The sequence below is a fragment of the Somniosus microcephalus genome, chromosome 5 (genome assembly GCF_052327205.1).
Source record: "Somniosus microcephalus isolate GS21.2 chromosome 5, FLI_Smic_1.0, whole genome shotgun sequence".
NCBI lineage: Eukaryota > Metazoa > Chordata > Chondrichthyes > Squaliformes > Somniosidae > Somniosus > Somniosus microcephalus.
This window is the reverse complement of record NC_140991.1, coordinates 277,630,592-277,774,770: the sequence shown is the minus strand read 5'-3', so window position 1 is coordinate 277,774,770 and position 144,179 is coordinate 277,630,592.

Sequence of the window (144,179 nt, the reverse complement as noted above, 5' to 3'; positions counted from 1 at the left end):
CGAAAGACAGATCCAGACTGTCAAGAGAACTCTCATCAAAAGTAGTGAGATGGGGGAAGACCAAGACCTTGCCCTCCTATCACTCAAATCAACACCACTGAAAGCAGACATGAAATCACCTGCGGAATTGCTGAATGGGAGTGTGATGAAATATTCCATTCACCACTGCCTGTGACTGAGATCGGTTTCAGTGTCATTTCCCTTCCCCCAGACCTCATTGTATTGTGTACTGGAATGTGCTGTATTGTATACTGGAATGTGCTGGAATGTGCTGTGTGTAGGGCTCCGCCCATACCTGGCCCCGTTTGTAAGCTAGCTTCAGTCTGGCCTCAGTCTCCAGAAGGAAGACATCTCTCTCTCTTACGTGTTACTTTCTAAGTTAATAAAAGCCTTGTTTTTGTTCTGCTAACTTCGAGTCTCGGAATTATTGAGGCACATCAATTTTATTAACTTATTTTTCAACACTATGGATCAACTCCTGAAACCCGACCGTTTGGATTTGGATCAACATGCTCCGGACGCATCAGCATGCTTCGGACACTGGTTTGAGTGTATGGAATTCTTCCTGGACAATTCCGCAGCCGTCAAAGACGCTACGGACGCTGCGAGGATGAGACTCGGAATTCTGCGGAATTGGGTAAGCCACCGGGTTTACCCCCTCATCCAAGACGCCGAGACGTACCTGGCCGCCTGCGACATCTTAAAGGCGCATTACCAGCAGCCTACGAATGAGGTGTATGCTAGGCACCTGCTCGCTACCCGCGCACAGCGACCTGGGGAATCGGTGGAGGAGTTCCTAAGCACCCTGAAAATGCTTGGCAAAGACTGCAAGTGCCGAGATGTAAAAGCCGCAGTGTACACTGACGAGCTTGTTCATGATGCCTTCATCACAGGCCTCAGCTCCACTTACATCCGGCAAAGACTGCTGGAAAAAACGGGGTTGGACCTGAAACAGGCTGCGGACACCGCGCGATCCCTGGATGTGGCCCAGAGAAACTCGGACGCCTACCCTTCAGCCCGCGCCGTCCACGCCGCCACGTGTGCACCGAGGGTGCCGCCATCTTGGAAGGCATCTTCCCCGCCCGACAGCCCGACACCGGCTGGGCCCCGCTCTCCCCCCAGAAGCCCTACGACAGCCGCGACGCGTCAGGGACCCAACTGCTACTTCTGCGGGCAGCCAAAGCACACCAGAAACCTGTGCCCGGCGAAAGGCACCACCTGCTTTAAGTGCGGTAAGAAGGGGCACTTCGGGAAGGTGTGCAGAGGGAACCCTGCCAGAAAACCAACCGCCGGAAAACCCGCCACCGCCGCGTGTGCGCCGTGGGAGCGGCCATCTTGGACGCCATCTTGCCCGACCTCGTGGGGTCCGCCATCTTGTGAGCAGACAGCGTGGACGCCATCTTGTATCGATCAGGGCCCTACAGTGGCATCGGTCACAGTGGACCAGACCAGGCCGCACCCGCTATCCAGATCAATGGTGGACATCGAGGTAAACGGGTGCCGGGTTAAATGCTTAATTGACAGTGGAAGCACGGAGAGCTTTATCCACCCAGAACTGGCACAACAACTCTCCCTAAAGGTGGTCCCTACTCAGGGTACCATCTCTATGGCTGATAAAACCCAGACATCGACCATTCTGGGTTACTGCACGGTACAATTGTGCGTTAACGGAACTGTATATGATAATTTTAAAGTATTAATCATGAAGAACCTATGTGCGAGCGTGATCTTGGGCCTGGATTTCCAGTGCAACCACCAAAGCATCACGCTCAAGTACGGTGGGTCCCAGCCGCCCCTCACAGTGTGCGGTCTGGCTACACTGAAGGTAAAGCCGCCTTCGCTATTTGCGAACCTTACCCCTAACTGCCGGCCAATAGCGACCAAAAGCAGGAGGTACAGCTGGGAGGACAGGCGGTTTATCGCGACCGAGGTAGACAGGCTCCTGAAAGAGCGCATTATTGAACGCAGCAACAGCCCGTGGCGCGCCCAAGTGGTAGTGGTAAGGGGTAGCGAGAAGAAACGGATGGTGATCGACTATAGTCAAACGATCAACAGGTACACCCTACTAGACGCCTACCCGCTACCCCGCATATCAGAAATGGTGAACCAAATCGCCCAATACCGGGTGTTCTCCACCATCGACCTCAAGTCAGCGTACCACCAGCTCCCTATCAGACCAGAGGACCGCCCGTACACCGCCTTCGAGGCGAACGGATGCCTCTACCAATTCCTCAGAGTCCCCTTTGGGGTGACGAATGGGGTCTCGGTCTTCCAGAGGGAGATGGACCGCATGGTCGATGACCACCACTTGCAGGCAACCTTCCCCTACCTCGACAACGTCACCATCTGCAGTCACAACCAGCAGGATCACGACTCGAACCTCGAGAGGTTCCTGAAAACCGCACAAAAACTCAACCTCACCTACAACGAGGACAAGTGCGTTTACAACACCACGCGCCTCTGCATACTAGGCAGCGTGGTGGAGAATGGGGAAATCGGGCCAGACCCTGACCGATTGCGCCCCCTACGGGAGCTGCCCCTGCCCAACACTCCCAAAGCCCTGAAAAGGTGCCTGGGGTTATTTTCTTATTATTCCCAATGGGTCCCCAACTACTCCGACAAAGCCCGCCCCCTCTTGAAAGCATCCTCTTTCCCGCTCTCTGCTGAGGCCCACGCCGCCTTCAAAAGCATTAAGCAGGATATTGAGCGGGCCACGCTACAGGCAGTGGACGAGAACACTCCATTTCAAGTGGAAAGTGATGCGTCTGACTTCGCCTTGGCGGCCACCCTCAACCAGGCGGGGCGGCCCGTAGCTTTCTTCTCGAGGACCCTCCAAGGGCCCGAGATCAGACACTCCTCCGTGGAAAAGGAGGCCCAAGCCATCGTGGAGGCAGTGCGCCACTGGCGCCACTACCTAGCCGGCAAACGCTTCACCCTACTTACCGACCAGCGGTCGGTAGCGTTTATGTTCAATAATAAACAGAGGGGGAAGATTAAAAATGACAAGATTCTTAGGTGGCGGATCGAGCTCTCCACCTTCGAGTACGACATCATTTACCGGCCAGGGGCCCTTAACGAATTCCCTGACGCTCTCTCACGAGGGATGTGTGCCAGCGCCACCGGGGATCGGCTACAGACCCTCCACAACGACCTCTGCCACCCAGGGGTCACGCGGCTGTTCCACTTCATAAAGTCCCGTAACTTGCCCTACTCGATTGAGGAAGTTCGGTCCCTGACCAGGAACTGCCGCACTTGCGCTGAGTGCAAGCCTCGGTTCTACCGCCCAGATAGAGCCCACTTAATCAAAGCTACACGGCCCTTTGAGCGGCTCAGCTTAGATTTCAAGGGCCCCCTCCCGTCCGTCGACCGCAATGTTTACTTCCTGAACATTGTGGACGAATACTCCCGGTTCCCATTCGCCTTCCCCTGCCCAGACATGACCAGCGCCACGGTCATTAAATGCCTCAACAGCCTGTTCTGCCTGTTCGGTATGCCGAGCTACATCCATACGGATAGGGGGGCGTCCTTCATGAGTGAAGAGCTACGCCAGTACATGCTGTCCAAGGGGATCGCCACGAGCCGTACCACCAGCTACAACCCCCGGGGTAACGGCCAAGTGGAGCGAGAGAACGGGACAGTATGGAAAGCAGTCACTCTAGCTCTAAGGACCAAGGGCCTCCCTATCTCCCGCTGGCAGGAAGTCCTCTCGGATGTGCTCCATTTGATACGGTCGCTATTGTGTACGGCCACTAATACCACGCCTCATGAACGAATGTTTGTCTTTCCCCGGAAATCCACCTCAGGCGTATCCATGCCATCATGGCTCTCCACCCCAGGTCCGGTACTCATGCGAAGGCATGTGAGGGGCCACAAGACGGACCCTCTCGTGGAGCCAGTACACCTACTCCACGCCAACCCCCAATACGCATATGTCCGGCACGCCGACGGAAGGGAGGACACCGTGTCCATAAAAGACGTCGCCCCAGCCGGCATCGACAACAACCACGGCAATAGCGGCAACGATGATCACAGCAACTCTTACCCACCCACTACTCTTTCATCACCCCCGGAAGAACACCGACCAACGGCACCCCCACCAACTACCCCTCCAACAACCCTGGCGGCACCCCCGGCAGAGACCCAGGAGGCTACCGGGGACACCCAGCCGACACCCGCGGCACCGCAACAGCCACGTCGGTCGCAGAGGACTATCAAACCCCCGAACAGACTAAATCTATAGAAGGGGTGAATGTGATGAAATATTCCATTCACCACTGCCTGTGACTGAGATCGGTTTCAGTGTCATTTCCCTTCCCCCAGACCTCATTGTATTGTGTACTGGAATGTGCTGTATTGTATACTGGAATGTGCTGGAATGTGCTGTGTGTAGGGCTCCGCCCATACCTGGCCCCGTTTGTAAGCTAGCTTCAGTCTGGCCTCAGTCTCCAGAAGGAAGACATCTCTCTCTCTTACGTGTTACTTTCTAAGTTAATAAAAGCCTTGTTTTTGTTCTGCTAACTTCGAGTCTCGGAATTATTGAGGCACATCAGGGAGGAAGTTTAAGACTACACTACCAGCAATAATACATCCCCCCCAGGACGAGGAGGACTTCAGACAAAAGCTGACAGAAGCACAAATCGTAGGAAGCAAACATTACGATAAACATGCAAAGACGTTACCAGAATTGCTGAATGGACAATCAGTGTATGTGCAAGACCCGGTGTTGAAAACCTGGAATCCAGCCAAGGTCATTGGAAAAGCTGATACTCCAAGATTCTACTTCGTAGAGACTGAACCTGGTAACCAATACAGACGGAACAGACTCCACATCAGACCTTCACCTGAACTGGATAAGCAGCAGACAACATCAGCAACATTGACAACACCAGCTACCACAAGCAGTACAACACCAGAAACAAGCGCTACAAATCAAACAACCACGAGCATGCACACTCCTACTCCAAAGGCGACAGCAACAACAACAATGAGAGCGGAACACACCAAAACACCGCAGAGCGGAATGGTCACCACCAAATCCACAAGATGGAGGGACAACATCCAACCACCTGAGCGATATCGCGAATAAAAAAAAACTCACGATTCTTTGTAGTTGATAATAATAGCTTAGATATAATATTTGTTAATTTAAATTGTTAAATTTCATGTTTTAGTTTTTTGAGAAAGAGGGATGTTACATTGTTATAGTATCACATCATTAAATGGAACTACTTTGGTATGGAACTACTTTGGTATGGTGTAGTTATATTGCTGTGTGGCACACTGTGCACGGGCAGTACACAGTGCAGTGTCGGACATCTTGTATCACTCCGCACCATGCGGCAGCACAGAAACAAAGCAAGAATACAGCTAGTAAAAGCAGTAACTAAAATGAGCTAAAAGTGTCTGTATTATTTATAGTATAAGAACACAAGGTGACACAACACATAATTTGAACTTGCCTGGAGGTACGAAATCGGACACCAGCAGGTTTAGCATTCAAGTGTTGGTTAGATGCAATTTTTGTGGAGCACTATATGTATGCTCCACGTACCACCTTCCACTGAATGCTGACACACAGTGGCAGGTTTCAGGATGGCTCAGGGACCACAGGGACATGTTCTCGGATGCAGCACTGGAGGTCCTGGTGGAGGAGGTCCAGAGGAGGAGGGATGTCCTGTACCTGCTGGGGGGGAAGGAGTCCACCTCGCCCTCCTCTCCCTCTTTCCTGCAGCAGTTGGTGCTGCTCTGCTTGGCCTCGTGTCCTCCTCCCATTCCTCCTGCAGTCCAGGTTGACCCTTAGCAAGATAACATTGACCAAGCACTCCCTTTCTCCTGGTGACTCCTATAAGTTGTGCAATAAGGTAGAGTAGCACAGCACTCACTCTTTTTAGGTGATGTCCTTAGAGAATTTCCAGAATAAATGTTGATAGTGTTGGTGAAATCATAAGAACATAAGAAATAGGAGCAGGAGTAGGCCATTCGGCTCTTCGAGCCTGGTCCGCCATTCAATAAGATCATGGCTGATCTACTACCTCGACTCCACCTTCCCGCACTATCACCATATCCTTTGGTTCCCTTAGTATCCAAAAATCTATCGATCTCTGTCTTGAATATACTCAACGACTGAGCATCTACAGCTCTTTGGGGTAGAGAATTCCAAAGATTCACAACCCTTTGAGTGAAGAAATTTCTCCTCATCTCAGTCCTAAATGGCCGACCCCTTATTCTGAGGCTCAGACCCCTAGTTCTGGACTCCCCTGCCAGAGTAAGCGTCCTCCCAGCATCTACCCTGTCAAGCCCCTTAAGAATTTTATGGCCTAGAAATTCACTTGGGTGCGGGCAGCTCGCTCGCGCCCAAAAGTTAGCGCTGGGCGGGGAGGCATTAGCGCACGCCGTATATTCGTCTTCTGTGCCCCAATTCGGAAGCGGGCGCTATACCAGGGTGTGCCCACCTCCGTTTGGGGCGCTGCAACTGAATATCGGCGCGCTAGTTGCCGCAGCGCCACCCGATGCGGTGCGGCAGGCTGCGGTACTGCAGGCATCCTCCTTCTCTTAAGGGGGAGGTGCCTGCAACGGCCGGAGCCCCGATCGCGAGTGCCGGCAAAAGAGCCCGGCACAACGGAGAAGTGCCGGGCTCCACGGAAATCAGCCGGCAATGCCGCGGGGGGGGGTGGAGGAGGCCGGGGAAGGAGGTGCGGGCAGGCGGCCGCCGAAAAAGTGGCCGGCCGCACCTTCCGCTTTAAAGCGCCCCACTATGGCAGCAGGACGGCCCCGTTTTCTGGTCGCTGTTTGCGCCCGCTTCGGAGGAGGCGGCCGCAAATAAATATGGGGATCGGCGCGGTTTCAGGGCGTTACGGGCCACCGCGCACACCGATGACGTCATCGGTCCCGGCGCAGCGCTAACGGTTACCGCCGCCAATACCGCTGCACTCAATTTCCGTGCTACCACCCCGCCGGCGCAAAAGACCTCTTTAGGCGCTAAGTGGGCGCAAGGCCCACTGAATTTCTAGGCCTATATGTTTAAATGAGATCACCTCTCATTCTTCTGAATTCTAGGGAATATAGCCCTAGTCTACTCAATCTCTCCTCATAGGACTAAACTGGCGTTTCAGCTTAAGACCCCATCTTGACTAAAGTACCCAGGGAAAATCTCCCCCGAAACATCTCACTCACTATCGGTACACGCAAATTATATTGGCAGTGCTGAACTATAGGAAAAATTTCACATTGATTGCTTTCCATTACATACTGTATGTACACATTGTTCTTCTTTTCATGCATGCTTTGCATGTGAATAGTTTGATGACACAGTTAAGGAATCATTTCCAATTGAAAAATAGCACAAGCGTAACATCAGAGATACCATATCACATGAGATGCTAGTTAGCATGGGTGGAAAATTACAGGATAATAATCTCCATGATTTTCATTAAAAGCTGCAGATTACAAGGATATCATTCTCAGGAAATACAAGTCGATTAAAAGTAACTTGTACTTAGACTAGGATATAATGCGTTATTCCAGTCTCTCCACCTGCATGAATCTGTAATGGGTTTTGAATATCAGACAAGGCTTATTTGTTTCAGCCAGGCTCGTAATTATATGCCAGCGTTTTGGAACTAAGATGAAAATTTCATGGAAGGCTTGAAGTATAATTCACTACAAATCTTTTGGCATATCGTAAACAACAGGCAAAATATGCTTCCTACAGAAAAGAATGCTGTTGTTTTTTATTGATCTTTCAGGGTAAACTGCTTCAGTGGTTGAACGACAGATCAATAGGTCAGAATTTAGTGATGAAATGAAGCAACCTTACACCATTTGCAACAATATATCAGATCTGCCAATACTGATGGTAAAATCACCTGCTACCAAGTTTACATATCGCCAATCACCGCACTCCAAAAGCACTTTATCATGTGAAGCATTTTGAATTGCTTCAAGAATACGCTACAACTAATATTTATTTTTCTTTCTACCATAGAATCTGTATACAGTATAGTTAATAATGAAGCATTGATATTTTTTCATACTGCCACGGTAATGATCACTATTCAAGGTCAATGTATCTACCGTAATCTTCTATTTTACAATTAGATTTTATGTCTGCCATGTGCATTAAGTCTGTTGTGTATTTCATGACCATTGAGCCAGGCAATTTTCTTCTTCCTCATTGGTTAAGTGTTTAAATCTCCGTTTTTTTTCTCCTTCCTACTTAAAAGGAAAGAAAAGAAAGACTTGCATTTATATAGCACATTTCACAACCTCAGGACATCCCAAAGCACTTTGCAGCCAATGAAGTACTTTTGAAGTGTAGTTGCTGTTGTAATGTAGGAAACGTGACAGCCAAATTGCGCACAGCAAGATCCCACAAACAGCAATGCGATAATGACCGGATAATCTATTTTACGTGATGTTGGTTGAGGGATATATATTGGCCAGGACCCCTGCTCTTCTTCGAAATAGTGCCATGGTATCTTTTACATTCACTTGAGAAGGCAGACGGGGCCAGGGTTTAAAGTCTCATCAAAAAAGACAACGGGCTGGATTTTGATACTGGAGGCGTGTAGGAGGCGGGACTACAACTTTTGGGGTTGTAGTCCCACCTCCATCGAGTTGTGGCCAACCCACTCGATTTTCACTTGATTGACCATGTTGAGCCCGCCCAGCAGGCTCAGCAGGCCAATTAAGGGCCACCCGGCGACAGGTGACATCACAGATTGACATTTTATCTGTCAAGAGCTTTTGACAGGTGAAATAGCAACGTTTGACAGCTCTTTGAAGCTGTCAAACACTGACAATCTGTACCCCAAGTTAATTCCTTCCTCTCAGGCTGATTTAGAGATCTCTCCAGAACAGAAAGCAGAATGCTGCAGATTTTGACAGCTCGCGGCCATTCTGCTTTCTGTGCCGGTGAGATGAGGGACTCCTGAGACCTGAAGGAAAGAAGGCTGTAAAGGTAAGTAAAACTTATTTAAACACTTTACACACATCAAACACACTTACCTCTGCACTCATGCACCCATCACTCACCTGAACACTGGACATCTCGAACCCTCCAAGCCCTTCAGCCCGACGGTCCGCCTCACTAACTTGGCGTGGTTTGGAGCCGTGGGGAACCCCACACTTCAGGGATAAAAATAGGGATTAGGCTAAAAACTGCCTGTTAACTACCTGTTAACAGGCAGTTAATTGGCACTAATCCCCTTCCCGCCTCGGGGAGGCGGCTCCCAGCACAGGTCGGGTATCCGCCTCCTTTGGAACTGGCATGGGGGCAGGATGGGTTCGTGCCCCCCGATTTCACAATTTTAAACGCCCACACGCCTCCAATCCTGCCTCCATGGCCCAATGAAAATCCTGCCCAACATCTTTGACAGTGCAGCACTCCCTCAGTACTGCACTGAAGCGTCAACCTAGATTTGTGTTCAGGCCTCTGGAGTGGGACTTGAGCCCACAGCCTCAGAGATGAGAGTGCTACCACAGCTGACAACTAATTGCCTATTTTCTAATTTAGTTATTTGCCTATTATATTATACAAAACCTTCCTCTCCAGTCACATTGCACCAAAAATATTCTCCACCATTGATTGTGTGCACCCAGGCTCAGACTGAGAGAAAGGCGTTAGTTAATTGTTTTAAATGTTTTGAATTTGGAGATGGTTGGATTAATTATTTGTTGGACTATTAGAAAGTGCGTGCAGTCAAAAAGAAGGTAAAGCGAGAAAAAGAAAGGTAAGTTAACATTTCGGGTGGGTCTCCTTGTCAGAACAGTTCTAACAAAGGGTCACGCTAATCCAGCTTTCTCTTTCAGTTGCTGGTGTACCTGCTGTGTATTTCTGGCATTTTTTTGCCTTAACTGCGGCTTTTCTACAGTAAAACAAGATGAACAAAAGCACCTCTTGTCTTGCTCTCAGGGGCATCATGAGGTAACATCAAATTGCACCACATATAGCAAGCCCATGTACAGCGAAAGCCAACATGTTGTACGAGAGAAAAAAACACAAAAATTCTAGGGGCTATTTGTGAATGTACTTGGAGACAAATTGATTTTTTATGTGTGAAGCTTGGTGGAGCAGTAACAATCAATAAGAGGTCAGTATGCCTCGGTATAAGTGGTATGTGATTATCAATGGTTTTAAATAACACTTGAATAAATTAAATCTGCAACAGACTACTTTCAATTTTAATGTCACATCCCATGACAATTTTATTTATGAGTCATTTATCTTTCCTTTTTAAAGAAAAGGAAAATTAAACCTATATTACTTAGTTCATATTAATATAATTTTTAAAAATTTGTTTATGGGATCAGGGCGTCACTGGCAAGGCCAGCATTTATTGCCCATCCCTAGTTGCCCTTGAGAAGGTGGTGGTGAGCCACCTTCTTGAACCGCTGCAGTCCGTGTGGTGATGGTACTCCCACAGTGCTGTTAGGTAGGGAGTTCCAGGATTTTCACCCAGCGACGATGAAGGATCGACAATATACTTTTAAGTCAGGATAGCATGTGACTTGGAGGGGAACTTGGAGGTGTTGGTGTTCCCATGTGCCTGCTACCCTTGTCCTTCTAGGTGGAAGAGGTCGCGGGTTTGGGAGGTGCTGCCAAAGAAGCCTTGGCGAGTTGATGCAATGCATCTTGTAGATGGTACATACTGCAGCCACGGTACCGTTGGTGGAGGGAGTGAATGTTTAAGGTGGTGGATGGGGTGCCAATCAAGCGGGCTGCTTTGTCCTGGATGGTGTCGAGCTTCTTGAATGTTGTTGGAGCTGCACTCATCCAGGCAAGTGGAGAGTATTCCATCACACTCCTTACTTGTGCCTTGTAGATAGTGGAAAGGCTTTGGGGAGTCAGGAGATGAGACACTTGCCACAGAATACCTAGCCTCTGACCTGCTCTTGTTGCCACAGTATTTATGTGGCTGGTCCAGTTAAGTTTCTGGTCAATGGTAACCCCCCAGGATGTTGATAGTGGGGGATTCGGCGATGGTAATGCCATTGAATGTCAAGGGGAGGTGGTTAGACTCTCGCTTGTTGGAGATAGTCATTGCCTGGCACTTCTGAGGCGTGAATGTTACCTGCCACTTATCAGCCCAAGCCTGAACATCGTCCAGGTCTTGTTGCATGTGGGCATGGACTGCTTCATTATCTGTGGAGTTGCGAATGGCGCTGAACGCTGTGCAGTCATCAGCAAACATCCCCATTTCTGACCTTATGTTGGAGGGAAGATCATTGATGAAGCAGCTGAAGATGGTTGGGCCTAGGACACTGCCCTGAGGAACTCCTGCAGCGATATCCTGGGGTTGTGATGATTGACCTTCAACCACCACAACCATCTTCCTTTGTGCTAGGTATGACTCCAGCCAGTGGAGCATTTTCCCCCTGATTCCCATTGACTTCAGTTTTACTAGGGCTCCTTGATGCCACACTTGGTCAAATGCTGCTTTGATATCAAGGGCAGTCACTCTCACCTCAACTCTGGAATTCAGCTCATTTGTCCATGTTTGGGCCAAGGCTGTAATGAGGTCGGGAGCCGAGTGGTCTTGGCAGAACCCAAACTGGGCATCAGTGAGCAGGTTATTGGTGAGTACAGGAAACTTTGTTATATCCGGCACCAACGGGACCGAGCTGTTGCCGATCTATCAAAACTGCCGGACATACAAAGTTAATGTTGAAGCATATGGAGGTTTTCATCTCCGTATCTGACAACAAACAGTGTTGCTTAGCAACAGCTTGTAAACAATCGGCCCGTACCTTGGAAGCGTCTCTGTAGCTTAGCAACAGCTTCAGAGAGACTTTCCAGAGCCCGACTGTTGAAAACAAAGCCACAAGAAGAAAAAAAACCTAACAAATTGGCTCCTGATTTCTGCCGGTAGATCGAGGCTTCCGGACATACAACCTCCGGATAAACCAAAGTTTCCTGTAAGTGCCGCTTGATAGCACTGTCGATGACACCTTCCATCACTTTGCTGATGATTGAGAGTAAACTGATGGGTCGGTAATTGGCCAGGTTGGATTTGTCCTGCTTTTTGTGGACAGGACATACCTGGGCAGTTTTCCACATTGTTGGATAAATGCCAGTGTTGTAGCTGTACTGGAACAGCTTGGCTACAAGCGTGGCTAGTTCTGGAGCACAAGTCTTCAGCACGATAGCCGGGATGTTGTCGGGGCCCATAGCCTTTGCTGTATGCAGTGCGCTCAGCTGTTTCTTGATATCATGTGGAGTGAACCGAATTGGCTGAAGACTGGCTTCTGTGATGGTGGGGACCACAGGAGGAGGCCGATATGGATCATCCACTCGGCACCTCTGGCTGAAGTTGGTTGCAAATGCTTCAGCCTTGTCTTTTGCACTCACGTGCTGGGCTCCACTATCATTGAGGATGGGGATATTCTTGGAGCCTCCTCCTCCCGTTAGTTGTTTAATGGTCCACCACCATTCACGACTGGATGTGTCAGGACTGCAGAGCATTAATCTGATCCGTTGATTGTGGGATCGCTTAACTCTGTAGCATGCTGCTTCCTCTTTTTAGCATGCATATAGTCCTGTGTTGCATCTTCCCCAGGTTGGCACCTCATTTTTAGGTAAGCCTGGTTCTGTTCCTGGCATGCTCTGCTACACTCATTGTTGAACCAGGGTTGGTCCCCTGGCTTGCTGGTAATGGTAGAATGAGGGATATGCCGGGCAACGAGGTTACAGCTTGTAGTGGAATACAATTCTGCTGCTGCTGATGGCCCACAGCGCCTCATGGATGCCCAGTTTTGAGCTGCTAGACCTGTTCTGAATCTATCCCATTTCGCACGGTGGTAGTGCCACACAACACGATGGAGGGTGTTCTCAGTGTGAAGACGGGACTTTGTCTCCACAATGACTGTGTTCACTGCTGCCGTGGACAGATGCATCTGCGACAGGTAGATTGGTGAGGATGAGGTAAAGTAGGTTTTTCCCTCGTGTTGGTTCACTTACCACCTGTCGCAGGCCCAGACTAGCAATTATGTCCTTCAGGACTCGACCAGCTCGGTCAGTAGTGGTGCTACCGAGCCACTCTTGGTGATGGACATTGAAGTCCCCCTCCCAGAGTACATTCTGTGCCCTTGCTACTCTCAGTGCTTCTTCCAAGTGGTGTTCAACATGAAGGAGTGCTGATTCATCAGCTGAGGGAGGGCGGTAGGTGGTAATCAGCAGAAGGTTTCCTTGCCTATGCTTGACCTGAAGCCATGAGACTTCATGGGGACCCGAGTCAATGTTGAGGACTCCCAGGGCCACTCCTTCCCGACTGTATACCACTGTGCCACCACCCCCGGTGGGTCTGTCCTGCCAGTGGGACAGGACATACCCAGGGATGGTGATGGAGGAGTTTGGGATGTTGGCTGAAAGGTATGATTCTGTGAGTATGACTATGTCAGGCTGTTGCTTGACTAGTCTGTGGGACAGCTCTCCCAATTTTGGCACATGTCCCCAGCTGTTGGTGAGGAGGACTTTGCAGGGTTGTCTGGGCTGGGTGTGCCATTGCCGTGTCCGTAGCCAGTGCCGAGGTCGATGCCGGGTGGTTCGTCCGGTTTCATTTTTATTATTTTGTTTCGTAGCGGTTTGTTACAACTGAGTGACTTGCTAAGCCATTTCAGAGGGCAGTTAAGAGTCAACTACATTGCTGTGGGTCTGGAGTCACATATAGGCCAGACCAGGTAAGGACGGCAGATTTCCTTCCCTAAAGGACATTAGTGAACCAGATGGGTTTTTACGACAATCCAATAGTTTCATGGTTACCATTACTGATACAGGAAACTCTTTGGTATCCTGCACCGACGGGACCGGCGTGTTGCCGGTTGATTAAAAATTCCGGATGACGGAGAGGGTTATCTACTGAGGCTATTTTTAACAAACAAAAATTAAAAAATCAAGAATTATGCAGTATACAGGAATTGGGTATTCACCTCCAGAACATTGTGTTAAATGGATGGTGAAAGATGCTTGATTAAGTACAGTACTGCCAGTTGAGGGTAATCCATAATTCTTTAATGTCTTCTGACAGCACCAAGAAGCTGAGTAGTGGCAGTTTGGAGAACTACCCCTGTTGAATCCGTGATTCTTAAAGTATGATGTTTTCCAATAACTACACGGAGGCTGTAACTTAACAATCAACAGGTGTTTACTGGAGGAGGGTAGTCTAAAGACTGACAGTACAGAGGCATGCTCAAGGCTTATATACAGGTGTGGTCACTGCCAGTACTACAGTATACAGGAGCTGTAAAAGTAGTTCTCTCTTAAAGGTACATACACTACAATTCCTCCCCTTTTAGATTAGCAGTACCCATAATGTTCAAATAACAATTAACACTTTAACATGCACATTAAACTGAAATAGTCCATTTATAGATTCAGTCTTTGGGGCGGCTTCCTGATCCTTTCTGGATCGCGCTTTTCCTGAGGTTCCTGTTCTTGATGCGGAGGCGATTCTGGCCCCTTTTCGTCGGTTATTTCATCAGTTTCCACTGCTACTGTTTCTGAGGTAGATGCTACCGGTATGTCGGGTTCATCCACAGGTACGCGAGACATGGGGTTGACTCGTTCCTGTGACGCTAAGATCTGGTCGACGTGGCGTCTCACAATGTTCTCCCCGACATCCACTGTGTACATTAATGGCCCCTGCCGTGTGCATATCGTTCCGGGTTGCCATTTCTCTGTTCGGAAGTCACGGGCCAAGACTGGTTGTCCTACATTGAAGCTCCTTGTCGGCTTCTCATTGGTGTGCTGGAATTGTTTATCCTCAACATTTCTTCGCACATTTGGTCTGAGCAAATCCAGACGAGATCTCAACCTTCGGTTAAAGAACATCATGGCTGGGGTCTGGTTGGTAACTGCATGTGTCGCATTTCTGTAGTCTAACAGGAAATTGTCCACCTTATGCTGTAGTGTAATTTCATCATCGCACATGGCCTTTATCGCCTTTTTAAAGGTTTGTACGAACCTCTCAGCCAATCCATTTGTGGCTGGATGATACGGGGCGGATGTGTAATGCCTTACCCCATTCCTTCTCATAAATTTCCGAAACTCTTCGGACACAAACTGTGGTCCATTATCAGAGCAAATCTGCTCTGGCAAGCCGTTCCTGGCAAATATGGTCCGTAGGACTGCAATCGTTTTCTCTGTAGTGGTTGAGGACATTTTTATCACCTCAGGCCATTTTGAGTGAGCATCCACTGCTATTAAGAACATTGAGTCCATGAATGGACCAGCAAAATCAATATGCACCCATTGCCATGGAGAGGAGGGCCACTCCCATGGGTGTAGAGGGGCATGTGGTGGTGCATTTTGGACATTCTGGCATCCGGAGCAGCTCTTGGTTAGGTCCTCGATTTGTTGATCGATCCCCGGCCACCACACATAAGCCCTAGCAAGGCTTTTCATTTTCACCCCTCCCAGATGACCTTCGTGAAGCTCATTGAGCACTCTCTCCCTTAACTTGGGTGGAATTACCACTCGGGATCCACACATCACTGTCCCCTGGCATACTGACAGCTGTTCTCTTCTGGATGAGAATGCTGGCAACAGTGAGTCGCCATGTGTTGGCCATCCCCTCACCGTCAAATCATATACCCGAGACAGTGTCGGATCATTGCGGGTCTCCTTCTCTATATCCGCGTTAGTTACTGGCAATCGTTCAATTATTGACGAATAAAATATCTCGATAGGGTCCACTGCTGGTGCTTCCTCCACAGTAGGCAGTGGCAGGCGTGATAGCCCATCAGCGTTTCCATGCTGTTTCGTGCCTTTATATTCTATTTCATATTGGTTCGCCCCTAGAAAAAGGGACCATCTTTGTAACCGTTGTGCAGTCATCACCGGAACGCCCTTCTTTGGATTGAAGATGGAGACTAGTGGTTGGTGGTCAGTCAGCAAGGTGAACTTCTGCCCCTGCAGATAGTGGTTGAATTTTTTTACTCCCCACACTAGGCTGAGGGCCTCCCTGTCAATCTGGGCATAGTTGCGCTCGGCTGAGGTTAGTGACCGAGACGCAAAGGCTACTGGCCTCTCCAACCCGTCTGGGAATTTGTGCGACAGCACCACTCCAATACCATAGGGTGATGCATCACATGCCAACCGAATTGGTAGTGCTGGGTTGAAATGGGCCAACACCTCTTTTGATGTGATCAATTCTTTACACTTCTGGTAAGCTCATTTACATTCGTCATTCCACTTCCATGGTACCCCCGTTTGCAGTAGGGTGTTCAGTGGGTGTAATACTGTAGACAAATTTGGTAAGAACTTATGGTAGTAGTTTACCAGCCCGAGGAACGACCTCAGTTGTGACACATTTTCCGGTGCTGGAGCCTTGACTGCTGCCTCAATCTTTTCAGGGGACTTATGTAACCCCTCTTCATTAATAACATGGCCACGATACGAGATCTGCTTCTGGAAAAACTCGCACTTGTGGCGATTAGCTCGTAGCCCATATTCCTTTAATCTAGTGAGCACCTTCTCCAGGTTGGTGAGGTGATCACTGTCATTTTCGCCCGTGACCAGGATGTCGTCCAAATAACACTGGGTCCCTGGAATCCCTTGCAGGACTTGATCCATTGCCCTTTGCCAAATAGCCGGAGCCGATGCTACCCCGAACACCAGCCGGTTGTACTGGTAGAGACCTTTATGAGTGTTGATCATGAGGTATTGTTTCGAGGCTTCTTCTACCTCCATTTGCAAGTACGCCTGGGCCAGATCAATTTTGGTGAAGCGTTTACCTCCAGATAGCGAGGCGAAAATATCCTCAATCCGTGGAAGCGGATATTGTACCGTGTGAAGGACTGGGTTCACTGTCACCTTAAAATCCCCACAGATGCGGACCTTCTTTGGTTCCCCAGTCTGGGCTTAAAAAACTTTGGGCTTACATTTTCCTCTCTTTTATTCGTTGCTGTTATGCCTTTTAGTGTTCCGAGTCCCTCCTGGAACACTTCTTGTGCGTCAGTTAGCATTTTTGACAGTCGTCCAGGTGTGACGTCGTCATCCTTTTTGGCCTCAATCTTCAGTGCCTGTATGGAATGCCAATCTAATTGTATCTTCCGGATCCATTCACGTCCTAGTAGTGGTGGTCCTCCATCTGGCAATACATATAGGTCCATTTTAGGTATTTCCTGGCCTTTGTATATCACTTTCACCCTTATTTTTCCTTTGGAGTAGACTTTGTGCCCCGTGTACGTCTTCAAGACAATCTCTGTAGCTTTCAAGGGTATATGTGAAAATAGTCGCTTGTAGTCCCTTCGGTTTATGACTGTTAGGGCTGATCCTGTGTCCAATTCCATTTTCACTTGGACTCCGTCTATCTTGAGTGTGACCCAGATAGTCTGGTGATCCTCCATTTTAGTTACCTTATGTAGTTTCAGACAACCCAGCTCCTTGCTTCTGGAGTCTGTGTCACTTTTCTGTTCGTCTGAACTACTGTCCATCACCTTATGCACCTTTTTGTACTTCTCCTGTGGGGATTTCTTGCTGTTGGTTTTCTTCCCTGACCTGCAGACTCTTGCTATGTGTCCTGCTTTTCCACACTGTCTGCACACTTGGTCCTTGAATCAACAATCCTTCTGGTCGTGTGTTGTTCTGCCGCAGCGATAACACTTCCCTGCTCCATATGACATTTCATTGGTGCCATATTCTTGCGGTCTCCGTTGTATCTCTGCAGCGCCCCGTGCGGCTGCTTCATGTGATACTGCCATGCTGAAAGCCTTGTCCAGCGTAAGATCCTTTTCTGATAGAAGCCGTTTCTGGGTTCCTTCACTTTGAAGCCCACACACAAACTTGTCCCTTAACGTATCTGCTAGTCCCACTCCAAACTGGCAATGTTTCGATAGCTTGCGCAGTTCTGTTAATTACTCAGCATTACTTTTGTCTTTATGCTGGTTCCTTTTGTGGAACTTAAATCTTTCTGCTATCAGCAGCGGTGTGGGGTTTAAGTGGTCCTGTAGGATTTCTACTATGCCTTTGAAATTCTTATCCACGGGCTTCTCTGGGGTTATTAGGTTTCGCAGTAAGCCATAAGGTTTTGCACCCATGGAATTTAACAAAACCAGTGCTTTCCTAGCATCTGGCACTTCATTCACCCTGCAGTACACCTCAATGCGTTCCACATATGTTGCCCAATCTTCGAGTTCATTGTCGAACGCAGTGATACTGCCACTCTTCGGCATACCTGGGTGTGATTTAACTGTCTAAAATGGCGTCTCCCGCGCTCTCCCTTCTTCTCCGCTGGCACAAAATGGCGTCTCCCGCGCTTTCCTTTCTTCTGGCGTTTGCCCTTCTTCTCCGCTGCGGCTTCTAAAAATGGCGTCTCCCGCACTCTCCCTTCTTCTCCGCGGCTCAATGGCGTCTCCCATGCTCTCCCTTCTTCTCCCCGCGGACGCTGTTCAGCCCTTGAGCCCTGGCTGTGCTCTGCGCGTTCTCCTGTGCGCCTTTCCCGTTGCCGCTGCTCGGTCCTGAACCCAGCTGCTGCTTTACCCTCTCTCTCTGTTTTGTTTTTCCACGACGCCACTCGGTTTTCAACCCCCGGCTGCGCCCTGTGCGCTTCACCCTCTCTGTTACCCCGTCGACGCTGCTTGGCTTTTTCTCTGCCGTCGGTCGGCTCCAGCCGCCGCTGTCCGGGAAGGGTCTGCGCTGCACCTATTGCCAGTCTGTTGCTTAATCGTCGTGGCTGGGGAACCAAGCCCGGCTCTCAACAGCCTCCCCTGCGATGTTCACTCTCTGCCGGATGACTGGGCGGTTGCTCGTGGTCGACGTCCGTGCTTCTAGCCTCGACTTTCTTCCACCGCCCTCCCGGAGCGAATCCTTGCAGGTAGATTCGAATCGACCTCATTGCCACTGTTGAATCCGTGATTCTTAAAGTATGATGTTTTCCAATAACTACACGGAGGCTGTAACTTAACAATCAACTACTGGAGGAGGGTAGTCTAAAGACTGACAGTACAGAGGGCATGCTCAAAGCTTATATACAGGTGTGGTCACTGCCGGTACTACAGTATACAGGAGCTGTAAAAGTAGTTCTCTCTTAAAGGTACATAAACTACAACCCCCACTGACTAACTCAGCCTCGGCAACATTTCCGGTTATTGAGGTGTTGTTTTCAGAGTATGAATTTTGCCGGTTAATAGAGAATTCCGGATATTTAGGTGCCGTTTAAATGAGAGTTTCCTATACTAGCTTTTTATTCCAGATTATTCAATTAACTGAACTTAAATTCCCCAGCTGTCGTCGTGGGATTCAAACTCATGTCTCATGGATCATTAATCTAAGCCTCTGGATTATTAGTCCAGTGACATTACCACTACGCTACCATTCCCTCAGTTCAACTTTTTAACCTAATTTGAGTAATTGGATAAGCAACAGGTGGAGGGGGCATTTTATTGAACCCCGTCAGGCAGGAATGAAGTGGGTGGGGGAGTTATAAAATGTAGGTTTAACACTCCGTTCCCTCTGGAATCCCACTGGCCACCATTTTAACCATTTGGTGGCTGAGGAGCCCTCCAGAAGCAAGTAGGAGCCCGCGAGTGCATTTTGTACTTGCCCTGCTGCCGCCAGTCAGAAACTAGGAGTTAAAACTGACTCCGTAGTATCATTAATTTTAGATGGATATATTGCTATGTCAGCTTTTAATTTATTCTTGAGATGTGGGTGATTCTGGCACAGTTGTATTTATTGGCCATCCCTACCTGCCCTGAGAAGGTAGCTGTGGGCCTTCTCCTTGAAGCCCTGCAATCTTTTAGGTGATGGTGCGCTCATGATGGTATTAGGTAGGAAATTCCAGGATGTTGACCCAACAATGATGAAGGAACAGCGGTATAGGTCCAAGTCAGGATGATGTATGACTTGAAGGGGAACTTCCCATGACCATGCTGCTCGTGTACTTCTCCGTAATAGAGGTTGCCGGGTTGGGACTCCTTGTCATAAACCTCATCTGAGGGTAGGATGGCGTTATTGGCCTTTAGTTCCACCTCAATAATATTGCCCGTTTCCGCCCCTGCCTCAGTTCATCTGCTGCTGAAACCCTCATCCATGCCTTTGTTCCCTCCAGACTCGACTATTCCAATGCTCTCTTGGCCGGCCTCCCATCTCATGCTAAACTCTGCTGCCCTTTTCCTAACTCACACCAAGGGCTGGATTTTACCTGCCAAGATGAGTTGGGGGTGGGACTGCTGCCTTCCGGGTTCTAGTCCCGCCCCCACCGACGTCTGATGCACAGACGCTATTTTCCCCTGATTGGTCTTGTTAAGCCCACCCTGCGGACTTGCCGGCCAATTAAGGGAAAGCCGGTGTCAGATGACGTCAGTTGATGATGCTTCATCTACTGGTTTTCTTAAAGGGACATGAACCATTCATTTTTGACAGATGATTTGACAGTGTTTGACAGCATTGAGGTGCTGTCAAACACTGACAATCACTGTCCAAAGGTGAACCCTTGCACCCAGGCACTCCAGTGACTCTCTCCTTAGGATAAAACAGATGGCAGCTGCAGGTGAGGGTACAGAAGCGATCTGTCACTTCTCCCAATGAGGTGAGGCCACACAAACACTTCAAAGCTTGTCACCTACAGAAAAATGAAACACATTAAAAATGACTTTCCCAACATTTCCTTACCTCTGATACTCATCAGTGCCCCATTGCATCCTTCACACCACTTCTGTAGCTGTCATTGCTGCTGTTGTACAGGGCCTTGGTGAGACCACATCTGGAGTATTGTGTGCAGTTTTGGTCGCCATATCTGAGGAAGGATGTTCTTGCCATGGAGGGAGTGCAGCGAAGATTCACCAGACTGATACCTGGGATGGCAGGAATGACGTATGAGGAAAGGTTGGGTCGATTGGGCTTGTACTCGCTGGAGTTTAGAAGAATGAGAGGGGATCTCATCGAAACTTATAAAATTCTAACAAGACTAGACAGACTAGATGCTGGAAGGATGTTCCCGATGGTCGGGAAGTCCAGACCAGGGGTCACAGTCTAAGGATAAGGGGTAAGCCATTTAGGACAGAGATGAGGAGGAATTTCTTCACCCAGAGAGTGGTGAACCTGTGGAATTCTCTACCACAGAAGGCAGTAGAGGCCAATTCATTAAATATATTCAAGAAGGAGTTGGATATATTTCTTAAGGCTAGGGGGATCAAGGGATATGGAGAGAAGGCAGGGACAGGGTACTGAATTTGAACGATCAGCCATGATCTCATTGAATGGCGGAGCAGGCTCGAGGGGCCGAATGGCCTACTCCTGCTCCTATCTTCTATGTTTCTATGTTTCTATCTATACAAAAACATTACAACAGATCCACAGCACACCTCACTTATCCTGGCGGGGTTCCCCGATGTCGGGGAGCCCGCAGCAGAAGTCTCAAAATGGGAAAAAGCCTCTTAACTGCCTGTTAACTACCTGCGAACAGGCAGTTAAGTTGCTGTAATCCTCTTCCCACCGCTAGGAGTCGGGTCCCTGCGCAAATCAGGTCACTTGTCCTAATAGCTCTTTATGTGGCTGCGTGTCAAATTTTGTCTGATAACAGTCCTGTGATCCAGCTTGGGATGTATTTACTACGTTAAAAGGTGCTCAATAAATGCAAGCTGTTGTGGTTTAGAGCATGAATGCAGACACAAAGCTACTACTGACTGGGGCCAATCAGCGGAGGGACATTCCATGAGTGTGTAGGGAAACTGCACGAAGAGTTGTCACTGGCTGTTGTCATGGTCCTCCTTGCAGTGGTGTCTGTGTAGTCCTGGGAGTAAGATTGCCTGTTCCTCCTCATCATCATGTGCAAGCAAGAATCTTAAAATAAATACGGTAGATCCAACATTAAACAACTATGCTGTGGAATAGTCCTAATAACATGAATATATCAAAATAAATAATTTAGCACATCAGGGACAATTGGTTATTTTTTTTAAGTGTGTTGAATTAGAATAAAGCATTATTAGTAATGCACCTGTTAACATATTCATATGAAATCCCTCCTGTCCACTATTTTAATGAAGGAATTAATCCAAATAAACATATCAACATGTTTGTTACTAATATTGCACAGTGTGATTTCAAAGGTAAAAATCATTAGTGAATCCCCTTTCCGCATCTTGTTAGATTATATTGGGCCAAATCTTGCTGGAGCGGGGCATTTCGAAGCCTTTTTCCTGCACACTTTAGCTCAAAAATTGCTCTGTAAGTTGCTGGGAGTGTGAGCTGATAACCGCGTGGTGATGGCAACGTGGCATCTGGGACCTTAGTGAACATGGCACCAACAGTCTATCTCCTTAACCCATGAGATTTAAGGATTGAGAAAGAAACTGAGGAACGACGGAGAAGGAAGGTGAATTAAAGTCAAATCAATTACACAAAGAGAAATACGAGCCTGAATTTTAACAGGGAGATAGGTTGGGGGCAGGGGGGGTTCCGAAGTGGTCGGGAAACCTGGGAGAACGGGTTTCTCACAGGCCCTGCCGAAAAGAGAATGCATACAGGTGATGAGTTGATTTCTTGATCTCACATTGGATGGATAGACGTATATAGGTGGATTGGAAAGTATGCTTTGTGGTGGCTTTTATTTCAGCATCGTGGCCAAGAGGACGCTGTGATGGTCAGCAACAGATGGAAGGTAAGGTGTGGGACTAATGTTGAAAGGAGAATTGGGGTTGTGGAAAATGGGACCACAGGCGGATGATTCTATCCCGGATATCCTGGCCACAAAGGGGCTGTCGGGAATAAATCCTTCCATCTGCTTCCTCCTTTGCTTTCTTCTCTTTGGCTTCCTCCTCTCCTGCTTCCTCCTCTTCTGTGTCTTCCTCTTCTCTCTGCAAGCAGATGCTGTAAATGTGAAATGACCGCATAAAATGCTGGAAATACTCAGCTGGTCCGGCAGCATCTCGACCTGAGACATGAACCCTGTTTTTTTCTCCACGGATGTTGCGTGACCTGCTGAATATTTGCAGCATGTTCTGTCTTCTCAAAAGCCTTCATTTACATAAGAACATAAGAAATAGGAGCTGGAGTAGGCCATTTGGCCCCTTCGAGCCTGCTCCGCCATTCAACAAGATCATGGCTGATCTTCTACCTCAACTCCACCTTCCCGCACTATTCCCATATCCCTTGATTCCCTTGATTCCCAAAAATTTATCGACCTCCATCTTGGATATACTCAATGACTGAGCATCCACAGCTCTCTGGGGTAGAGAATTCCAAAGATTCACAACCCTTTGAGTGAAGAAATTTCTCCTCATCTCAGTCCTAAATGGCCGACCCCTTATGCGGAGACTGTGACCCCCGTGTTCTAGATTCCCCAGCCAGGGGAAACATTTTATCAGCATTAACCCTGTCAAGCCCCTTAAGAATTTTATATGTTTCAATTAGATCACCTCTCATTCTTCTAAACTGTAGGGAATGTAGGCCTAGTCTACTCAATCTCTCCGCATTAGGCAATCCCCTCATCCCAGGAACCAGGCTAGTGAACCTTCGTTGCACTCCCTCTAAGGCAAGTATGTCTTTCTTTAGGTAAGGAGACCAGAACTGTACACAATACGCCAGGTGTGGCCTCACCAATGCCCTGTATAATTGTAGTAAGACTTCTTTACTCTTATACTCTAATCCCTTTGTAACAAAAGCTAATAAACCATTTGCTTTCCTAATTGCTTGCTGTACCTACATGTTAACTTTCTGTGATTCATGTACAAGGACACCCAGGTCCCTCTGAGTGCAAACATTTCTGTCTCTCACCATTCAAAAAATATTCTGCTTTTTTGTTTTTCCTACCAAAGTAGATAACTTCACACTGCCCCACATTATATTCCATTTGCTATGTTCTTGCCCACTCAGTCAACCTGTCTATATCTCTCTGCAGCCATTTACCATCCAAGCCCTTGTAAGCGTCCAGCAGCACTCTCTACACACTTAAAAAACTTTTCACTTTTTCTATTGCAGCAAGCCACCACTTCAATAAAATCAACAAAAAAAAGTCCAAAACCTTAAATCCAAACTTACCAAAATGATGTGTGTGTTCCTTTAAGAGGTGCAGACATTGCCACTGTCAGCCTGCTTGCGTGCCAGGTTTACCTGGCATGCTTAGGACCCAGCACTAAATTCAGCACTGGGGTCGATGTTCGCGCTTGTGATGTTAAGTCGGAGCTGCACGCCGATTTATGTCACAACACCACCACTTTTTCTGCATGGCTGCGCAATGGTAAGGATGAAAATGGCGGCTGCCGCGGGACCCGCCAGCAGCTGGCAAAAGAGCAGCGGCCACAATTTTAGCTCCATTTAATGGCATTACGGAGTGGTGCTAAGGCCACGAATTTCTAGCCCTTTAACTTCCCACACGACCCACCCATTTTTGGGGGTTAAAATTCCCCCCAAAGAGAGGGAAAGAAAGATTTGATTAAGAGAAAGAAAAAAGAGACAGAAAGGAAAAGTAAGTAAAGAATTTTAAAATTTAAATTGTTAAAAACTCGAACAACAATTTACTACATGCAGGAATGATACTCAACTGTTTAAATTGTTCCCTTTCTGTGCCAAAGTGATTTATAGTCATTGCATTAATGATTATTGCGCCGTTAAAAGGGTACCCGCCCCCCCCGGACAGCTGGTCAGTCAGGCTGCCTGTGGGTGGGAAGCCGACAGAAAATTTGAAGCAACCTTGCTGTTAAAAACTGCAGGGCATTCGGGATACACATTCTTCCAGGTTTCCCGACCTTAGTATAGCCCCCCTGCATGGCGCGCGCCTCCAGGCTAAATTCCAGGCCATTGACTTCTACCACCTGTTCCGCGCTACCTCCCAAGACAAGTTTATTGGTGTATGATACAGTTAAACAAAAGTATATCAAAATTGACCATGAGGCAACTTGGAACTAAAAGCAGCCTTGCAAGCAGGCTTATCTTACACTTCCACACACTATAGGGTATAAATCAGGAATTATTTTCGGACTTTGCCCATTATTTTGTATCTGTTAAAAAAGTTAGTAACTACCCAGAAAAAGGAATAAAATCAGTCTTTCCTATCTAGTTAGCTATGGTGTGGAGATGCCGGAGTTGGGCTGGGGTGGACAAATGTAAGAAGTCACACAACACCAGGTTATAGTCCAACAGCTTTATTTGAAATCACAAGCTTTCGGAGCGCAAATCCCAAGATGTCTGAGGGGAGTGGGGGAGAATAGAGGGAGACGGAGTGGGGCTGGGTTGGAAGAGAGTGAACAGTGACTAGGGTCACGACCTTGAATGAAGCGGGGGTGGGAGTGGGTGAGGAGAAGTTGTGGTCGGGAAACCCAAGAGCCTGGGTTTCCACGCACGCAGCGGAGTTCGTCTTTTTTTGCAGCAGGTTCCCCGCCCAGAAGCCAGCCTTTTTGATAGGCTTGGTTTCCTGTCGGGCGGGGAATGCTTCAGAGGAGACCAGGAGCTTGCTGCTGGGGTAGTGATAGCGTGGGGGCGGGGGGTGGGGTCTGAATCTTTGGGTGGTCCAATCCTGGGGCAGGTCCGATCCTGGTTGGGTCCAATCCTTGGGGGGTGTCCTATCCTGGGACAGGTCCGATCGTGGGGGGGGGGTGGTCCAATGCAGGCGGGGGGTTGGCGATGCTGGTGGGGTGTGGGGGAAGCAGGTTAGCTTGGGCAGTTGGGAGGAAGCACTCCTGCTCCTCCTGGCCCACAAGCAGTGCTAGAAAGGCACTGACCTCTTCCATGCAGTAGTCCATGCCTCTGTTTAGCTGACGGGTTTCTGGAAGCCTGGGAAACCTAGCCACCCAGGGTTAAACCTGGAAGGCAGATAAAATCTGAGGCACGCAGCCTTATTAAAATATTTAACTGAATAACCTGCCTCCTGGGAGCAGATTGGCTGCCCGCCCACTGTTCCGCCTCCGTTAAAACCGGAAGTGGGTGAGTTCGAGGCAGATTAGTTCAGGTTTGAGATTTTTAAAATTTACACAATGCACCCAACCCAAACACACACATTTTTAGGGTTTAAAATTACCCGCATATGTGTCAGTGGATTTGGAGCTCAGGGGATGAAGAGTGGGTGACCAGGGAATGGGGTCCGGGGGTAGGTTGAGGGATTGGAACTTGGGACAGGGAAGAGAGTGACAGCGAACAGGGCATCGGGGGAGCGGGAGGCAGCAGACTGAGTGTTGGGGGGATGGGGGCTGGGGGGAGAGTGGTAGACATAGGGCTGGATTTCCCATCCGGAGGCGGGTTCGCGTCAGGTTAGGTGTTTGGCGTGTTCCGGTCCTGCTTTCAGTTCCATCTGCTCTGCGCTAACGATTTTGAGTAGATTGGGCTTATTAAGCCCGCTGTGCGCATTACCCGGCCCAATCAGTGTGTGCGGGTCTGCTGATCTCCTGTGATGATGCCGTTGTATTTAAGGGGGCCGTGTCCCCTTTGGCTTTCATTTACATTTTGATGCTCCTGAGTGCTGGTGTTTGCCGAGATGACAGCTCCTAGAGCAAAGGCTGCTCCCCGTTTCGACAATGACTCCCTCCATGTTCTTGTGGAGGGAGTAAGAGGGCGCAAGGAGGTACTGTTCCCTTCGGATGGAAGGAGGAAGCCTCCTCAGCACTCCAAGGCAGCCTGGCTGCAAATAGCTGAGGAGATGATTGCAAGGTCTATCTGTACACACACCTGGGTCCAGTGTAGGAAGAGGTTCAATGATCACCTGCGTTCAGCAAAAGTGAGTATAACAGCACACTTACCTTCATTCTGCTGTGCCTGTCTTCACATCCCCATCACTCTGCATTGCCAGCCCTACTCCTGCACATCCTAACTCACCCAACATCCCTTGCACCATCACCCACCCCTCTCTCCCTATGTACAGAATCACATCCCCATCTTTCTATGCACCCCTCACACTCACTCTCAATGTTATGCCATGACAACAACTCACAAGGAGGGAAATTGGTATTGGCACCTCACTCCATCATAGTCTCCCTCTAAACATCTATCTTATCCATTCTTTACACTCATTCCATCACTCTCACTAAAACTGCACTTCTGTCCCTTATTGCAGGAAAAGAGATCCCACCAGAAGAGGGAGCGGGAGACAACAGAAGGAGGACCATCATCCATGATGCAGCTCACCCACGCTGAGGAGTCAGCTCTGGACATTGTTGGAGGTGCTGAGGAGCTTGAAGTGGGGGGCGGAGAGATGGGCTCATTCGAACAACCTGGTGACAGAATTATTTTCCAAACATCTGATTTGGCATTCAGGAGTGACTGATATGGGATCTGATGTTCCTAGAAATTGAGTGCTCATCATGTGTCTGCAACCTGTATATCACATGTCTAAATCATGTCTTTACTCTCCCACAGGACCATCAAGAGCCCCTCTCCCTATTGTCCACAAGGGAAAGCAAGAGGACTCCCCAGAGGAACCTCTAGCCTCTGAGGGAGCAGCGTTAGCAGAAATGAGCGCATCCTGCACCAATGCAGAGACGCACACCTCAGTGGGTTCAATGCAAGATAGAGTAGTGTTGTCACCTGGTGTCTCACAACTCACAAGTGAGCAAGAGCAGATGGTGGAGACAGTGACAGCAGTGGAGAGTCCTCGTCAGAGGCCGCAGGACTCTCCTAGCTTTGTTGAGCTGCACGCAGACGCTGAGCCTCGGGGGCCATCCAGAAAGAGAGTGGTGCTGGTGCTTCAGGAACAAGCGCAGGAGGCTCTGACTGGCTTAGCAACCACGGTGACTGCGAGTATGCAGAGAATGGAGTCCATCTCAAATATGAGCAGCACCATGGTGGCAAATGTAGGCCCAGCCATGGAAAGGATGGCAACCTCCATGGAGGACATAAACCGCCAGACACTTCTAAATAGATGGTCAGCTATGGAGGATAGAAACCAGAGGTTCATGGATATTCTTGTTATGAGGAATGTCAGCACAGACACGGGTCCTCATGGCCCCACTGATGTGCAGCAAGGTGCTCTCCAGCTACTTGCTGGCAGAGAAGTGTGGGTGGCCCATGAGAGGGATGATGGTGGAAGGGGAAATGGAAGTGGGGGCTCCTCTCCAAGTGCTCACACAACCATCCCATTGCCAACCCCTCGGTCAGAGCCCCAGATGCCTCCCCCAACAGAGATGGCTGAGTCTGTCCCTGCACAGCCACAGGAAGAGCCGACTTTGGCGGGGCCCTCACAGGCTCCAAGACCCAGAGAACGACCGCCAAAGGCGTCTAAGCAGGCACAGCAGGAAAGTGAGCAGGCTGCCTCTGCATCTGCTGAAGCCACAGGGGAAGCACCACGCAGAAGCATGCGTAAGAGAAAGCTAACACAGAAATAGTCACAAGGGTAGTCACTTGGCTGTTTTCATATAAATGAGTGCAACGTTTGTGTTATTTTGTTGCATTAAAGAGATGTCATGTGAACGTTTCAAAGCATTGCCCTATGTGTGCTCACAATTGGAAGAGGCACAGCGAGGGGTGAGGGCGCCTTTCATCTGAAGCAATGGTGGTGAAAGAGCTAGGAATGCACAGTTCATTGTAGAGATGCTCTATGGTGTGGAAGTGGGGTCAGATGAACCTTCATGTGCATGTGGCAGCCACGTGTCTGTGATGTCTAAAGTTAGTTGAATCTGGCATAGATTAGGCCATCCCTTGCCTGACGGGCAGCAATGTGCTTGCGTGCTGGTCGCATTGGGTCTGCCACCTCCTCCAGGCGTTCCTCATCTGCAACCTCATTTGGCACTTCCTCCTCCTCCTCCTCCTCCTCTGAAGAGGCTGTGCGCTCTGCGACCTGTTCCTCGGGCAGCTCTAATCCCTGTAGTGCAATGTTGTTCAGGGCACAGCAGACATCGATGATTCTTGAGACCCTGGCTGGTGCGTACTGTAGGGCTCCACCAGGTCTGTCCAGGCAACTGAAGCGCATGTTGAGCAACCCTATTGTTTGCTCAGTGACACTTCTGGTGGAATTGTGGCTCTGGTTGTAGCGCTCCTCAGACTCGTTTGATGGCCTCCTCATCGGCGTCATTAGCCACGTCTTAAGGGGATAGCCCTTGTCTCCAAGGAGCCATCTGGAAAGTTCATTTGGCGGAGCGAAGAGCTGAGGCACAATGGACTGGCGCAGGATGTAAGAATCATGGCAGCTGCCAGGGAACTTGGTGCACTCGTGCATGATGCTCTTCCTGTAGTTACACACCAGCTGCACATTAAGGGAGTGGAAGCCCTTGCGGTTCACAAATACTGCTGGGTTGTGATGGGGTGCCCTGATGGCCACATGGGTGGAGTCAATGCTGCCCTGCACCCGAGGAAAGCCAGCCAGATTGACAAAACCTAGCGCCCGCGCGGTAACACTGGCTTCATCAGTTGAAAAGTGGATGGAATTGGCGGACTTTGCAAAGAGGGCAGCGGTAACCTGCGTGATGCATCTGTGGCCGGCCGACTGGGAGATGCCGTTAATGTCTGCTGCTGATCCCTGGAAGGACCCTGAAGCAAAGAAGTTGAGGGCGGTGGTGACTTTGACAGCCACTGGTAAGGCGTGTCCACCCGCTCCCCTGGGCTGCAAGTCTTGGTCCAGCATTGTGCAGATGTCTGCAACTACCTCTTGTGAAAGCCTCAGCCTCCTTTGGCACTGCTGCTCAGTCATGTTGAGGAAGCTCATCCTCTGCCTGTAAACCCTGTGTTGGGGGTCTCTCCTGAGGCACAGGCCAGCCAAACCCTGACGGCCTCTGCCCTGTGCAGCATCAGGCAGCTCAGGAGAAGGTTGGCGCTCTTGTTGTTGGTGCTGCTGCTGTGCCTGATTCTGCTGCTGTCATGGCTGATCCTCTTCCAGATCTAAGGACCAAGATGAGAGAGTATAAATGGTTCACATTCTGCTGTTATATCTGGCAGTTGAGGATGAGATGCTATCAGCAGTAAGTCAATGGGGAGAGAGCTTATTCCAAGGAGGTGACAGTGCATATAGAGTTCACAGCACACACCTACAACCTCAATACAGCTCAAAGGTCTCCTCCAAATCATGAAATCAGCAACTTCGGCCATTTGAAAATGAACTGATCTGATAGTTTAGGTTTTATGCAGTACTTGCAGCTGTGAATGATTCAGCTTGTTGTAAGGCCCGATACACTCAGCTGGCGTGTTTGCCGAACGACATGAAACACGTTGAAAATGTGTGAAAATGGAATAAGCCTGGCGAAATAGCAGTTAACACTACCTTAAGTGTCTCTCCCGCCGCTTGGTGTCGGGTCTGGTCTGAAGGCGCAGACCCAACACTTTGGAAACTGGCGTGGAGGCAGGTTCGTGGCGGGTCCCCAACCCGCCGTCAATCATTTTGGATTTAACACCTGACCCGCCTCTGAACCTGCCCTCTGAGCGCTGGCAAAATCACGGCCATAGGGCTGGCTTTTCTTGGGGAAGGTGGGTTGGGGGCGGCCGAGGGCTCCAATGCAGGCGGAAAACTCGGGGGAATGGGTTTCCCACAGGCCCTGCCGACTTTAGCAGCAGGGCCTGATTTGCATCTGAAGCCTCTGTTTCCCACCGGATCATGGCCGACATCAGGATCGGCATCGGGGGAGGTCCTGGAAGGTGATCGGAGACCTCGTGAGGGCTTCTCCGATCGCGGGGGGTGGGTTAGGCAGACACTCCACCTGACAACTCAGCTGAGATCTGTTGACTTAGCGCTGACCTTGAAATGAAATTTGACACCTTCAGGTTCACATTGCTCAACTACACACTGTCTTTATCATCAGGAGTCTCATTAACCTTGAAGATACAGAAGTAACGTACCATAAAACTTATGGTTACTATTAGTGTTGTAAGTAACTGAACATTAAAAAGAATTCATGTTCAGAGTAATATACTCATTTGAAGTATATTACATAAAAAATGGACACCTTCACGCCATTTCACAGGGATAGAAGGGATATCAGACTTATTAGTGGGAATTTTAACTCCATCTGCCCGACAGAATGGGAGTTAAAATTCAAGTGGTGCACTTACCTCCTGTTTCCTGCCCTCGGCTATTTTAATGCTATTATTTTCTTGGGTGGCTGAGGCACTGCCTGACTCAGACAGGAGCCTCCAAAATATTTGCAACTATTGCATAGAAAGGACCCTGATACTATATTAACTACCTAATGAACATGGCCCACGAAGGAAAACCTGGCAGACACTTAGTAAAGGCCCCATAATCTAGTGTAAAACTTAACTTGGTAGGGTGCGGAGGAGCAGAGTGCAAAAGGTTTGTGCTGAAAGAGCGAGATGTTTGGACTACTGCTGCCCCGACCTCACCCCTTCCCACCCACGAAACCCTCCCAAATCCTCCTGCCATGACTTACCTGACTGGCGGCCTCTGGGGCACCTGCTCTTTGTAGGACCAAATATGGTGATCTACCTTTTAGATACCTGTTTCGCGGTAGGCTGGCCAGCGGGATATTAATGAGGCCTGACTATTAAAATGGACAGGCCTCCCACTGCAGCCTTCTTGCCCGGCAGTTAAAATTCTCTTCAAAAGTACTTCATTGGCTGTAAAGCGCTTTGAGACGTCAGGTGGTCGTGAAAGGCGCTATATAAATGCAAGTCTTTCTTTCTTTTCTCCAATTGAGTTTGTTTATGGAAAAAGTGAAATGTTGGTCCTGAAATACTGCTTTCTTACCAGAAGATGGTGATGTTGTATTTTACCACGCCCATGGCCTCCAGCTGTACATACTTAACCTTAGTGTCCTCTTGGTTCAACACTTTCACCTCCTCGTAGGATGGCTCCTGGCCCTGGCCAAGGTGGCCATAAACAAGTCCAGGCAGTGGGCGGTCGAGAGGGTCATTCGGTCTGACTTGCCTGCCTCTCTTCCACGGCTACATTCGCGCCCTGGAGATGGAGCACGCGGTGTCCGCCGGCACGCTCGAGGCCTTCCGCGACCGGTGGGCACCGGAGGGACTGGAGTGCATCATCTCCACTGGAAATGGAATTTTAATTTGATTTGTTGAGGTTCCTTTTTATTTGTTTTCAGTTGCAGTCTTTATTGTTTGTGCCCCTTTAAAAAGGGGGCACATGGTTGACTTTTAATTGGCAATTGTTGCATGAAGAAGACTCATCACTTTGCATTGTGACTTCAATCTCCATTATTGTAGTTCAGGTGGTGACATGGAAATATACTGGAGCGAAAGGGGTTTGGAAATTGGTGAAAGAGTCTGTTAAACACTTTCACCTATGTGGTAAACCACTGTTTGTATTCCACTGTGTACATGCCTGGACATGCCTCGGCTGACTCCTCCCACAAGTCCTAGTATAAAGGTGACTGCTCCCCAGCCCTTTGTATTTCTGGACCGGTCGACCACTCGAGGCAGACCTTCATTCTTTTGTTAATAAAAGCCTTTAGTTACTCTCTTAACTCTCAGCCTTTTATGAGTAATTGATAGCGCATCAATTTAATTAACAAAATTTTTATAATGGAGAAGATCCTCACACCAGCATGCCTGGATTTAGATCATCGGGAGGCGGACTCATCCACCAAGTTTACTCACTGGCTTAAGTGTTTCGAAAAATTCCTGACCGCCTCCGCAGCAATCAAATCGGACGAGGACAAACTGGATGTCCTGACCTCCAAAGTGAACCACCGAGTGTACTCGGTCATCCAAGACGCGACCTCGTACGCGGACGCTATCAAGCTCCTCAAGGACCAGTACACGCGCCCAGTGAACGAAGTGTACGCCAGGCACCTTCTGGGGAGTCGTAAACAACAACCTGGGGAATCGACCGTGGAATACCTTCAGGCACTGTCTGTGCTTGGCCGGGCCTATGGTTGTAAGGATGTAAAGGCCGCCGTGTACACAGAGGAACTTATCCGGGACGCTTTTGTAACGGGCCACAGATCCAATTACACCCGACAGCGACTGTTGGAGCAGAGTGACCTCGACCTCAACAAGGCCTCTGAACTCGCACTATCATTGGATGCAGCCTACCGGGGCATGGATGCCTACTCCTCTGCACCGTGGACGCCGCGGGGAATGACAGCCTGGGACACGGTAGGACCGCCTCATAGCGCCGTGCCACCCCAGCCACACCCCAGCAACGGCCCAACTACCGCAGCAGTGTCCCAAGGCCAGACAGCAGTGCCCCAAGGCCAGAAATGCTACTTCTGTGGCCAGGCAAAACACCCCAGAGCGCGCTGCCCGGCGAAAAACGCGATCTGCTCGGGCTGCGGGAAGAAGGGACACTACGCTAACGTCTGCAGGGCCAAAGCCACCCCGAACCCCAGCAGCGCCGCGTGTGGGCCATGCGGGCCGCCATCTTGGGCCTCCCCGGCCATGTGCGAACCACCGGTACAGCAGCCATTTTGGACGCCTCCAGCCACATGGGGATCATGGACGCCGCCATCTTGGACGACAGCCGGAACACAGCAGGCCCCCAACACCGCCTCATCTGATACCCGCAGCGACACACCGACCCCTACGCTGGCATCCGTTACACTGGACCAAGCGAGACCGCACCAGCTGGCCAGTTCCACAATGGACATTAAGGTAAATGGCCACGATACAATCTGCCTTTTTGACTCTGGGAGCACGGAGAGCTTCATGCACCCCGACACGGTGCGGCGTTGCTCTCTCCCAGTCCTGCCTGCGCACCAGCGGATTTCTATGGCCTCCGAGTCCCAGTCGGCGGACATCGGCGGCTACTGCGTAGTGACACTCGTAGTAGACGGGACCGTGTAAGATCATTTTGAACTTCTGGTCCTGCCCGACCTCTGCGCTGCCATCCTGCTGGGGTTAGATTTTCAGTGCCACCTTAAAAGTGTTACGATGGCGTACGGTGGACCCCTCCCCCCACTCACAGTCCGCAGCCAGCAGCTCCCAAATTGCCCGCCGCGCACCAGGTGCAACCTCTCCACACTCAGAGTCACCCCCCCCCCCCACTGTTTGCTAACCTCACCCCCGACTGTAAGCCCATCGCCACAAAGAGCAGGCGATACAGTGCCGGGGACAGGGTTTTCATTAAAACCGAAGTGGAGCGGCTCCTGAAGGAAGGGATTATTGAGGGCAGCACCAGCCCCTGGCGAGCCCAGGTTGTGGTCGTTAAGACCGGCGAGAAGCAGCGCCTGGTCATCGACTACAGCCAGACAATAAATCGCTACACCCTGCTGGACGCCTACCCACTCCCCCGCATAGCTGATATGGTCAACCAGATCGCGCAGTACCGCGTCTTCTCGACCATTGACCTGAAATCAGCATACCACCAGCTCCCTATCCGCCCTGAGGACCGCCAGTATACTGCCTTTGAGGCAAACGGCCGCCTCTACCACTTCCTTCGGGTTCCCTTTGGCGTCACCAACGGGGTCTCCGTCTTCCAAAGGGAGATGGACTGGATGGTAGATCAAAATGCATTGCAGGCCACTTTCCCATATCTGGACAATGTGACCATCTGTGGCCGTGACTTGCAGGACCATGACGCAAACCTCGAAAACTACCTCCGCACCGCCCAACTCCTGAACCTGACATATAACAAGGAGAAGTGCATATTCCGCACAAACCGCCTCGCCATCCTTGGCTGTGTTGTGGAACACGGAGTCATCGGCCCCGACCCCGACCGGATGCGTCCCCTTATGGAACTCCCACTGCCCCACTGCCTCAAGGCCCTGAAGAGGTGCCTGGGGTTTTTCTCCTATTATGCCCAGTGGGTCCCCTACTATGCGGACAAGGCCCATCCGCTGATCAAGTCCACCTCTTTTCCCTTGACGGCAGAGGCCCGCTTAGTCTTCCACCGTATCAAGGAAGACATTGCCAAAGCCACCGTGCACGCAGTGGACGAATCCATCCCCTTCCAGGTGGAAAGCGACGCGTCCGACTTTGCCCTGGCCGCTACCCTCAATCAGGCGGGGAGACCCGTGGCCTTCTTTTCACGAACCCTCCAAGGCCCGGAGACCAGACACTCCGCTGTTGAGAAGGAGGCCCAGGCGATTGTGGAGGCTGTGCGTCATTGGAGGCACTACCTGGCTGGAAAACGATTTACCCTGCTCACTGACCAACGTTCAGTTGCTTTCATGTTTAACAACAAGCAGAGGGGCAAAATCAAAAATGACAAGATGTTGAGGTGGAGAATCGAACTTTCCACCTACAATTACGAGATCTTGTACCGGCCCGGGAAGCTCAATGAACCCCCGGATGTGCTATCGCGTGGCACCTGCGCCAGCGCGCAGATCGATAGACTGCGGGCCCTCCACAATGACCTCTGCCACCCGGGGGTCACCAGGTTCTTCCACTTCATCAAGGCCCGCAACCTGCCTTACTCTATTGAGGAGGCCAGGACCATGACCAGGAACTGCCAAGTCTGCGCTGAGTGCAAACCACACTTTTATAGACCAGACAGGGCCCACCTGATAAAAGCCACTCGCCCCTTCGAGCGCCTGAGCGTTGATTTTAAAGGGCCTCTCCCCTCCTCCGACCACAATGTGTACTTCCTCAATATTATTGATGAGTACTCCCGTTTCCCGTTCGCCATCCCCTGCCCGGACATGACCAGTGCCACGGTCATTAAATGTCTGAACGATCTCTTCACCCTGTTCGGTTTCCCCAGCTATATCCATAGCGACCGGGGCTCATCATTTATGAGCGACGAACTCCGTCAGTACCTGCTAACTAGGGGTATTGCCACAAGCAGGACCACCAGTTACAACCCCCGGGGGAACGGACAGGTGGAAAGAGAAAATGCGACAGTTTGGAAGGCCGCCCTGCTAGCCTTAAAGTCTAGGGGCCTTCCAACCTCCCGCTGGCAGGATGTGCTCCCCGATGTGCTCCACTCTATTCGGTCACTGCTCTGCACTGCCACTAACGCCACCCCTCATGAGAAAATGTTTGTCTTCCCAAGGAAGTCCACATCGGGGACATCGCTACCGCCATGGCTGACGTCCCCAGGGCTGGTCCTACTGAGAAGGCACGTGAGGACCCATAAAACGGACCCCCTGGTCGAGAGGGTCAACCTCCTCCACGCCAACCCCCAGTATGCTTACATTGCATACCCGGACGGGCGGGAGGACACAGTCTCCATAAGAGACCTTGCACCCTCGGGGGCCGCAGTAACCCACTACTCACTACCACCCCCCCCCACGATCCGATATCCAGCCCCAGCAGGCGGCAGGCCTGGGCCCCGCGACCCGCTCGACATCTACGAGGACGACACGCCTGTGCCACAGCCCACGCAGGACTCGACGCCGGAAGCTCCACTACCCCTGCCGTCGCCACGCCGATCACAGCGCCAGACAAGACCTCCGGAGAGACTCCAATACACTAACTTTTAATACACTTCACCCCGCCGGACTCAATTTTAAACAAGGGGTGAATGTGGTAAACCACTGTTTGTATTCCACTGTGTACATGCCTGGGCATGCCTCGGCTGACTCCTCCCACAAGTCCTAGTATAAAGGTGACTGCTCCCCAGCCCTTTGTATTTCTGGACCGGTCGACCACTCGAGGCAGACCTTCATTCTTTTGTTAATAAAAGCCTTTAGTTACTCTCTTAACTCTCAGCCTTTTATGAGTAATTGATAGCGCATCAACCTACAGTTGTTAAGAGTATAATGGTGATCATGAATACCAAAGGCCTGCTTCTTTATTGATGGTCAGTTGAAAAATTAAGTGTAACTATATGTGCTAACCAGTAGGCTGATCTTAAATTATGCCATTTGATTTTTGGATTCTGGTTGTGTTGCTTGCAAATGAACTAATTAGTGTTAGCCTTGGCTCAGTTAGAACTTATCTTGCCACTAAGTTAGAAGGTTGTGGGTTGAAGTTACACTACCAGGCTTGAGAATGTAACCTGGGCTGAAGTTCCAGCACAGTACTGCATTGTTGGAGGAGCTGTCTTTCAGATGAGATGTTAAACCAAGGCATTGTCTACCTGTTAAGGCAAAAGTTAAATATCACATGGCAGCATTTGAAGAGCAAGGAATTTTCCTGGTGTGCTAGCCAACATTCTTCCCTCGACAGCACTACCAAAAACATTTGCTGTTTGTGATACCTTGCTGTATGCAAATTGATTACTTCATTTTCCTGCATAACAATGGTGACTGCACTTTGAAAAGTAATTCAGTGGATGTGAAGTGCTTTGAGATATTTTGAGGGTATAGTAAAGTGCTGTATGATGGCAAGTTCTTTCTTAGTGCTATTGGCAATGAAATATTTTCAAATACACCAGAGTTGAGAAATAAAGCAACAAGAGAGAGAAATGCCAGTCCTGTGTGCTTATTATCCTATAGTTGTTTGGCCAATTCAGGTCAATGACAAGTTAATCCTGGTCACCCATGCATACATTCAGCATCAGCCAGGTCTGTTACCTGTTGCATTACAAATTTCAAGCAAGACTCAATAGTGCAGTGAAGATTTTCACTTTGAAAGAAAAAAGAAGTGCATTTTTATCTTTTTCTTTGTAATTCTATTGGAATTCACTGTACTTTAAAAAAAAACCCTCTTCATGACACGTCCACTCCACAAACTACCCATGTTGTTGAGAAAATCCAAAAGAATTACAAAACAAAGTGATATCATAGGAGCAAAAGCAACCCTTCAAACCTGTTCCGCCATTCAATTAAATCACACTTTATCTGTGCTACAACTCCATTTACCCGTCTTTGCTCCATATCCCTTGATACCCTTGCCCAACAAAAATGTAGCAACCTCAGTCTTTAAAATGTCAATTGACCCAGCATTCGCAGCCTTTTGGACGAGCAAATTCCAGATTTCCACTAACCTTTGTGTGAAAAAGTGCTTCCTGATTTCACTCCTCAATGGGCTAGCTCTAATTTTAAGATCATGCCCCTTGTTCTGGATTTCCCCACCGGAGTACATAGTTTATCTATATTTACCCTATCAAGTCCCCTTATCATTTTTAACACTGAGTAGCTCACCCCTCAAACCTCTAAATGCAAAGGAATACAAGCCATGCAACCTGGGCTCATAATTTAACCCTTTATTCCTTCTAGTGAATCTTCACTGTACTCCTTCCAAGGCCAATATATTTTCCCTAATGTTTGGTGCCCAAAACTGAATGCAGTACTCCAGTGGGGTCTGACTAAGGTTCTGTAAAACTGAAACATCACTTTTGAGTTCCAACCCCTTTGAGATAAAGACTAACATTCTGTTAACCTTTTTGATTATGTTTTGTACTTGTGCATAGCTTTTAGTGTTTTGTGTACATGGACACCTTTGCTCCTCCACAGCTCCTAGTCTCTCACCATTAAGAAAATATTCTGATTTGCCTTTCTCGGATCCAAAGTAGATGACCTCACACTTCCGCAAAATGAACTCCATCTGCCATAGTTTTGCTCACTCATTTAGTCTGTCTATGTCCTTTTGTAACTTTCTGCTCCCATTCATACAACTTACTGTGCTTCCTAACTTAATATCATCTGCAAATTTGGATATATAGCTCTCTATTCCTTCATCCAAGTCATTGATATATATGGTGAAAAGCTGAGACGCCAGTACAGATCCCTGGGGAACACTATTTGCCACATCCCAGCAATCAGAGAACAAACCCTTTACCCCTACTGTCTTTCTCCTCCCTTCCAATCAATTACCGACACACGTCACAAGGTAGGTTCTCCTGAACACACTTCAGAAGTTCTTTGGATCCAGGGTCAGAAGAAACCCAGCAGGTAAGCTTGAAATATTTATTTATCAGGTTTTCTTGTGGGCCAGGAGGGGTATGAGTGCTCTTCTGGGCCTCCCTTGAACCGGGCTACCCTCCCCCCCGCCGATCAAGGCAAGATCCCCCCCCCCCCAGTAACGGCAAGACCTCCCCACCTGGCCCCAAACTCTCAGCCTCCCCCAACCACCCCTAATTGTGGCCCCAAGCTTCCCCCCCCCAACACCACTAACTAACCGGCGGTGACCTTTTAGGCTTATTGCCAACCCCGCCCACCAGCCAGGCTGGCAATCTGGCAGGTTGTCGGACAGGAGACTGCAGCATTTTATTTAAATGAGGCTACTGCCATTGAGATCAGCATGGCCTCCATGTCCCCGGCCTTTCCAGGTTTTTGACGTGCTACCGTTCTCCCCTGCACCCTCCTCATCTTCCCATTAATGTCAGGGCCTCTGACTCTGATGATACTTTCCAGTAAGTTCCACACAACTGCATTAAACTGACAGGTCTGTAGTTACCTGGCTTCTCCTTCTTCCATTCTTAAATAATCAAGTGCAATTTTCCAATCCAAAGGCACAATTCCTGATTCTAGAGATCTTTGGAAATTTATGACTAATGCATCTGCAATTTCCTCACCTATTTCTTTTAATATCCTGAGGTGGAAACCATCGGGTCATGGAGACTTGTCTATCTTAAGTCACATTATTTTCTTCATTACCATTTTCTTTAACTTATATTAAATCCACTATATTCCTCTCCTTCACTTATTTTTAGCTTCCCTTGTACCCCGCTGGTATTTTGTCCTCTTCCTCCACTGTGAAAATGGACAAAAGTACCCAGTTCACAAGTCTGACATTCCCTTATTATCCATTATACAACAACAACATATATTTATATAGCACCTTTAACATAGTAAAACATCCCAAGGTGTTTCACAGGAGTATTATAAGACAAAAGATTTGACACCGATCTCTACATAAGGAGAAATTAGGGCAGGTGATCAAAAGCTTGGTCAAAGAGGTAGGTTTTAAGGAGCATCTTAAAGGAGGAAAGAGAGGCGGAGAGGTTTAGGCAGGGAATTCCAGAGCGTATGGCTTGGCAACAGAAGGCACGGCCACCAAAGGTTGAGCGATTAAAATCAGGGATACTCAAGAGGGCAGAATTAGAGGAGCGCAGATATCTCGGGGGTTGTGGGGCTGGAGGAGATTACAGAGATAGGGAGGGGCGAAGTCATGGAGGGATTTGAAAACAAGGATGAGAATTTTGAAATCGAGGCATTGCTTAACCAGGAGCCAATGTAGGTTAGCGAGCACAGGGGTGATGGGTGAACGGGACTTGGTGCGAATTAGGACACGGGCAGCAGAGTTTTAGATGACCTCAAGTTTGCGTAGGGTAGAATGTGGGAGACCAGCCAGGAATGCGTTGGAATAGTCAAGTCTAGAGGTAACAAAGGCATGGATGAGGGTTTCAGCAGCTGATGAGCTGAGGCAAGGGCGGAGACGGGCGATGTTACAGAGGTGGAAATAGGTGGTCTTAGTTATGCCACGGATATGTAGTTGGAAGCTCATTTCAGGGTCAAATATGTCACCAAGGTTGCGAACAGTGTGGCTCAGCCTCAGACAGATGTTAGGGAGAGGGATGGAATCAGTGGCTAGGAAACGGAATTTGTGACATGGACCGAAAACAAAGGCTTTGGTCTTCCCAATATTTAATTAGAGAAAATTTCTGCTCATCCAGAACTGGATGCCGGACAAGCATTCTGACAATTTAGAGACCATGGAGGGGATGAGAGAAGTGGTGATGAGGAAGAGCTGGGTGTCGTTAGTATACATGTGGAAACTAATGCTGTGTTTTCAGATGATGTCGCCAAGGGCAGCATGTAGATGAGAAATAGGAGGGGGCCAAGGATAGATCCTTGGGGGACACCAGAGGTAACGATGCAGGAACGGGAAGAGAAGCCGTTGCAGGTGATTCTTTAGCTACGATTAGATAGATAAGAATGGAACCAGGCGAGTACAGTCCCACCCAGCTGGACAATGGTGGAGAGGCATTGGAGGAGGATGAAGTAGTCAACCATGTCAAAGGCTGCAGACAAATTAAGAAGGACGAGGAGGGATAGTTTACCATTGTCACAGTCACAAAGGATGACATTTGTGACTTTGATGAGAGCCATTTCGGTACTGTGACAGGGGCGGAAACCTGATTGGAGGGATTCAAACATTATACAGGAAACTCTTTGGTATCCGGCACCGACGGGACCGGGATGGTGCCGGTTGATTAAAAATTCCGGATGACGGACAGGATTATCTACCGAGGCTATTTTTAACAAACAAAAATAAAAAATTCAAGAAATGTGCACTATACAGTAATTGGGTACTCCCGGCAGCGCGGGAGAGTCAGACTCCTATTATTGAGGTGTTTGGACTTCCGACAGCGCTAAGAAACTGAGTCGTGGCAGTTTGGAGAACTACCCCCACTGACTAACTCGGCCACTGCGGGAGACTCGGACTCGGACTCGGCAACATTTCCGGTTATTGAGGTGTTGTTTTCGGAGTATGAATTTTGCCGGTTAATAGAGAATTCTGGATATTTAGGTGCCGTTTAAACGAGAGTTTCCTGTAGTCTCACTTGCATCTGTCTAGAATGGACCCACATTCCCCTTTACCACGCTCTTTCTCTTAATATATTCATAAAAATGTTTGCTGTTAGCTTTGATATCTCTTGCAAGTATTTTTTCATATTCCTTTTTTGCAACTCTTACTATTTTCTTGTATCTCTAAGGCTCAGTGATAAGTTGAGCTGGATATAACAGTTCAGATAATGCATAATTTGTTTGCAACATGACAGTGTTCTGCTCTTTAATGTGGAGCCTCTTTGACTATTACACCAATGTTACTGTATAAACCACTAACTGCAGCAACAGACAGGTGCTAACAGTGCACTTCGCTCTCATTAGAATGGTTTACAGAAATACTGCAACTCTAACAGTGTTCGTTTGTGACAGTTAATGATTTGAAGAAAGTATCTGACAATATTATGTTCATTTAAAATGTTTTGCCTACATTCTCCATCCATAAATCCACGTAATTATTTTTTCAGACGGTGCATTTGTAGATGTCTATGTGCCATGCCTGAAAGGTGACCGAAATTTCAAGTGGAATGCACTATAAAAAATCTTCAATAAAATTGGCTCCATTACTTGCCTCTCTCCATTTTATTGGAAGCCAGTGAATGGCCCATTCTCAACAAGGGAAATAAAGGATTTATAACTAACTATATGAAATTTAAAGGATGAAGAACAGAATGTGCTTACAATAGAAGAGATTTTCTGTGTCTGTAACCAGATGCATTGGATTACTTGGGGGCTGCGAATATTGGAAAATTGATACGTTGGAATGTATGCTTGTAAAGGATCCCGGACAATTTTCCTTCCATTTAAATTCAACATCACTTCCTTGCTGTTATATTCAATGCACCCTCGTATAATACCTAAAATCTCATTTGCCTTTTTATTGTCTTTTCTACCTGCACTGTCACCTTTTAAGGGTTTAATGCATCTACGCCTCTAGATACCTCTGTTCCTCCACTATGTTAAGGGACTTCCACTTAGTTGATACCTCCTTTCACTGTTCCTTTTTGTAAGGGGTGGTGTGTGGGTTGTTTGTCAGCTTCACCTCTGACTCCTTTGAGCGGTTCAAATTGCTCCCACTCCCTTGTGTTCTAGACTTTGGACTTATTTGGGGGTTGCAATGAACTTGCAACAGACACCTGGGTTAGTCAAAAGAATTCAGATCTTTATTTTGAGACAGGAAAATATACAATACAATAAAACTTATACTCTAAAAGGGTGGGGAACACTTGGAATATGCGAGGGAGAATTACAATAGACAAAATCCCTTACCCTCCCAACCCCACTATTCTCACTAGGTTGAAATCCAGAGGACCAGGAAATACTCACCAAACGACTTTCTTGACAGATTGTAGAGATTCGCGATTTCGGGGTTCTCCTTAGTTGTGGCGGTTGGGGCCTGCCGTACCCCAGACGTGATAGAAGACTGCATCTGCGTTGGGTCTTCAGTTTGGGTTGGTCCGCTGATGCGGTTAGTTGCGCTGTTGGATGTATCGAGTAAGTACCCAATTTTCTTTGGTTACGGCAAGTTTTAGGGTCTTTTGTGTCAAAATCTTACCCAGGGGTAAGCCAGACTAGCCTGTAGAGTGGAAACAAGTCTTTGGTTTGTGAATTTTCGGCGGTTGGTTTCTTGTTGGTCGTGGTGGCCCAATATTACCTGGTTGGTGGTAATATTGGCGGTTGTTGGTTTCTGTAGGCCTTTGGTTGCCGCAATCGCCATTTCTTCTTCCTTCCTTCAAGTCTCCGATCTGGTCTTGGTGATCCGTTGAACTGTACTGTGCTATTTCTCGAACTCCCGCTGACTGAACTGAACCGTTTCTTGAACTGAACTGTTTCACTGAAAAAGCAGGCCTCAATTATACTAGTTTGAGGCCTGGCTTATCTGATCGCCAAATCTTGGGTTTCTTTGTAAATTTGGCGGGCTCGTTATTTTTTAATGTGTTTTAAAACTTTAATGAGCTTTGGGGATGGCCCATCTAAACTTAACGAGTTTTGGGGATGGTCCATCTAACCCTTAATTGACTTTTAACTGGTTTCGGGATTGCCTTGAAACTAGTTTAAAAATGTAAATCGTTTGGAAATCTCTTTGATTGGTTTTGGACTGCGGTTTGATTGTTGTATCCTATAGGGCTATGTTCTTTTCTTTTGTGTTGCTGCGACCATGTATTGTTTTATTCATGTACCTTGGCTCTGTGTTTTTCGGCGGGAGACAGGTTTTATTGTCCTTATGTAAAAGCTGAGGTGGCCCAAGACATTCCCAGACTGTCCAATATCCAAACTCGGGGGCCCACCCCACCTTTCCTGTGTCACAGCCTTTTGCAAGTCTGAACATGCCTTTTAAACCAGCCAAATCTTCCTGGGATTTTTATTTTTAAATCCCTTTGGCCCAATAATTCCTTAAAACAGTCCAAAATCTCTCCCTTCCCTACATTTAGGGAAAATGTGTAATTTAACTCTTGGAATTCTTCTGTTAGGCCCAACCATACATTTTATCCTTTTTCAGATTTCTTCTGTAATGGTCCAAAATCATTTTAAATAAGGTTATTCTTCTGTTTTGGGGTTTTGCAGAATTTTGCGAACCTTACATTTTCACAAATGATTAGTGGATGGTGTACCATCCAAGCCCTTGGAAAGTAGCCCCATTTCCCCCCCAAAAAACTCCATGTAAGCAAAAAGATTTTTGTCACTTTCCTTTCTTATATTAATTTATTGTAAGATTCTGCGCAATACGGTTGGTGAATAATGAAAGAGCAACTAAAATTGAAAGCAACCAATTTGAAAGACAAGTATAAGAGACACCTAATCACTTAACCACTGAAGAAGAAAATTGACACCTCAGTGGTCACAAGATATATGACAATAAATATGCGCTACAGATACAAGAACTGTTATAAAGATTAAGGTGACGGCACTATGTTTACCACATTGCACGTTGCTGTATTTTACTTGTGTTTCTTGCACCTATACAGTTTTATAGAATGGCAATATAAAACAATGAACAGTGTGTTAAAAGCCAGCACTGAATCCTTTAAGTAGTGATTTATTAGTACATTTTAAAATCAACTTGTAAAAATTAAGAGAACCTATCATCCGTTTTTTTCTAGGGACTTAGGCATTGCTGGCAAGGCCAGCATTTATTGACCATCCCTAGTTGCCCTTACTGGTGGGCCTTCTTTTTGAACCGCTGTAGTCCATGTGGTGAAGGTACTCCCACAATGCTGTTAGACAGAGAGTTCCAGGATTTTGATCCAGTGACCATGAAGGAATGGCGACATATATCCAAGTTAGGATGGTGTGTGACTTGGCAGAGAGCTTGGAGGTGATGGTGTTCCCGTTCACCTGCTGCCCTTGTCCTCCTAGGTGGTGGAGGCCGTACGGCATTTGGGAAGTGGTCCTGAAGAAGCTTTGGAGAATTGCTGCAGTGCATTCTGTAGATAGTACACACTGCAGCCATGCTGTGCCGGTGGTGGAGGGAGTGGATATTTAAACTAGTGGATGAGGTGGCGATGAAGCGGGCTGCTTTGTCCTGGATAGCGTTGAGCTTCTTGAGTTACGTTGCAGCAGCACCCATCCAGGTGAGTGAATATTATTCTATCACAATCCTGACTTGTGCCCTGTAGGGGGTGGAGAGGCTTTGTGGAACCAGGAGGTGAGCGAGTGGCTGCAGAATACCCAGCCTGTGACCTGCTGTAGTAGCCATGGAATTTATGTGGCTGGTCTGGTTGAGTTTCCCTCAGGATGTTGAGGGTGGGGGGACTCGATGATGGTAATGAAGGTTGCATGCTACATATCAGACCAAGCCTGTATGTTGTCCAGGTCTTGCTGCATACGGCATGGACTGCTTCATTATCTGAGGGATTGAAAATGGAGTTGAATATTGTATATTCATCAGCAATCAGCCCCAATTTGAACCTTATTATGGAGGGAAGCTCATTGATGTGTAGGGGGTTTTGCACAGGCGTGTTCGGGTCAGTCAGCTTTGCCCCTGACTACCTTCCTTGAGCAGTTCGAATCGCTCGCCCCCTGGGTTCTGGACACCGGACTTAGATACAGAGAAGACTCGAGTAGACAGGTGGTTGGATGCAAACAAAACCAAGATTTTTATTGAAGAGGAAAACTTGATACAATCCTATGGAAAATTATTAGTGTACACTTCTACAGGCAAAAATTACAAGAGTTATAATAATGCTATAGTTATACAGGGAATGGGGAACACACGGCACATCGAGGGAAAACAATTATCTTAACAATCCCCTTAACCTTATCCCACCCCCTAGAGCTAACTAGGCTAAGCTATGTGGGGTCAGAATTCATGCTCAGCAATCAAAAGGGTTTGTTAGACTCAAAACAGCGGTTGGGTTCGGGGTTCGCTCTTGGTGCTCTCTGGAGCCTGCCGTCGTCACGTGGGCTCCGGTGCTGCAAGGGTGTTGTCCAGGTTCGAGTACCCCAAAGTTAAAGTCTCTGCTTGGGCACTTTACCTTGCAGGGATGGCCCTTCGTCGACAGCTTGAGTTTGCATGAAGGTAGTCGCAGGTCAGCTGGGGCTGAAGGCCCGCTGATTCGAAGCCTATCCTCAGTTGGCCTTCCCTCCGGTGGTCTTCCCTCCTCCTCCCCTCGTCGCGTCCCGCTTCGCCTGGCCTGAATTGCCCATGTTCGCCCGACCCGGTGCCGGGGCGAGTCCAGATAGAGTGGGAGAGGGCATGAGCAAAGGCCAGGGGGTAAGCGCGGGATGGGGGAAAAGCGGCAGCCACGAGGGTGAGGGGCCGAAGAGCCGGGGAGCGGCAGCACCAGCACCAGCACCAGCACAGCAGCAGAGCAGCAGGAGAGCAGAGCAGGAGTTCACTGATTGCTACCTGGGGGCCTTCAATTATACCTTCGTCAAAAAACCCTTATCTGCGCACCAAATCAGGTTAGTTCTTTGTTTTAATTTTGGCGGGCTAGTTAAAATAATGGTAGCAATCTATACTGACGGTTTTTAGATGGCCGGTAATTGCACCTACCGGCCCAATAATTGACTCATTTGTCCTGAAAGTGCTTGATGGGCTTGTCCAGCCTCGATGGATGTGCTTAATCTGTTTCCGATTATGTATGCAAACTGTTTGATGGCTTTAACTGTAGGCCTCATTGAATTTAGATCTGTCTCCAATTCGGTCTAATACATAATTCACACTTCTGTTTGGGTCCCAAAACACAAAGTTATTTTCACAGAAAGCCTGTAGCCTTAGTTTCGATTTCCCCCAAGCTGTTTGCGCTGCAGAATCCATTTTGGAGACCCGAAAGCTTTCTGCCACGAGGCACGGACGCCATCTTGGGTACCCTTTTTAGTTCAAAAATGTCCACGCATGGTCCCTTTTATCGATAATAACCTTCGGGGAGATGCACAAATTTTGCAAATCTTATACTCCTCCCTGTGATACTAAAACTTGCTTGAAGTATCATACCTTTTAAGCGGAGCAAAATTTTTCTGACCCTCCATAGTCAGCCTTCCCCTGCAATTATCTATCTAACATACCCACGACACATGCACTTCCCATTCCGCGAAAATGTAGTGTACATCAGCATACAAGGAGTAAAATTACAGGCTTTACACACACATCCAAGCATGGAGGGGGCCCTACACCCCTGCACCACTTGGTACACATATCTTTATTAAACTGCGATGCAAAAGAAAACAACAAAAGAAAAAACCTTTAATTGAAAATAACAAACACAAAGAAACAATAATTCTTCAATTGAAAACCGAGAGAAACTTAAACCGGCGTATCTTCCTCCACCTTTATATAATGTTCTTTCCAAAAGCTCTGGTTTCGGAATTCTGACCACCGACCTTTTCCCTTACACTGAATGCAAACTAAATACAGCACTATTCCTAGCTGGCAAACCACGAGAATGTGAGAAGCCAGTCTGATCCACGAAGGGACTTCTATATTATCGAAAAGGTTCCACCAGGGTGGAGTCACAATATCCAATATCTTAGTCCCTATCTCTACCATTTTCTGTTCGAGAGTGTAGAAATGTTTCTGTGAAACTATGACGGCTTTTAGAATTTTGGTCAAATTTTCAGGGAGAGGGGGAATTTCGTAGCCAAAGTGCACTACGTACTTCTGCAAGTTCGTAAAATTCTCCTTCACAGTGAGGTGAACAGTGGAGGGTTCAGGGATGGGGACAATTCGCTCCTGGGCCACTCGAACTTCTGCCTTGGGTTTAAAACAGAAACTGCTGTCACTAACCGGGCACCAGCTGTGCTGTCCGTGCTGGTAGTGGGACGCGCCGGTGGTGACACAATATGTCCCACCCCCTATGTATGCTACCTGCAGGGGAACATGGCCTTGTGCCATTGCCTCCATGGTGCAATTTATAGGCTTTGCGCCAGCAGCTCTGAACCCACACTGCGGTCTTGAGAAGGCATTCAAGTGCTGTGTGCTCCCTGGCTCCGGCACCCTGAGAGGTCAATACCTGTCATAGCGTGCTCCCACTTAATGACGTAAGGCGGGACCGCTGTGAACCGAATGTGTGCACCCCCTTGAATGACTCCAATGTTCTCAACACTGTATACCAGTGCGGGTCGGGCTGTCCTACCCATGACCGGCATCCTAACTACTACTCCCATGATTGTGTGGTTGGACCGCCCACAATCCACGGGGGCTGGATAGGCTTCGGAGGCTAGCCAGAGTTGGCACGGGCTCAATGTGTTCTCAAAAGGGTGGAGGGCTGCGAGGTGCTTGTTGCTAATCCACAGGGGACCAAACCTTGTTTTAAATCCTCCAGGTTACTGTGGCCCTCTCCCAATAACCACGCCCCATATAACATGCACACCTCATTCTGCGCAGCTTGGTCAGAAGCATTTCTGTCCTCCTGTCTTTGCATGCTTTTCCAACTCGGCTATGATCTCTTTTAAATGGACCGTCATGGCCTGGTCCTCATGCAACTCCGAGCCCACTACCTTGTTCTCATCCAGTAATATCCTTTTTAACTGTGTTTTTAAACCGTTTATCTGGGTCTGCAGCTCTATGTCACTCAAGCTGTTGATGACAGAGGACCCAGTGTTAAACGCAGTAAAAACATCATTCCATACACCCCTTCTTTGTCTCCCTGGGTTACCCAAAAATTCCTGGCATGTGGTGTAGAGTTCGGTCTTGTCCACGTGGGCAAAATCGAACTCGTAAAATTTCTTGAACATGTCTTTTAATAGGGCCTGGTATAACTGCTCTGTTTCTTTGGGCACCACTCTGGTAAATGTATCTCTGTGAGATTTAAAATCACGGAGGCTACCGCGTAGTGTACCCACTGGTACAGCATCTGATCGGTGGGGAATAGTACCAATCCATTCCCTGGTCCCTTGGTGGTGGTGGGGCAATCTTCCCTGGATAACCTCGCCGCCTGCGCCGTGGGCGGGGGCTTACGGGGGCGGGTTACCAGCTCAGTGGCATTGACTGGGATCTGGGAATACGGGACCGCACACACCTTCCAGCTGGCATTCCACCTTATCCCCTTCCCGGTGTCGTGCCACTGCCGGTGGAACATAATGGATATGCCTGCGGGGCAGACCTTCTCTGACCCCCACATACAGATGTAAATCCCTTGGTCCGGTTCCCACCACTTGTCCCAGCATACACTCAGTCCTCCATGAGTCCCGGTAATTGTCCGATGGGTGTTGTTACCCAAATGCTCCCATTCGACTTCGGGGTTCCTCATGTCCTTGCTCAACTTTCTGAGCCACCACCAACTGTCCAGTGGAATGTGTCCTTTGCATGTTAAACATATTCGCTTTCCAACGGTGATGCTGACCCTCGTGGAAACGACTCACACCCGGGGGCACAGAAGGGAGGCTTCCCCGTACGTGAATCCGGTCTGGCTGGAGTACTGAGACGAATTGGACCCCAACCATCCTGACCACCTTCCCTCCCGAACACCCATAGATGTGGGAGTCTTGGACGTCGCCCCTCCTCTCCTTACTCATCCCGATTAGGGCGAATAGGACCACGATCCATTCCATCCCGAACATCTTTCTGCAAAAAGATGTAAAAAAACATGCAGCCAGGTCCCCAAGAGATTCTCTGGCTTGGTGAGGCATGGTCGGGTCTCACGACCTCGACCCAAAGATACACTCTTAACAGATTGCTTAACTTAAAACTACCCATCACCCTATTTAACTTAAATTACAAACACCCAAACTTAAGCTAAACAACTAAATCTTACTTAAAACTTAAACCAACTATATACATCCGCCGCCCGTCTCCGGGCGGCCAGGCTAATTCTTGGTTGGACTGCGGCTCGCCACTACCCCCGGCGTGACCGCACCATCCTTCACGGTTGGTCCCTCGCAGCCCGAGGCTGCTGGCTGAGGACCTCTGTCCTTGGACCTCTCCCTGGCTCAAGGAGCGGCCCTTGGTAACTGGAGGGCTGGTGACCATGGCTTCCTCGGCTGGGGCATCCGTGGGGACCTTCTAGGGACTTTGGCGGGTGGGGCTTTTCTGGCCTTTGGGCCTTTTACCCGAACCGCTGCTCCCTCAGGCTTGACCTCTCCCGAACCTGGACTAGGGGCAGGTAACTCTTCGCAGCCTGCTGCTGCGAGCTGAGAGTCTCCGCCCCCAGGTCCCATGGCTGGGTCCGGGGCGGGTTTTCGACCTCAGGTCCCTCTCTCTCTACACCTGGGTTAGGGGCGGGGTTTTCGCCCTCAAGTCCCTCCCTCTCGTCTGGATCCCAGAAGAGTGGGGGCATGTCCCAATCGATGGCTGGATGGCCCCTCCCTTCAAGCAAGCCACAGCGCCTGCTTGTGTGGTCTGTGAACTCGCTCGTGCTGCAGGCTGAGGATCTTTATCCTCAGACCTTACCCCAACTGGCTGTTTTCCCCTTTCAGGCTGAAACAGTTTGCACTGGTTGATGTAACTAGTGGCCTGTTTTTAAACCTGTGTTGAGGGCTCGCCCGCTGCCCCGAGCGGACCTTCTAGGGGCTGTCTTTTCTCTTTCTCACTGGGACAGTCTTACAGATGGATTCTTGAATCCGGACCCGCTTTGGGTCCGGGGCCAAAACTACCCCCGTGTGCCTCTCTTGTCCCAGACTGCGGCTTCCGGACCTGCCCGATAGGGGTCCCGGGATCCTTTCTCAGGCACGCACGGTCAGACTGAGGAATTTCACCTCCTGCTGGCCGATCTGCGCCTTCTTGGGGTTCACTTTGAAACCCTTCTGCTCTAACAGCTCCAGCAGTTCGGCCAATAGTGGGCCATGCTCCTCTTTCGAATCAGTGAACAGGAGCAGGTCATCCACATATTGTACCAACTGTCCGGGCTGACTAAAGTCCTTCAAACTGTCTGCCATGCACTGGTGGAAGATGCTGGGGCTATTATGGAAGCCCTGAGGCAAGCAGTTCCACGTGTACTGTTGCCCTTTAAATGTAAAGGCAAACTTGTACTGATCCTCCCTCCTTACAGGGATGGACCAAAACCCATTGGTAATATCCAGCACCGTGAAAGTGGTCGCGGATGCTGGGATGCTCCCTATCAGGTCGGCAACTGCTGCCACTGTAGGTGCACAGGCTGGGATGTTACTATTGAGCACCCGATAGTTCACCGTGGCTGTAGTGTATGTACCTTTAAGAGCCCCTGTGTACTGTAATACCGGTAGTGACCACTCGGGTATATAAGCCTGTATAGCGTCTTGTATCTTTTAGTTCACCTCCAGACTTTGTTCAGTAAACACCTGTTAAACCAACTCCTGCATTCCGTGTCTCCATTAACACACGGATACAACAGTGGCGACGAATTGGAAACGGACTTAACTGCAATTCGGCAGCACCTCAAGGAGATCGATTCCTCAGACGAAGGTCAAAGAAAAAAAAACTGTGGTTTCACCAGCTAGCTGGGCTGGTGGCAGGTACTGCACTAATCCTTCCTGGTCGGCGGGCTGGGGCTCGATCGGGTGGCTCTGCAGCAGGGCCGAGCAGCGAGTCGGAAGGCGGAGGCAAACAGAGACGGAGGGTGGAGCACTCGGGAGACGGCCGGCGCTGCAAAGCAGGTCGGCATTCAGACCAAGCAGAGGGAGGGAAAAGTCCCAGAGAGTCCGGCGGGAACGAGTCTCCAACTATTAAAAATATCTGTGTAAATAAAAAACCGCGGAGAACAGCGTTGTCAGCAGCAGCAGCGGCGGGAAAGCACAGGAGGTGCCATTTTTCTCGGCAGGGAAGAAAGGAAAGCGCGGGAGGCACCATTTTTGATTTTCAGGATGCCTAAGACTAGCAATATTACTGCTTTCGATAGTGATATAGAGGATTGGACCATATATGTGGAAAGAGTGGAGGTATATTGCACAGCGAATTAAGTAGAGGATGATAAAAAGGCATCGGTACTTCTAAATCTGATGGGCGCAAGGACATACGGGCTGTTATGAAACTTAATCACTCCAGCCAAACCGATGGACAAGAATTTTAAGGAGATTGTTGATACCCTGCAGGAGCACTTAAACCCAACACCGCTGCTGATAGCGGAACGATTCAAATTCTTCAGGAGGAATCAGCACAAGAATGAAAGTAACGCTGATTACCTCACCGAATTAAGAAAGCTGTCAAAGCACTGCCAATTTGGGGCAGGACTGGCAGATTCTCTACGAGACAAATTCGTCTGCAGTCTCCTAAGTGAAGGAACACAGAAAAGGCTACTTTCTGAGAAAGATTTGACACTGGACAAGGCTTTCAGTGTGGCTGTATCATACAAAGCAGCAGCAAGAGGAGCTGCAGAGATACAGCAAAAGCCACAGGACTTCGGCACCCATGAAATGACACGGGGTTTCGAGAGATGTTATCGCTGCGGCAGATCCACCTATGACCAGAGGGACTGCAGGTTCAAGGACAAAGCATGCAGGCAATGCGGAAAGATGGGACACATTGCACGTGTATGCCGATCTGGAAACAAAAAATCCACTGACAGAAAAAAAATCAATAAGGAAAAGTACAGAAAGGTAAATATGATGACGGACAGTAGCTCCGAAGACCAGAAGAGCGATAGCGACTCCGGAAACAAGAGACTAAGCTGTCTCAAATTACATAATGTAATTGCCAAAGAGGATTACAAGACCATTTGGGTTACCTTCATGATAGCGGGGTCCCCAATTAAAATGGAGCTAGATACAGGATCAGCTCTGACCGTCATAAGTCGACGGGATTACGAGCGGCTATTTCCGCATATACCTTTGAAAGACACATCCATTATCTTGAAGACATATACGGGGCAGAAAGTATACCCCAGAGGGAAAATAAAGGTGCCTGTTGTATACAACGGATAGGAAATACAGAAGTTGTATTTATACGTTCTGCAAGATGGTGGTCCACCGTTGTTGGGACGTGAATGGATCAGGAAGATACGTTTAGACTGGCACTCCATTCAGGCATTGACAGTGACCAGTAAGAAAAAAAATGATGATGATGTCATACCTGAACGATTAAAAGACATCTTGGCTAACGCCAAAGAAGTGTTTCAACAGGAACTAGGAACCTTGAAAGGCGTCACCGCCTCAATAAAAGTGGAAGATGCGGCAATTCCCAAGTTTTTTAAGGCAAGGCCGGTGCCATACGCAATTCATCCAGCAGTCGAGGCAGAGCTGGAGAATTTGGAAAAAGCAGGCGTGTTATCCAAGGTAGATTGGAGCGAGTGGGCAACACCCATCGTCCCGGTCATGAAGAAAATGTTGAATAATGATAAATCTGAAGAACAGAGAAAAATTCGCATCTGTGGGGACTTTAAGGTGACTGTAAACCCGATCCTTCACACGATACAGTATCCTCTTCCAAGGATAGAAGATATTTTCGCCTCATTATCCGGAGGGAAACGTTTCACCAAAATTGACTTGGCACAGGCATATCTACAGATTGAGGTTGAGGAGGCCTCTAAAAAGTATCTCACGATAACCACACACAAAGGCCTGTACCAGTACAATCGACTGGTTTTCGGAATAGCATCAGCTCCAGTTATCTGGCAAAGAGCTATGGAGCAAGTCCTGCAAGGGATTCCGGGGACTCAATGCTACCTAGACAACATCCTTGTAACAGGAGAAAACGACAACGAGCACCTTGCCAATTTGGAGCAGGTGCTCACTAGGCTGAGAGAACGGGGCCTACGAGCAAATCACCCCAAGTGCGAATTTTTCCAGAAACAAATATCATATTGTGGCCATATAATTAACGAAGAAGGGTTGCATAAGTCACCTGAAAAAATTGAAGCGGTCATAAAAGCCCCAGCACCTGAAATTGTCTCACAATTAAGGTCATTCCTGGGATTGATAAATTACTATCATAAATTTTTACCGAACTTGTCAACTGTTCTGCACCCTCTTAATGCACTGCTACAAACGGGAGTAATTTGGAAATGGAGCGAAGACTGTAAACGTGCCTTCCATAAATGCAAAGGCTTGATCACGTCCAAGGAAGTGTTGGCTCATTACAACCCATCACTGCCAATCAGACTGGCGTGCGATGCATCCCCTTACGGCGTAGGAGCGGTATTATCGCATCGGTTCCCTGATGGCTCGGAGCGGCAGATAGCTTTTGCGTCACGCTCATTGAACTCAGCTGAGCGTAACTATGCCCAGATCAACAGGGAAGCACTCAGCCTGGTGTGGGGAGTGAAGAAATTCAACCATTACCTACACGGACAAAAATTTACCTTGTTGACTGACCATCAACCCCTCGTCTCCATATTCAACCCTAAAAAGGGCATTCCCATTATGACAGCGCAAAGGCTACAGAGGTGGTCCCTTTTCCTAGGGGCACACCAATATGACATAGAATACAAAGGATCAAAACAGCATGGGAATGCTGACGGTTTATCGCGCCTACCGTTGCCAACGGTAGAAGAGGCACCTACAGTGGACCCAGTGGAGATGTTCCACTCAACCATAGTAGAATGTCTACCAGTAACAAATTCTACCATTGAAAAGGAAACGAGAAATGACCCGACTCTCTCACGAGTCTACGATTTAACAGTGAAGGGATGGCCAGCACATGGCGAACCACTGTTGCCAGCATTCTCGCAAAGAAGAGAACAGCTGTCAGTGTGCCGAGGAACCTTGATGTGTGGATCCAGAGTGGTGATTCCACCCAAACTCCAGGATAAAGTGCTAAAGGAGCTTCACGAGGGGCATCTGGGTGGAGTGAAAATGAAGAACCTAGCCAGAGCGTTTGTGTGGTGGCCAGGTATCGATGGAGACATCGAAGAAATGACCAAGAGCTGTCTAGGATGCCAGAAGGTCCAAAACGCCCCACCACAAGCCCCTCTACATCCATGGGAGTGGCCCTCATCTCCATGGCAAAGGGTACATATCGACTTTGCTGGTCCATTTATGGACTCAATGTTCTTAATCGCGGTTGATGCACACTCCAAGTGGCCGGAGGTAATAAAGTTGTCCTCCACCACCACGGAAAAAACCATCGCAGTATTAAGGACCATATTTGCCAGGAATGGGCTGCCTGAACAGATCAGTTCTGATAATGGACCGCAATTTGTGTCCGAAGAATTCAGGAAGTTCTTAAAAAACAATGGGGTTAAGCACTACACGTCCGCCCCATACCATCCCGCCACCAATGGATTAGCTGAAAGGTTTGTCCAGACCTTCAAGAAGGCCATAAAGGCCATGGGTAATGAAGACATAAATCTACAACATAAGGTAGATAACTTCTTGTTTGCATACAGGAATGCAACACATGTGGTTACAAACCAAACTCCCGCCATGATGTTTTTCAATAGAAGACTAAGATGCCGGCTGGATTTGATCAAGCCAAACATCAGAAGGGACGTAGAGAACCGACAATTTCAAGGCATGAATGAAAGGCCAACTCGAACCTTCCAGATAGGTCAACAAGTTTTGGCCCGGGACTACCGTACCGAGAAATGGCAGCCTGGAACTATTTGCACACGACTAGGACCGCTGATGTATACCGTGGACATTGGTGAAAGCATAATAAGGCGCCATGCTGACCAGATCATAGAGTCATCCGAAAAGGGACAACCTACACCACAACTCTATACGCCTAATGATGAAGCAGAGATACCCATAGTATCTACCTCCGATCCGGTGGTACTGGAACCAGATGAACCCGACACTGGCATTCAAGCCGAATCGACCTTGCCAAAAGAACCTACTACACCACCGAAAACTACTACACCACCGAGGCGTTATCCAGACCGAGTCAGGAAGCCTCCAGAGAGACTGACTTATAATTGATTAACTGCAGCAAATGTGCAGATTATTGTTCTTGTAAACATGTTAATTAATGATTACTTAAAATGTTATGTACTAATTATCTAAAAGGGGAGGAATTGTAGTGTATGTACCTTTAAGAGCCCCTGTGTACTGTAATACCGGTAGTGACCACTCGGGTATATAAGCCTGTATAGCGTCTTGTATCTTTTAGTTTACCTCCAGACTTTGTTCAGTAAACACCTGTTAAACCAACTCCTGCATTCCGTGTCTCCATTAACACATGGATACAACAGTGGCCCTCCAAGAATTGTCCGGTTTTCTAACCGGCCACAATGGAGAGTTCACATGGGTGGCTATCGGCCTCAGAACTCCCTGCTGTACTAACGAGGACATGGCTGCTTCCATGTCCGGCTCTGCTTCCCTGGGGAAGTTATACTGTTTCTGTGGTCGGGTCATGGGGTCCCCGTCTACTCTGACCTCAAACCCTGTGATCCTCCCGCAGTCGTGTTTGTGAGTGGCAAATGCGGCCAGGTGGGCCTGCACAAATGCCTGGAACTCTGGTGGGGTGTTGCTGACCATGAGCCCGAGGTTATAATCCTCTTTGGGCTTTATGGTCCAGAGGGTCCCCTTCCCTTCCTTACCTGGGATAACTACGATCTCACCGTTCTTTACCTTTCCTGCCCCCCAGAGGCAGTGGTTCCTTAAATCCACCAGGGTCCCGTGACCTACGATAAAATCGGCCCCCAGGACCCCTCTTCCACCCTCCACTTCCCAATTCATCAGGACACATGTCCACTTGGAGCGGAGCGGTCCTATCTGAATGGCGAGCGGGATGGAGACCGAGCCAGCCTGTTCCTTACCCGTGAACCCCGATAGACTTTATGGGACCCCACTAGAGAGAGGTGAGGTGGTGGGGTTAGCTGAGTAGATCACGGTGCGTAATGCCCCCGTGTCCAACAGATAGGTCCCTGCTACCTTTTCCACCTCCATCTCCATCATGGATCTCCTCCACTCATCATATCAGAGCGAGCACAGATACACAGGCTGCGCTGGCTCTAGTCACGGCTCTGGGTTGGATGGGGCTGACGGGGTGAGAGCACCGGTGGCGGCTGCTACTCTCCCCTGGCCAGTCAGTAAGGACCTCATGGCATCCAAAAGTGACTCAACCTCTGCGGAAGGGGTCCCTACCCCCGCCTTTTGGGCTGGGGCTGTGGGATGCTTTCCCTTGTTATCCTTCCAAGGGTTCTTACACTCCTTCCGCCAGTGACCATCCTTCCCACACCCGTAACAATTGGTCTTTGTGCTGGGGGGGGTTACTCCCTTCCTGGTGCCACTCTTTCCTACCCGGTCCGGGTTTTACCTCATGCAGCTTACCCTTGGGTGGGTGGGCATCGGCTCCCCTACCGTTTTTATAGGCCAGAGTGAGCTGTCTAATTACCGTGATCTCTGTGGTCTGGGGATCTTTGGGGTCGAACCAGGCTTCTGCCTTGGCCCGGATCTGTGGCAAGCTGTTCGCCACTAGACAACGGAGCCAATGCGTCAGAGAATCCCTGTTCAGGAATCCCCGGTCCTGCATCCCCGGGCAGGCTTTCCGGTACGCCGGCCACAACCAGTCTGCAAAAGCCTGTGGGGTCTCCCCCGAGAGCTGTACCGTCTTCTCCACGCGGGAGAAAGGACTTCCCTCATCCATCCCCATGGCCTCCAGAACTGCGTCTCTAAGCTCCTCATACCCGCTCTGTCCCCTCTTACACTCTTCAGAGAGGGATTGGAGGTGATTACTCTCCAGGGAGAATAGCAGCATCTTGGCCTTTTCAGCGTCATCGCAGTCGTTGACGCTGGCGGCCTGCTCTATTTCCAAGATTCAAGATTCTTTATTTGCCATATGTAACTAGTACAATGGAATGCTTACTCCCCAGTCACTCCCACAATAAAGCTGTGGGAGCTCACAGAGACACGTCAGCTATTTTTACAGCGCCGTGTTCAGAAAGTCAATTCTTTGGCATCCAGTGGCAGTGGGAGCACGATGTCCCTCAGCCGCTCTGTCCTCCTCACTGTTGCCGGCTCAGCTCCACGGCGGTGGCCGGCTTCTCCCGCTCACCCTCTGGCCACCATTCCCGGCTCCCCTCCTCCCAGTCGGACTGCGAGTCGTTGAGTCTGCTGCTGCGTCCCGATGTGCTGCGCTCCTCCGCCCGACTCGCCCAACACATCCTCCGGTCGCCGCGGCCTCCACCTCACCGTCGCCGGCTCCACGGTCCGACGGCCCAGGCCTGCTTCTCCCGCTTCCGGTCCAGCCTCTGGCCGCTCCTGACCAGCTGTGTCCCAGATCAGAAACTTGTGCAACTCACTTTGATACTTTACTGTCTTGGTTATAAAGGAAGCCACTATTGTGGGATTGATGTTCGGATCAAAGCTATCTTCTACAAACCTCCAAACGATGCTGGATTTGCCGACGCCCGTATCCCCAAGCAGGCAAACTTTCAGCTCCCTCAAAGCCATGGTGAAGTTCACAGCTTTCAGAAGTCCACACACATCCTCCCTGCCAGGACAATTCCCACCAGTTAAAAGAAAATACACAGGGGGAAAAAAGCTCAGCAATCGGCTTTTAAACTTTAAAAAAATGCATTAAAAGGCGAATTTTTTTTTAAAAAAAGCAGGACCGACAGTCGGCGAGAAGTCACTAATCTCCCGGGGGGGGCCGCCGCCTCAGCCGCTCGGTGCCGCAGCAAACTCTGAAGTGGATCGAGGGGTCTCCCTTGGTGGAAAGCTTCGGGACATGGTTGACCATAACCCTAAGCTGTTGGGTGTTAAAGGGTAATACGAACTGGTTTTGTAGGGGTCCCTCATCTTCGCCATTGGCGGGTGGGCCGAACCTCTGATGCCGTGCTGGGCACATCAGCTCCGGTTCTGACTTTTCGGACAGGGGTTGCTCTACCTCCGCCTCCACCTCTGGCTCCACTCTGGGCTCCACCCCCACTTGCTGCCAAACCTCGCTGAAACTTGGCGCTATGGGTGGTGGTTGTGAGGTCTCCTCTCTCTCAACCGGGTCGTCCCTAGGCACTACTGGTGACACTGGAACTGTTCTCCCCTCGTTCCCCATAAAATCTGCCAGACCTGCCTTTGGGCTTATGAGGCATACCATGCCTTTTGCCTTCCGGAGGGCCCGGCTCAGATTTTCTATCCTCTCTTTGCAGGGGCCGTGGTCTGCCTCCTCAAACCCCTGTTCATTAGCTAGCTTGTAAGCGGCTGTTACCTCCTGCACTTTCTCTTCCTGTTCCCTAACCTGCCTTGCCATGCGGGCGTTTTTCTCCCGCAACCTTGACTCATTTCCCTTGGCCTCGGTGACTTGACACCGTAGGTATTCCAACTGGGCCTTGTGTTCTCTTACTGGATGTACTTTTTCTTGGTTCAAAGCCTGCAGAGCTACTAACAACTTTTCCCCCACGAGAGCCTTATCCTGGATCTCCAGGGCTGACTCCCTTAACTGATTGCCTGTGCGGCAACGAGTCCGTCGAGAAGCAGGATCTGCTTTTTAAAGCACATCAGCCAAACTGCTTTCTCTAAGGACTTCTTGTGTTCCTTTCCCTCTGTCCACTTAGCTGCTGCATCTACCGGATGCCCAGCCTTTAATAGAGTGGTGATCCACTTCTTAGTGATGTTCACCTTGCTAAAAACATAATCAGAAATCCTTTCCTCCATCACGGTTCGCTCATCCGAACCACTATCTACCGTATCGCAACCTTGTTGCCGGTGTCCTGCTGCGGTCGCCATTTCTGTAGGGGGTTTTGCACAGGCGTGTTTGGGTCAGTCAGCTTTGCCCCTGACTACCTTCCTTGAGCGGTTCGAATCGCTCGCCCCCTGGGTTCTGGACACCGTACTTAGATACAGGCAGCAATACAGAGAAGACTCGAGTAGACAGGTGGTTGGATGCAAACAAAACCAAGATTTTTATTGAAGAGGAAAACTTGATACAATCCTATGGAAAATCACTAGTATACGCTTCTACAGGCAAAAATTACAAGAGAATTATAATAATGCTATATACAGGGAAATGGGGAACACACGGCACATCGAGGGAAAACAATTATCTTAACAATCCCCTTATCCTTATCCCACCCCCTATACCTAACTAGGCTAAGCTATGAGGGGTCAGAATTCATGCTCACCAATCAAAAGGGTTTGTTAGACTCAAAACAGCGGTTGGGTTCGGGGTTCGCTCTTGGTGCTCTCTGGAGCCTGCCGTCATCACGTGGGCTCCGGGTGCTGCAAGGGCGTTGTCCAGGTTCGAGTACACCAAAGTTAAAGTCTCTGCTTGGGTACTTTACCTTGCAGGGATGGTCCTTCGTCGACAGCTTGAGTTTGCATGAAGGTAGTTGCAGGTCAGCTGGGGCTGAAGGCCCGCTGATTCGAAGCCTATCCTCAGTTGGCCTTCCCTCCGGTGGTCTTCCCTCCTCCTCCCCTCATCGTGTCCCGCTTCGCTTGGCCTGAATTGCCCGTGTTCGCCCGACCCGGTGCCGGGGTGAGTCCAGATAGAGTGGGAGAGGGCACGGGCAAAGGCCAGGGGTAAGCGCGGGATGGGGGAAGAGCGACAGCCACGAGGGCGAGGGGCCAAAGAGCCGGGGAGCGGCAGCACCAGCACAGCAGCGGAGCAGCAGGAGAGCAGAGCAGAAGTTCACCAATTGCTACCTGGGGGCCTTCAATTATACCTTCGTTGAAAAACCCTTATCTGCGCGCCAAATCAGGTTAGTTCTTTGTTTTAATTTTGGCGGGCTAGTTAAAATAATGGTAGCAATCTATACTGACGTTTTTTAGATGGCCGGTAATTGCACCTACCAGCCCGATAATTGACTCGTATTGTCCTGAAAGTCCTTGATGGGCTTGTCCAGCTTCGATGGATGTGCTTAATCTGTTTCCGATTATGTATGCAGACTGTTTGATGGCTTTAACTGTAGGCCTCATTGAATTTAGATCTGTCTCCAATTCGGTCTAATACATAATTCACACTTCTGTCTGGGTCCCAAAACACAAAGTTCTTTTCACAGAAAGCCTGCAGGCTTAGTTTCGATTTCCCCCAAGCTGTTTGCGCTGCAGAATCCATTTTGGAGACCCGTAAGCTTTCTGCTACGAGGCACGGACGCCATCTTGGGTACCCTTTTTAGTTCAAAAATGTCCACGCAGGGTCCCTTTTATCGATAATAACCTTCGGGGAGATGCACAAATTTTGCAAATCTTACAGATGTAGCAGCTGAAGATAGTCGGGTCTGGGACGCTACCCTGAGGAACTCCTGCAGTGATGTCCGGGGCTGAGCTGATTGACCTCCAATAACCACAGCTATCTCCCTTTGTGCCAAGTATGACTCCAGCCAGTGTAGAGTTTTCTCCAGATCCCATTGACTTCAATTTTTTGTTAGGTCCTTGGTACCACACTCAGTCAAATGTTGCCTTGATGTCAACGGCAGTCACTCTCACCTCATCTCTGGCATTCAGGTCTTATGTCCATGTTTGGACCAAGGCTGTAATGAGGTCTGGAGCTGAATGATCCTGGTGGAACCAAAACTGAGCATCGGTGAGTAGGTTATTGGTGAGTAAGTGCTGCTTAATAGCACTGTTGACGACTCCTTCCATCACTTTGCTGATGATTGGGAGTCAGTTGATTGGGTGGCAATTGGCCGAGTTGGATTTGTCCTGCTTTCTGTAGACAGGACATACCTGGGCAATTTTCCACATTGTTGGTTAGATGCCAATATTGTAGCTGTACTGGTACAACTTAGCTAGTGGTGCAGCTACTTCTGGAGCACAGGTCTTCAGCACGACAGCCGGGATATTTTCGGGGCCCATAGACTTTGCCATGTCCAGTGCACTCCCAGTTGTTAACTGGGAAATAACTGTACTTCTTCACAACAAAACATCACAGGAAATGATCGCAGGTTTGTTTTAAAAAAAGACACAAAATAGAATATATGAGCATGTTATTTTAACACACATAGTTTGTCAGTCAGCACATTGGTGCTGCAACTTATCAGGCTGCGAACAGAAAGATACGAGTTCACACTCAATATTGCCCAAATGATAAGGTCACAATTTTGAGTGTGTTCAATGTAGGCAGCAGAGACGATGCCAGATAGTTCATCAGGAAGTCGGAGATTAAGTGGGAGAGACACTGGGGTAGATTTACGACTTGCATCCTGGGCGTAAAATTGACGTTGCGGGTCAGCCGCCCATTATAGAAACTGCCCGATTTTCACCTCTATTGAAATCAACAGGAATGAAGATCAGAAGGTTTCAATAGTGGACAGTGGATCGGCAACGCCTGTTTTACGCCAGACCGCCAAGTCGTAAATCTACCCTGTTCACTCATGATCATTGTTATACATCTCCCAGCAGTTGGTTACAGAGTAACTGGGCTGGCAGCCTCGGAGCCTTGGAGCGGTTCAACTGCTCATGCCGTCTGCTGAGGAATGATGTGTGACAACACTAACAAAAGGAAGGCAAAAAAAAACAAAAATAATTTCAGGTTTAAGTTTTTTTAAAGTTATTTAAAGCTCTTAAAGCGCTTGAGATTGTAGTGGCAACTATATTTGCACGTAGTGTGTAGGTGGAACATTTGGTACGGATTTTTAAATAGAAGAGGTGGAAGATGCAATTGATTTTCGGAGCAGCTGGATATTTTGGGAAGATTAAGTGCCCTGCAAACATTTACACAATGTAAAATACAAGGACTATAGACTTCTCCAATGCAATATGTTTCAAAATAAATAAACAAAATAAATAAAAATATGTCAACTTGTTTTATGTTGTGTAGCCTGTACAGAGGGAATAATAATGCAGGGTGTTTTAAATATTGAATATAGATGACTGCAAATGATTACAAGACAGGAATTTTATCCAGGTTTCAAGTGAGAGTGAAGCTTGAGCAATTCATATGTTGTCATCTCACTTGAGAAAACAAGCTGAAGGGCCAAGGCCCGCAGTACAGGAATTAGAAAAGAGTAAAGCAGTAGACAAGATAAATCAGGAAGAAGTGATCAGCTGATGCCCAGTTTGGGTTTTAAAAGACAGAAGGAAAGAAAGACTGAGGGAGATAAGGAGTTCAACAATGTTGAAGTCCAGGGAAAGAGTAATTTAGGGGGAATTTTAACCTAAAAAAAAGGGTGGGATGGGGGGGTGTGGCGTAGTTAAAGGGGTCGATTTTAACTCAGGTGTGGGGAATTGTCGGGTTCCCCGAATTTGGTGTTTCCCACACGAATCTAAATGGGTGTGTGAGATTGATGCAATTTTAACTCAATTGGCCAATTGATTTCCAACGTGTGGGAACCCTTGGCAAATGAGTATTTCCAGTCAGAAAGTCGCATAATATGACGTCATTATTGCTCCTGCATTTAGGGTCTGCAACAAGCCTTGCTTCTTCTGCAGGCTGCCAACCTTTTGGCATTTGCTGATACACTGAGCTGGAAGCAGAACGACAAGAGAAAGACCGAGGTCTGCACCCCATTTTGACGACGTTGCCCTGCAGGCTTTAGTGGAGGGAGCAAGAGCTCACAAGGAGGTGCTCTTCCCTTCACCAGGGAGGAAGATGCCTTCCCAGCAGACAAAGGCTGCGTGGTTGCAAGTGGCAGAGGAGGTCAACTCCTTATCGGCTACCCGCAGAACCTGGATACAGTGCAGGAAGAGATTTCATGACCTTCAGCACACTGGAAAAGTAAGTATGAAGTTCCCATCACTCTCAATCTGATCTCCATTGCCTCTCCTCACCAGCACTCAGCTTTAGCAATCTCTTCCTCCATATCCCACTTGACACTGACATCCATGCACCCTTACCCATTCCCTCTCTCTCTGTGCTCACATTCACCTAACTATTCGACTATGCAGCCCTCGCACTCCCTATCACTCTGATGCTATGAAAACAACTGACAACACACAGGGAGGGCCCTTGGTCTTGCCACCTCACTCCATCTTTGTCTCCTTCTAAGCATCTATGCTATGGATTCTCTACACTCACTCCTTCATTCCCACTCAAACTCCACTTGTCTTCCTCATTGCAGGAAAAGAGAGCTCACAATAAGCGAGAAAGAGCGAGGACAGGAGGAGGGCCACCATCAGCAGCCCACCTCACCCCCTGGGAGGAGGCGGTCCTGGAGATCGTAGGACTGGAGGATGAGGCGCAAGTGGGGGGCGGACAGACGGGTGCATCACAGCAAGCTGGTGACAGAATAGTTTTCCATCTCTCTCATTGACATTGCATGAGTCGCTGATAATGATTCTGAAGCTATAACAGATGGACCTATGATCATCTGCAATATGCAATGTGCATGTAACCTTGACCTCACATCTCTAACTCTTTCCTTTACTCCCCCACAGGACCATTGAGAGTCCCCGTCCCCACTGTCCAGGAGGAAGAGCCTGAGCTTCCAGACTCCTCAGAGGAATTTGCAACCTCTGAGGGCACAGCGTCAGCAGAATTCAGCGCACCCAGCACCAGCGCAGACACTCACACCTCGGTGGGACCTTCGGGACATAGAGTAGTGTTGTCACCTGGTGTATCACCACCCACAAGTGAGCATCAGCAGATTGTGGAGACAGGGACAGCAGTGGAGAGTGCTAGTCGGAGGGTGCAGGGCTCTGCCAGCTCGGCTCAGCTGCATGTTGACCCTCTGCCTCTGGGTCCACCCATAAGATCAGCGGGGCTGGAACTCCAGGAACAGATGCAGGAGTCTCTGGCACGTTTTGTCTCCAGGGTCGATGTGAGTGTGGAGCGAATGGAGGAGTCCATAGCGAACAAAAGCAGAGCCTTTGTGGAGTCATTGGCGCATGAACGCATCACCATGGAAAGGATGGCAACCTCCATGGAGGAGATAAGTCACTCGGGTATGGAAAACATGGTGAGTGTTCATAACAGAATGACATCTCTTGAGGAGCGATGGGCATCTATTGAACAGAGAAACCAGACTTTCATGGAAGTCCTTCTGAGTAGGACTGCTAGTGCAGATACGGGTCCCCATGGTCCCCTGATGTGCAGCAAGGTGCTCTCAAACCACTTCCAAGCGCTGGCCCCTTCTGGCCTGTGCAGCTTCAGGTGGGTGAGCAGCAGCCTGGCGCTCCTGTTGCTGCAGTTGTTGTTCCTGGTTCTGCTGGTGCCGCGGCTGGTGTTCGAGCTCATCTAATTCCCAGAAGGGGAGGAAATAAATGGCTCCCATGCTTCTGGTATATGCCTCCGTTGAGGAAGCGCTGAGTGAAGGTGGCAAGCGGGGTTTCCCAGGAGGTCACACTGGAGATGTGTGTGAGGCTCCAACCTTCCACAGGTGTGGTTAAACCTGGTAAAAGTTGCCCCAGGCCTGAAACAACAAAGTCCTGCCACCTGCAAATGATGACTGATCATATCTCCTCTTTAATGGTTGACCTGCAGCTGATAGTCAGCAAGCCAATAATGCTCACGCCAGGTTTCACAGGCGTGATCCCCACCAGGTGTGTTTTACGTGGGAAAAGGGTTAAAAATGCAAGGGCCTGTTGAAATGGGATTATAAAGACCAATTATTGCTGATTAAGAGCCTTAAAGAAGTCCCGCCTGTTGGAGGCGGGACTGATTCGGGACCATCAGACACGCCTGGGTTAAAATGGCTCGGGGTCGGGAACCAGGCGGGGGGGTCCCGACCCCCAGTTTTTGCGATTTTTAACCCCCCACACACCTCAAAGCCCGCCTCACGGCTGAGTTAAAATCGAACCCAAAGTGTTAAAAATTTGAATCCTGACTGAACCTGCTTCCAACCCGCCCATTTCCAGTTTTAACAGAGGCGGGCAGCCAACCCACTGCAAGGAGGCGAGCCATCTATTTAAATATTAAAATGAGGCTGGAAGCCTCCTCTTTAACCTCGATTTTGTGTTTAACTGTAGCTGGTCAGGTTTTACACACCTTGTAAAACCCGGCAGCTACAGAAAGGCGAGGACTGCAGCATTCAGGAGCTAAGTGCCTTTACACCTACCTTATGGATCCAGGGTCCCTGCCTAACCCACCCCCCCCCGGTCGGAGACACCCCACAATGCCCCCCCCCCCCCCCACGAGGCCACTCCCCCACCCTCCGGCCTCGATTCCCTCCCCCACCCCATGCTGCTCCTCCGGCCCCCGATCATTTTCGGATGCCTTGCATCCTCCTCCAGCCCCCAATCTTCTTGCTGCTCCCGGCCCCTCAATCTTCTCCTGGCCTGCCCTCACCCCGCCCTGATCTTCTCCCGGCCTGACCCATCTATCTTCTCCCAGCCCCTGATCTTCTCCCGGCCCGACCCCTCGATCAGCTCCTGGCCCAGTCCCCAAGCGATCCCTCCCTCCTTCTCTCCTCTGTGTGGCATGGTGCCGCAGGCCTACCACACCCCACCCCCGGAGCCAGCTAGCCTCTCAATCTGGCTGGCTGCTGGCAAGAAACAGAGGCTTCCCATTCAAATCAGGCCCTGCCATTAAAGTCGACAGGAAACCTGTTCTCTCGGGTTTCCCAATCGCCTCAGAGCGCCCCCCCACTCCCCACCCCGTCCCCAACCCACCTTCCCCGTTAAAATTCAGTTCTTAGAGTGGGAGTCTGTGCACTGAGTCTTCAGGGGAGAAGAGGAATTTTAACCCAGTAACCGGGCGGGTGGGGGCAGATAAAATACAGTGGGGAACTTACCACTGGCTTCCCGCCACAATCTGTCAAATGCAATTTTAAATTGCAGGTGGCAAGGACACCTGCCCAAAGTCAGTAGGGTCCTTCTTCAAATATACAGATCGAGCTCCGATTACTTCATCAGGACCTGACTGCAATATTAAGTTGAGGCCTGAGCTGGGGAGCAGTGATGTATTCACCATCAGGCCAAAGATGTCGGGAAGTGGATCTGGGACCAGAGGAGGCCAAGAAAAGTACGTTTTTTTTCTCATTTTGTTAAGCTTCCTTATGGGCCAGGAGGAGTCGACGAGCTTCCGCAGGCCCCATAAGGAAACCTTGGACTGCCCCTGCTCCTGATTTTCCTTCCCCTCTCTCATCTCCTGACTTTGATCCCTGTCAGACCCCTCTCCTGATCACTTACCTTAGTTGGCCTCTGGTCCCCTTTGGCAGTGAATTCTGGGTTGATATCTGGCGGGATACTTCTGTCCGGTGGATGTGGGTGCCCACCCACCTCCCGACTATTCATAAGGGTTTTAGGAGCACAGAAACCACTCCCCCCCGCCCCCGTTAATAACTAACCATACTTTTGACTGGTATAAAAAGATTGTTATGGCCATGGAAGGTGCATTCACATCATGGATTGTCAGACCATTAATCAGCCTGCACTATTCTCCAAGGGAATCGTGCGAAGATACGAAATGATGATAAAGCTTAGAAAAATGTCCCAAGGCACTTCGCAAGGCGTAATAGACAAAAATGAAACTGGACTTAGATATTACTGTTAGCAATAATTCCAGACAATTCATTAGCATGTTAGTATTACATTCCTCTGTCTCCAATTTTAGCAGAGGCATTAACCTATTGTTAAAAATGTATTGTTGCCTGCATTAAAATAGGGAACAAAGGAATCTGATATGAACACACTAAGCTTTTGTCTGCTAATACCACCAACACTCTGAAATGAGGATGGTTTTATTCATGCAGACGATGCACTCTGTGATGTCGATGTGTGATGAGTTCCACAGTGAAGGATAAAGGATTGTGCCATAATCACTACAGGTAGAGAGGAGCGACTGCCAACAGTTAATTACTAGGAAATAATCAGATCAGTATGTATGACCCTTAGCAGACTTTGCTCATCAAGGTGCAATTACTTTACTTGTCAATCAGCAGCTCTTTACTCACTTTTCAAGCATGTTTTGCCTTCTCTATATACATTCCTTGGTGTGGTAAAATACTTCATTCAACGTTACCTAATTTTAAGTAGTTTCTTCATCGGATGCAAACTCACCCAGAAAAAATTATGCCTAGTGGATAAATCACAATAGTTTGGGGGATTGTTGGAGGAGAGTTTTTTGTTCTTGATCATTTGTTCATTTGTCCTTCGACGTCGAAGAAGACAACCAAAATATCATCTCATTTTCTGCTGTGAGTTCTTTGCTGACTGATGAAATGGAGTTTTACTCAGAATGAGTATCCACAGATTGAACAGTAGATCCCGGACACACCAGGTTGAGAATCGTGATTTTTCAGGCGAGACTTCCTCAGCTGGCATTTACATTTAGCATCAGCAATGCGATGGGCCTCATAGTAGGAGGTGCCTTCATGGATGTTTTTTTGCCATGCTTTCTTTTCTTGAGCAAGTTGTTCCTGCTTATGGACATCTATTTTGCATTGTTTCAGAGTCGCTTTAAAGCAGTCTTTATTAATGTTCCCTCTTATTTTTTTTGGGTGCATGGCCCCTTTAAAGGGCTACGTGGCCCATTCACAGTCCATTGAAACCTACCATTGAAAAAGCTGGTCCTGGGCTGCGCGTGACCGGCAGAGGCTTATAGGGAATGTTGGTCTTTATTATCTCTTTTGCTATTCGCCACAAAATTGCTTCCCAGTTGTCAATGCACCATAAAAGATCTTTGAGTTTCATTCATCAGACATTCACACCACATGATCTGATCACTGTAGCTGTGCCTTCATGATTAGAGCATCCATGCTTGGCATGCCAGCTTTGCTAAGAACTTCGATGTCAGGGATCGATGTCAGGGATCAATATGCTGAAGAGCGATGGTGCAAGGGTACAATCTTGCTTAGCACCATTCGTAACGAGGAAGGAGATGCAATTGTCCCCATCTTACATCACTCGAGCCATAATGCTGTCATGGAATTGTTTGACCATTTCAATTAATTTGTCTGGACACCCAAACTTGGAGAGGGTTTTCCAGAGACCTTCTCTACTGACCGTGTCGAATGCCTTTGTCAGGTCAACATCGACACAGTAGACATCTTGAGAGGCATTGTTTTAATGTCAATTCTATACATACCTGTCTAATCTAAGAGATAGAGAGATAGATAGAGAGAGAGGCAGGCAGACAGGCAGGCAGACAGGCAGGCAGGCAGGCAGGCAGACAGACAGGCAGACAGACAGACAGACAGGCAGGCAGGCAGACAGACAGGCCGGCCAATAGGTAGATAGACAGGCCAGCCAATAGGTAGATAGACAGACAGACCAATAGAGAGATAGGGAGGGAGACAGATAGACTAATAGAAAGATAGATAGATGTAGATATGCGCTATTAAGCAAGCCATTTTCATTTGCCTTTAAGCTGAGGAAAAGTGCTGGGGCCTGTTTCTAAGAACTCTGGTAAAATTCAAACAGTCGCTTTCCAAAAGAACTCCAGTACTGTTTCAAAAACAACAACAATAACATATTTAAATAGCACCTTTAACATAGTAAAACGTCCCAAGGTGCTTTACAGGAGCATTATCAAACAAAATTTGAGCCACATAAGGAGATATTAGGGCAGATGACCAAAAGGTTAGTCAAAGAGGTAGGTTTTAAGGACCGTCTCTGGGATGAGAGGGCTGTCCCATGAGGAGAAATTGAGTAGAATGGGCCTATACTCTCTGGAGTTTAGAAGAATGAGATGATCTCATTGAAACATATTTGAGAGGGTTTGACAGGGTAGATGCTGAGAGGCTGTTTCCCTGGCTGGAGAGTCTAGAACTAGGGGCATAGACTCGGGAAAAGGGGTCAGCCATTTAGGACTGCGATGAGGAGAAATTTCTTCACTCGAGGGTAGTGAATCTTTGGAATTCTCTACCCTAGAAGGCTGTGGACGATCAGTCATTGAGTATATTCAGGACTGAGATTGATAATAGTTTTGGACTCTAAAAGAATCAAGGGATATGGGGATGAGGCGGGAAAGTGGCGTTGAGGTCGATGATAAGCCATGATCTTATTGAATGGTGGAGCAGGCTCAAGGGACCGGATGGCCTTCTCCTGCTCCTATTTCTTATGTTCTTATGTCTTAAAGGAGGAAAGCGAGGTAGAGTAGCGGAAAGGTTTAGGAAGGGAATTCCAGAGCTTCGGGCTTTGGCAGCTGAAGGCACAGCCGCCAATGGTGGAGCGATTAAAATCAGGGATGATAAAGAGAACAGAATTAGAGGAGCACAGATATCTCGGCGGTGGGGGAAGGGGAGGGGGGCAGGCGGGTGGTTGTGGGGCTGGAGGAGATTACAGAGATAGGGAGGGGCGAGGCCATGGAGGGATATGAAAATAAGGGTGAGAATTTTAAAGTTGAAGCATTGTTTAACTGAAGCCAATGTAGGTCAGCGAGCACAGGGGTGATGGGCGAACAGGACTTGGTGCAAGCTAGGACACGGGCAGCAGAGTATTGGTTGACCTCAAGTTTATGGATGGTAGAAAGTGGAAGGCCAGTCAGGAGTGCTTTGGAATAATCAAGTCTAGAAGTAACAAAGGCATTGATGAGGGTTTCAGCAGCAGATGAACAAAGGCAGGGGCGGAGTCGGTGATGTTATGGAGGTGGAAATAGGCGGTCTCAGTGATGGCACAGTTATGTGGTCAGAAGCTCATCTCGGGGTCGAATATGACACCCAGGTTGCGAACAGTCTGGTTCAGCTTCAGACAGTTGCCAGGGAGAGGGATGGAGTCGATGGCTAGGGAACGGAATTTGTGGCGGGGGCCAAAGATGATGGCTTCAGTCTTCCCAATATTTAGTTGGAGGAGATTTCTGCTCATCGGACAAACAGCGGCTTTTACCCTGTGTTATCAAACCCAACAGCAAATACAGAAAAAAACCCTGCAAATACTGGAAATCAGAAAGTAAAACAGTTTTAAGAATGTTGATGGATATACCCAACCTGATGCATCCAAGATCTCAGAGTAAATACTGAAGCCTCACTCTATTTCAATTCTGTAAATTTCAAGCATCACCAAATGTTGTCTGTCACAGACCAGAACTGCCAGCAGGTAAAGCAGATTGCAGTATATTCGTCATAATGCAGGGTGTTGGAATATAAATTTCCCTCCTGCCAGTATATTTAGACTTTACAATTTTCTGCGACTGATTTTGCTGAGTTTCATTGCTTATTTTGCTCTTTTTTTTGGTTCAACTTTTTTATTCACTTTCCATTTTCCTTTCATCAAAAAAAGTAAAAATCTGGGCAAATATTTTGGCTTCAGATAGCTTACTTGACTGGCTGTGTGCAGCCCAAACACATATCAAATCAAAAGCAAAATGACAACCCCATGGGGTAAATTTCTCTTTCTCCTGCCTTGAGGGAAGCTCAGAAACCATATCCGATGTTATTAAAAGTAAAATGATTTAAAGTAAGGCATACTTGAAAGAAGGCATTGACAAATAAACACTGATTGCAAAATGTGTTGATTTGGGGGAACAGTGCCGGATGATAGAATCATAGAATGACACAGCACAGAAGGAGGCCAATCGGCCCATTGTGCCTATGGTAGAGCTATCCCATTAGTCCCACTCCTCTGCTCCTTCCCCATAGCCCTGTAAATGTTTTTCCTTCAAGTATTCATCAACTCCCTTTTGAAAGTTACCATTGAATCTGCTTCCACCACCCTATCAGGCAGTGCATTCCAGATCACAACAACTCGCTGTGTAAAAAAAAAATCCTCATGTCACCTCTGGTTCTTTTACCAATCACAACAACAACTAGCATTTATATAGCACATATTTATTTAAATCGGTGTCCTCTGGTTACTGACCCTTCTGCCACTGGAAACAGTTTCTCCTTATTTACTCAATCAAATCGGTTTATGATTTTAAACACCTCTATCAAATCTCTTAACCTTCTCTACTCTAAGGAGAACAACCCCAGCTTCTCCAGTCTCTCCACATAAATGAAGGCCCTCATCCTTCCTAAAGTGTGGTGCCCAGAATTGAACACAATACTACAGCTTGGGCCAAAACAGTGTTTTATAAAGGTTTCGCATAACTTCCTTGCTTTTGTACTCTAATCCTCTATTAATAAAGCCAAGGGCCCCAAAGCTTTTTTAACAGCCTTCTTAACTTGTCCTGCCACCTTCAGAGATTTGTGTACATTCACCCCCAGGTTTCTCTTTTCTTGCATCTCCTTTAAAATAGTGCCATTTAATTCATACAAAAGCAAAATCCTGCAGATGCTGGAAATCTGAAATAAAAACAGAAAATGCTGGAAATACTCAACAGGTCAGGCAGCATCTGTGGAGAGAGAAACAGAGTTAATGTTTCAGGTCAATGACCTTTTGTCAGAACTGGAAATAGTTAGAGATGTAACAGATTTTAAGCAAGTGCAGGGGCAGGGAAAGGGGGGAGGGGAGGAAAGAACAAAAGGGAAGGTCTGTGATAGGATAGAAAGCAGGAGTGATTAAAAGACAAAAGTGATGATGGTGCAAGGCAAAGGGATTTAGTTACCATTTAGTTCATATTCAGGAGTGGGCCTTTGGCGTAGCGGTAGCATCCCCGCCGCTGGGCCAGAAGGTGTAGGGTTTCGAACCCCGCTCCAGACAGTCCTGGCAAGTGGAGTCAGAGCTCCGGCTCTAAATTCTGGGTCGACATCCAGCAGGATACTTGGGTCCGTGGGTGGGTGGGTGGGTGGCCCCCCCTCGTATGGGTTGTGGGAGCCCGTAAAACCCTCCCGCCATTGGACTAACCACCCTAATGGCTGGTATGTAGATGGTTACAGTCACGGAAGGAGTGTTAACGTGGCCAGAAATCCTTCCACCACTTCATACAGTTCCCCAAAGGGAACAGTGTGAAGACACGTACGACGACGAGTTCATATTGCCTCTCCTCATTCTTCCTACCAAAATGTATCACTTCACACTTCTGTGTTAAATTCATCTGTCATGTATCTGCCCATTTCACCAGTCTATCTATGTCACCTGAAGTCTGTTACTAACCTCCTCATTGTTTACTGCATTTACGAGTTTCGTGTCATCTACATACTTTGAAATTATGCCCTGTATACCCACATCCATGTCAGTAATACATATCAAAAAGAGCAGTGGTCCCAATACCTCCTTTATCTATTATTATCCTATTGAATATCACTACTGCTTCCTCTGTTACTGCTACATTGGCCACATCCTCTTCTCTAGTGAAGACAGATGCAAAATACTCATTAGACCTCAGCCATGCTCTCTACCTCCAAAAGAAAATCTCCCTTTTAGCCCCTAATCAGCCCACCCTTCCTATGACTATACATTTACTATTTATGTGTTTATAAATGACTTTTAGGTTCCCTTTTATATTAGCTGCCAATCTATTCTTGTACTCTCTCTTTACCCCTCTGAGTCCCTTTTTTAGATCTCCTCTGTACTTTCTATATTCAGCTTGTTTCTCTACTGTATTATGAACTTTACATTTGCCATAAGCCTCTTTTTTCTGTCATCCAGGGAGCCCTAGCTTTAGATGAGTATCTACTCTGTACCCAAACCATCTCCTCTTTGAAGGCCTCCCATTGTTCAATTACTGTTGAGGCGACCAATTTTTGATTCCAATCCACCTGGGCCAGATCCCTTTCCAACGCACTGTGGCCAACTGCCCATTGCCCATCCCCCGACCATGCCTGCTCTTTGTTTTCCTCAGTAAGCACTGGATCTTTGCTCAAATTTGGCTTCCAAATTCCTGGACTTCTCTGGACGTCAAGTCTGTGCTTCTACACTGAACTACTCTGTAAGACTCAGCTGCTATGTCTCTGATCTGCTATTCAGTTGCTTAAGTTTTGCGGTAACTTTGTCTAGTCTACAGCCCACCACCCCCACCGCTGCTGTTACCTGCTGAGCCTGTGACTATCCTACAGTCTGGTTCTTGGCCAGGAATTCACTCTCCTGCACCGAAGTCCATTTCTTCTCCACCTCTGGATCTTATGGGGACCTCCAACTTCATCCCACGATCGATTCTGCACACCTCCCAGATCTTCATTCCCACGGAAATACCTCCAGCTGTGTGTCCTCCAAAACTCTACTCTTCAAATAGTTTCTGGGCTCACTCGCCCTGCACAGCTGTCTCCAAACCTGGAACTCAGTTGGTCGATGCTCCAAGCTGATTCCATCCTACCTACATCAACTTTATTCCACCACAGGACCTCTGACTTTAACTCTGGACTCCCTCCTATTGTCTCCTCTCTATTCCAGTTTATTACCAGGAAATATCTATCCTAATTTGGCTATGTAACCAGACCTATGCAACTTGAGTTTCCCTGTGTCCATTCGCGTGCGCGTTTCGGCTGCCACTCTAAACCCAAACCCATCATTCCTATTCCCATTTTTTCTCTTTTTTTTCATTCTTTTCTCTTAACCCCACCTAGACACCTCTCTCCTGTCATCATGCCTCCTTTCATTTCTCCCCTCTCGGGTATTCTGTCCACCCAAATCCCGACCCCAACCCTTCAGCCCTCCTCGACCTTCCTACACTCCTGCTGACATCCCAGGCTTGACCCTCTTAGATAAGCCTAAAGCTTCCCTCTGTGCCTTTCTTGGCATCCTCTGAAGGGTCCATCGAGGCAATTGTTGCTGCCACTTTATGAGCAGCAACCCCAACTGCCCCATCCTACTCTTTCACCGACCTTCCCGCCCACCGTGCCCTCTGGGGGCTAATCTTTCCAACCTCCTTCCCATCCCACTCACCCCTCCCATCGCTGACCCTGTGGACTCTGCCAATGATTAGCTATCACCACCCCTTTCCACATCTCCCTCCAGAATGTCCGTTCACTTGAGAACAAGGCCCTTGACATTCATGAGCTTATTGTGGATGATTGCATCGACATCATGGCCTTGACATAAACCTGGCTGAGGGGTGATGACCAATGTTTCCTCTAATTTTTTGGGGGGTCGCGTGGCCCATTCAAAATTCCATGCATTTAAAAGCTGGTGAGCCGACTGCGCGGGAGCTCCATACCACTGTGCAATTGGTGATGATACCTTTCCCCTAAATTAAGCCTCCCCATCTGGCTATACCGTCCATCACTTGCCCCACCTAATCCACCATGATGGCAGTGTGGCTCTTATCACCATATCGCACCTTGGTCTGCCCCCCTACTCCTCTGGTAGCTTCTCCTCCTTTGAGCATCTCACCTTATTCTATCCCTCGTACCTCTCATTTAAAATACTCGTTCTCTACAACACACCCAAGTACCCTGCAAAATTTCTCACCAAGATATCTTCACTGCTCTCCTCCCTCAGCCTCTGCACCGAGCGACTTCTCATCCTTGGTGATTTCAACCTCTATCTCAACTCATCATGCTCTCTGTCCTCTGAGTTCACGGCCCTCATATCGTCACTTAATCTCTCCCTCCATATAAACTCCCCTACCCATATTCACGGTCACACCCTTGATCTTTCCATCTCACGTGGCCTCACTATTCCCATCGTGTCACTCACAGATAAGGCCCTCTCTGGTCACTTAAAAAAAAAAATATTATTCATTGATGGGATGTGGGCGTCGCTGGCTAGGCCTGCATTTTTAGTGCCCATCCCTAATTGCCCTTGAGAAGATGGTGGTGAGCCGCCTTCTTGAATCGCCGCGCTCTATATGGTGTAGGTACACCCACAATGCTGTTAGGAAGGGAGTTCCAGGATTTTGGCCCAGCGACAGTGAAGGAACGGCGATACAGGTCCAAGTCAGGATGGTGTGTGGCTTGGAGGGGAACTTGTAGGTGGTGATGTTCCCATGCGTCTGCTGCCCTTGTCCTTCTAAGTGGTAGAGGTCGCGGGTTTGGAAGGTGCTGTTGAAGGAGCTTTGGCGAGTTGCTGCAGTGCATCTTTTAGATGGTACACACTGCAGCCACAGTGCGCCGGTGGTGGAGGGAGTGAATGTTGAAGGTGGTGGATGGAGTGCCAATCAAGCGGGCTGCTTTATCCTGAATGGTGTCGAGCTTCTTGAGTGTTGTTGGAGCTGCACTCATCCAGGCAAGTGGAGAGTATTCCATCACACTCCTGACTTGTGCCTTGTAGATGGTGGAAAGGCTTTGGGGAGTCAGGAGGTGAGACACTCGCCGCAGAATTCCCAGCCTCTGGCCTGCTCTTGTAGCCACAGTATTTATATGGCTGGTCCAGTTCAGTTTCTGATCAATGGTAACCCCCAGGATGTTGATAGTGGGGGATTCAGCGATGGTAATGCAATTGAATGTCAAGGGGAGATGGTTAGAATCTCGCATGTTGGAGATGGTCATTGCCTGGCACTTGTGTGGTGCGAATGTTACTTGCCACTTGTCAGCCCAAGTCTGAATGTTGTCCAGGTCTTGCTGCATATGGACACGGACTGCGTCAGTATCTGACGAGTCTCGAATGGTGCTGAACAGTGTGCAATCATCAGCGAACATCCCCACTTCTGACCTTATGATGGAGGGAAGGTCATTGATGAAACAGCTGAAGATGGTTGGGCCGAGGACACTGCCCTGAGGAACTCCTGCAGTGATGTCATGTGATTGAGATGAATGACCTCCAACAACCACAGCCAACTTCCTTTGTGCTAGGTATGATTCCAACCAATGGAGAGTTTTCCCCTTGATTCCCATTGACTTCAGTTTTGCTAGGGCTCCTTGATGCCACACTCGATCAAATGCTGCTTTGATGTCAAGGGCAGTCACTCTCACCTCACCTCTTGAGTTCAGCTCTTTTGTCCATGTTTGGACCAAGGCTGTAATGAGGTCAGGAGCTGAGTGGCCCTGGCGGAACCCAAACTGGGCGTCAGTTAGCAGATTATTGCTGAGTAAGTGCCGCTTGATAGCACTGTCGACGACACCTTCCATCACTTTGCTGATGATTGAGAGTAGACTGATGGGACAGTAATTGGCCGGGTCGGATTTGTCCTGCTTTTTGTAGACAGGACATACTTGGGCAATTTTCCACATTGCCGGGTAGATGCCAGTGTTGTAGCTGTACTGGAACAGCTTGGCTAGGGGCGCAGCTAGTTCTGGAGCACAAGTCTTCAGTACTATTGCCGGAATGTTGTCAGGGCCCATAGCCTTTGCAGTATCCAGTGTCTTCAGCCATTTCTTGACATCACGTGGAGTGAATTGAATGGGCTGAAGACTGGCATCTGTGATGCTGGGGACCTCAGGAGAGGGCCGAGATGGATCATCCACTCGGCACTTCTGGCTGAAGATAGTTGCAAATGTTTCAGCCTTGTCTTTTGCACTCACGTGCTGGGCTCCACCATCATTGAGGATGGGGATATTTTTGGAGCCTCCTCCTCCTGTTAACTGTTTAATTGTCCACCACCACTCACGACTCGATGTGGCAGGACTGCAGAGCTTTGATTTGATCCGATGGTTGTGAGATTGCTTAGCTCTGCCTATCGCATGTTGCTTCCGTTGTTTGGCATGCAAGTAGTCCTGTGTTGTAGCCTCACCAGGTTGACACCTCATTTTTCGGTATGCCTGGTGCTGTTCCCGGCATACTCTCCTGCACTCTTCGTTAAACCAGGGTTGATCTCTCGGCTTGATGGTAATGGTAGAGTGAGGGATATGCCGGGCCATGAGGTTACAGATTGTGGTTGAATACAATTCTGCTGCTGCTGATGGGCCACAGCGCCTCGTGGATGCCCAGTTTTGAATTGCCAGATCTGTTCGAAATCTGTCCCATTTAGCACGGTGGTAGTGCCACACAACACGGTGGAGGGTATCCTCAACATGAAGACGGGACTTCGTCTCCACAAGGACTGTGTGGTGGTCACTTCCACCAATGCTGTCATGGACAGATGCATCTGCAACAGGTAGATTGGTGAGGATGAGATCAAGTAGGTTTTTCCCTCTTGTTGATTCCCTCACCACCTGTCACAGACCCAGTCTGGCATCTATGTCCTTTAGGACTCGGCCTGCTCGGTCAGTTGTGGTGCTACCGAGCCACTCTTGGTGATGGACATTGAAGTCCCCCACCCAGAGGACATTTTGTGCCCTTGCTACTCTCAGTGCTTCTTCCAATTGGTGTTCAACATGAAGGAGTACTGATTCATCAGCTGAGGGAGGGCGGTAGGTGGTAATTAGCAGTAGGTTTCCTTGCCCATGTTTGACTTGATGCCATGAGACCTCATGGGGTCCTGAGTCAATGTTGAGGACTCCCAGGGCTACTCCCTCCTGACTGTATACCACAGTGCCACCACCTCTGGTGGGTCTGTCCTGCCGGTGGGACAGGACATACCCAGGGATGGTGATGATGGTGTCTGGGACATTGGTTGTAAGGTATGATTTGGTAATTATGACTATGTCAGGCTGTTGCTTGACTAGTCTGTGGGACAGCTCTCCCAATTTTGGCACAAGCCCCCAGATGTTGGTAAGGAGGACTTTGCAGGGTCGACAGGGCTGGGTTTGCCATTGTCGTTGTCGTTTCCGGTGCTGAGGTTGATGCCGGGTGGTCCGTCTGGTTTTATTCTTATTGTTTTTCATAGCGGTTGTTTACAACTGAGTGGCTTGCTAGGCCATTTCAGAGGGCATTAAGAGTCAACCACATTGCTGTGGGTCTGGAGTCACATGTAGGCCAGACCAGGTAAGGACGGCAGATTTCCTTCCCTAAAGGACATTAGTGAACCAGATGGGTTTTTGCAACAATCGACAATTGTATCATGGTTGCCATTACTAAGACTAACATTTAATTCCAGAATTAAATTGAATTGAATTGAATTGAATTTAAATTCCACCAGCTGCCGTTCCTCTCCACCCACATCCCCCTTCCCCCTCCCATCCCCACTTCCTTCTGCATCTGCCCCTGGAAAGAACATTCCCCCAGATCACTTGCAACGGCACTTTCAAATTCCCAACTGTCCAGCCTTTGGCTCTCCATTCACCATAACATTTCTGCAGCTACTGATCTGCTCAATCACACCTCACCTCCACCTTTGATGCCCTAGTTCCCATTAAAACCATTACTCTCTCACATCTTGGTCTTTCCCCCTGGTATGGCCCTCACCTCTGCTCCATTAAGTCCAAGGGATGCAAACTTGAACTTATATGGCAGACAACTGGGTTAGCCATTCATTGCCAGATGCGGCTCGACCACATAAAGCATTATTGGGTCCTGCTCTCCTCTGCCACAACTCCTCACTATTCCATCCTGGAATGCAAAGATAACCCCCAGCTTCTCTTCACTGCATGCCCTCTCCAAGCTCATCTTATCCATGAGACCTACCTCCTGCTCACTTGACCCTATTCCCACCAAACTGCTGATCACCCAACTTCCCTTCCTGGCCCCCATGTTAACTGATATTGTTAATGGTTCTCTCTCCTCAGGTGCTGTCCCCCTCCCCATCAAATCAGTTTGTAGTGAAGAGAATGGAGAGCCAAAGGCTGGACAGTTGGGAATTTGCAGCCTTTGACACAGTTGATCACACCATCCTCCTCCAATGCCTCTCCACCGTCGTCCAGCTGGGTGGGACTGCACTTACCTGGTTCCATTCTTAACTATGCATTCATAGCCAGAGAATCACCTGCAATGGCTTCTATTCCCACTCCTGCACCATTACCTCTAGAGTTGTCCAATGGATCTGTACTTGCCCCCTCCTATTTCTCATCTGCATGCTGCCCCTTGGCGACATCATCTGAAAACACAGTGTCAGGTTCCACATGTATGCTGATGACACCCAGCTCTACCTCACTACCATCTCTCTTGACCCCTCCACTGCATTTAATTCCTCACATTGCTTGTCTGACTTCCAGTAATGAATGAGCAGAAATTTCCTCCAACTACAAATTGGGAAGACCGAAGTTATCATCTTCAGTCCCCGCTGTAGTGATCAATAACATGTCATTCTGTGGTGGACACTAGGTGGAGCAGTAGAGCTGTATATAGCTGTATGTATAAGACTACACTACCCAGCTATATATTATATTAAGACTACATTACCCATGAGGCTAGGCTACCCACAAGGCAGCAGTCAAGATGGAAGCCTCTACAAGATGCTGTACAAGTCCACATGTGCTCAATAAAAGTAACTAGCAAAAGCTAGCTGTGTTCATAATAAGAATGTTTAGTTATTAATGAACATAACATGGTACCAGGGTGGTGAAGATCTGCTGAAAATTGTGAAAAGCGACATGGAGAATTTGAAGCCACCAGAGCATTTGAATCTCACAGAAAAAATCGACTACAACTGGCAGACTTTTAAACAGCAATTTGAACTCTACATTGCAGCCATCGGATTCGGTACGAAGCCAGACGCAAGGAAGATAGCATTGCTGCTTACGGTTGCAGGCCCAGAGGCGATAGAGGTATTTAATACATTTGTATTTAATCCAGAGGAGAAGAGAGAAAAATTAGAAGATGTGCTAAAAAAATTTGATGCACATTGCTCTCCCAAAAAGAATGAGACGTATGAAAGATACATCTTCCGTTCTCGGACACAGCAACAAAATGAGACTTTTGATAGCTTTATAACTGATCTGAAACTGAAAGCACAGACATGTAATTTCTCTGAGCTCAAAGCATCCATGATTCATGACCAGATTGTGTTTGGTATTCATGATAAAAAAGTCAGGGAACGTCTGTTGAGAGAAACCGAACTAAATTTGGAAAATGCGATGAAAATATGCCAAGCCAGCGAGCTAGCTCGAAATCACGCGAAGACTTTCAGTGAAATCAATAATGATGCGAATGTAATGAGTGATAATGCTGCTGTCAGTGCTGTGTCCTACAAGGGGAAGAAACTTGGGCAGAACAGAAATGAAAAGCAATTGGAGGATGAAATTTTTAATTGTAAACGCTATGGTTACAAACACCAGTTAAGACAATGCCCAGCATTTGGAAAAATGTGCACAAAGTGTAATGGAAAGAATCACTTTGCCAAACAATGCTTTTCAAAAGTAAAAACGACGAAAGGGCAATGAGTTAATGTGATTGAGGACACTGATTTAAGTGAGACATTTTTTGTAGGAATGGTGTCATGTGACGATATCAAAAAAGATACAGAAAATGTGCCGCCCTCAGAAATAGACAATGCTGAACATAAAGTTAATGCAGTAAAAGAGGACAAATGGATGATCCCACTGCAGATAAATGGAGCATTAGTTACATTGAAACTGGACACTGGGGCAAAAGCAAACTTAATCAGTATGAGTGACATTAACAATATGAAAGAAAAGCCCAAAATACAGAAAAAGAAAGTACTACTGAAGAGCTATAATGGACAGAAAATAGATAGCTTAGGTGTATGCAGACTTAAAGTGACAGTCAAAGACAAAGTGCATCATCTCATGTTTTCTGTTGTGGCTGAAAGACTTGATTCAATACTAGGTGACAAAGCTTGTGAAGACTTGGAACTGGTCAAGAGAGTCTACCGTATAAACTGTGCCATAAGCAGACCAGATGACTCAGGTGATGAAGCAGAGAGCCCATCAAGGATGAAAAGGCCAAAGGGTATCCATGTCTTCAAAAAGCCTAGTTTCTCCAAGAAGAAAGAAAAAGACTTTAAGGTCAAAGAGAAGCCAAAGGAAGAAAAGCACAAAGAGGAAAAACACAAGGAGAAAAAGTCCAAAGATATAACCGCAGCAGATGTTGTTAAGCAGTGGAAAGAGAAAAAGAAAAAGAAGAAGCCTGCACCAGAGCAGGAAGCAGTTTCGGTGGATACTCCTTCTTCCCTCAGGCCAATCTTTGGTGTTCCATTAGCCGAGGCTGCTGAGAGGACTATGCTGTATGATGGGATCCAGCTGCCAGCAGTTTTTCGAGAGTGCATTGACTACATTGAGAGTTATGGCATGAAGAGTGAAGGAAACACTGAAACCCTCTCCAAGCAAAGATCGCAAGGAGACCTCGATCTATACAAGAGCAGGTTGATGACAATGCCGCAACTGCATCTTGTCATTCACCACCAGAACAATCTCATGAAGACACATCAGACTTACCCGTGTTAAGAAGATCCACACGTGAAGTAAAGGAGCCTGATAGACTTAATCTTTGAGTACAATGTAAAGCTTTGGAAATGTGTTGACTGTTTTGAAAATGTTTATGTTTATAGAGCACTAATAAAGTGTTACTGATATTATCTTTATTGTTTTCTTGAAAGTTGATTGATATTGATTTTGTTAAACCTCAAAGAAAGGAGGATGTAGTGATCAATAACATGTCATTCTGTGGTGGACACTAGGTGGCGCAGTAGAGCTGTATATAGCTGTATGTATAAGACTACACTACCCAGCTATATATTATATTAAGACTACATTACCCATGAGGCTAGGCTACCCACAAGGCAGCAGTCAAGATGGAAGCCTCTACAAGATGCTGTACAAGTCCACATGTGCTCAATAAAAGTAACTAGCAAAAGCTAGCTGTATTCATAATAAGAATGTCTAGTTATTAATTAACATAACACCCGCCACAAACTCCATTCCCTAGCCACCGACTCCATCCCTCTCCCTGGCAAATTTCTGAGGCTGAACCAGACCCTGGTGTTGTATTTGATCCTGAAATGAGCTTCCGATCATATATTTGTGCCATCACCAAGACCGCCTACTTCCACCTCCGTAACATCGCCCGACACCACCGCTGCCTCAGCTTATCTGCTGCTGCAAATTCATCCATGCCTTTGTTATCTCAACACTTGACTATTCCAATGCACTCCTGGCTGGCCTCCCAACTTCCACCCTCCAAAATCTTAAACTCATCCAAAGCTCTGCTGCCTGTGTCCTAACTTGCACCAAGTCCCATTCACCCATCACCACTTTTGCTTGCTGGCCTACATTGGCTCCCAGTTGAGCAACACCTTGATTTCAAAATTCTCATCCTTTTTTTCAAATCCCTTCATGGCCCTGCCCTCCCTATCTCTGTAACCTCTTCCAACCCTACAACGCTCCAAGATATCTGTGCAACAATGTTCTCCCTAAGGCGCGCGGCTGTGTACCAATCGGGAGATCCCGCGCTGGCCGCTCACCAGCTGCTGCCGCTGAAAAGATACCACACTTGTGCGCCCGCAAATTTAAAAGGACTGCACCATTAGAGGGATCGTTGCTGTGCTACTACAATTTTAGCCTCTTGCACATGCCCGATTTTCATCACTCCACCATTGGCGGCTGTGCCTTCATCTGTCTAGGCCATGATCTCTAGAATTCCCTCCCTAAATCTCTCAGCCTCTCTTTCCTCCTTTAAGATGCTCCTTAAAGTCTACCTCTTGTCATCAGCCCTAACATCTCCTTATCTGGCTCGGTGTCAAATTTTGCTTGATAACGTTCCTGTGAAGCGCCTTGGAACGTTTTACTATGTTAAAGGCGCTATATAAATGCAAGTTGTTGCTGTTTTTGAAGTTAGCCCTCCTCCAGTTAAGTATTTTTACTTGTTTGCATGTTCCTTGACCTTTTCCATAACTATTCTAAACATGATATTATGATCAATGTTTCCCAAATGTTTTCCCATTGAAACATGCTCCACTTGCCCCATTTCATTTCCCAGGACAAGATCCAGTACTGCTTCCCTCCTTGTTGGGCTGGAAACACACTGATCAAGAAAGTTCTCTTGTACATATTTCAGCAATTCCTCCCCCTCTTTGCTCTTTACACTGTTACTATCTAAGTCTATATTAAGATAATTGAAGTCCCCCACTATCACTACTCTGTAGTTCTTGCATCTTTCTGTAATTTTTCTGTAGATTTGCTCCTCTATCTCCTTCCCACTATTCAGTTCCTCTATTACTCCTAAATTCTAACCACATAGATTATGGGGGTAATTTTAACCCCTAAAAATGAGTGGGTTTGTTTCGGGTGGGAGGTTAAAAAGCTAAAAATATGAAACAGATTCCAACCCGCCTCAAACCCACCCACTTCCAGTTTTAATGGACACAAGACAAGAGGCGGGCAACCAATCTGCTCTCAGGAGGCAGGTTGGTCATTTAAATATTTTAATGAGCTGCGTTCCTTCATTTTAATAGTGATTCTATTTTGAACCACAGCGGGCTTGGTTTCCCTGGCTTTGGGAAACCCGACAGGTGAAAGGGGGTGAGAAGGGCTGAATCCATGGGGTAAGTGCCTTTACAGTGTTTCCTCCAGGCCCAACAAGCTACCCAGTAAACCCCTCCAACACCGCCCCCCCCGTGATCTGTCTGCTCCCCCCTCGCGATCACCTCCCCCCCCCGACCACCACCTCTCCCCCCACGATCTCTCCCACCCCGCCACTAGAACTACCTGCTCTCAGCTCAGCTGCGGTCTTGTGCTGCAGGCTTTCCCGCCCGACAGGTAGCCAGCCTGTCAATCAGGCTGGCTGTGGGCAGGAAACCTGCAGAAAAAAATTAAAAGACATCGCAGTTAAAAACTGCAGGACGTTCGGGAAACCCATACTTCCGGGTTTCCTGTTCCTAACTTCACCACCCACCTTGCACGGAACACACCTCGGAGGTGACCCCTGTAATGATCAATAACATGTCATTCTATAGTGGACACTAGGTGGAGCCGTAGAGCTGTGTAGAGCTGTATATAGCTGTATGTATAAGACTACACTACCCAGCTGTATATATATTAAGACTACATTACCCATGAGGCACTAGGCTACCCACAAGGCATCGGTCAAGATGGAAGCCTCTACAGATGCTGTACCTAGTCCACATGGGCTCAATAAAGTAACTAGCAAAAGCTAGCTGTGTTCATAATAAGAATGTCTATTTATTAATGAACATAAGATGGTACCAGGGTGGTGAAGATCTGCTGAAAATTGTGAAAAGCGAAATGGAGAATTTGAAGCCACCAGAGCGTTTGAAACTCACAGGAACTTTTGACTACAATTGACAGACTTTTAAACAACAATTCGAACTCTACATTGCAGCCATCGGATTCGGTACAAAGCCAGACGCAAGGAAGATAGCGTTGCTGCTTACGGTTGCAGGCCCACAGGCAATAGAGGTATTTAATACATTTGTATTTAATCCAGCGGAGAACAGAGAAAAATTAGAAGATGTGCTAAAACAATTTGATGCACATTGCTCTCCCAAAAAGAATGAGACCTATGAAAGATACATCTTCTGTTCTCGGGCACAGCAGCAAAATGAGACTTTTGATAGCTTTATAACTGATCTGAAACTGAAAGCACAGACATGTAATTTCTCTGAGCTCAAAGCATCCATGATTCGTGACCAGATTGTGTTTGGTATTCATGATAAAAAAGTCAGGGAACGTCTGTTGAGAGAAACCGAACTAAATTTGGAAAATGCTGTGAAAATATGCCAAGCCAGCGAGCTAGCTCGAAAGCACGCGAAGACTTTCAGTGAAATCAATAATGATGCGATTGTAATGAGTGATAATGCTGCTGTCGGTGCTGTGTCCTATAAGGGGAAGAAACATGGGCAGAACAGAAATGAAAAGCAATCGGAGGATGAAATTTTTAATTGTAAATGCTGTGGTTACAAACACCAGTTAAGACAATGCCCAGCATTTGGAAAAATGTGCACAAAGTGTAATGGAAAGAATCACTTTGCCAAACAATGCTTTTCAAAAGTACAAACTAAGAAAGAGCAACGAGTTAATGTAATTGAGGACACTGATTTAAGTGAGACAATTTTTGTAGGAATGGTGTCATGTGACAATATCAAAAAGGATACAGAAAATGTGCAGAAATGGACAATGCTGAACATAAAGTTAATGCAGTAAAAGAGGACAAATGGATGATCCCACTGCAGGTAAATGGAGCATTAGATACCTTGAAACTAGACACTGGGGCAAAAGCAAACTTAATCAGTATGAGTGACATTAACAATATGAAAGAAAAGCCCAAAATACAGAAAAAGTCAGTACTACTGAAGGACTATAATGGATAGAAAATAGATAGCTTAGGTGTATGCAGACTTAAAGTGACAGTCAAAGACAAAGTGCATCATCTCATGTTTTCTGTTGTGGCTGAAAGGCTTGATTCACTACTGGGTGACAAAGCTTGTGAGGACTTAGAACTGGTCAAAAGAGTCTACCGTATAAACTGTGCCATAAGCAGACCAGATGACTTGGTGGATTCTGTAGTGAGTAATTTCCAGGATGTGTTCAAAGGATTTGGAGTTCTACCATTCACTTACAAGATCCAGCTAAAGCAGGATGCTCAGCCAGTGGTACATGCTCCACGAAGAGTTCCAGCACCCCTGCGTGACCGGCTCAAGAATGAACTGGACAGAATGACCACACTAGGAGTCATCAGGAAAGTCGAAGAGCCAACAGACTGGGTTAACTCAATGGTATGTGTAAAGTAAAAGAACAATGATCTAAGAATATGCATGGATCCAATGGACTTAAATGCAAACATAAAACGTGAACACTACCAGATTCCCAAGCGAGAAGAAATCACCAGTGAAATGTGAGGTGCCAGATACTTCACAAAGCTCGATGCCTCACAAGGGTTTTGGCAACTAAAACTGGATGAAGAGAGCACCAAATACTGTACCTTCAACACACCATTTGGCAGGTATTGTTTCCTCAGAATGCCTTTCGGGATAATATCTGCATCTGAAATCTTTCATAGAGCGATGGAACACATAATTGAAGGTCTGGAAGGAGTTCGGGTCTATGTTGATGACATCATCATCTGGGGCTCCACACTGAAAGAACACAATGAGAGACTGACTAAAGTGCTACAGAGCATACGCCGGAATGGACTGAAGCTCAACAAAGCCAAGTGTCAGTTTGGCGTCCAGGAAGTCACTTTCCTAGGAGATAATCTATCTGGTAAAGGAATAGAGCCAGATATGGAAAAAGTAAACGCCATACTCAAAATGCCCCGACCCACTGACAAAAAAGGAGTGCTACGCATCATGGGGATGATAAACTTCATTGGAAAGTTCATTCCTAACTTGTCAGCCAAGACAGCCTGTCTGCGGGACCTGCTACATAAAACAAATGAGTTCGCATGGACAGAAAGACATGAACAAGTGTGGATAAACCTCAAAACAGTGCTGACAACCACACCTGTACTTACCTTCTTTGACCCAACAAAAAGAATCAAAGTGTCAACGGATGCATCAAAAGATGGCCTAGGTGCGGTCTTGCTACAAGCAGAGGGTGAAGATTGGAAGCCTGTTGCCTATGCCTCCAGGTCTATGACTGATACTGAGTGTCGATACGCCCAGATTGAAAAGGAATGTCTAGGCTTGGTAGTTGGACTAGAAAAGTTCCATGGCTACATATATGGACTTCCCACCTTCACAGTTGAGACAGACCACAGCCCTCTGGTTGCCATCATAAAAAAAAACCTGAATGAGATGTCTCCAAGGATTCAACGACTCATGATGAAGCTGCAAAGATATGACTTTGAACTGATCTACACACCAGGCAAATACATAGTGTTAGCAGATGCACTATCCTGAGCACCCACAATGAGTCATGTGAGCTCTACTGAAGAAGACGTGGATGTTCATGTGAGTATGGTCACTGCTGCGCTGCCCGTGTCAGACACAAAATCAAAGCAAATAGCAGAAGAAACAGTAAAAGATACAGTATTACAAACAGTAATAGAGAACATTCATCATGGTTGGCCAAAAGGTTCCTGTCCAAAATATTTTCACATAAGGTCAGAATTGAGTGTCGCAAGTGGACTATTACTAAACCAGAACAGAATAGTCATTCCACAGGCTCTACGTCAAGACATGCTCAAAAGGATTCATGAGGGACACCGCGGAATTGAAACATGCAAAAGGAGAGCAAGAGACACTGTTTATTGGCCTGGCATAAATAAGGACATTGAGAACATGATAGGCAAATGTGAGACATGTCAGAAACACCAAAACAAACAAACAAAGGAACCAATGATAGTAGCTGACATATCAACAGCAGCATGGCAAAAGGTTGGTATGGACCTGTGGTAAACCACTGTTTGTATTCCACTGTGTACATGCCTGGACATGCCTCGGCTGACTCCTCCCACAAGTCCTAGTATAAAGGTGACTGCTCCCCAGCCCTTTGTATTTCTGGACCGGTCGACCACTCGAGGCAGACCTTCATTCTTTTGTTAATAAAAGCCTTTAGTTACTCTCTTAACTCTCAGTCTTTTATGAGTAATTGATAGCGCATCAATTTTATTAACAAATTTTTATAATGGAGAAGATCCTCACACCAGCATGCCTGGACTTAGATCATTGGGAGGCGGACTCATCCACCAAGTTTACTCACTGGCTTAAGTGTTTCGAAAAATTCCTGACCGCCTCCGCAGCAATCAAATCGGACGAGGACAAACTGGATGTCCTGACCTCCAAAGTGAACCACCGAGTGTACTCGGTCATCCAAGATGCGACCTCGTACGCGGACGCTATCAAGCTCCTCAAGGACCAGTACACGCGCCCAGTGAACGAAGTGTACGCCAGGCACCTTCTGGGGAGTCGTAAACAACAACCTGGGGAATCGACCGTGGAATACCTTCAGGCACTGTCTGTGCTTGGCCGGGCCTGTGGTTGTAAGGATGTAAAGGCCGCCGTGTACACAGAGGAACTTATCCGGGACGCTTTTGTAGCGGGCCACAGGTCCAATTACACCCGACAGCGACTGTTGGAGCAGAGTGACCTCGACCTCAACAAGGCCTCTGAACTCGCACTATCATTGGATGCAGCCTACCGGGGCATGGATGCCTACTCCTCTGCACCGTGGATGCCGCGGGGAATGACAGCCTGGGACACGGTAGGACCGCCTCATAGCGCCGTGCCACCCCAGCCACACCCCAGCAATGGCCCAACTACCGCAGCAGTGTCCCAAGGCCAGACAGCAGTGCCCCAAGGCCAGAAATGCTACTTCTGTGGCCAGGCAAAACACCCCAGAGCGCGCTGCCCGGCGAAAAACGCGATCTGCTCGGGCTGCGGGAAGAAGGGACACTACGCTAACGTCTGCAGGGCCAAAGCCACCCCGAACCCCAGCAGCTCCGCATGTGGGCCATGCGCGCCGCCATCTTGGGCCTCCCCGGCCATGTGCGAACCACCGGTACAGCAGCCATTTTGGACACCTCCAGCCACATGGGGATCATGGATGCCGCCATCTTGGACGACAGCCGGAACGCAGCAGGCCCCCAACACCGCCTCATCTGATACCCGCAGCGACACACCGACCCCTACGCTGGCATCCGTTACACTGGACCAAGCGAGACCGCACCAGCTGGCCAGTTCCACAATGGACATTAAGGTAAATGGCCACGATACAATCTGCCTTTTTGACTCTGGGAGCACGGAGAGCTTCATCCACCCCGACACGGTGCGGCGTTGCTCTCTCCCAGTCCTGCCTGCACACCAGCGGATTTCTATGGCCTCCGAGTCCCAGTCGGCGGACATCGGCGGCTACTGCGTAGTGACACTCGTAGTAGACGGGACCGTGTACGATCATTTTAAACTTCTGGTCCTGCCCGACCTCTGCGCTGCCGTCCTGCTGGGGTTAGATTTTCAGTGCCACCTTAAAAGTGTTACGATGGCGTACGGTGGACCCCTACTCCCACTCACAGTCCGCAGCCAGCAGCTCCCAAACTGCCCGCCGCGCACCAGGTGCAACCTCTCCACACTCAGAGTCACCCCCCCCCCACTGTTTGCTAACCTCACCCCCGACTGTAAGGCCATCGCCACAAAGAGCAGGCGATACAGTGCCTGGGACAGGGTTTTCATTAAAACCGAAGTGGAGCGGCTCCTGAAGGAAGGGATTATTGAGGGCAGCACCAGCCCCTGGCGAGCCCAGGTTGTGGTCGTTAAGACCGGCGAGAAGCAGCGCCTGGTCATCGACTACAGCCAGACAATAAATCGCTACACCCTGCTGGACGCCTACCCACTCCCCCGCATAGCTGATATGGTCAACCAGATCGCGCAGTACCGTGTCTTCTCGACCATTGACCTGAAATCAGCGTACCACCAGCTCCCTATCCGCCCTGAGGACCGCCAGTATACTGCCTTTGAGGCAAACGGCCGCCTCTACCACTTCCTTAGGGTTCCCTTGGGCGTCACCAATGGGGTCTCCGTCTTCCAAAGGGAGATGGACCGGATGGTAGATCAAAATGCGTTGCAGGCCACTTTCCCATATCTGGACAATGTGACCATCTGCGGCCGTGACTTGCAGGACCATGACGCAAACCTCGAAAAGTTCCTCCGCACCGCCCAACTCCTGAACCTGACATATAACAAGGAGAAGTGCATATTCCGCACAAACCGCCTCGCCATCCTTGGCTGTGTTGTGGAACACGGAGTCATCGGCCCCGACCCCGACCGGATGCGTCCCCTTACGGAATTCCCACTGCCCCACTGCCTCAAGGCCCTGAAGAGGTGCCTAGGGTTTTTCTCCTATTATGCCCAGTGGGTCCCCTACTATGCGGACAAGGCCCATCCGCTGATCAAGTCCACCTCTTTTCCCTTGACGGCAGAGGCCCGCTTAGCCTTCCACCGTATCAAGGAAGACATTGCCAAAGCCACCATGCACGCAGTGGACGAATTCATCCCTTTCCAGGTGGAAAGCGACGCGTCCGACTTTGCCCTGGCCGCTACCCTCAATCAGGCGGGGAGACCCGTGGCCTTCTTTTCACGAACCCTCCAAGGCCCGGAGACCAGACACTCCGCTGTTGAGAAGGAGGCCCAGGCGATTGTGGAGGCTGTGCGTCATTGGAGGCACTACCTGGCCGGAAAACGATTTACCCTGCTCACTGACCAACGTTCAGTTGCTTTCATGTTTAACAACAAGCAGAGGGGCAAAATCAAAAATGACAAGATCTTGAGGTGGAGAATTGAACTTTCCACCTACAATTACGAGATCTTGTACCGGCCCGGGAAGCTCAATGAACCCCCGGATGTGCTATCGCGTGGCACCTGCGCCAGCGCGCAGATCGATAGACTGCGGGCCCTCCACAATGACCTCTGCCACCCGGGGGTCACCAGGTTCTTCCACTTCATCAAGGCCCGCAACCTGCCTTACTCTATTGAGGAGGTCAGGACCATGACCAGGAACTGCCAAGTCTGCGCTGAGTGCAAACCGCACTTTTATAGACCAGACAGGGCCCACCTGATAAAAGCCACTCGCCCCTTCGAGCGCCTGAGCGTTGATTTTAAAGGGCCTCTCCCCTCCTCCGACCGCAATGTGTACTTCCTCAATATTATTGATGAGTACTCCCGTTTCCCGTTCGCCATCCCCTGCCCGGACATGACCAGTGCCACGGTCATTAAATGTCTGAACGACCTCTTCACCCTGTTCGGTTTCCCCAGCTATATCCATAGCGACCGGGGCTCATCGTTTATGAGCGACGAACTCCATCAGTACCTGCTAACTAGGGGTATTGCCACAAGCAGGACCACCAGTTACAACCCCCGGGGGAACGGACAGGTGGAAAGAGAAAATGCGACAGTTTGGAAGGCCGCCCTGCTAGCCTTAAAGTCTAGGGGCCTTCCAACCTCCCGCTGGCAGGATGTGCTCCCCGATGCGCTACACTCTATTCGGTCACTGCTCTGCACTGCCACTAATGCCACCCCTCATGAGAAAATGTTTGTCTTCCCAAGGAAGTCCACATCGGGGACATCGCTACCGCCATGGCTGACGTCCCCAGGGCCGGTCCTACTGAGAAGGCACGTGAGGACCCATAAAACGGACCCCCTGGTCGAGAGGGTCGACCTCCTCCACGCCAACCCCCAGTATGCTTACATTGCATACCCGGACGGGCGGGAGGACACAGTCTCCATAAGAGACCTTGCACCCTCGGGGGCCGCAGTAACCCACTACTCACTACCACCCCCCCCCCACGATCCGATATCCAGCCCCAGCAGACGGCAGGCCTGGGCCCCGCGACCCGCTCGACATCTACGAGGACGACACGCCTGTGCCACAGCCCACGCAGGACTCGACGCCGGAAGCTCCACTACCCCTGCCGTCGCCACGCCGATCACAGCGGCAGACAAGACCTCCGGAGAGACTCCAATACACTAACTTTTAATACACTTCACCCCGCCGGACTCAATTTTAAACAAGGGGTGAATGTGGTAAACCACTGTTTGTATTCCACTGTGAACATGCCTGGACATGCCTCGGCTGACTCCTCCCACAAGTCCTAGTATAAAGGTGACTGCTCCCCAGCCCTTTGTATTTCTGGACCGGTCGACCACTCGAGGCAGACCTTCATTCTTTTGTTAATAAAAGCCTTTAGTTACTCTCTTAACTCTCAGTCTTTTATGAGTAATTGATAGTGCATCAGGACCTTTTTCATTTAAATGGTAAAGACTATCTAATAGTGATTGACTACTATTCTAACTATCCTGAGATGGCACTGCTCTCAAGCACCACAGCAAGCAGTGTCATAATGCATGTGAAATCCATCTTCGCCAGACATGGAATTCCCAGGATTGCCGTTAGCGACAATGGTCCGTGCTTCAACTGTAAGGAGTGGCAACAGTTTGCAGCACATTATGACTTTCAGCACATCACATCCAGTCCTTTGTATGCTCAGTCAAATGGTAAGGCAGAGAAAGGTGTTCAAGTTCTCAAGCAGCTACTGAAGAAAGCGACAGAAAGCAAGTCTGATCCTTATCTCGCCCTGCTGAGCTACCGAGCCTCACCTTTAGACTATGGTTCTTCACCTGCTGAACTACTAATGGGTCGCAAGTTGCGCACCACACTACCCTGCTGTGCAAAAGAACAGCAAAGTGAAGAACTGAGACAGAGACTTCAACTGTTAAAGCTGAAACAGAAATCATACTATGACAAGTCATCCAAAACTTATTGACAAGGGATGGTGTTGTCAGGATTGAGGATCCAGATGCATGGAACAGGAACGCTACAGTTCTTGAGGAAGTAGGACCAAGGTCATACACTGTTAGAACTGAGGAAGGACAGATTCTCAGGAGGAACCGCCGTTCCCTCCTAAAAACACAAGAGACTATTCAAGACCAGATTGATGACAATGCTGCAACTGCATCTTGTCATTCACCACCAGAACAATCTCATGAAGACACATCAGACTTACCCGTGTTGAGAAGATCCACACGTGAAGTAAAAGAGCCTGATAGACTTAATCTTTGAGTACAATGTAAAGCTTTGAAAATGTGTTGACTGTTTTGAAAATGTTTATGTTTATAGAGCACTAATAAAGTGTTACTGATATTATCTTTATTGTTTTCTTGAAAGTTGATTGATATTGATTTTGTTGAACCTCAAAGAAAGGGGGATGTAATGATCAATAACATGTCATTCTATAGTGGACACTAGCTGGAACCGTAGAGCTGTGTAGAGCTGTATATAGCTATATGTATAAGACTACGCTACCCAGCTGTATATATATTAAGACTACATTACCCATGAGGCACTAGGCTACCCACAAGGCAGCAGTCAAGATGGAAGCCTCTACAGATACTGTACCTAATCCACATGGGCTCAATAAAGTAACTAGCAAAAGCTAGCTGTGTTCATAATAAGAATGTCTATTTATTAATGAACATAAGAGCCCCTATATGACCTCTCACATATATCATCCTTCTCCAGTGCTACAAAGTTTCTTTGATCAATACTGCCTCTCTGCCTGCTTTTTTTCCTTCCCAACTTTCCTGAATATGTTCTAGCCAGGAATATTAAGTTCCCAATCCTCCCCTTCTTTGAGCCAGGTCTCTGTTATTGCCACTATATCATAGTGCCTTGTGGCGACTTTTGCTTGCAGCTCACAAGCTACAGGCATTTGTATACATGCACTCCAACCACATCTGAGACTGCCTCGCATTTGCCCCGTGTCTGATCCCTCCTGTGCCATTAAATCAATTCACTTTCACCTCCATAACATCACTCGTCTCCGCCCCTGCCTCAGTCCATCTGCTGCTGAAACCCTCATCAATGTTTTTCTTACCTCTAGTCTCGACTATTCCAATGCTCTCCTGGCCTGCCTCCCATCTTGAGCTCATCCAAAACTCTGATGCTTGTATCCTAACTCGCACCAAGTCCTATTCACCCATCATCCCTGTGCTTGCTGCCCTACATTGGCTCGCAGTCTGGAAATGCTTCAAATTTAAAATTCTCATCCTTGTTTTCAAATCCCTCCCTGGCCTTGCCCCTCCCTTTCTCTGTAAACTCCTCCAGCCCGACAACCCTCCAAGATCTCTGCGCTCTTCAATTTTGGCCTCTTGTGCATCCCCAATTTTCATCGCTCCACCATTGGCAGCCGTGCCTTCAACTGCCTAGGCTATAAGCTCTGGAATTCCCTCCCTAATCCTCTGCACCTCTTTACCTCTTTCCACCTTTACAGCGATCCTTAAAACCTACCTCGTCACCTGTCCTAATATCTCCTTATGCGGCTCAGTGTCAAACTTTGTTTGATAATGCTCCTGTGAAGTGCCTTGGGACGATTTATTACGTTAAAGACGCTATATAAATGCAATTTGTTGTTGATACAGAAAACCAAAAAGTCTAAGTAAAGCTGCTTGGGCTGCAGTTGTACTCAGACTGAGACCTTGTGAAGGAATATACTATATTGTAGCGGTTCGTGTAGATCGCCACTAAATAAGAGAGTTTGACTTCGACGAACTATAAATAAGTTGTTTATTTACAGGAACAGGCTAATTACAGCAGGTAAGATAGCAGGTGAGATGGCTGACTGTAGGAGCACCGTGGTGTAGGTCGTGTCCCAGCGGGGATTCCACGAGGACTGAGTTCGCAGTCCTGTGGGGAGCGTAATGACGTCATCGCGTTTGTGTTGTGATGTCATCACGTTGTTCGCATTTCCCGCGCTTAGGGCATCACGTGATGCGCGTCATTGCGTCGCTGGCTGTTGTTGAGGCCGAGGTCGCGAGGCCGGGCTGTGCCGGTGCTTGCCGCGGGAGCGGAAAATCGCGTCGCTCCCGTCGGCTGGCCGTTGAGGTCGAAGACGCTGGGCTGGGCTGTGCTGGCGCACGCACATTACGTCGTACGTGACGTGACGTCAGCGCGCTAGGGCGCGTCTTAAAGGGGCAATGGCCCCAACAGGCAAGATAAAAGGGCAACGGCCCCAAAAGGTAAATTAAAGGGAATTATGTGTCTTTATGTAAGGTACAACCGGTGGTACCGCCACATGGGCCCCCCCAGAATTCGTTTTAACGAAAGTCCAAGGATGAGATGGTCTGACGAGCTGGTGGTCACGGCGGTCGTGCTGTCTCGACTTGGTAGGCGAGGTATGAAGATGCTGCTCGTGAGCGGATCCTTACGCGCGTCGTGGCAAATAAAACGTATCCGTCAGGCGAAGGACCGTGGAGACGTGCAAAACAGCAGGCCTTGTCAGAGTGACGGGCAGGTTGGGCGGACGCGGGCGATGTCTCCGTTGATGTTGAAACAAGTCCTTGTTCCGACGAACTCTGCAGGAACGCCAAACGAGCGACCCAGAAGGACTTGACAGGCGAGGTCGGTGAACTCGCCAACAGGTGAGCGAAACCTTCGGGAGGCTGGAACGCACGGAACGGTGCATGCCATAGTGCTACGACGATAACACAATGGAGGGTGAAGAGTTGCTGCGTTGATCAGTGATCAGTGAGGCTAGCAACTTTCACATGGCTGATCACGGCCGCAGGATGCCCATTGGACCCGTCCTCGATGTGTGCAGCTTCAGTAGACGTTTGCGTTTGTTAAAGGGAAAACTGGAGAAAGGGCGGCAACGGTCCAGGTTGTTGTTGCTTTCAGGAGAGGTTAACTCTGCCTGGAGGGCGGCAACACTTGTAACAGTTGTAGATTTAGGAGAAAACAGCCGGGAGGGCGGCACGCCTTTTGTTCACGCCGAATCGTGTAGTAGGTAACACAACCAGCAGGCTGAAGGGCTGGTGCATCGTCGGCGGAGAAGGAGTCGTTGGTGTTCACGAGGGATGGGCTCTCGTGGTTCGCGAGGGATGGGTCCTCGTGCGCGAGGAGTGCGTCCTCGTGTTTTGCGGGGGTGAGTCCTCGTGGTATCCCCGCAGGGCGGGCTCTGATCTTGTCGGCCCGAACATGCTGTACCCCGCGCTTGGAGAGATTTATACTTGCTGTTGCTTTGGACGTAGAGGCGGACGATCCGTGCGGCGGTAGAAAAGTCGAATATGGAGACCATGAGCACGTGCGTGGTCTGTGCCGCATCGATGTTCTCGGCGAACGGGGCTTCTACCGTCATAAAGCACGAGGGAGACTGTGGCTCCCTGGATTGCGGTAGCGACAGCGGAACGGCTGATGCTTCCATAGCGTGCTTCATTTGTGAAAGACGTTCACAAACCCACCAATTGTAGCACTGGTGGTCGACGGTTGCCGTTGGTCGTGCTCTACCTCTGTGAAATCATTCGTGAAAAACGGGCTCACCTCCAAGCTGCGCTTCCTTTGCGAAAACGTTCGCAAAGACGGGGTCGCTTTTGGTGGAATCGGTGTTAGGCGGTTGCTGTTCCGTGGTTGTTCGTCGGTTGTGCGTTGGTCATCTTGTGGGAAGACGAGGGTCAGGCTGCGCGTTGCTACCGTGAAAATCGTTCACGGATACGGGTTCACCAATTGTAGCGTAGGAATTGATGAGCTCCCGTACTCACGTCGTTGGGTCACCAATGTAGCGGTTCGTGTAGATCGCCACTAAATAAGAGAGTTTGACTTCGACGAACTATAAATAAGTTGTTTATTTACAGGAACAGGCTAATTACAGCAGGTAAGATAGCAGGTAAGATGGCTGACTGTAGGAGCACCGTGCTGTAGGTCTTGTCCCAGCGGGGACTCCACGAGGACTGAGCTCGCAGTCCTGTGGGGAGCGTGATGACATCATCGCGTTTGTGTTGTGACGCCATCACGTTGTTCGCGTTTCCTGCGCTTAGGGCGTCACGTGATGCGCGTTGTTGCGTCGCTGGCCATTGAGGCCGAGGTCGCGAGGCCGGGCTGTGCCGGTGCTTGCCGCGGGAGCGGAAGATCGCGTCGCTCCCGTCGGCTGGCCGTTGAGGCCGAAGACGCTGGGCCGGGCTGTGCCGGCGCACGCACATCACGTCGTACGTGACGTGACGTCAACGCGCTAGGGCGCGTCTTAAAGGGGCAATGGCCCCAACAGGCAAGATAAAAAGGCAACGGCCCCAAAAGGTAAGTTAAAGGGAATTATGTGTCTTTATGTAAGGTACAACCGGTGGTACCGCCACAATATAGTCTTTTAAAAAAAAATACAGTATCTTATGAAAGAATTCTGGCTTTGTTGAGATAAGACAATGGTTGTCCCTGAAGAGTACCTTATAAGGAATCTACCCTATAAATCCTTTAAAACATGACAAACTGGGTTTGGAAATTTAGAAACCTAACTATGAAATAGTTATGAAAGAATTCTGGCTATTGAAACAGGACAAGTTGTTCACCCTGAAAAAATAACCTTATTGAAACAGAAGAATGGATGGCTCTGAGTGGTTGACTTTTTGGGAACAAAACAATAGTGAACCCTGGATATGTGATATAAATTAAACTTTGTAAAGATGGCACATAAGATAAGGAACATCTACCCTCATAAAGATGACACATAAAATAAGGGACATCTGCCTTGCACACCTTTTATATGGTGAACCCAGAACATCTGGAGAAGCAGCAGATTCTTGAATATTATAAGCTGATGTGGCAGTAAAGAATTGCAGAGGTCAGCAGAAAGATGAATAGAGATAATTAACTTGCATCAGCAGAAACCTTAAAGGAAATACAACTGAAAAAGGGTATAAATATTGAAGCCTAAAATGAGATAGCAGACTCGCTTTAATCAGGCAAGGTGATTCTCGACTACAAGGGTGGCTCTGTGGTCTTCCACTCTTTGTACCTCGGGGATCAAAGGTATTTTGATATTGATGGATATCCTGTATAGAAAACTTTAAGAACTGTAATACTGTAGCGAAGTTAAGATTTAAAAGTAAGATTCTGTGTTAAAAAGATCGTATTTTTTCTCTTTTTAGAACTGTTAACGTTGCGATTGACTGATTCACCAACTGTAAATTTCATGTTGGTTCTTTTAATAAATCTCTCTATATTTTTAGAATTGTCTCACATAAGTCTTCTGTATGAATAACTCGCGAACTCAATCTCTGTACACTCTTTGGTGAAGAGTTACATTTCTGAGGGGAGATCTCCAGACCCTCATAATATCCGGGACATTACAGTCTAGCTAAACTTATTAAAAGCGCTATCTGGAGGACGGTAACATTCTCGGGTTGTTCCTTTCCTTTATGGAGAGATAGTCCAGACCTTTAGACCCAGTTAAGCATCTTTAGGATTCGGCTACCTCAAACTTTAGTTGAAAGTGAACATCTGAGAAATACGCCTGATCCGGGATAGTTCCAAAGGGGCTAGAACTAGTAAATATCCCTTCAACCTATGACTACAATGTGGCACTGGCAGACTCCAAGTTATAGTGCCAAAGTACTCACACAGATGCTTGTAGGACCGAAGCCAGCATCAAGAGGAGCACTGGGTCCACGTATTGGTTGCATGTGCAGAGATCCACTCCCTGAATGGGTAATTTTTATCGTTGGGAGCATCTACTTCCTCCTAATACAGTCCTTTACCACTTATGCTATCTATGCTTATCATGGGCAATGCCTATATTGAGCGAATGGCCCAAACCATTTGGCATTAACATTGAAGTCAATTACAAAGGCATTGCTTATAACACATGAAGCGCGCTGGCTATTTCGGGCAGCTGTGGATTTAACAGTGGTCATCCCTGTTGTAACCTTGGAGTATGTGGCCAGAGAGAAGTTATGGGAGGTGGAAGCTTTGTCATTTTATTGTTCACACATTGCCACCAGTCATCAGGATGATGCTGTTAGCTTTTGTACTCCTCCAGCACATTTCAGAGACCTGTGCACTGCACCAAAGTTTTCTGTGCTGGACCATGGCATCTTTTGGCGTGTGCCATTAGTTAGACTTTTTCCTGCACCCTTCAGCTAGAAAAACATTTGCAACATAACTTGCTGGAATTGCGAGCTGATAATGGGGCATCTGGGACCTTAGTGAACGATGGGACAAATAGTCTATCTCCTTACCAATGAAATTTAAAGATTGAGAAAGAAGCAGAGGAATGGTGGAGAAGTAGAGTGAATTGGAATCAAATCAGGTACAGAAAGAGAAATAAATAGAGGGAAAGAGAGATTGGATTAAGAGAAAGGCGACATGAGGAAAAACTGTTTTACTCAGAAAATGGTTGTGATCTGGAATGCACTGCCTGAAAGGGTGGTGGAGGCAGATTCAATCTTGGCTTTCAAAAGGGAATAGGATAAGTACCTGAAAGAAAATTTTTTGCAGGGCTACGGGGAAAGGGTGTGTGAGTGGGACTAGCTGAAGTGCTCTTGCAGAGAGCCGGGATGGCCTTGATGGGCCGAATGGCCTCCTTCTGCGCTGTAACCATTCTATGATTCTATAAAGAGAAAAGAGACAGAAAGGAAATGTAAGGAAAATGTTTTTAAAATTTTTAAAAATTAAATCTCGCACAGCAATTGACTACATACAGGAATGAAACTGAACAGTTTAAATTGTTCCCTTTCTGGGCCAGAGAGATTGATTGGCATTGCATTAACAATTAAAAAGGGTACTTATGCTATTAATTATGACCCCTAACTTTCTACGGCGAGTTTAATGGGCAAATCCAGCAAATTCTTAAGAATAACGGGGAGGCTAAGGACGAGATGCCATTTGTGCAAAGCAAACGACACAGCGTCGTAAATTGACCAGGTAGTTCTGGAGGTTCGCAACTCATGGTACATCTCATCACCTCCTGAACTTGCTGACTGATTTGTGCATTAACAACAGTGTGCGCCGTTAACACGCCATTATTTTACCAGCAAGATTTGGTCCAATGATTAATGGTGTCGCCTTTAACAATATTATTTAATTTGCCGTTTTAAATGCTTTTGAATTAATTAGCCAAAGTACTATTTCAAAGACATGCAACAATTATGTTCTCTTGACGATTTACTGTCCACTTCTTATAGTGGGCTAATCGCGTTAACACCAACGCGCTCGCTATAAGCCGCAGGGACTGTATAAAAATCATTGAACATTTTTAAAAGGCCCCCCAACGAGGTTCAGTGAACCACATGGGCACTTTTAAAATGCGGATTCACATAGGGTAGATCGAGACCTGACTTCCGAGTTTTATGCCACCAGTGTCACATGACGCAAACTCAAAACCACTTTGCATTGACACAAAAGTGCCAGCATATTGCAGCCTCAGTTGTAAGTTTCATAGTGGAATCGATTCGCCGTCATTCATTTCCTGTTCAAAGTGTCCCTCGGGCTTGAAGTCTAACAACTCAAGAATTACTACATTTTCTTTTGACAAAAATGAAATATTAGCAATGTAGAAGGACAAGTGCATTACTGTTGCCTAAAAACATCTTTAGATACATTTATGGATTTTCTGGTTTCATTAACTTCAAAGACCAAGGGGGAAAAATTCAGTTGGTTTGCAGCTTCCGTTAGCGCCTTAAGAGGGCGCTAATGGGGCGCAAAGCAACTAGTGCCTGTGCGCGGCGATGTTTGCGCCGCTCACGAAATTAACTAGACATTTTGCGACAGCGCTAAACACTACCGCCACGATCTCCTGTGCCGGCAGATCGTGACGTCAGTCGCGTGTGCAATGCCCCGGTAGCGCCCCGGACCGGATATTGAGTGGTGCCCCCTGCCTTACCGCCTGCTGCTAGCAACGACAGGTTGAGGGGAATGTTTTGCAGTCAGGAAGGGACTGGGGGAGCGCTATTTAAAGGCGACCGCTTCCTGCCTTTTTTTGTTGGTGATATTTTTGCACCACGCATTCTGAGAGAGAGAGAGAGAGAGAGACTTCTGGAGAGATTCAACGCTGTGTGCAGGAGTTTTGGGTACTGAGCAGCACTTTGCAGGTTCGTTTTGATTTGCCCTTCCTTGTATCGATTTAGAAGAGACTGTGGGGGCTACACTCTGAGCTCTTTCCCTGGGTCTCACCATTGTTCTTTCCAGCAGATTTAATGTACAGGTCTCTCCAGGCCGGGATTCAAGGCTGCAATGAGCAGGATGTGGATGGAGAGCAAGATCAACCCTTCCCTTTAAGAACTGGCCAGCGGCATTGTGTCTGTGTTCCATTGCTGACTGACATCACATGAGCGCCGCCAGCGCTCTGAGGGAGCGCCTCGCTCCTTGGCGTTAGCGCCTTAAGACAGGTGTGAAACGCCTGATTTAGCGCTCCAATCACCTCCAGGGGTGATAAAAGCCAAGTTTGCAGTCGGAGGCGATAATTAGCACCAGGTGCTAAACTTTGCGCACAGCCGACAATCGCACCCCAAACGGGGCGATACTGAATTTCCCCCCCAAAAGCTTTGTTTCCTTGTTTTAATTACCAACATTGCTACTGTGATACGAATGAACTTGGATGAAGATTCCCATTGTTCGATATTTATAGAAAAACTGTAAACTCATTCTTAATAAATTCAGTATACACACATTTCCGATTTCACCATAAATAGCAAACAACAGAAATCCTATCCACCATTTGTTCCAGTATATAGATTTTTGTATGATCAATACAGATGTGAAATGATATTTCATTTCAGATTTTCAGCTCGTGCAGTTTTTCCCTTTTAATTTACTTACCATAGAAAAATGTCCCAAGGTGCTTCACAAAGGCTTAATCAGGAAACAAATTGGACACTGAGCTAACAAAGGAGATATTAGGGGGGTTGATCAAAGTGGTGGGTCTTAAGGAGGATCTTAAAAGAGGAGGGGGAGGTGGAAAGTGTCCTGGCACAGATTCTCTGATAAATCACCTGCTGTGTGAGTGAGGCCCAACCGGTGGTGCATTGACTTGGAAAGTTCTGTCCTCTGTAAGTAACTGCTGCTGGATAAAAATGTTACTCACCACTTAACAAACAGGGCTTTTCCAGCTCACTTAAATTAACTTACATAGAATTGCATAGAATTGACATTCGGCCCAACCAGTCCACGCTGCCGTTTATGCTCGACTCGAGCCTCCTCCCATTCTTCCTCATCTAACTCTATCAGCATAAACCTCTTATTCCCTTCCCTCTCATATGATTATCTAGCTTCCCCTTAAATGCATCTATACTATTTGCCTCAACCACTCACTGTGGTAGCAAGTTCCACATTCTCACCACTCTCTGGGTAAAGAAGCTTCTTCTGAATTCCCTATTTGATTTCTTGGTGCCTATCTTATATTGATGCCCTCTAGTTCTGCTCATCCCCACAAGTGGAAACATTCTCTCTGTGTCTACTCAATCCAAACCTTTCATAATTTTAATGACTTTTATTAGGTTACCCCTCAGCCGCCTCTTACCCAGCCTGTCCATCCTTTCCTGATAGGTATAACATCACATTTCTGACATCATCCTTATAAATAATTTTTGTATCCTCCCAGTGCCTCTATATCCTTTTGACAATATGATGACCAGAACTGTACTCAGTACTCCAAGTGTGGTTTAACCAAGGCTCGATACATATTTAGCATATCTTCTCTACTTTTCAATTCTATCCCTCTATGGCCTTAGTAACCTGTGTTGTTACTTTAGAGATTTGGAGGGAAAAATTGGGTTGCTTTGCGCCTCCCATTAGCGCCCCAGGGGTGCTAACGAGGCACAAAGCCCATAGCGCCTGGGCGTGGCACCGCTAACGCCTCCTGCAAAATTCAGCGGGAGGTTAGTGGTAGCCGGTAGCACCCCGCGGTGCTGCACCGCTGGCGATGACGTCATTGCCATGCGGAGCGCCCCGCTCGCGCCCTGGCTGCAAACTTGGGTTGCTCCCCCTGACCTATCACTGGACGATATGTCCGACAGGGTCAGGGTGGCGTTTTTGCAGCCACGGTGGCACTACTTAAAGGGCAGGTGTTGGGCGGTCATTTTTTTTGGCCGACTGCCAGCACCTGCCTCCTTCCCCTTTCTCTTTGGGGTGCCGGCCACGATTGCTCAGCCCGGCACTCCTCTTGAGTGCCGGGCTGTTTTCCCGGCACCCCACTCCCCAGTGGTCCAGCAGGGCCCCGGTGCGCACAGCACTAGGACCCTCCCCTTTAATCAGGGGAGGGAGGCCTGCAATTACATGATGCTATGTGCCCACACGCGTGGTGCTGTTGCATGTAGCACTGCGAAATTCACTGATAGCTCCCCAGGAAGGAGGGGGAGCACTTCCAGTAGCGCCCCGCCTCCTGCGTGGGGTGCTACCACTGAATTTACAGCGCAGGGGTGCTAACATTTTTGGGGCGCTAAAATTAGTGCCCCGGCGATGTTAGTGCCCCAAAGATCCCTTTTAAAATTTTAAAATTCTCATCATTGTTTTCAAATCCCTCCATGGCCTCACCCCTCCCTATCTCTGTAATCTCCTCTCGCCCCACAACCCCCCAAGATATCTGCGCCCCACTAATTCTGTTTTTTTGAATTCTCCCCTAATCTCTTCGTATTCTCCCTTGTCATTCTCTCCCCTGCTGTCCATGTACTTAGTGTATGGCTCTTTCCTTACCCTCAATGTTTCCCTTATGTCTTTATTCATCCTTTAAATGTTTTAAATGTTTCCCATTGCTGTTCTATATCATGGTTTCCTAGTATTGTTGTCCATTTTATTTTCCCAAGTCCTATTCTCAGTCCCTCAAAATAGTTTTTTCTCCAATCTATTACCCTGGTCTCTGTCATGTTTATGTCCTCCTCAATTATTATCTTAAAGTGTATTATATGTTGGTCACTATTGCCTAGATGTTCCCCTACTTTTACTCCTCATATCTGCTCTGGTTCATTCTCCATTACTAGATCCAGTAGCAAATCCTCCCTTGTTGGGCTTCTTATATACTGGGTTAGAAAGGAGTCCTGTATACATTCCTTTATCCCCTTTACCTACCTCTTTTGGTCAGTTAATTTGGGGTTGTTAAAATCAAACTTGATTATTATTATTATAAGCTTTTTACTAATTTCCCTAATTTGTTTGCATATTTCTTCCTCCACCTCCCTTCCACTACTGTTGGTCTGTAGACTACTCATTTAGTGTGATTAATTCTTTATTATCTTTTATCTCTATCCACATGGATTCTATTTCTGTCTTACTGATGGCTGCATCACTTTTTTCGACTGCCATTATGTTATCACTAATAAGTAGAACTACTGCACCTCCCCCTGTTCCCTCTCTATCTTTTCTAAATATGCTGTACACTGCAATGTTCAATTCCCAGTCCTGATTTTTCTGTAGCCATGTCTCAGTAATCCCTACTATATCTGGTTCCTCACAATGTGTTATTGCCTCCATGTCCCCTGTTGTATTACGGACAATGTGTGCATTGCTGTTATCACCTCACGGAGGAAACAAAACCTAAAAAACAATGCAATGCACTCTGCTATAGACAAGAACAACCCATTGTGTCTGGATCTAAAGTTTCCCTCTCTCCCTGTGTGGAAGTGTTGGTTTCTACTCAGCAGCTCCTCCTCCCGCTTATGGTACAAAATAGGTTAAAAAATTATCATCTGGTTCTTCACTGGCAAAGTCTTACATCCTATGGGTGTCTGGTCCTGCACATCAAAAACCGAAAGAAGGACATGCATTTATACAGAGCTTTTCCCGACGTCCCAAAGTGCTGTACAGCCAATAAAGCACTTTAGTAGTGTAGTCACTGTTGTAATGTAGGAAACACGGCAGCCAAGTTGCGCACAGCAAGGTCCCACAAACAACAATGACCAGATAATCTGTTTTTTTTAGTGATGCTAGTTGAGGGATAAATATTGGCAAGGACACCAGGGGGAGCACCCCTGCTATTCCTTGAATAGTGCCATGGAATCTTTTACATCCATCTGAGAGGATAGACATCAATTTAACGTCTCATCCAAAAAAACAGCACCTCCGATAGTGCAGCGCTCCCGCAGTACTGCACTGGAGTTTCAGCCTAGATTTTTGTGCCCAAGTCCCTGGAGTGGGACTTGAACCCACAACCTTCTGATTCAGAGGTGAGAATGCTACCAACTGAGCCGTGACTGACACGTTGCTGGATTTTCCTGGGTCCCACCCGCACGGTGCGGGGGGACAAAAGAGACGGCGGGAAACCCAGAAGGTCGGGTTACCAGGACAAGGTAAGTGCTGAGCCCAGGATGGTGGGTGGGTGGGGCGGGGGTGTCCAAGCCCGGGGTGGGGGTATGATCCCTGACCCCGGGGCTCAGTCGCGATCAGGGGTGGAGGTGTTCCAGGCCCGGAGGTTTCGATCCCTAACTCCAGGGAGGGGCAGGCTGATGGTGGGGGAGCTTGGGGTTCCGGGAGAAAGCACTCCTGCTCCTCCTGGCCCACAAGCATTGCTCCCTGAGGCTGAGGCCGCCTTGTTGCAGCCACTGGGAATCCCGAGCCCTGGGATCCCTGGCCGTCTGCAGTAAAACCAGCAAAGCAGGTTAAAGTAGAGGCTTCAGGCCTCATTATCATATGTAAATTGACAACCCGCCTCTTGGCAGTGGGTTGGCAGCTCGCCCCCCACCCCATCCCACCTGAGTGAAAGGTGAAAGTGGGCGGATTGGTGGCGTGTTGGGGTCGGGGTTCACATTTTTTCAACTTTCACTTCCCCCCCACGCCACCAACCCACCCACTCTTACCTCAGAAAATTCCAGCCATTGAATCAGCAAGATACCATACGAAGGGTTTGACCCAAAACGTTGACCCTGTTTCTCTCTCCTCGATGTTGCCTGACCTGCTGAGTGTTTCCAGCACTTTCTGTTGTTCTTTAAGATACTACACTACCTTGCCACCTCTGTAAAGTATTTAATCAGAACTTGTGATGGCTATTGCAATTTTCACTCATTAACCTCACAGCAATGTGAAAATTCTCTTATCAAATTCCATATTAATGTAAGGTTGGCGGTGGTACTGATGCAACCACCGACGTTGCTGCGAGTCCTTCCTGCCACTCTCTGTTTTAAACAAATACACAATGGACATACATGTATGCAGAGAGAATAAAGATGAAGCAAATTATTGGATTTTGTTGATTGTATGGAATGCTTGAGGCAGTGTCTGCACATTAGTCTTGTTCCTCCAGCTCTGCTTAAGACTATTGAAGTGAAGAAATACATTGACACTCATAGATTCTACTTAATGGGGAGAATGTGCAGTTTCTGCTAATTTTTAGGTGACCTGCATAGAGAAAGAACTAGTGATCGATATACACTTAATAGATTTTTAAGCACTACTGTTTGGATTTTTTTGCCCAGAGTTACTATTAGAGATCTCTAATATAATTTTCCATGTTGCCAGACAGTTATTCATTAGTCTCATTTATACAAGCACAGGCCTGTGGAATTCAAATATTATTGGTTCCAATGAGTTGCTTCTTTGCACATTTCCCCATTATGCAATGGATTGTCAATGCAGAGAATCTTTGAATTCAAGATTAATTCCTATACAGCAGGCACCATGCTTCCTTTCAGTATGATGCAAAACTTGACTGTGCCAAAGATTTTAATTGTTAATCAGTAACACTGTTAGAGTAGGACTTCTTTTAATAGTCCATGGGGGAAAAATTCAGTTGGCTTGCGCCTCCCGTTAGGGCCTTAAGAGGGCGCTAATGGGCTGCAAAGCAACTAGCGCCCGGGCGCGGCGATGTTTGCGCCGCTCACGAAATTAACTAGACATTTTGCGGCAGCGCTAAACACCACCGCCACGATCTCCTGCACCTGCAGATCGTGACGTCAGTCGAGTGTGCAACGCCCCGGTAGCGCCCCAGACCGGATATTGAGTTGTACCCCCTGTCTTACCGCCTGCCGCTAGCAACGGCAGGTTGAGAGGAGCGTTTTGCAGTCGGGAAGGAACTAGGGGAGCGCTATTTAAAGGCGACCAGTTCCTGCCTTTTTTTGTCACCGAAATTTTTGCACCACGCATTCTGAGTGAGAGAGAGAGACTGCAGGAGCTATTCAAAGCTGTGTTGAGGAGTTTTGGGTACAGAGCAGCACTTTGCAGATTCTTTCTGATTTGATCTTCCTTGCATCGATTTAAAAGAGAATATGGGGGCTGCACTCTGAGCTCTTTCCCTGGGCCTCTCCTTTGTTCTTTCCAGCAGATTTGATGTACAGGTCTCTCCAGGCCGAGATTCAAGGCTGCAATGAGCAGGGTGTGGATGGAGAGCAAGATCGACCCAATCCCTTTTAAGAACTGGTCGGCAACAGTGTGTCTGTGTTCCATTGCTGACTGACATTACATGAGCTTCGCCAGCGCTCTGAGGTAGCGCCTCGCTCCTCGGCGTTAGCGCCTTAAGACAGGTGTGATGCGCCTGATTTAGCGCTCCAATCACCTCCAGGGGCGATAAAAGCCAAGTTTTCAATTGGAGGCGATAATTAGTGCTAGGCGCTAAACTTTGCACCCAGCCGATAACCACGTCCCAAACGGGGCGATACTGAATTTCTCCCCCCATATGTCTTTGTTTTGAACTGTTTCGTGTTTTGGGTTGTTACGAAGGACTACATTAGTTTCTTATTTTCAGATTGACTGGTGTTCAGTTACAGCCAAGTGTTATCATGAAATGTCTGCAATTGATCAATAATGTTGCGAATGTTTGCACTTATATAATTGTACCAAACATCCACGTATTCATTACATTTTAGGGTGCTGTCTAGATGGAACTAGTGATCACTTTTTATATTTTAATATTTTCCCAATAACTGAGATCTCCATTTGGACAGATAAACACCATCACACATGCCTACTTATTGCATAGGTGTCTGCCTTAGCTCAGTGGTAGCACTCACGCCTCTGAGTTGATGAAGGTTGTGGGTTCAAGACACACTCCAAAGATTTGAGCACGTAACCTAGTCAGGCACTGCTATTCAGTTAAATTTAGTTCACACGGGGTTAGTTAAATCCACACAACACATAAGTTTTTTAACATTCGTTTATGGGATGTGGGCGTTGCTGGCAAGGCCAGCATTTATTACCCATCCCTAATTGCCCTTGAGAAGGTGGCGGTGAGCTGCCTTCTTGAACCGCTGCAGTCCGTGTGGTGAAGGTACTCCCACAGTGCTGTTAGGGAGGGAATTCCAGGATTTTGACTCAGCGATGATGAAGGATCAGCGATATACTTTTAAGTCAGGATGGTGTGTGACTTGGAGGTGGTGGTGTTCCCATGCATCTGTTGCCCTTGTCCTTTTAGGTGGAAGAGATCGTGGGTTTGGGAGGTGCTACCGAAGAAGCCTTGGCGAGTTGATGCAGTGCATCTTGTAGATGGTACACACTGCTGCCACGGTATGCCGGTGGTGTAGGGAATGAATGTTTAATGTGGTGGATGGGGTGCCAATCAAGCGGGCTGCTTTGTCTGGGATGGTGTCGAGCTTCTTGAGTGTTGTTGGAGCTGCAATCATCCAGACAAGTGGAGAGTATCCATCACACTCCTTACTTGTGCCTTGTAGATGGTAGAAAGGCTTTGGGGAGTCAGGAGGTGAGACACTCACCGCAGAATACCCAGCCTCTGACCTGCTCTTGTTGCCACAGTATTTATGTGGCTGGTCCAGTTAAGTTTCTGGTCAATGGTGACCCTCAGGATGTTGAGGGATTCGGCGATGGTAATGCCGTTGAATGTCAAGGGGCAGTGGTTAGACTCTTGCTTATTGGATAGTCAGCGCCTGGCACTTCTGTGGCGTGAATGTTACCTGCCACTCATCAGCCCAAAGCTGAATGTCATTTGGTTTGGGAATGTAGATTAAACCCAATAGCCAGGAGTTGACAAGTAACTTTCAAAGGGAATTGGATATATACTTGAACAGGATAAATTAGCAGGGGTATGGGGAAAGAGCTGGGGTGTGGGACTAATTGGATAGCTCTTTCAAAGGGCTGGCATAAGAATGATTGACCAAATGGCTGCCTCCTGTCCATCCAAAAGACGGCACCTCTGACAGTTCAGCACTCCCTTAGTACTGCACTGGGAGTGTCAGCCTCGATTATGTGCTCAAGTCTCTGGAGTGGGACTTGAACTCACATTGTTGTTAAACTTAGTGGACTTCTTACCCTTTCCTACACTTACATCGGACAGAGCTGTGACTGGCCGTTGTATTTTAATATAAAAACAGAAAATGCTGGAAATACCCAGCAGGTCTGGCAGCATCTGTGGAGAGCGAAACAGAGTTAATGTTTCAGGTCGATGACCCTTGTTTTTTAATGATGGGTCTCTAACAGAGGCTGACACCCTGTAGGTTTGGTTCTGCTAACAAATCGAACCTTTCTACCAGCAGGGCTTCCCATTGGGCTGCCCATCACAGGGCTGCTCCTGGCATTGATTTACTTTGACCATGCTAGAGTTGCCAGATCCTGATTCCATGGGTTTATATATTCTGCCTGTCGTGAAGGATTGAGCTCCAAACCCCTCCCAGCGAGTCCTTGCAATGATTAATACCCCCTTCCTGCCAAATTAATCACTGAGCCTACAGCAAAATGAACAGAGATTAAATACATCTACCAAGCTTAAATTAACACAAAGGTTAAACAATAAAAAAAAATCAGCAATGGCCCTGGAACAACGCCCACAATTGACAGTTGCACGTTAAATCCGCACAACTGAGATTCAAAACAACAAATCAATAGGGTGTATTTACTATCCCCAACTCCCCACCGTGCCCCCACCCCCACCACACCCCCTGCTCGGCAGTTTATATAAGTTATATCAAAATTATTTATACCTTTTACCTTAAAAGTTACAGGGCTAGAAATTCAGTAGGCTTTGCGCCCAGTTTTCGCCCAAAGAGGGCTTTTGCGCCACTTGCTGAGCTTTCGCCGATATTCAGCGCTGCGGTAATGGCGGCGTTAGCCAGTAGCGCTGCGCCGCCACTGATGATGTCATCGGTGTGCGCAGTGCCCCGCTACCGGCCCGACCGCCATATTTAGTTGCGGCCGCCTCTTCCGCAGCAGCCGCAAACAGCGATCAGAAAACGGGGCCGTCCTGTAGCGTTAGTGGGGTGAGTTAAGGCGGAGGTGCGGTCGGCCGCTTTTTTGGCGGCCGCCTGCCCGCACCTCCTTCCCCGGCCTCCTCCACCCCCCCCCCGCGGCATTGCCGGCTGTTTTCCGGGAGCCCGGCACTTCTCCGTGGTGCCGGGCTCATTTGCCGGCACTAGCGAGCGGCGATCTCGCTGTTGCAGGCACCTCCCCCTTAAGAGAGGGAGGAAGGCCTGCAGTACCGCAGCCTGCCGCTCCGCAGCGGGTAGTGCTGCGGCACCTAGCGCGCCGATATTCAGTTTCAGCGCCCCAAGCGGGGGCGCCGAAACCCTTGAATAGCGGCCGCCTTCGAGTTGGGGCGCTGAAACTGAATTTCCGGCGGGCGCAAGTGGCTCCCCGCGCAGCGGTACTTTCTGGGCGCGAGCGAGCTGGCCGCCCCAAACTGAATTTCTAGGCCACAATGTTTGATTAACGGTCTGCACAGAGTGGGATTAAACAGGGTGGACATGAACAGAGTGTTTTATTTGGGAATTTGGAGAAGAGAGGGAAGGGGTTGCTGCTTTTTGCCTACACTATTTGTAGTGCTTTGTGTTACAGGTAGATATATAATTTCAGTACCCTTAATTTAATCTAGATCAAGTAAGTAGTCAAGAAACTATACTGTAAACTAAGTTACTTAATAACAAATGTAATTAAATTTAATTAAATAAAACAAGGTCATATAGGGATGGCAGTGCAACAACTGCAGCATGTGGGAGTTTGTGGAGAGCATTGTGATCCCGGACAACCACGTTTGCAGTAAGTGCCTGCATCTTGAGGAACTTCAGCCCAGAGTTTTTGAGCTGGAGCCTGAGGTGCAGACATTGCGGGGCATCAGGGATGGGGAGAGTTACCTGGACACTTTGATCCAGGAGGCAGTCACACCCCTTAGGTTAGGTAGTGGTACAGGTCTGGTTAGTGGTCAGGGACAGGAGGGTGTGACTGCAACTCAGGCAGGTAAGGGGACCCCAGGTGCAGTGCTGGAGGAGCCTTATCCTTTGCCCTTGTCCAACAGGTATGAGGTTCTTGCTGCCTGTGTGGATGAGGGAAAAGCCTGCAGGATGGATGAGCAAGCTGACCATGGCACCATGGTGCAGGAGGCCATTCAAGTGGGGAGAGTGAAAGGGAATGTAGTTGTGGTAGGGGACAGTATAATTAGGGGGATAGATACTGTTCTCTGCAGCTGCGACCAAGAGTTCCGAAGGTTGTGTTGCCAGGGTTAAAGACATCTCCTCATGGCTGGAGAAGAACTTGGAGTGGGAGGGGGAGGATCCAGTTGTCGTGGTCCACATAGGAACCAATGACATAGGTAGAACTAGGAATGAGGTTCTGCTGAGGGAGTTTGAGGAGCTAGGATCCAAATTAAAAAGCAGAACCTCAAAGGTAATCATCTCTGGATTGTTACCTGAGCCATGCACAAATTGACATAGGGACAAACAGATTAGGGGTTTAAATGCGTGACTCAAAGAGTGATGTGGGTGGAAGGGGTTTCAGTTCATGGGGCACTGGCACCAGTATTGGGGAAAGAGGGAGCTATTCCGTTGGGACGGCCTCCACTTAAACCGTGCTGGGACCAGTGTCCTGGTGAATCGAATAACTAGGGCAGTAGACAGGGCTTTAAACTAATGAAAGGGGTGGCGGGGGGGGGGGAGGGGGGCGGGTGCGGGAGGATTCAGGAAAGAGTAAATTTAAAATCAGCGAGAGAAATGTCAAGGCTCTAGAGCAGAGTAGAGTTTTGGGTAAAAAATAAGCAGAGTGGGTCAGGAAGGGACAGAGAGAGTAACAAAGGTAATAAGGCATTAGTGACTAAAGTGGCATCAGGGAAAAATAGAAATAAGTCAAAGCTAAAGGCACTATATCTGTGCGCGAAGCATTCACAACAAGATAGATGAATAACGCAGATAGAAATAAACAGGTTTGATCTAATAGCCATAATGGAGACGTGGTTGCAAAGTGGCCAAGGTTGGGAACTAAATATTCCAGGATACTTAACTTTTAGAAGAGATAGGCAAAATAGAAAAGGAGGAGGGGTAGCCCTGATATAAAGGATGAGATAAAGACTGTAGAGAGAAAGGATCTTAGCATCAAAAATCAAGAAGTAGAATCAGTTTGGGTGGAGCTAAGAAACAACAAGGGGCAGAAAACTTAGGTGGGAGTTGTTTATAGGCTCCCAAATAGGAGTTGAAATGTAGGGCAGAGCATAAATCAAGAAATTAGGCGCATGTAACAAGGATAATCCAGTAATCATGGGGGACTTTAATTTACATATAGACTGGGCAAACCAAATTTGCAGTAATAGTGTGGAGGACAAATTCATGGAATGTATGCAAGATAGTTTTCTGGATCAGTATGTTGAGGAACCAAAAAGGGAACAGGTTATTTTAGATCTAGCATTGTGCAACAGGAAATGGGTTAATTAATAACCTTGTAGTAAAGGGGCCTTTAGGGAAGATTGACCATAATATTTACATTGAGTTTGAAAGTGACTTAGTTAAATCCGAAACGAGGGTCATAAATCTAAACAAAGCAAACTACGTAGGTATGAGGGGCGAGTTGGCTAAGGTAGATTGGTGTAATGTATATACCTTTAAGGGGGGAACTATCTTTTACAGCTCATGTATACTGCAGTACTGGCAGTGACCACACCTACATATAGCACTGAATAGTAATCTGTACAGATCAGTTCCCGTGTGAGCCACGTTGAGTAAACACCTGTTGTACCATTCTCCTGCAGTCTGTGTCTTATTATACACAGACACAACATTGGCGACAAGGCAAGTTCGAACCTACCTGCAACTCTGCATCACCTCCCGGGGATTCGTTCCTGGAGATCAGTGGATTGGAGGTCAAGGCCAGAGACTCGGGCGTCGACCACTGGCAACCGCCCAGTCATCCAGCAGAGACTCGAGAATTGTGGGGGAGGCTGTCGAGAGCCAGGCTTGGCTGTCCCGTCGAGGTGGTCCAGCGAAACGAGCTGGCAACAGGTAGTGCGCAGACCCTTTCCGGACAGCGGCAGGTTAGAGCCCGACCGAGCGGCACAGCAAAGGGCCGAGCAGCATCGACGGGGGAGAGAGAGAGAGGGCAGAGCGCACAGGGCGCAGCCGGTGTTCAGGGGCCGAGCAGCATCGAAGAGAGGGAGAGAGAGAAGCGCAGAAACCCGCGAGGCGCCGCCATTGCCATGAAGACCGCTGAGAGCGGCGTTGGCAGCAGCGCAGGAGAAGCGTGCGAAACCTACAGGGCGCCGCCATTGCCACGAGAACCGCCGGGAGCGGCGTTGGCAGCAGCGGGGGAGGAAGGAAAGCGCGGGAGATGCCATTTTAAGCCATTGGGAGACGCCATTTTAAACCACACCCAAAATGCCGAAGAGTGGCAGTATCACCGCGTTTGACAATGGAGTCGAAGATTGGACTACATATGTCGAACGAATAGAGGTATACTGCAAGGCAAATGAGGTGTCAGATGACAAGAAAGCGTCGGTATTGTTAAATTTAATGGGTGCAAAGACGTATGGTTTATTACGAAATCTAGTAACCCCAACGAAGCCAATGGAAAAGAGTTTTGAAGACATAGTAATGATACTACAGGAACATTTAAACCCCACACCGCTGCTGATAGCAGAAAGATTCAAGTTTCATAAACGGAACCAGCATAAGGATGAAAGCAATGCTGATTATTTAACAGAACTGCGCAAACTATCGAAACACTGCCACTTTGGAGCGGGACTGGCAGATACCTTAAGGGACAAGTTTGTGTGTGGGCTTCAAAGTGAAGGGACCCAGAAACAGCTTTTATCTGAAAAGGACCTTATGCTGGAAAAGGCTTTCAGCATTGCAGTATCATATCAAGCAGCAGCACAGGGCGCTGCCGAGATACAAAAGAGACCGCAAGAATATGGCACAAACGAAATGTCATATAGAACAGAGAAGTGCTATTGCTGCGGCAGAACAACACATGGCCAGAATGATTGCTGGTTCAAAGACAAAGTGTGCAGACAGTGTGGAAAAGGAGAACAACACACGGCCAGAATGATTGCTGGTTCAAAGACAAAGTGTGCAGACAGTGTGGAAAAGGAGGACACATAGCACGAGTCTGCAGGTTGGGAAAGAAAACCAGCAATAAGAAACCTACCAAAGAAAAGTACAAGAAGGTACATAAGATGACGGAGAATAGTTCAGATGAACAAAAGAGTGATAACGACTTCGAAAGCAGGGAACTGAGTTGTCTGAAACTACATAATGTGATCACAACGGAGGATCACCAAACCATTTGGGTCACTCTCAAGATAGCAGGAGTCCAGGTAAAGATGGAATTGGACACAGGATCAGACCTAACAGTCATAAACCGATGGGACTACAAGCGGCTATTCTCACACATACCCTTGAGAGACACAAAAATTATTTTGAAGATGTACACGGGGCAAAAAGTCTACCCCAAAGGAAAAATAAGGGTGACCATTATATATAACGGTAAGGAAACACCAAAACTAGACCTGTATGTATTGCAAGATGGAGGACCACCATTACTGGGACGTGAATGGATCCGGAAAATACAACTGGATTGGCATTCCATACAGGCACTGACTGTGCCTGACAAAAAGGATGATGACGTCACACCTGGGTGACTGTCAAAGCTCCTAACTGACGCGAAAGAAGTGTTCCAGCAAGGACTCGGAACACTAAAAGGCATGACAGCGACGATTAAAATTGAAGAAAACGCAAGCCCAAAATTTTTTAAGGCCAGACCGGTACCTTATGCGATCCGCCCAGCTGTCGAAGCAGAGCTGGAGAGTCTGGAACGTTCAGGTGTACTGTCCAAGGTAGACTGGAGCGAGTGGGCTACACCCATCGTCCCTGTGATGAAAAAGTCGTTGAGCAGCACGCCTGGGGAACCAAGGAAGGTTCGCATCTGTGGGGACTTTAAGGTAACAGTGAACCCGGTCCTTCACACCGTACAATATCCACTTCCGCGGATTGAAGATATTTTCGCCTCGCTATCTGGAGGTAAACGCTTCACTAAGATTGATCTGGCCCAGGCGTATCTGCAAATGGAGGTGGAAGAAGCATCAAAAAAATACCTCACAATCAACACCCATAAAGGTCTCTACCAATACAACCGGCTGGTATTCGGGGTAGCATCAGCTCCGGCTATTTGGCAGAGGGCAATGGAACAAGTCCTGCAAGGGATCCCAGGGACCCAGTGTTATTTGGACGACATCCTGGTCACGGGCGAAAATGACAGTGATCACCTTGCCAACCTGGAGCAGGTGCTCACTAGATTGCAGGAATATGGGCTCCGAGCTAACCGCCCCAAATGCGAGTTTTTTAGAAAACAGATCTCGTATTGTGGCCACGTTATCGATAAAGAGGGGTTACATAAGTCCCCAGAGAAGATTGAGGCAGTAGTCAAGGCTCCAGCACCAGAAAATGTGTCACAACTGAGGTTGTTCCTTGGGCTGGTAAACTACTACCATAAGTTCTTGCCAAATTTGTCTGCAATACTACACCCACTGAACACCCTACTGCAAACTGGGGTGCCATGGAAGTGGAGTGACGAATGTAGACGAGCTTTCCAGAAGAGCAAAACACTAATCACATCGAAAGGGGTATTGGTCCATTACAACCCAGCATTACCAAGTCGGTTGGCATGTGATGCGTCACCCTACGGCATTGGAGCGGTGCTGTCGCACAAATTCTCGGACGGCTCAGAGAGGCCAATAGCCTTTGCGTCACGATGACTAACCTCAGCCGAGCGTAACTACGCCCAGATTGACAGGGAGGCCCTCAGCCTAGTGTGGGGAGTGAAAAAGTTCAATCACTATCTGCACGGGCAGAAATTCACCTTGCTGACTGATCACCAGCCTCTTGTCTCCATTTTTAATCCGAAGAAGGGTGGTCCAGTGATGACTGCGCAATGACTACAAAGATGGTCACTTTTTCTAGGGGCGCACCACTATGAGATTGAATATAAGGGCACGAAACAGCATGGAAATGCTGATGGGCTATCACGCCTGCCACTGCCTACTGCGGAGGAAGCACCAGCAGTGGATCCTGTCGAAATATTTCATTCGACTATAGTTGAATACCTACCGGTAACTAACGCTTGTATCGAAAAGGAAACCCGAAATGACCCGACACTGTCTCGGGTATATGATTTGATGGTGAAGGGATGGCCAGCACATGGCGACTCACTGTTGCCAGCACTCTCGACAAGGAGAGAACAGCTGTCAGTGTGCCGGGGGACCTTGATGTGTGGATCCCGAGTAGTAATTCCACCCAAGTTAAGGGATAGAGTGCTCAATGAGCTTCATGAGGGTCATCTGGGAGGGGTAAAAATGAAAAGCCTAGCCACGGCTTATGTGTGGTGGCCGGGAATCGATAAACAAATCGAGGACCTGACCAAGAGCTGCTCAGGATGCCAGAAAGTCCAAAATGCACCACCACAGGCTCCTCTACACCCATGGGAGTGGCCCTCATCTCCATGGCAATGGGTGCATATTGATTTTGCTGGTCCATTCATGGACTCAATGTTTTTAATAGCCGTGGATGCGCACTCAAAATGGCCTGAGGTCATCAAAATGTCCTCCACCACCACGGAGAAAACTATTGCAGTCCTACGGACCATTTTTGCCAGGAATGGCTTGCCAGAACAGATTTGCTCCGACAACGGACCACAGTTTGTGTCCGAAGAGTTCCGGAGGTTCTTGAAAAAGAATGGGGCAAGGCATTACACATCCGCCCCGTATCATCCAGCCACAAATGGATTGGCTGAGAGGTTCGTACAAACCTTTAAGAAGGCAATAAAGGCTATGTACAATGACAACATTCCACTGCAGCACAAGGTGGACAATTTCCTGTTTGCCTACCGGAATGCGACACATGCAGTCACCAACCAGGCCCCAGCCATGATGTTCTTTAACCGAAGGTTAAGATCTCGCCTGGATTTGCTCAGACCAAACGTACGAAGAGATGTTGAGAGTAAGCAATTCCAGCACATCCATGAGAAGCCAACAAGGAGCTTCAATGTAGGGCAACCTGTCTTGGCCCGCGACTACCGAACAGAAAAATGGCAGCCAGGAACGATATGCACACGGCAGGGGCCACTAATGTACACAGTGGATGTTGGGGAGAGCATCGTGAGATGCCATGCTGACCAGATCCTAGAGTCACAGGAACAAGTCAACCCCATGCCTCGCCCATACATACCTGGTGATGAACCCGACGTACAGGTCGCATTTACCCCAGAAACAGTAGCATCGGAAGCTGATGAACCAACCGACGACAGGGGGCCAGAATCGCCTCCGCACCAAGAGCGAGACACTCAGGAAAGGCACTATCCAGAAAGGATCAGGAAGCCTCCCCAAAGACTGAATATATAAGACTATTTTCAGCTAATGTTGCATGTTAAAAGTGTTAATTGTAATTAGTTTGATATTTAATTGTTAAATGAGTGTTATGGTACTGTTAATCTAAAAGGGGAGGAATTGTAATGTATATACCTTTAAGGTGGGAACTTTCTTTTACAGCTCATGTATACTGCAGTACCGGCAGTGACCACACCTGTATATAGCACTGAGTAGTAATCTGTACAGATCAGTTCCCGTGTGAGCCATGTTGAGTAAACATCTGTTGTACCGTTCTCCTGCAGTCTGTGTCTTATTATACACAGACACAACAATTGGGAAACTACATTAAAAGGTCTGACTGGACAAGCAATGGCTAGCATTTAAAGAATTAATACATAATTTACAATAAATATATATTCCTTTTGAGGCACATAAACCCCACAGGTAAAATGGTCGAACCGTGGCTAACAAGAGAAGTTAAAGATAGTATTAGATCAAAGGAAGAGGCTTATAATGTTTCCAAAAAGAGTAGTAAGCCTGAGGATTGGGAGGGTTTTAGAATTCAGCAAAGGATGGCCAAGAAATTGATAAAGAAAGGCAAAATAGAATATGAGAGTTAACTAGCGAGAGACATAAAAACAGACTGTAAAAGCTTCTATAGGTATGTAAAAAGGCAAAGATTAGCAAAAGTAAAGGTGGGTCCCTTACAGCCGGAGACAGGAGAAATTATAATGAGGAATAAGGTAATGGCAGAGAAACTAAACAAATACTTTGGGCTGGATTTTGTCATTGGGGGTGAGCTGGGAACGTGTCAGGTGGTCGTCGTGTCAGGATCACGACTCCGATGTGAAGTGGGACAAAAGTGTGATTTTGCACTAATTGGGCACTTGATTTCCAGCGTGTGGAAACCTCTGGCCCAATGAGCCTTTTCAGACAGAAAGTCGCCTCCGATGACATCATCAATGCTGCTTAGTTAAGGCCTGTAAGCAGCCTTGCTTCTTTTTGAGCCTTTAAACTTTATGCCCATTGTTCTGAGCGCTTCCTTCACCAATTATGTCCACCAGTAGAACAAAGTGTGCTCCAAGATTCGATGAGGCCTCCCTCCAAGCTCTGGTGGAGGGAGCAAGCGCAAATAAGGAGGTGCTCTTCCCTTCCTCAGGGAGGAAAAAGCCTCCCCAGCAGACTAAAGCTGTGTGGCTACAAGTGGCCCAAGAGGTAAACACAATTTCTATGTGCAGCAGAACCTGGCTGCAGTGCAGGAAGAGGTTTCATGACCTTCTCCGCACAGGAAAAGTGAGTATGACATTCCCATCACCCCCAATCTGATCCCCATCACCTCCCATCACCAGCACTCTGCTTTGACAACCTCTTCCTCCACATCCCACTTGGCCGTTAAATCCCTGCACCCTTACCCATTCCCTTTCTATGGCCACATTCACTTAACTATTCGACCATACAGCCCTCACACTCCCCATCACTGTGATGTAATGACAACAACTTACAATACACAGGGAGGGCCCTTTGTCTCCTTCTAAGCATCTATGCTATGGATTCTCTACACTCACTCCTTCATTCTCACTCAAACTCCACTTGTGTCCCTCATTGCAGGAAAAGAGAGCCCACAATAAGAGGGAAAGAGCAAGGACAGGAGGAGGGCCATGTAATGATATCAGCAAATAGTGATGTTATTTGCCTGTTTGATTATCATGCCTTACCAGCATGTTTGCATGTATTGATTACTTATACCTGACCAGCAGAGGGCATGTGACAGAGACAAGCAGTTGAGTTTAGTTTCAGTTTCATTCTAGATGGATCACTAGCATGGTGTCTCCTGTAATGCTGTATAAAGAGTTGAACAAGACTTTAGATTAAAAGACATTCTCTTTCATAAATGTCTCATCATTGAACCCAAAAAGAAAGCAATACATGGTGTCAGAAGTGATTGAAAGAGATGAAGAGGAAAAATCTGAAGTTAAATCAGCTCTCCACAGATTAGCAAGCCAAAAGAGAACATCGTTACTTACCATTAGAGAATAGCTAACGAAGTGAAAAATGGAAGGTTTACGCCCACCGGCGAAGCTTCAGTTGACAGGTAATGTGGCTGAAAATTGGAGGAGATTCAAACAACGTGTGGGGTTGTATTTAGCGGCAATCGGAGCTGATGAGAAAAATAATAAAAAGAAATCATCACTGTTCTTACATGTCATGGGTGATGAAGCGCTGGAGGTGTATAATAACTCCACATTCGCTGCTGATGGAGACAAAATGAAGCTAGATAAAATAATGGAACAGTTTGAGGCCTACTGCATACCTAAACGTAACGTGACGTTTGAGAGGCACAGATTTTTCACATGTGTACAGAAAACGGGTGAGACTATTGATCAGTATGTGACTGAACTGAGAAACAGAAGCAAAACATGTGAATTTGGGGGACTGACAGACTCGCTGATAAAAGACAGACTGGTGTGTGGTATTCCGGATAATGGTCTAAGGGAAAGACTGCTAAGAGAGCAAGATCTAGACCTGGGAAAAGCCATAGCACTGTGTAGGGCTACAGAGACTGTGAAGTTGCAGGCAAAAGAGCTGTTCAATGACAGTAGCTGCAACGTGGATGCAGTGAGAATGAACGGATACAAACCGTTTAACAAAAAGAGCGCCAATGTGAAAAAAGAGGCGTGGCCAGCGAACAAAAATGAAAGGGGCAATCGAAAGTCATGTAGTCGATGCGGTACACAGCATACACCAAAAAAGTGTCCAGCATATGGTAAAAAATGCAATAGTTGCAACAAAAACAACCATTATGCCCGTTGCTGCAAGAACCAAGTGCAACAAAGCAAGGTCCATGCAGTAGATGAAAGCGAGATAGAGGAGTTCAATGTAGATGTTGTGTCTGAAAACAAAGAAGAAAAAAGAGACTGGATGTTGACACTAAAAGTGAATGACATACACATTCCATTTAAATTGAATACTGGAGCACAAGTTAATGTGATATCAGAGACTGATTTTAAGAACATTAGACCCAGACCAAAGATACATGGAATAAAAGTGAAAGTGACAGGATACTCAGGTACTGATATACCAGTGAAAGGAAGATGCATTGTCAAAGTAACACACAAGGACAGAGAGCACACGCTAGCATTAATCGTGGTGCCAAAGGATGTGCAAGCCATACTAGGTTTAAAAGCCTGTGAGAGACTGAACCTGGTAAAGAGAGTCCTCGTTGTGGAAAGCGAAGGAGAGACAGTCTATGATGAACTCATGAAAGAGTACAATGACCTATTTAAGGGTCTAGGCTGCCTGCCAGGAGAACACACGATCAGAGTAGATAAAAGTATGCCAACGGTCATACATCCATGCAGAAAAGTTCCGTTTGCTCTTCAAAAGCAACTGAAGGCAGAGTTGGACAGGATGGAAAGCCTGAACGTGATTCAGAAGATAGATGAGCCAACTGAGTGGGTGAGTTCCCTCGTCGTTGTGGACAAAAAGAATGGAAAGCTCAGAATTTGCCTGGATCCAAGAGGTCTAAACAGAGCAATAAAGAGAGAGCACTTCAAGCTTCCTACACATGAGGAAATCATGGCACAGTTTGCAAATGCAAAGTATTTCAGCAAGTTAGATGCATCATCAGGATTTTGGCAGATGAAATTGGATGAAGCAAGTTCAAGACTGTGCACGTTCAACAGTCCATTTGGCAGATACAGATTCCTAAGGTTACCATTTGGCATTGCCTCAGCTCCTGAAGTGTATCACAAAACAATCCATATGATCTATGAGCATCTGGAGGGAGTTGATACATCAATGGATGACATTGTAGTATGGGGAACCACGAGAACTGAGCATGACGAGAGACTGAAAAAAGTGCTGGAAGCAACAAGGAAAACAAACCTGAAGCTGAATAGAGAGAAATGCCAGCTCGGGTTGACAGAACTGACATTCGTGGGAGATATCCTTAGCAGTGAGGGCATCAGACCAGATCCCAGAAAGGTGTCCGCCATTGAGAATATGCCAAAGCCACAATGCAAAAAGGACGTGCAGAGGTTTAATGGAATGATCAACTACATGGGTAAATTCATATCCAACCTCTCAGAAAAGATGGCGCCACTGAGAAGACTAACTGAAAAGAACATAGAATGGGAATAGAATCATGAGCATGAGAAGTCATGGAGCGATCTAAAGAAACTGCTCACAGAGGAACCAGTTCTGAGGTTTTATGACCCAGCGAGACCCATCAAGGTATCATCAGATGCATCACAGAGTGGGCTCGGTGCCCTTCTTCTGCAAAAATATGACTACTGGCAACCTATTGCATATGCATCGCGCTCAATGACAGACGCGGAGATGCGATATGCTCAAATAGAAAAGGAGCTGCTCAGCATCACATACGCCTGTGAAAGATTTCACCAGTTTGTGGCAGGACAAGCAATCAGTGTAGAGACTGACCATAAGCCCTTGATTGCATTGTTCCAAAAGCCACTAAATAGCTGTCCGCTTAGAATTCAAAGAATGATGATCAGGCTGCAACGCTATACACTGAATGTTGCGTACACACCGAGTAAGCTGATGTATACAGCAGACACGTTGTCCAGAGCTGTTGACCCAAGTGAGCCCGCAAACACCACAATGGATGAAAAAGTGAACGCCTACGTGGACATGATCACAAGTGCACTGCCCATAGCAGATGCAAAAATGGAGCTCATAAAGACAGAGACAAACAAAGATGAAACAATGAGACGACTGAGGAAAAGCATCTTGGATGGAAGGCCCAACATGAAGCAAGACTGCTCACCTGACATGGCAGAGTACTGGAACTGCAGGGCAGAACTATCAGTGGTCGAAGACATCATCTACAAAGGAAGTAAAATAGTTATCACAAAGAGTCTGAGAAGAGAGATGCTAAAAAGGATCCATGGAGGACATCTGGGAATCGAAAAGTGTAAGAAAAGAGCACGAGAGGTGATGTACTGGCCACGAATCAACCAAGATGTGACAAATGAGGTGTCAAACTGCACAATATGCCTGAAATATCGAGCAAGCAATCCGGTAGAACCACTAAAGCCACACCCAGCACCAGACAGACCTTACCAGAAGGTAGGCGCTGACCTATTCGTATGTCAAGGGAAAGACTATCTTGTAGTCACAGACTATTACTCCCTGTATCCAGAGGTTTGTAGACTGTACACCACCACTGCAGAGGCTGTGATAAGATGTATGAAAGCCATATTCTCCAGACATGGCGTGGCAAGCGAGGTCTTCACAGACAACGGACCTCAGTTTTACAATGCAAGTTTCCGACACTTTGCCAAAGAGTGGGACTTTGTCCACACAACGTCAAGTCCTCACTTTCCACAGTCCAATGGTCTAGTGGAAAAATCGGTCCAGACAGTGAAAAGACTGATGTACAAGGCAAAAGAAAGTGGAACTGACTTCTACCAGAGCATGCTTGTATACCGCACAACGCCGCTCGAGTGTGGTATGTCACCAGCCCAACTCCTTATGTGACGTCGGCTAAGGTCAAACCTACCCATCCCGGAGAACCTCCTGAAAACAAAAGAGGGGGAGAAAGTGAGGAAGTTCAAAGAGCAACAGAAAGAAAAGCAAAAGTACTACAATGAGAGAGGAACACAAAACCTACCTGAACTCCACACTGGTGACCAAGTAAGGTTCAAAGACAAAACAAACATATGGACTCAGAAGGGAACTATCCTGAGTGAAGTTCAACCAAGATCATACACCATTCAGACAGATGAGGGTGCTGTTCTGAGAAGAAATCATCGAGATCTTCTCATGGGACCAGCCACAGCAAGTCAAAAGACTGATACTGTTGAACAACCTGATCACACAGCAGGTCAAAAGGCTGATACTGTTGAACAACCTGATCACACAGCTGAGAAATCATCATCTGAGGCAACAACTCAGATTCAAGGACAATCAATCAGAAAATCCTCAAGACACGTGAAGCCTCCTGAGAGACTCATTGAGCAAATTTAAGGACTATTGTTATAGAAGGAAGTAATGTTATCTTATTCTTTCTTCAAGTTCTAGTGTATTTACATATTTCATGTGAACATACAAAACAAGGTTAAAAAACCTTGATCATGATAATGATAATGTAAGTTCATTAAGTGTTACAGTTAAAATGCAGATTAATACAAAGAAAACATGTTGTTAGTTAAAAGTAAAATACTTTTGTTTTAAGAAAGGGAGATGTAATGATATCAGCAAATAGTGATGTTATTTGCCTGTTTGATTATCATGCCTTACCAGCATGTTTGCATGTATTGATTACTTATGCCTGACCAGCAGAGGGCATGTGACAGAGACAAGCAGTTGAGTTTAGTTTCAGTTTTGTTCTAGATGGCTCACTAGCATGGTGTCTCCTGTAATGCTGTATAAAGAGTTGAACAGACTTTAGATTAAAAGACATTCTCTTTCATAAATGTCTCATCATTGAACCCACAAAGAAATCAATACAGGCCACCCTCAGTAGCTCAGCTTACCACTTCAGAGGAGGAGGCCCTGGAGATCACCGGAGTGGAGGACGATTCACAAGTGGGGGACGGACAGACGGGTGCATCACAGCAAGCTGGTGACAGAATAGTTTAGCATCTCTCTCATTGACATTGCATGATTGACTTATGATCATCTGCACAATTCAATGTGCATGCAACCTTTACCGCACATCTCTAACTCTTTCCTTTACTCCCCCACAGGACCATCAAGAGCTCCTGTCCCCACTGTCCAGGAGGAACAGCCTGAGCCTCAAAACTCCTCAGAGGAAGCTGTAACCTCTGAGGGCGCAGCGTCAGCAGAATTCAGTGCACACATCACCAGCGCAGACACTCACACCTCGGTGGGACCTTCGCGAGATAGAGTAGTGTTGTCACCTGGTGTATCACAGATCACAAGTGAGCATCAGCAGATGGTGGAGATAGGGACAGCAGTGGAGAGTCCTTGTCGGAGGGCGCAGGACTCTGCCAGCTCGGCTCAGCTGCATGTCGACCCTCTGCCTCTGGGTCCATCCAGAAGGAGAGCGGTGCTGGAACTCCAGGAACAGGTGCAGGAGACTCTGGCAGGTTTTGTCTCCAGGGTCGCTGCGAGTGTGGAGCGAATGGAAGAGTCCATCGCGAACATGAGCAGAGCCTTTGTGGAGGCATTGGCGCATGAACGCATCACCATGGAAAGGATGGCAACCTCTGTGGAAAGGATTGCTACCTCCATGGTAAGGCTGGCTACTGTAGAGGAGAGGATGGCCACGGTAGAGGTGAGGATGGCTACGGCCATAGAGGAGCTTAGTCGCCAGGGTCTTGAAAACATGGTCATTGTTCAGAATAGACTGACATCTCTTGAGGAGCGATGGTCAGCTACTGAGCAGAGAACCCAGAACTTCATGGAAGTCCTCTGGAGTAGGACTTCCAGTGCAGAAACGGGTCCTCATGGCTCCCCTGAAATGCAGCAAGGTGCTGTCAAGCCACTTGCTAGCTCTGAAGTGGGGCTGACCCATGAGAGGGATGTTGGTGGTAGACAACAAGGAAGTGGGGGTTCCTCTCCAACCGCTCACATGACCATGCCACTGCAAAGCCCTTGGTCAGAGCCCCACCAGTGTCCACACCCAACTGAGATGGGCGTCTCAGCCCCTGCACAGCCACAGGAGCAGCAGATTGTTGCCGAGCCCTCACAGATTCACAACCCCAGAGGACGCCCGCCAAAGGTGTCGAGACAGGAGCAGCAAGAAAGTAAGCAAGGGGCCTCCACATCTGCTGAAGCCACAGGGGAAGCACCATGTAGGAGTACGCGTAAGAGGAAGATAAAGCACAAGTAGTCACAAGGGTAGTCACTTGGGTGTTCTGTTGTATTGATTTTTGACAAGTAATCCTTGAATTGTTATGATAAACAGATTTGTTGGCAAACTGTTGAAGTTGTGGCTTGTGTCATTTCGCAAATGGGGTTTCCACATTGAGGGCTTAGGGCGACTTACAATTGTCAGTATGGTGGTCAGAGTGATAGGAATCTGCTGGTTCTTGTCCATTGTCGATGCTCTGGTAAGAAGGTGCGAGGCCAAAGTGTTTGATTGTGCAGGCTAAGCAAATCTGGCCAACATGAGTGCATCCCTTGCATCCCGGGCAGCAATGTGGTCGCACTCTGGTGCCTTCTGGCCTGTGCAGCTTCAGGTGGGTGAGCAGCAGCTTGGTGCTCCTGTTGTTGCTCCTGCTGTTGGTGGTGCCGTTGTTCAGGGTTCTGCTGCTGCCGCGGCTGGTCTTCATCCAAATCTGATGTCCCGGAGGAAAGGAAATAAATTGTTCCCATTCTTCTGGTATATACCTCAGTTGAGGAAGCGCTCAGTCAAGGTGGGGAGAGGGGTTTCCCAGGAGGTCACACTGGAGATGGGTGTCAGGCTCCAAACTTCCACAACAATGAGTAGGCCGCTAAAAGTTCCCCAGACCGGAGACAACAAAGTTCTGCCACCTGCAAATGATCATTGGTGAAAACTCCTTTTTAATGGCGGAGCTGCAGCTGTTAGTAAGCACTCCACTTGCGAGGCCGCCAGTATTACCTGGCGTGTTCCAGAGGAGACGCGTAGGACAGGGGAAATGTGTTAAAATCAGAAAGGCCTCTCAAAATGAGATTATAGAGACAATGAAGTGGTTGTTAAGGGCCTTAAGGGCCTATCCCGCCTCTTGGATGTGGGATCGAACGAGGTCTGAAACCACGAATGTGGGAAAATTGCTCAGAGGCGGGATGGAAGTGGGATCGGACCCACCCGCCATTTTTTGCGATTTTGACAACTCATTCGCCTCCAAACCCGCCTGCTCGGGCCTTGTAAAATCGAGCCCTTTGTGTCTGTCTTCATGGAAGAAAAGACAAAAACTTCCCGGAAATAGTGGACAACCAAGGGTCTAGCGAGAATGAGGAACTGAAAGTTATTTGTATTAGTGAAAAAATAGTACTGGAAAAATTAATGGGACTGAAAGCCAATAAATCCCCTGGACCTGATGGCCTACATTCTAGAGTTTTGAAAGAGATGGCTATAGAGATAGTGGATGCATTGGCTGTCATTTTCCAAAATTCCATTGATTCTAGAATGGTTCCCATGGATTGGAAGGTAGCAAATGTAACCCCAATATTTAAGAAAGGAGGGAGAGAGAAAATGGGGAACTACAGACCAGTTAGCCTGACATCAGTAATAGGAAAAATGCTAGAATCTATTATTAAGGACGTGGTAACAGGGCACTTAGAAAATAATAATAGGATTGGGCAGAGTCATGACGGATTTATGAAAGGGAAATCGTGTTTGACAAGTCTGTTAGAATTTTTTGAGGTTGTAACTAGCAGAATACATAAGGGGGAACCAGTGGATGTGGTGTATTTGGATTTTCAGAAGGCATTCGATAAGGTGCCACACAAGAGGTTATTAAACAAAATTAGGGCTCATCGGATTGGGGGTAATATACTAGCATGGATTGAGGATTGGTTAATGGACAGAAAACACAGAGTAGGAATAAATGGGTCATTTTTGGATTGGCAGGCTGTAACTAGTTTGGTACTGCAAGGATCAGTGCTTGGGCCTCAGCTATTCACAATCTACATCAATGATTTGGATGAGGGGTCCAAATATAATGGCCTAGAAATTCGGTGGTGCCCCAAACGGGGCGCCAAGCTCGCCTGGGTGCCGGAATTACCGCTGCGATCGGAGCCGTTGCGCCCGCCGGAAATTCAGTTTGAGCGCCCCAAGGGGGACGCGGGGTGCTGCTCGAGGCGCCCCGCTTCCCTCTTAGGGCGCTGAAACTGAATATCGAAGCGCAACGTGCCGCAGTGCCACACGCTGCGGCACGGCACGCTGCGGTACTGCAGGCCTTCCTCCCCTTCTTAAGGGGGCGGGGCCTGCACCAGCGCGATGACCGATCGCGAGTGCCGGCAAAAGAGCACAGCACCGAGGAGAAGTGCCGGGCTCTCGGGACACAGCCGGCACTGCCTGGGGGGGGGGATCAGGAGGCCAGGGACGGAGGTGCTGGCAGGCGGCCACTGAAAAAAATGGCCGCCACGCACCTCCACCTTAATTTGCGCCACTACCGCCACAGGTCGGCCCCGTGAACCGGGCGCGATTTGCGACCAGCGTTACAGAGGCGGGCGCGACCAAATATCACGATCGGGGCAGTAGCGGGGCACTGCGTACACCGATGACATCATCGGTGGTGGCGCAGCGCTACAGGCTAACGCCACCATTAGCGCCCCGCTAAATATTGCGGGAGGCGTGGCCAGTGGCGTTAAAGCCACTGAGTGCCCTCTTTAGGCGCTAACTGGTGGCGCAGCCCACCGAGTTTCTAGGCCAATATATTCAAGTTTGCTGATGATACAAAGCTGGGTGGGAATATAAGTTGTGACGAGAATTTAAAGAGGCTTCAAGGGGATATAGACATGCTAAGTGAGTGGGCAAGAACATGGTAAATGGAATATAATGTGGAGAAATGTGAAGTTAACCACTTTGGTAGGAAAAATAGAAAAGCAGAGTATTTTAAAAATGGTGCAACATTGGGAAATGTTGGTGTTCAGAGGGACGTGGGTGTCCTTGTACACGAATCACTGAAATTTAACATGCAGGGTGCAGTAAGCAATTAGGGAAGCAAATGGTATGTTGGCCTTTATTACAGGAGGATTTGAGTATAAGAGTAAAGATCGATAGAATTTTTAATATAAAGGGAATCAAGGGATATGGGGATAGTGCAGGAAAGTGGAATTACATAACATAAGAACATAAGAAATAGGAGCAGGAGTAGGCTAATCGGCCCCTCGGGCCTGCTCCGCCATTCAATAAGATCATGGCTGATCTGATCCTAACCGCCAATCCACTATCACAGAACCATCTCCTGCATCTAACAGAATTAGACACACGAAATAGGAGCAGGATCAGGCTACACGGCCCCTGGGCCCGCTCCGCTACCCACAGGGCCATGACCGATCCGAACCTAGACTCATGTCCAAATTCCTGCCCGCTCCCCGTAACCCTTAATTCCCTTTACTTCTAGGAAACTGTCTATTTCTGTTTTAAATTTATGTAATGATGTAGCTTCTACAGTTTTTTGGGGCAGCATATTCCATGGACCTACCACCCTCTGAGTGAAGTAGTTCTTCCTCATCTCAGTTTTGAAAGAGCAGCCCCTTATTCTAAGACTATGCCCCCTAGTTCTAGTTTCACCCATCATCGGGAACATCCTCCCCGCATCCACCCGATCCAACCCCTTCACAATCTTATATGTTTCAATAAGATCGCCTCTCATTCTTCTGAACTCCAATGAGTAGAGTCCCAATCTACTCAACCTCTCCTCATATGTCCATCCCCTCATCCCCGGGATTAACTGAGTGAACCTTCTTTGTACTGACTCGAGAGCAAGTATGTCCTTTCTTAAGTATGGACACCAAAACTGTACGCAGTATTCCAGGTGTGGTCTCACCAATACCTTGTACAACTGAAGCAATACCTCCCTATTTTTATATTCTATCCCCCTAGCAATGAAAGCCAACATTCCATTGGCCTTCTTAATCACTTGCTGCACCTGCATACTAACCTTTTGAGTTTCGTGCACCAGGACCCCCAGATCCCTTTGTACTTCAGTACTTTCCAGTTTCTTGCCATTAAGATAATAACTTGCTCTACGATTTTTCCTGCCAAAGTGCATAACCTCACACTTTCCAGTATTGTATTCCATCTGCCAAATCTCTACCCACTTACTTAGCCTGTCTATGTCCCCATGAAGGTTTTTTATGTCCTCCTCACTCACTACTTTCTCCCCCATCTTAGTATCATCTGCAAACTTTGATATGTTACACTCGGTCCCCTCCTCCAAATTGTTAATATAGATTGTAAAGAGTTGGGGACCCAGCACTGACCCCTGCGGAACACCACTAGTTACTGATTGCCAGTCTGAGAATGAACCATTTATCCCAACTCTCTGCCTTCTGTTAGATAGCCAATCCTCTATCCATGCCAGAATATTACCCCCAATCCCGTGATTTTTTATCTTAAGCAATAATCTTTTGTGTGGCACCTTGTCAAATGCCTTTTGGAAGTCTAAATACACTACGTCCACTGGTTCCCCTTTATCCACCCTATATGTTACTTCCTCAAAGAAGTCCAGCAAATTTGTCAAACATGACTTCCCCTTCATAAAACCATGCTGACTTTGTCCTATTAAATTATGATTATCCAAATGTCCTGTTACTGTCTCCTTAATAATGGACTCCAAAATTTTACCTACCACGGTGGCATAGTGGTTAGCACTGTTGCCTCACAGCGCCAGGGACCCGGGTTCAAATCCGGCCTCGGGTGACTGTCTGTGTGGAGTTTGCACATTCTCCCCGTGTTTGCGTGGGTTTCCTCCGGGTGCTCCGGTTTCCTCCCACAGTCCAAAGGTGTGTGGGTTAGGTTGATTGGCCATGATAAATTGACCCTTAGTGTTAGGGGGATTAAATACGTGGGGTTACGGGGATAGGGTGGGATATGTGTCGGTGCAGGCTCGATGGGCCGAAATGGCCTCTATCTGCACTGTGTGATTTCTGTGATTCTGTGATACCACAGATGTTAGGCTAACCGGTCTATAGTTTCCAGCCTTCTGTCTACTGCCCTTTTTAAATAAGGGTGTTACATTAGCAGTTTTCCAGTCTGCCGGGACCATTGCCGAGTCCAGGGAGTTTTGGAAAATGATTACCAATGCATCCACAATCCCTACCGCCACTTCCCTCAAGACCCTAGGATGTAAGCCATCAGGTCCAGGTGATTTATCCGCCTTGAGTCCCATTATTTTACCGAGTACCACTTCCTTAGTGATTTTCATCGTGTTTAGCTCCTCCCCCCCTTTAGCCCCCTGTTTGTCCAGTGTTGGGATATTCTTAGTGTCTTCTACTGTAAAGACTGATGTAAAATATTCATTCAGTGTTTTTGCCATCTCCATATTTCCCACCATTAATTTCCCGGTCTCATCCTCTAAGGGACAAACATTTACTTTAGCCACCCTTTTTCTTTTTATATAACTATAAAAACTCTTGCTATCTGTTTTTATATTTTTTGCTAATTTACTTTCATAATCTATCTTCCCTTTCTTAATCAATCTTTTTGTTATTTTTTGCTGTCTTTTAAAGTTTTCCCAATCCTCTATCCTCCCACTAGATTTGGCTACCTTATATGCCCTTGTTTTTAGTCGAATACTATCCTTAATTTCTTTACTTAGCCACGGATGGCTGTCTTTTCTTTTACACCCTTTTCTTCTCAGTGGAATATATATTTTTTGGAAGTTGTAAAATAACTCCTTTAATGTACACCACTGATCATGTATCGTCTTACCCTTTAATCTATTTTCCCAATCCACTCTACTCAATTCCGCTCTCATACCTTCATAGTCTCCTTTATTCAAGCTTAGCACGCTTGTTTGAGATCCAACCTTCTCACCCTCTAATTGAATATGGAATTCAACCATGTTATGGTCACTCATTCCAATGGGATCCTTTACTAGGACATTTTTAATTAATCCTGTCTCGTTACACAGGACCAGATCTAAGGTTGCCTGCCCCCTGGTCGGTTCAGTTACATACTGCTCAAGAAACCCATCCATAATACACTCAATGAACTCATCCTCAAGGCAGCCCTGCCCAATTTGATTTGTCCAATTAATATGATAGTTAAAATCCCCCATAATTATAGATGTTCCCTTATTACAAGCCTCAACTATTTCCTGATTGATACTCCGTCCAACAGAGTTGTCACAGTTCGGAGGCCTATAGACAACGCCCACTAGTGTTTTTTTTCCCCTTATTATTCCTTACTGTAAAGTCTGTGGGTTGTTTAGTTAATTAATACACAGACTCCAAGAGTAACTTAAAACAGGACTTTACTATTCGAAGGTCGGGGCGAATCTGCCCAATAAATCCTGACACAACACTTATATACTGGTGTGGTCACCTTCGGTATTACAGTATACAGAAGCCAAACAAAGTAGTGGCACACCTAAAATAGTTCTCTTAAAGGTGAACGGTTACATACAATAGTTCTCTTAAAGGTAGACGGGTACATACACTACAATCCTCCCTTTTTAGTTTACAACATACTTATTCCCCATTAAACATAACATATAATCAACTTCATGTAAAACAATTCACAGATATAGTCTCTGCGGGAAACAGTTCACAGATTCAGTCTCTGGTCTTGACTCGGTCCGAACAACATCTCTGTGGTGTAGTCGGTTCACATTTCTAGCGTGACTCATCCAATAGTCTTTCTCTTGGCTTAACAGCTTGAACTTCCGTCCTGCTGAACCAGCAGTGCTGACTTTACAACAGCTGGACTGCCTTGGTAATTTTTCCTACTTTCCAACTGATTTGGCCCCCTTCGTAGGGCCCACGTGCATAATCTGATTGAAGTGATAATGATTTAGATGGTTATCGTCTTCTGCTTCATCTTTTTCTTTTCTGCTTCTTGGAGACTCTCGGGGCTCCCTTATCCGCTGCCAGCTGTAGCGCCACCATCTCCCTATGTTCCTTAGACTTTAAGTGCTTCATCCTGATTTCTGCACTTTGGGAGTTTTCATCACAAGCTGGGCAGACCAAGTCATCGTAATATTCCGTGTCACTCAACAGGTCATGGTAATATTCGGTGTCGTCCTGAGCTAGTCTCGCGAGAGGGCCTGCTACTTCTTCCTTACCCAACTGGACGTTAGCCGACTGTTGTTCCCTCCCTAGACATCTTTCCTGAAGAGACTTCTTCATGCGTTCATATTCATTCCGCTCTTCCTGGGTTTCCTGCCAATCCTTCACTAATGACCTCATTTGTGATTCCAATACTTCCCCTTCCATCGGGGATTGATTGATCGGGCTATTCAATCCTTCTACTGGAGCAGCTGTTTCAACATTCTGTAGTTCACATTGACGTGATTCAGCGTACTTTCGGCAGCCCCGTAAAATCTGTGTTGCAACCTCAACTATTCCCCAAACTTTTGAGAGCTCCGAACCCCTTCCCTTTGAAGATTGAAGCTCGTGTTCAAATGGTTCCCCTTGCAGAGTCTTGTCTCTCAGCATATGAAGGAGTTGGCCGACCGTTAACTCTTCCACGGGGACCCTGTGGATCAGAGTCTTCTCCATTTCATCCACCTTTTCCTCCAATGCTTTCACCTTTTTTTCCTCTTGTACTTTGGCTTTAAGCGCTCGGAGAAGTTGCGCCTTGATGCTCTCTAGCTCATGTTCAGGGGCCATTCTTACAGTCTCTGTGTTTCTTACAGTCGCCTTTTCTTTCACCGAAAGAATTCCCAGTTGAATCTGTTCTTCAAGTTGTTGAACCTCGGTCATTGCCGCCTCATATTTGTCTTGGGTTTCCTTCAATATTTTTATGAGTTCTTGGACATCTTGACTTTCATGTTCTGCCATGTCTTTCACCTCTAATTTCTCATCTATGGATGGAACTTCTACCGATGAGTCTGTCTTGGCCTTGAGCTCATTAAGAATTTCCTGCAGCCTTTGGACTTCTTGTTCATGTTCAACCTTTAGTTGCTCACATGCTTCCACTGAAACTAGCTTTTCGGAGGTTGCCGAGTTAACCCCCTCCAGGATTGTAGCCTGGGCCTGTTCATACTGTTCCTTCAACTTCTCAAACTCTGCTTGTAAGGAGTCGTAGAGATGAACTGGAATAAAATCCTGGCTTCCTGAAGATTCCTCTTCATTTGCTTCTTTCTGCAAATATTCTAACTCCTGAACATCATAAGGGAGATGTGATCGGTGATTGGTCACGATGGCTCTATGGTCGCTCTCTGCTTGAGCTAGCTGCTTCTGTTGTCTTTCCAGATTCTCCCATTCGGTGTCATAGAACTTTTTCATTGTTTTCATCTCTTGTACGAGACGGTAACTCAATTGTTCTAATGGTTGTCGTGATTTGAAATAAAGTTGAGTCCGAGCTCGGTGTTCTTCCGTCATGGATATGTCCTTAAACCGAACAGACTCAGAATTCTCTGTCAAACTATGTTGTCGTTGTTCGGTGGAGATCTGTTCTGAAACTTTGTTCTTCTCTGAAGCATAAGCCTTTCTGCATGCCTTCGTTTTTCCAACCTTAGTTGGCAAGTCCATTTTAGCCTTGTCTTTCACATTTGGGTTGGTCTTATCGTCATCCGATTCAGAATCTGAGCTGATTGTCTGCACCGAGTCCTCACTCGTTATGGCTTTTAGATAGTGCCATTCCATGTCTATTTTCTTGATCCACTCCCGTCCTAGAAGTGGTGGTCCTCCCTCAGGTAGTACGTATAAGTTCATTCTTGGGTGTTCTTTACCCCTATCTCTCACCTTGACTCTTATCTTTCCCATGGGGTATACTTTATGCCCCGTGTATGTCTGCAATACGAACTTGGTATCCCTTAAGGGTATATGTGAGAATAGCTGGTGGTAATCCCTTCGATTTATGACTGATAGAGCTGATCCAGTGTCCAACTCCATTTTCACTTGGACTCCAGCTATTTTTAGCATGACCCAGATAGTTTGTAGGTCAGCTTCCTTACTCACATTGTGAATTCTCAGACTACCCAGCTCCTGGCCGTTTGGGTCTGAGTCCGAATTCTGTTCGTCTGAACTCTTCTCAGCCACCTTGTGTACCTTGTTGTACTTTTCCTGTGATGGCTTCCTTTGGTTGTTGGTCCTTTGGTTGTTGGTCTTCTTCCCTGACCGGCATACCTTAGCTATGTGACCCAGTTTGCCACATTTCCTACATTCCTGGTTCTTAAACCAGCATTGGTTCTGGTCGTGTGTTGTCTTCCCACAACGATAGCATTTTGTTGTTGTCGAGGTAATTTGATCCACACTGAGTGCCGCTGTCTTTAGCTGCATTTCTGCAGTTCCCTTCGCTGCGGCTTCGTGCGATGCTGCAATAAGGACAGCCCTGTCAAGTGTAAGGTCGTTCTCTTCGAGTAGTCGCTTTTGCGTTCCTTCCTTTGCCAATCCGCACACGAACTTGTCTCGCAATGCCTCTGTCAGATTCCCTCCAAACTGGCAGTATTTCGCTAGTCTACGCAGTTCGACCAAGTATTCTGCGTTGCTTTCGTCTTTCCGTTGCGTTCTCGCATAGAATTTGAATCGTTCCGCCAACATCAACGGTGTGGGGTTAAAGTGATCCTTCAGAACAGTCACAATATCATCGAAAGTCTGATCCGCCGGTTTAGCTGGTGCTAGTAGATGCTTCAAGAGCCCGTATGTCTTCGCGCCCATCGAGTTTAGCAAGGTTATAGCTTTGTCATCTTCTTCTATTTTATTGGCCTCACAATAGATCTCAATGTGTTCCACATACGTGGCCCAGTCTTCTACCTCGGAATTAAAATCGTTGATGTTACCACGCTTAGGCATCTTCCTCTCTTCCTGATAACACCACGAATTATTTCTTTAAATTTCCTTTTATTTATTTATTTTTTCCAAGATGGCGGTTCCCGCGAAAATGGCGGTTTCCCGCGCTTATCTTCTCTCCCCGCCCACTTCAATGGCGGTTTCCCGCTTCTGTCTTCTTCTCCGCCTAATGGCGGCTTCCCGCGTTTCTTCCCTAGCGGGAGGGGTACACTTTCCCCACGGGCGACGGCCGCTGGCTTTCAGGTTCACAGCCTGCGCGTCGGCTTCAGTGCTTTCCCTTTTCTCGGCAGGGCAACCGGCGCTGGGTACACCCCGTTGACGGCGAACAGTTTCAGCCGCTGGGCTGGCTCTCGCTCAGTTCCCCTTGCTCGGGCTCTGTCTCTCTCCCGCTCGCTCGGCTCTACTGGCGCTGGGTACACCCCGTTGACGGAGAACAGTTTCAGCCGCTGGACTGGCTCTCGCTCAGTCTCCCTTGCTCGGGCTCTGTCTCTCTCCCGCTCGCTCGGCTGTACCGGCGCTGGGTACACCCCGTTGACGGAGAACAGTTTCAGCCGCTGGACTGGCTCTCGCTCAGTCTCCCTTGGTCGGCTCTGCCTCTCCCGCTCGCTCGGCTCCCAATCGCGCCTCCCAGCCCTCTCGCAGTCCGGTGCTTCCCTCCCCGGCTGCGGCTGAATTTATCTCTTCCCGCGCCTACGTTCCCGGTCGCAGCGCTTCGTGGCTTCGGTCGCTGCCCGGCCTTTTTCGCCGGTCGCGGTCTAGCTGTCTCACGACGCCGTTGCGTCCCCCAGCCTGTCTGTACCGCGGCTTCCTTGCTCCACGCTGCCCCAGTCTCAGCGCCTCTGGACCCGACTTCTGTCCGGCTCCTTTCCCCCTCGACCGTGGTCGAGTGCACCGCCCTTATCCTCCGGTTATTCTTTTTACTTTCCCTTACTCACAGTCACCGTGGCCGCCTTGCTTCTCGTGCTGATCGGCTCACTCCTCACCGTGGCAGAAGGGACAGTCAGTGCCTGTTGCTGAGGGAAGTCGTTGTCTCTGAATTCTTCCTCCTTTCTAGTTCTGCAGCCTCGAGTTTTCTCCCAGCAGAATGACGAGGGCGGTTGCCTCTTCTCGATGCTCGTTAACTGCTTCGGAGGTATTGTTGCCGCAGGGTACGATCGGACTCGTCGCCACTGTAAAGTCTGTGGGTTGTTTAGTTAATTAATACACAGACTCCAAGAGTAACTTAAAACAGGACTTTACTATTCGAAGGTCGGGGCGAATCTGCCCAATAAATCCTGACACAACACTTATATACTGGTGTGGTCACCGTCGGTATTACAGTATACAGAAGCCAAACAAAGTAGTGCCACACCTAAAATAGTTCTCTTAAAGGTGAACGGTTACATACAATAGTTCTCTTAAAGGTAGACGGGTACATACACTACACTTACCTCCACCCAAACTGTTTCATTGTCCTGATCTTTTGACCCAATATCATCTCTCTGTATTACAGTGATTCCTTCCTTTATTAACATAGCCACCCCACCTCCCCTTCCTTCCTGCCTGTCCTTCCTGATCGTTAAATAACCTGGTATGTTTAATTCCCAGGCATTGTCACCCTGCAGCCATGTTTCTGTAATGGCCACAAGATCATACCCATATGTAGTTATTTGTGCCATTAACTCATCTATTTTGTTACGGATGCTACGTGCATTCAGATAGAGAACTTTCAAAGATGTTTTGTGACACTTAGTTCCTGCTTTTGCCCTTTTTATTACTTTACCTTTTACTCCATACCTTCTGCCCCTTCCTGACATGCTCTGGTTTTTAATTTCCCCACTGCTACCTAAGTCTATGACCTTCTCTGTTGTCATTTGTATTATTTGCTCTCTAGGAACCTCCCCCCCACTAGTTAGTTTAAAGCCCTCTCTACAGCCCTAGTTATATGATCTGCCAGGACTCTAGTCCCAGCACTGGCCAAGTGAAGCCCGTCCCAATGGAACAGCTCCCTCCTGCCCCAGTACGGGTGCCAGTGTCCCAGGAAGCAAAACCCATTTCTCCCACACCAGTCTTTGAGCCACGCATTTAACTCTCTAATTTTATTTGTGCCAGCCAAATTCGCTCGTGGCACAGGTAATAATCCAGAGATTATTACCCTTGTGGTTCTGCTTTTTAATTTGGCCCCTAGCTGCTCAAACTCCCTCAGCAGAACCTCCTTCCTTGTCCTATCTATGTCGTTGTTACCAACATGGACCACGACAACTGGATCCTCCCCCTCCCACTCCAAGTTTCTCTCCAGTCCAGAGGAGATGTCCTTAACCCTGGCACCGGGCAGGCAACACAGCCTTCGGGACTCTCGCTCTCGGCTGCAGAGAACTCTATCTATCCCCCTAACGATACTATCCCCTACCACTACAACATTTCTTTTAACTCCCCCCACTTGAATGGCCCCCCGCTCCACGGTGCTGTGGCCAGGTTGCTCATCCTCCCCGCAGTCCCTGTTCCCATCCTCACAGGGCGTAAGAGCCTCGAACTTGTTGGACAAGTGCAAGGGCTGCGGCTCCTCCAACACTACCTCCTGGATCCCTGTACCTGCCTCACTTCTAGTCACACCATCCTGACCCTGGCCACGGACTACATCTGAATGAATTAATCTAATTGGTATGACTACCTCCTGATACACAGAGTCCAGGTAACTCTCCCCCTCCCTGATGTGTCTCAGTGTTTGAAGCTCGGACTCCAGCTCTTCAACACGGAGCCGGAATTCCTCGAGCAGCCAACACTTACTGCAAATGTGATCACCGTGAGCATCAATGGTGTCCACCAGCTCCCACATATTGCAGCAGCAACACATCGCCTGATCTCCCATTCTATGTAATTAATTAAATTTATTAATATTATTCTTAAATACCCTCTGCCTCGATTCTAGATGGTGAATATCACACCTTAGAAACTATAAACCAAGGAGATTTAAGCTTAAAAAGGGAGAAAGAAGATTGAGGAAGAAGATCAGCCATGATCTTATTGAATGGCGGAGCAGGCTCGAAGGGCCAAATGGCCTAATCCTGGTCCTATTTCTTATGTTCTTATGCAATTATATAGGGCCCTGGTGAGACCACAGCTGGAGTATTGTGTACAGTTTTGGTCTCCTTACCTAAGGAAGGATATACTTGCCATAGAAGGAGTGCTACATATCCAGGCTGGTTCCTGGGATGGGTGGTTGTCCTATGAGGAGGGATTGAGTAGACTAGGCCTATATTCTCTAGAGTTTAGAAGAATGAGAGGTGATCTCATTGAAACATACAAAATTCTTATAGGGCTTGACAGGGTAGATGCAGGGAGGATGTTTCCCCTGGCTGGGGAGTCTAGAACCAGGGGTCACAGTCTCAGAATAAGGGGCCAGCCATTTAGCACTGAGATGAGGAGAAATTTCTTCACTCAGAGGGTGGTGAATCTTTGGAATTCTCTCAGAGGGCTGTGAAGGCTCAGTCATTAATTATATTCAAGACAGAGATCGATAGAATTTTTAATATTAAGGGAATCAAGGGATATGGGGATAGTGCAGGAAAGTGGAGATGAGGAAGAAGATCAGCCATGATCTTATTGAATGGCGGAGCAGGCTCGAAGGGCGAAATAGCCTAATCCTGCTCCTATTTCTTATGTTCTTATGCATGTAATGAACTGCTATTTTTCAGTCTGCAGTGGCTTAATATTTTCATCAACATTAACCCTCTGTTTTATAAAGCAAGGTTTTACAAATTCAACAAAAAATTGTCTGTTTTGTAAACAAAGGCAAAAAATGTTTGCCTCATTAAACGTGTAACTCATCACTCAAAATATTTAACAGTTTTAGCATACAAAAATAAATCTACAAAATCAGTCTTAACATGACAAAACAAAATCCTCCCTCCCTTGACCCCTTGGGGGTATGTTTAACTTGCGGCGATATTGTAAAAATGGGCGCTAGCGAATTAGCTGCCCATTATGCACTACCTCTAATTTCCTTGTCCATTGTAGTCAATAGAAGGGAAAATCAAGCAGGGTGCTTTGTGCATTGAGTGCTGCTGGAGTTTTGCTAAGTGGGAGAGTTCGGATAAGTGGGAGGTGAGGGTGTGTTTTTTGCTCTGTTTATTCCCCACTCCCAGGCTTAGACAGCACTGCGGAGGCGGAGCAGCGAGACGAGTCAACCAAACAGGCTCCACAGACAGTATTCAAGGAGGAGGTTGGTGATCAGCTGGTTGGTTGGTTTTCTCCCTTCTCTTCTCTTTTATACCTTTAAGTTGGTAAGTCCTATTGAATAGTGGTGTGATATTATCATATATATCTGGGCAGGGTCTTCATAACTAATAATAAGAAATTTAATTAATTATATAGAATGGAGCAGGTGATGTGTTACTGTTGCGAGATGTGGGAGCCGGTGAACCCCATTGAGGCTAACGGTGATTACATCTGCGACAAGTGTTTGCTGCTAGAGGAACTCAAGTTCCATGTTATGGAGCTTGAGACCGAGCTTCGGACACTGCGACACATCAGGGAGGGGGAGAAGTTCCTGGACTCTATGTTTCAGGAGATGGTCACACCTATGAAGTTAATTACTGCAGATGTAGTCCGTGGTCAGGGACAGGACGGTGTGACTACGAGTGAGGAAGGTACAGGGATCCAGGATGTAGTGTTGAAGGAGACGCAGCCCTTGTTCTTGTCCAGCAGGATCGAGGTTCTTACTCCCTGTGAGGGCGGGAGCGGGGACTGCAGGGAGGATGAGCAACCTGGCCACAGCACCATGGTACAGGGGGCCATTCAAGTGGAGGGAGTACAAAGAAATGTTGTAGTGGTAGGGGATAGTATCATTAGGGGGATAGATAGGGTTCTCTGCAGTCAAGAGCGGGAGTCCCGAAGGCTGTGTTGCCTGCCTGGTGCCAGGGTTAAGGACATCTCTTCTGGGCTGGAAAGAAACTTGGAGTGGGAGGGGGAGGATCCAGTTGTCGTGGTCCATGTTGGTACAAACGACGTAGATAGGACAAGGAAGACGGTTCTGTTAAAGGAGTATGAGCAGCTAGGGGTCAAATTAAAAAACAGAACCTCAAGGGTAATAATCTCTGGGTTATTACCTGAGCCACGAGCGAATTTGGCTAGGATAAATAAAATTAAAGAGTTAAATGCGTGGCTCAAAGACTGGTGTGGGAGAAATGGGTTTTGCTTCTTGGGACACTGGCACCAGTACTGGGTCAGGAGGGAGCTGTTCTGTTGGGACGGACTCCACTTGGCCAGTGCTGGGACTAGAGTCCTGGCGAATCATATAACTAGGGCTGTAGAGAGGGCTTTAAACTAATTAGTGGGGGGGAGGTTTCTAGAGAGCAAATAATAGAAATGACAACAGAGAAGGTCATAGACTTAGGTAGCAGTGGGGGAATTAAAAAACAGAATGTGTCAGGAAGGGACAGAAGGTATGGAGTAAAAAGTAAAGTACTAAAAAGGGAAAAAACAGGAACTAAGTGTTACAAAACATATTTGAAAGTTCTTTATCTGAATGCACGTAGCATTCGTAACAAAATGAATGAGTTAACGGCACAAATAATGACATATGGGTATGATCTTGTGGCCATTACAGAAACATGGCTGCAGGGTGACCATGACTGGGAATTAAACATACCAGGTTATTTAACAATCAGGAAGGACAGGCAGGAAGGGAGAGGAGGTGGGGTGGCTATGTTAATAAAGGAAGGAATCACTATAATACAGAGAAATGATATTGGGTCAAAGGAGCAGGATAGTGAAACAGTTTGGGTGGAGGTAAGGAATAATAAGGGGAAAAAAACACTAGTGGGTGTAGTCTATAGGCCTCCGAACAGTTGCAACTCTGTTGGACGGAGTATTAATCAGGAAATAGTTGAGGCTTGTAATAAGGGAACAGCTATAATTATGGGGGATTTTAATTATCATATTAACTGGACAAATCAAATTGGGCAGAGCAGCCTTGAGGAAGAGTTCATTGAGTGTATTAGGGATGGGTTTCTTGAGCAGTATGTAACTGAACCGACCAGGGGGCAAGCAACCTTAGATTTGGTCCTGTGTAATGAGACAGGATTAATTAAAAATGTCCTAGTAAAGGGTCCCCTTGGAATGAGTGACCATAACATGGTTGAGTTCCATATTCAATTAGAGGGTGAGAAGGTTGGATCTCAAACAAGCGTGCTGAGCTTGAATAAAGGAGACTATGAAGGTATGAGAGCGGAATTAATTAGAGTGGACTGGGAAAATAGATTAAAGGGTAAGACGGTACATGACCAGTGGTGTACATTTAAGGAGTTATTTTACAACTTCCAAAAAAAATATATTCCACTGAGGAAAAAAGGGTGTAAAAGAAAAGATAGCCATCCGTGGCTAAGTAAAGTAATTAAGGATAGTATCCGACTAAAAACAAGGGCATATAAGGTAGCCAAATCTAGTGGGAGGATGGAAGATTGGGAAGTCTTTAAAAGACAGCAAAAAATAACAAAAAGATTGATTAAGAAAGGGAAGATAGATTATGAAAGTAAATTAGCAAAAAATATAAAAACAGATAGTAAAAGTTTCTATAGTTATATAAAAAGAAAAAGGGTGGCTAAAGTAAATGTTGGTCCCTTAGAGGATGAGACCGGGAAATTAATGGTGGGAAACATGGAGATGGCAAAAACACTGAACAATTATTTTGTATCAGTCTTTACAGTAGAGGACACTAAGAATATCCCAACACTGGACAAACAGGGGGCTCTAGGGGGGGAGGAACTAAATACGATTAAAATCACTAAGGAAGTGGTACTTGGTAAAATAATGGGACTCAAGGCGGATAAATCCCCTGGACCTGATGGCTTGCATCCCAGGGTCTTGAGGGAAGTAGCGGTAGGGATTGTGGATGCATTGGTAATAATTTTCCAAAACTCACTGGACTCAGCAAAGGTCCCAGCAGATTGGAAAACTGCTAATGTAACACCCTTATTTAAAAAGGGTAGTAGGCAGAAGGCTGGAAACTATAGACCTGTTAGCCTAACATCTGTGGTTGGTAAAATGTTAGAGTCCATTATTAAGGAGACAGTAACGGGACATTTGGATAAACATAATTTAATAGGGCAAACTCAGCATGGTTTCATGAAGGGGAAGTCATGTTTAACAAATTTGCTTGAGTTTTTTGAGGAAGTAACATACAGGGTGGATAAAGGGGAACCAGTGGACGTAGTGTATTTAGACTTCCAAAAGGCATTTGACAAGGTGCCACACAAAAGATTATTGCTCAAGATAAAAAATCACGGGATTGGGGGTAATATTCTGGCGTGGGTGGAGGATTGGCTCTCTAACAGAAAGCAGAGAGTTGGGATAAATGGTTCGTTCTCAGATTGGCAACCAGTAACTAGTGGTGTTCCGCAGGGGTCAGTGCTGGGTCCCCAACTCTTTACAATCTATATTAACGATTTGGAGGAGGGGACCGAGTGTAACATATCAAAGTTTGCAGATGATACAAAGATGGGAGGGAAAGTAGTGAGTGAGGAGGACATAAAAAACCTGCAAAGGGACATAGACAGGCTAAGTAAGTGGGCAGAGATTTGGCAGATGGAATACAATACTGGAAAGTGTGAGGTTATGCACTTTGGCAGGAAAAATCATAGAGCAAGTTATTATCTTAATGGCAAGAAACTGGAAAGTACTGTAGTACAAAGGGATCTGGGGGTCCTGGTGCACGAAACTCAAAAAGTTAGTATGCAGGTGCAGCAAGTGATTAAGAAGGCCAATGGAATGTTGGCTTTTATTGCTAGGGGGTTGGAATATAAAAACAGGGAGGTATTGCTGCAGTTGTACAAGGTATTGGTGAGGCCGCACCTGGAATACTGCATACAGTTTTGGTGTCCATACTTAAGAAAAGACATACTTGCTCTCGAGTCAGTACAAAGAAGGTTCACTCGGTTAATCCCGGGGATGAGGGGGTGGTCATATGAGGAGAGGTTGAGTAGATTGGGACTCTACTCATTGGAGTTCAGAAGAATGAGAGGCGATCTTATTGAAACATATAAGATTGTGAAGGGGCTTGATCGGGTGGATGCGGTGAGGATGTTCCCAATGATGGGTGAAACTAGAACTAGGGGGCATAATCTTAAAATAAGGGGCTGCTCATTCAAAACTGAGATGAGGAGAAACTTCTTCACTCAGAGGGTGGTAGGTTTGTGGAATTTGCTGCCCCAGAAAGCTGTGGAAGCTACATCATTAAATAAATTTAAAACAGAAATAGATAGTTTCCTAGAAGTAAAGGGAATAAAGGGTTACGGGGAGCGGGCAGGAAATTGGACATGAGTCTGGGTTCGGAATGGTCATGGCCCTGTGGGTAGTGGAGCGGGCCCAGGGGCCGTGTAGCCTTGTTCTGCTCCTACTGTGTTCTAATTCTGTTAGATTTCAGGAGATGGTTTTATTCCTGTTCCTGGCTGGGGTGGAGATCGCCTTTACAGAAGGTAAGTACTGTAGAAAATATAGGGACAGAGTGATCTCCTGGAAGAATTTCGATCGCCTAGATGGGTCGGAGAGGAATTTCCCAGATTTTTTTCTCCCAAATTGGCCATTGGGTCTTTATCTGGTTTTTCGCCTCTCCCGGGAGATCACATGGGTTCGGGTGGATGCAGAGTGATAGAAGATTTGAGGTTAGGATCAGATCAGCCATGATCTTATTGAATGGTGGAGCAGGCTCGAGGGGCCGATTGGCCTACTCCTGCTCCTATTTCTTATGTTCTTATGTTCTTACCCCAATGCTTGTATTCCTCACACCACATTCTTGTCGCTCCCTAAAACAAACCAAAGAAATCAGTATATTGTGTTTTTCTTGTGTTTCTAAATTAGAAGTTGATATTACTCCATAGCTATTAGAACATAAGAACATAAGAAATAGGAGCAGGAGTAGGCCAATCGGCCCCTCGAGCCTGCTCCGCCATTCAATAAGATCATGGCTGATCTGATCCTAACCGCCAACCTACTATCACAGAACCATCTCCTGAATCTAACAGAATTAGACACACGAAATAGGAGCAGGATCAGGCTACACGGCCCCTGGGCCCTCTCCGCTACCCACAGGGCCATGACCGATCCGAACCTAGACTCATGTCCAAATTCCTGCCCGCTCCCCGTACCCCTTAATTCCCTTTACTTCTAGGAAACTGTCTATTTCTGTTTTAAATTTATGTAATGATGCAGCTTCTACAGCTTTTTGGGGCAGCATATTCCATGGACCTAGCACCCTCTGAATGAAGTAGTTCCTCCTCATCTCAGTTTTGAAAGAGCAGCCCTTTATTCTAAGACTATGCCCCCTAGTTCTAGTTTCACCCATCATCGGGAACATCCTCCCCGCATCCACCCGATCCAACCCCTTCACAATCTTATATGTTTCAATAAGATCGCCTCTCATTCTTCTGAACTCCAATGAGTAGAGTCCCAATCTACTCAACCTCTCCTCATATGTCCATCCCCTCATCCCCGGGATTAACCGAGTGAACCTTCTTTGTACTGACTCGAGAGCAAGTATGTCTTTTCTTAAGTATGGACACCAAAACTGTATGCAGTATTCCAGGTGCGGTCTCACCAATACCTTGTACAACTGAAGCAATACCTCCCTATTTTTATATTCTATCCCCCTAGCAATGAAAGCCAACATTCCATTGGCCTTCTTAATCACTTGCTGCACCTGCATACTAACCTTTTGAGTTTCGTGCACCAGGACCCCCAGATCCCTTTGTACTTCAGTACTTTCCAGTTTCTTGCCATTAAGATAATAACTTGCTCTACGATTTTTCCTGCCAAAGTGCATAACCTCACACTTTCCAGTATTGTATTCCATCTGCCAAATCTCTGCCCACTTACTTAGCCTGTCTATGTCCCCTTGCAGGTTTTTTATGTCCCCCTCACTCACTACTTTCCCTCCCATCTTAGTATCATCTGCAAACTTTGATATGTTACACTCGGTCCCCTCCTCCAAATCATTAATATAGATTGTAAAGAGTTGGGGACCCAGCACTGACCCCTGTGGAACACCACTAGTTACTGATTGCCAGTCTGAGAATGAACCATTTATCCCAACTCTCTGCCTTCTGTTAGATAGCCAATCCTCTATCCATGCCAGAATATTACCCCCAATCCCGTGATTTTTTATCTTAAGCAATAATCTTTTGTGTGGCACCTTGTCAAATGCCTTCTGGAAGTCTAAATACACTACGTCCACTGGTTCCCCTTTATCCACCCTATATGTTGCTTCCTCAAAGAACTCCAGCAAATTTGTCAAACATGGCTTCCCCTTCATAAAACCATGCTGACTTTGTCCTATTAAATTATGATTATCCAAATGTCCTGTTACTGTCTCCTTAATAATGGACTCCAAAATTTTACCTACCACAGATGTTAGGCTAACCGGTCTATAGTTTCCAGCCTTCTGTCTACTGCCCTTTTTAAATAAGGGTGTTACATTA